Consider the following 144,179-nt stretch of genomic DNA (forward strand, 5'->3'; position numbering starts at 1 on the left):
GCTTTCAAAAATTTGAATGACTGAAGAATTAGAGGGCCAAACCAAAGGTTTTGAAAATAGCACAGAGAATGACCTTTTAAGATTTTTAAAAATTGTTTTTTGGAGAGAGAGAAAGGGAGGAGAAAGAGAAACATTGATATGAGGAAGAAACATCAATCAGCTGCCTTCTGCACGCCCCCCAACATGTATCAAGCCGGCAACCCTAGAATGTGTCCTGACTGGGATTCAAACCAGCAACCTTTCTGTGCTCCAGATGATGCCCAACCAACTGAGCCACACTGGCAAAGCTGAGAATGACCTTTAAAAAATATATCTAATGCACAGCAAAAGATACAGTCATCAAAATGGAAAGGCAACCCTCTATATGAAAGAGCATAATTGCCAAAGATATGTCATATAAGGGGTTAATTTCCAATATATGTAGAGTGCTCATACAACTCAACAAAAGGAAGACAAAGAACCCAATTAAAAAATGGCAGAGGAACTAAATAGACACCTCTCCAAACAGGACATACAAATGGCCAAGAGACATATGAAGAAATGCTCAACATCTCTAATCATCAGAGAGATGCAAATTAAAACAACAATGAGGTATCACCTCACACCTGTCAGAATGGCCGCCATCAACAAATCAACAAACAACAAGTGTTGGCGAGGGTGTGGAGAAAAGGGGACTCAAGTACACTGCTGGTGGGAATGCAGACTGGTGCAGTCACTATGGAAAACAATATGGTGTTACCTCAAAAAATTAAAAATTGAACTGCCATTTGACCCAGTGATCCCACCTCTAGGAATATACCCTAAGAAGCCTGAAACACCAATCATAAAGAATATATGTACCCCCATGTTTGTAGAAGCACTATTTACAATAGCTAAGATCTGGAAACAGCCCAAATGTCCATCAGTAGACGAATAGATAAAAAAGCAGTGGTACATATACACAATGGAGTACTATGCAGCTGTAAGAAAGAAAGATCTCTTATCCTTAGAGACGACATGGAGAGATCTGGAAAGTGTTATCCTAAGCGAAAAAGCCAAACAGAGAAAGACAAGTATCATCATAGGATCTCACTTATTTGCGGAATATAATGAACGTAACAGTCTGAGGAATGGGGTAGTCCCATGTGGAAGTGGGGTACAGACTGACAATCCCCAGAAGAGGGGTTAATGGGGGAGAGATAAACCACAAATCTCATATGCATGTATGCATGAACAATGGACATGGACAACAAATCTGGGGACAGGGTGGGGAGGGAGGGGGCAGGGGGAATCAGTGGGGGAAAAGGAGAAACATCTGTAACAAAAATAAATAATTTAATTAAAAATAAAAAAGTATACATATTAAATATATATATCTAAGCTCAGGCTGTTGTTGCTCAGTGGTTAGAGCATTGGCTCGTGCACAAAAGGGTCTCAGGTTTGATTCCCAGTCAAAGGCATGTACCTGGGTTGCAGGTTTGATACCTGACATAGTCAAGGTGTGTGTGGGAGGCAACCAATCAATTTGTCTCTCTCACATTGGTGATTCTCTCTGTCGCTCTCTGTCCCGCCTTGCCTCCTTCCTCTCTCTCTAAAAATTAATGGAAAAAATATCCTCAGGTGAGGATTAACAACAACAACAACAAAATCTAAAATTCAACAAACCGCAGCTCAAATTATCCGACCCAATCAACACTATCAGTAACACAAAAGGTCATTTGCAACAGGATGCTACCTCTCAAAATGTAAACAATATGCCAAAAACAAAAACAAACAAAAAAAACCCACAAGAATGCAATGCCAAAAAAACCTATATACCTGGTAACCCATCTTTAACTGATAAGATTGTGTTAACACATTTTATACACATTATCGCAGCATGATCAGCAGACCAAGTAAATGCAGGAAGCCGGTGGGAGCCTGAGGCTGTGGAACCTGCTGGAACCAGAAGAGTCCCAGCATTCCTAGAAGAGTCCAAGAATGCTGTCTCTGTTCCTTCCTGACCTAAATGCTATGAGTAGGGCACAGAGACCATGCTGGTTCCTGTTCCAGAAGCTGAGCTTGGCCAGGTTTGGTGGGAGCCATAGGAAACCAATCCATTCATCCAAAATGCCTCCACAAACTCTCTTTGCATCTGTGGGGTTATCTACAGGTTTTACCATATCTCATCCCAAATCCTCAGTTCCTGGTGAGGGGTTGAGAAGATACAGGAATGTACCTTCCCTAATGCAGGTCTGTTTTCTCTCCTAGTCAGACCAGACTGCTCTGTGTCATCACAGAATGACACAGTGCTCAATTCTGAGGCAAGGCAAGAAAGTGGGTGGAGATCCTGAAGGAAGCTGCTGGATGCCACTGCTGGGGAATCCTGTGAGTGTCAGATCTATTGAAAGTCTAGACGGGGACACAAAGGAAAATGGACCCCGAGCTGGGGCCAGTTCCAGTGCCACATCAAGCCTCCAAATTGGATTTCCTGGGTCACATCTTCAAGTGATCCAGAAACATCAGGCTTGGGTGCCACACTCCAAGGTGGAAAGCATCACTCCCTGCTGGCCATAACCTATGTGGTAGCCCTGGGGCTTGAAGAGGAATCTCTGAAAGGAGCACCCCAGGAGCCTAGAGATCTGCCCCTAGCTAAAAACTCACCTACAAGTGAGAGTGCCTGGGAGAAGGTCAGAAGAAAATAAATGGAGGGCACAAGCCCTCATTTGATACTCATCATCTTCTAGGGTTTCTTCAAGGGGGGAAAAACCATTTAAGTACAAGGGTCCTTTCTAATTCCTCTTAACAAGTAGGAGGCAGGCTTTATAGAGAAGACATCAAACTCCATCAGCCGAGAGAGTCTAGGGGCTTGAGTGATGATCATGGGGTTCTTTGAGAACCAGCTGTCCGAGAGCCCAGCAACAACCCCCACATCTCACTATTTCATGAGGATGAACTCACTCACTCTCTGAGATCTTTGATTCTGATCCAAGATGACTGATGTTAATCTGGAGTATTCCTGCAGGAAGACAGCATTTAGATGGAGGGTTCACTTGGCTCCGAGGAGGAAAGGTGAAGGAAGGTGTGCACAATACTTCATAAAATTAAAAAGTTAACCCATCCCTGGCTGGTTTGGCTCAGTGGTTAGAGGGTCGGCCTGCGGTCCAGAGAGACTCAGGTTCGGTTCCTGTTAAGGGCACGTACCTCGGTTGCAGCTTGTCCCTGGCCCTGGTTGGGTCGTGTGGGAGGCAGCCACTCAATGTGTCCCTTTCTTTTCTTCTTCTTTTTCTTTTTTTATCCTCACCTGAAAACATTTTTCCATTTTTTGCTCAGATAGAGTGGGAGGGAGAGAGAGGAACAGAGAGAGAGAGAGAGAGAGAAACATCGACGTGATAGGGACACATCGAGTGGCTGCCACCTGCACAACCAACCAGGGCCGGGGACATACTGCAACCGAGGGAGGTGCCCTTAGCGGGAACTGAACCCAGGTCTGTCTGGACCACAGGCCAACACTCTAACCGCTGAGCCAAATCGGCCAGGGCTTCTTCTTCTTCTTTTTTTTTTTTTAAGTTACATTTATTTATTTTATTTATTTTATTTTTTTATCCTCACCCAAGGACATTTTTCCACTTTTTTGTTCAGATAGAGTGGGAGGGAAAGAGAGAAACATCGACATGAAGGGAACTCAGGGCAGTGATAGGGAAGGTGGCTAGGGTGATAACATACATCATTATAAATAGCAAAACTGGAACAATAAAATCTTAGAAAAACCCAAATAAACCCTTAGTCATCTCTAGCCCCAAGGTGCTTTACTTATTTATTTTTATCCTCACCCGAGGACATTTTTGCACTTATCCTGAGCTAGAGAGGGAGGAAGAGAGAGAGAAACATCGATGTGAGAGACACACACCAAGTGATGGCCACCCACATGACTCCAACCGGGGCCAGGGACAAATTGCAAACGAGGTTCATGCCCTTAGTGGGAACCAAATCCGGGCCTCTTTGGTCCACAGGCCGATGCTCCAACCACTGAGCCAAACCAGCCATGGCCCCAAGGTGTTTTAAAAGATTGCAAGGTAACAAAAGGAAACCCCTTTAGACCTGGGTGAAATGAGGGGGAATAAAAAAATTAAAGGTAAGCAGGAGGTGAGGCTATGTCCTCTGATCATGTAAAAACACAGCATGAATCCCTAGAATCTCTTTCATTGTCATAGGCTGCAGTCTCACTGCTAAAATCTTCCCCGACCCCTGACTCTGTTCCCACTTCTCCCATGTAGCCCAAATACACCCCCTCCCTCTTTTCATCTCTGACCCCATATCTCATTCTCTGGCTCTACATTAAGATGCTGGACATGAGTTCATTGAAGTGTTTGGAGTACTGCTCAGGATTTGAAGTCTAGATCTCAGCCCCCACCCCATGTTTTGGCAGCATGTGCAGCTTTCTTCTTAGCATCATGTGGTGTGACTATGTCAATGGTGGCCATGAAATAGACCTCCTTCTTGGGGGCACTTTCATGGCTTTTCATGACATAAACATCAACAGAGGGATCAAATTCTCCATAGAACCGAGGAAAGCTGAGGAGGTTGCCGGGGCTGTCTGGAGGTGTGCCACAGGAGCAGAGTAGGCTGCTGCTCATCTCATCATTCTCATACTTCTCGTTCTCTTCCTGCTCCTCCACCTCCATCTCCTCCTGCTCTGCCTGGTCTACCAGCAAACTGTAGTCCATGATCTTTAGCTGGGCCAGAAACTCTACATCCCATTTCAGTTTCCAGGAAGTTCTTTTTACTCTCCTTTCCCACATGCATGCCTGCCCTTTGTTTTTTTTGAATCCTCACCTGAGGACAGTTTTGCATTTCTCTTCAGATAGAGCAGGAGGGAGAGAGGAAGGAAGAGAGAGAGAGAAACATCGATGTGAGAGAGACACATTGAGTGGTTGTCACCCACACAACCCCAACCAGGGCCAGGGACAAACTGCAAACGAGGTACGTGCCCTTATCAGGAACCAAACCTGGGACTCTCTGGTCTGCGGGCCAATGCTCTAACCGCTGAGCCAAACCAGCCAGGGCATGTCTGCCCTTTGTTGAAGAAGTCATTGTCTTTACATGTTGGCAAGTCCTTGGCCTTCTGTTTGTCATTTGCTTCTCTGACAACAGTAGAACCCTTGAGGTCATACTTGCAGTGTACAGTGAGCTGATGGCTGAACATGTTCCTGGTGACCACCATAAAGGTTTCCACACCTCCTATGATCAGGTGGCACATGCTCAGGAACTGTGGCAAAAGGGTTTTCCGTGACACTTCACTATGAACTGGTGGTACTTCTTTAAGATGTGCTTCTCAGCCACATCCTCACTTGCCACAGTCTCGAGGACAAAGCACCGATCATAGGTGGTGAGAAAACATGTGCCACATCAGCCCTGGCTGTCTCTATTAATAGGGGTGTATCACTGAATTCTGTTAATCCTGATCATCAATCCCAAATCTCTCCTGAAGATTTTGAAACACCATGGCACAGTACTCCTTAAACTTAAAAGTGGCTGGGAAGGTTTCCCTTATTGAAGAGATGATTGTCCACCCTGATCTTGCCGAATGCTTTGAAGTCATCTTGTTGCTGTTGGAGATAGGGCTCTTCCACAGAGTCACGAGAAAACACTTCAGGGACAGATGCATAGGAAGATGAGACATAGTGGTAAGATTTATTGAAGCAAAAACAAAGAACTGCCCCCAGCTGCCCAATGTCTCATTCATGACTATGTGGTTTAGCTCTGTCTCGCTGCAGAGGAAGTCCTGAGCCTAGTGAGCATAAGTGCCCATCAGGAGGGCCAGGATCCAGAACTGTAATGCTATCACTCTGGGCTCTGATAGGCCAGCATAGTCTGCTCCTGGCTTCGCTCTGGCCGGCACTGCACTAGTGCACCCAGGCCCATGCTTGGAGCCATGCTTGGAGTTGTGTGGCTGCTACAGAGAGAGAACGCGAGGGCATCAACAGGTGAATGCTCACGTGCTACCCAGACGGGCCTTTATTAAGCTTTGATTACATCATCTCAGGTTTGGGAGAGAGCAGACTTTCTTTCAAACTAACCAATCTCTTTCCTAATCCTTCATGGTCTTGTACTGGGCCCTCCCTCTACCCAATCCCTTTTCTAGATCTTCTGGGGTTTCCTGTCACCTATCCAACCTGATCCTTTACCCAGATTTTCTCAGGCTAGACTCTGCCCCTTTATATTGCCATTTTGACTCCTACTGCTCATGCCTCAAAGTTTTGCCTGGTCATCTGGTTTCACAATGTGAGTTTACCTCTCTCTGTGTCATCTTAGTTTCTAGTGTGCATTGCTCCTAGCAAAGGAATTTCCCCTGCTATTTTATCCCTCCCTAGGTAATTCTGGCTAATGGCCAGTTGTCCCCGGAGGAAAATGGAAAACTAATTCTTCCTGCCCACTTTGGGGATTAAGTCTGCTCAGCGGAGGATGTGGCTATTCCCTGGGGAGACTGAATGCTGTGGCTTTCTAGTGAATCAGGTTTAATGCTCCATTCAGCTCCCTAGTTTACTAGGTTTAATATCTGATTCCAGTTGATCCCTTCCTTCAATAATTAGCCAGCTACCTATGCTAAACATCTGGCATTAGCATGACAGGGACAGGGACATTCCTCAACTAATTGTGTGTAGTTCACTCCCCACATCAGGATAAGGATCAGCTGGTGGCCCAGAATAGCTACACTTTCTGGCACAAGTGCTTCTTCTTGGTCTTTGTCTTGCTGGAGCTGACCAGCAACAAGGTGGTGCTGGTGCAGTTGGATGACATGACCTGGGCAGTGGCAGTGGTGGTGAAAGGAGGGGTGGCAGAGACCACATACAAGCTGGTGGCCCCAGGCCTCCCCCGGACCAATCCCCACCCCCACTATCTCATTGTACCATGGTCGTTCCTGTCCTCTTTGCAATATTATTCATTAGTATCACATGCCAGTAGATTGATAGCAGTGCTTCCCAGTACCTATCTGTGTGAAAAGATGTTTATAAAAAATGAACTACAAGGGAAAAAAAAAAAGAAATAACATGACATTTCATTACAGATCAACATTAACAGAAGAATATTTGAAATCACTTTTTAAAATCTTTTTCCTTTTAATGTTTTTACTGATTTTTTTAGAGAGAGAAGAAGGGAGAGGGAAAGAGAGAAACATTGATGTGAGAGAGAAACATCAATGAGTTTGCCTCTGGTCTGCACCCCCAGTGCATGGGATGACACTCAACCAACTAAGCCACGCTCACCAGAGCTGAAATCCCTTTTGAGACAGGAAACACTAATTTTGAATCTAAGTTAGGTAAAATGTTATCTCCATTCCCCACCAAAAAATTAAATTATTATTCTTGTTAGTGGACTTGAATTATAAAACTTACTCAATTCCTATACTTTGAATTTCATTTTTTTTAATTATGGAAAAAAAGTAAAATATATTACTATGTACTTATATAAAATCTTTGATTTTGCCACTTGTCCTACAAAACCTAACATATTTACTGTCTGACCTTTACAGCAAACCTCTGCCAACCCCAGAGAGAAAAAGGGAAAAGAGCTGAAGACCAAGTCTTAGGACATCTCTATTCAGAAGACAGGAAAAGGTAAAGGATCTCTTGCAATTGAGACTGAAAAGCAGCAGCCAGATAGGTAGGAGGGAAATGATGAGAGTGTGGCATCTCAAAAACAAAGAGAACAAAGTGCTTCAAACAAGAGACAATTGTGTTAAGTGCCCACTAAGGTAAAGACAAAGATTCAACTTTTGGATTTGTTAGCGTGGGAATTGTTGGTGATGTCCGTGAGTCAGTTAAAAATTTTAAAAAGGAAAAATATGTATTTATAGATGCCGGTGAATTACCAGCTTTTAGGGCTAATAGAAACATTTTCATATGCACATTCTTTATAATAATGATTACAAAACTCCTGACTTTTATTGAAAACAATCTTTAAAATGCTTGCTTCAAAATTAGTAGAAAGTTAAAAAACAGCTTCACGGAAAGAAAACAGGTGAGAGGCAGGAGATTATAAAAGTGTTTTCCAAACGACGAACCAGAGGTAGTATTCCGGACAATTACTGTACTGGCTTCCATCAGACCCTTTGAAAATCCCGTCTAGTCTATAACTATTATTTGGCTCTCAATTAAATTATAGCCTGCTCGGACTGGCAGGATTTGAGGTGCAGGAAAGTTTAAAATGATATCCTAGAGAATAGGTGTAGTGGCAGAAGTGTGTTGATGACGAAAACTGAGGGCTGGCTTGGCTTCCTGGGAGTTCAAGCAAGGCTGTGGGCAGCCCCCCGCAGACTGCCCTTTGGGCCCGGCTCTTAAAGGCCCTGGACTCCGGGCTTGAAGTCAGCGCAGGAAGCAGGTCTGGGGGCTTCGGGGGCGCGGCCGGCCCGAGCCCGTCACCTGAGCCTCGGAACCGGTAGATCCGGCGGGCCCGGCGCCGCCCTCCGCACCTCGCTAGCGGCTACGCGCAGGAGGAGCGCGTCGGCAAGTGCCGGCCGAGCCTGCCCGCCCCACCCTCCGAACGCAGCCGCCGGGCCGGGGCTCGGGCCTAGGCCACCTGGGCCAGCGCTGGACTCGCCCGGGGTCGGGCCGACAGCCGCGCAGCCCCCAGCCTCAGCACCGCCTCCCGCACCGCAGCCCCGCGGTCTCGTAGCCCCCAGTTTTTCCGGCGGGGAGGGGGCGCGCCGTCGTCACGTGACGCCTCGCCCGCCCGGCCCTGGTCACATGGGTGGCACGGCCGCTGCGTCAGTCACAGTCCTGGCTGCGGGAGGCGAGCCGCCCTCGTCGCCTCCACCGCCAGCTGACGGGGCGGAGATCCGGGTGCCAGGTCCTCGTCAGCCCGCCCCCGCCGCCTCCCTCGGCTGTCCCCGGCTGGGCCGACCGTCATGGAGCGGGTCGGGACCTCCGCCTGTTCCCTGTGAGGTGTGTCGCCGCCGCCTGCGCTGTTGGAGACCTTGCGAGGCCCCGCCGCCGCCCCCGGAGTCCCTCGCCCTTGGCAGCTTGTCGCCGCCCCCCGGTGGGCTCGATGCGCGCCCGGTGAAGGTGCAGGCCCGGCCCAGCCCCGCCGCCGCCGGGAGATGGTTCGGGCCTAGCGGAGCCGGGACTGGAGGTGAGAAGGCCAGCGCGCTGAGGGAGGGCCGGGCGAGGGGGAGGACGGCCCCGGGGGCTCGGGACACCCTCCCTCCGGGCCCCGGGCTGCTCGATCGCCTTCGTCCTCACCTTCGCGTTCCACCCCCTTTCCCCCCGTAAATAAATAAGCTAACCCCATCCTAACAAAAATTCCCCGAAATCCATCTTTTCGCCGTTTCCCCTTGTCCCTTTCGCTCTTTAATCCATCCCTCAGGAATTCCGTCGACTGTTATGTGACTTTTTAAAACCCAATTTCAAATTATTTCTAGTCAAAGAGAAAATAGGCCTAGGTTCTGGCTATCATAACCCAACTAGTTCTCGCTTTCCTTCTCGCGATCCTGCTCACCGTCACCCGCCGCCTCTGCAAAAAAGGGGGGTACTGCGCCTGCGAGCAGCGGAGGGGGTTCACTGAAAATGGGGGTGTGGGGGCATGATGCTTGAGTCCCCCTCACCCCCCAACTCCTGAGTCGGCCTATTATCCCGGTAGCTTGTATTTGGATATTGATGTTTAGGCCTTTCCTCCAGCTGCCTGTGCCCGGGGTTAATCTCGTAATTGACGTCAGTGCTTTGTTCCTTCCACTTTGCTGTTTCTTCCACTCTTTGAGGATGGATTATGGGGTATAGGAGTTTGAGGAGTATCCTTACTGCCTTTTCTTTCACAAACGATATGATTTATACCAGGTTGAAAGGACAAATCTGAGATGCTTGTGTATGGAGTTCAAACTAAGACGAAGAGTTCGATGTAGGGTTCTTGAAGGTACTTAGTTGCAATTCATTATTGTGCCATTTCTTTCCTGCTGGCCACAGGGTTTTTAAGTTTCGACCAGACCCTTTTCCCGTGACCGGTATTTTTCTTGACGGAATCGCAGCTCTAGGTGCCTGAGTGAATAGGATGTTTGTAAACGTGACGTTTGAAACGTGTGTTGTTTTTTTATTTAGGGCTGCAGTGTTAAAAGCTCAAAGCTTTGTTTCCATCTTCATTATACAAAGCTTTGTAAAGTGCTTCTTTTATTTAACTGTCCTTTAACTTATCAAAATTGAAATATTTATGAGAACTTTCTTAATTTGGCATTTGATAAAGATCCTTTGTGGCCTCTGTATCTGCCTAGAATCATCTTTGGTCATATGTGCATAAAGAAGTGTTGGCAAGTGGCCACTTGGTTTTTTTAACAAAGCTGTCTTCTTTAAATTTCTCAGGTTTATTTTTCTTATTCATCCTTGTGTTTTTCAATCTCCAAACATTAAAAAAAAACTCAATAAGTTGTTTTCAATTATCTGTTAGAGTTAACTTACTGGAAGCAATCAATGTATTTTTATTTTTATTTTTGATATCAGCAGTTTCATTCAGTGTGTGGTGGTTTGCAGGCTGATAGCTAGTTTTTGTTAGCTCTACAGGAACAGTAGGCAAATTTTACTTTAAATAAAATCTTGCATCAAGTGGGGACAAGATGACCCAGCTTTTACTGTTTGGTTAAAAAAAATAAAGCTTATCTGTGTTAATTGGAAAGTGTTCTACAATTTTGGGGTATAAAGGTGATTATAGTGCCGTGGTGAAGCTATGTAATTAAGAATTCCTAAAGATAAGAATATTTTCATTTAGATTCACTTTCTACTTGTCAGATGACATACATACTCTTCTCTGTGCTCTTGAGCTATTGTATTGCCTTTGTAACAGTTGATACTGTTTGCTTTGTATTGCAATTTTCTTATAGGTCTGTTGTACTGTCTTTAGAGCAAGAACTGTGTTTATATCTCTCTGTATTCTCCCCAGTATTTTATACAATATTGGATTGAATTTGAATGTGATAGCTAACCTAAGATTTCACAAAAAGGTAGTCTAAAGAAAGCTTTATGAGCAAGTGATCAGTATTTGAAGAGGAAAAAGTGACTGTCAGCTACAGAAGATGAAGCCTTCTAAAAGTTATATATCTTACCTTTTTTGAAGAGTTAAGGTAAATGTTAAGAGTTTAATGTGTACCTGAGAGGAACAAAGAAAACAGGTATTGCTTTTTATTTTTTTTGTGGCCATCTACTGGTTTAGAATGGAGTCCAAAATACTTCATAAAATCAAAGAGGCATTTCTAAGTATTGAAGGCACGCCTGGACAATAATCTAGAAGTACAGTGTGAATTATAAAAATTGGTGACTTAAATTTTATTTTTTATTTTGGCTCTATTCTATAGACATCTTACCACAAAAACTTTCCTGTATGATGCAAAGGTTACCATGCTTTTGAATCCCCAATTCTTATTATGTTTTACTCATTTCCTTTTTTATTCTGATAAGTTGGAACAATTACGTTTGATTTCTGGGAGGATACCAGTCTCAGTTATTGTGAAATAAGGTGTAGTCAGTGACTTAAGGACTGCTTAAAGCTAGCCTGACCTGTTAAATTGCTGCTTTTTCCTTTGGTTTAAGAAAAACACCCCTACATGTAAGTATCTCCCTACACCCACTCATATTGGTTATTTGAAATGATACTCGAGTACATGGAAGAGGGCAGTAATAAAAACATTCCAGTTACTGAGTTTTGGCTGATCATGTGCATTCCTATTTGTCTTGATGTTCATTTTCACTGGCATCATATCCTGAGAATTTTAATGATGCTGGCACATAGAAAATGTTAGAAGCACTGAATTCATTTCCAAAATATTCCAGAAACATTTTAATATGGGACTACTTGTTCTATTTTTTTTTTTTTTTTTTATCCTCACCCAAGGACATTTTTCCATTTTTTGTTCAGGTACAGTGGGAGGGAGAGAGAGGAACAGAGAGAGAGAGAGAAACATCGATGTGAAAGGGACACATTGAGTGGCTGCCACCCGCACAACCGACCAGGGCCGGGGACAAACTGCAACCGAGGTACATGCCCTTAGCGGGAACCGAACCCGGGTCTCTCAGGACCGCAGGCCGATGCTCTAACCGCTGAACCAAACCGGCCAGGACTACTTGTTCTATTTTTGAAGGGGAAAAAAAAACTGCCTAAAATCTACCTGCTTTTCATCAGGTATACTTTTTAAAAAATCTGTAACCTGAGGAAAGGCATTTCATGTAACTTTTAACTCTCTTGGAGTGCCTAATGAGCCATGGTGGTGGCTTTTAGGCAGGTAGACAAAGCTTATTAATGGGTACTATTTTAAATTAATTATTTTGATCATTATATACTAGGATAGGTAAAAGAACTCTATGCGTTCCTTTCCCAAAGTGTGTGAGGCGGGATCAGGGCTTGATTGACATGAATGGATTGCCCTGGTAAGCCAATATGGTTTGGCTACCCAGATATTGTCATGATGTGTTCTGGGACTGAGCTCCCTGGGACTGCGTGGTGCCTGAATGGGTCTCCCATGATTTTGTCAATTTGGAGCTACCTAGTGGGTTATGACTTTTCACTAGGGTAGGGACAGTTTTATGGAGAGGTGAGTACAGGTATGAATACTCTGCATAGACAGGTCTTCTCATCCCTTTGCAATTGCTTTCATGTCTTCCATCAGGAATATCACTTTTCCTCTCTTGTTCCTTACCTGTTAAAATTTTACTATCTTTTAAGGCCCAGTGCAAGTACCATTGCCTTCTTAAAGTTTTGCTTGATTCCTCGCCCTGCTCCAATTGTGACCTACCTCTTTAGAATCCTTGTATTACTTTGTATCTTTCTTAATTATTTGTTAGGCAGCTAACTCTGGGTCTGTAGCCTGTTGGGTGACAGGTGACAGTGGAACACAATGTATCAGGGAAGACACACTAGTAAAATAAATACTGTTTAATTACTTCATTATGCAGCTCTAAAAAATAAGGATTAAAACACTCTATTCTAAGAAAATTAACACTAATTTCTTAATATCATTACATATCCAGACAGTGATCAGATTTCCTTGATTACAGTTTTTGCTTTGTTTTAACAGTTTATTTGAATTAGGATCCAAACAAAGGAGCATGCATATATACATATATGTGTGTATATATATTTATATGTATATGTATATATATTACATTAGGTATGTGTTTCAATGCTCTTTTTTCTCTCTATCTTCCTTCTATTGGTTACTGTCTTTTTTGTTCTTGTTCTTGTTCCCATATAATGTGTTTGTTAAAGAAACCAGATTTTTCCCTGTGAGATTTCTCACAGTTTGAATTGTGCTGATTGCATCCCTGTGGTTTCATGTAATATATTCCTTTGCCCCCTGATTGTCCTCTAAATTAGTAGTTACATGTAGAAGCTTGATTCGATTCAGGCTTCCTAGGTAGTGTTGTGTACCTCCTATGCACTCTTAAACCTTCAGCCTGGCTTTTCTCATCCTACCATGCCAGTGAAATTGCTCTTACCAAGGCCACCTGTGACTTCTATATTGCCAGATTATGTAATCATTCCTGACTACCTCTTTTTGTACTTGATAATCATTTTCTCCTTGATACTGTTTTCTTCCTTACTTTGTTTGATGACTGGTCAGTTCCTGCCTTTCTACCTACTAGCTGCTGCTTTGCAGACCCTTAATTCTTGGCTTCCCTGAGATTGATAGTTCTTGGCATTCCCTTTTCACTCTTCTGGATGATCCTGTCCATTTGTATTGCGTAGCTATCATCTCTGAGTGTTTTGTGGGCACCAGAACTCTTTCATCCAACTGAATACTCCCTTTTAGGTTGTCTAATAGGTACTTTTTTGTTGTTGTTAATCCTCACCAGAGAACATTTTCCACAGATTTTTTTTTTTTTTTAGATAGAGTGGAAGACAGAGAGAGAGAGAAAAACCTCAGTGTGAGACACATCAATTGGTTGCCTCTTTCACGACCCCCACTGGGTCCAGGGATTAAACCTGAAACTCACGTGCCCTTGACTGGGAATTGAACCTGAGACCCTTCGGTCCATGGCTGACGCTCTAACTGCTAAGCCAAACTGTCCAGGGCAGTACTTTGTTTTAGTTAGGAAAGTGACACTTACCTAATTTAAGAAAAAAGAAGAATTTACTGGGAACTGCTGGGTATCCTACGAATTCTAAGAAAGGCAATCAAACCATAAGAGGTCAGCTACAACTCAGGAACAGCTGGATCCAGGGGTTCCAAATTGGTTAGGAGTATCTCTTTATACATTATGAGATGCTCTTTGTATATTCACTTAGTTCTTGCGCTGCAGACCAACTTTAACACTAATACCTTCTGAGTTTGAAATCTTATATATTCTGTTGTCAGAGAGAGACTGATCTGAGTCTCAATCCCAAATGCTAAGGGGACTCATTAGGTTATGTTTCTACCTCTAGACCACAACTTTGGCTAGGGGGGGATACATTGTAATAAGATGCTCTAGCTGCACTATCCCAGAGAGAAGTGGAGTAAAGGACACTCTTAAAACATAGCTGGGGCCCTGCCTGGGTAGTTCAGTTGGTTAGAGCATCTTCTTGATATACCAAGGTTGTGGGTGTGATACTTGGTCAGGGCACATACGAGAATCAACCAATGGCCCTGGCCGGTTTGGCTTAGCAGTTAGAGCGTCAGCCTGTGGACCAGAGAGTCCCGGGTTCGGTTTCCACTAAGGGCATGTACCTCGGTTGCAGTTTGTCCCCAGCCCTGGTTGGGGTTGTGTGGGTGGCGACCAGGCTATGTGCCTCTCTCACGTTGATGTTCCTCTCTCTCTCTTCCCCCTTCTCTCCCTCTCGCTGTATCTGAAGATAAATGTAAAAATGTCCTCGGATGAGGATAGAAAAATTAAAAAAAAACAAAAAACGAATCAGTCAATGAATGCATAAATAAGTGGAACAACAAATCAGTGTTTCTTTCTCTCCCTCCCTTCCTCTCTCTCCCCCTCCCTCCTCTGCCCTGCCCCTTCCCTCCCTCTCTCTCTCTGAATTCAGTAATAATAAAAAAAGACAAAAACTTAGTTGGGCTACTTCATTCATCCCATGGCTATTTAGTACGTGCACACAGTCCTATTTTTTCCCATATGTATATTAAATATATATGTGTGTGTGTATTAATCTTCATCTGAGGAAATTTTTTCATTGATTTTTAGAGAGAATGCAAGGAAGGGATGGAGATGCCCTGGCCGGTTTGGCTCAGTGGTTAGAGTGTCGGCCTGTGATCCAGAGAGACTCGGGTTCGGTTCCCACTAAGGGCACGTACTTCGGTTGCAGTTTGTCCCCGGTCCTGGTTGGGTTGTGCGGGTGGCAACCACTCTGTGTGCCCCTTTCACTTTGATGTTTCTCTCTCTCTCTCTTCCTCCCACTTTATCTGAACAAAAAATGGAAAAATGTCCTCGGGCGAGGATTTAAAAAAAGGGGGGGGGAGGGAGGGAGAGAGAGAGAGAAACATTGATGTGAGAGAGATACATTGATTGGTTGCCACCTGCATGACCCCAGCCAGGGCCAGGGATCGAACCTGCAACCCAGGTATATGCCCTTGACTGGAATGAACCTGCGACCCTTTGGTCTGTGGCTGACACTCTAACCTCTGAGCCAAACTGGCTAGGGCTACTAAATATTTTTTTAGACATAATTTATATTTACCAACAAACACCTTCATCTTTTCTGTTGAGACAACCTAAATTCACATCTAGCTATAATATCCAGAGGTCATTGTTCTCTGAGTCCAGATTCTAAAGGTGATATCCTTTGTTAATCAGGCCTAGATATGCTTTGCCACATGTCTGAAAATTGTGGGCTAAAATCTAAATTTAATCATCCTTAACTAATCACAGTGGTTGACAAACAAAATGACTAAAACTCTCATGAGAGGAGGGGAGAGAAAGGTATCATTGTTGCAAAATTTATCGCTATATCTTGTTGGACAGGTATGGTATAAGGTAAATGATAGACCCATCAAATTACATGGGCCTTCATTTGTTGACTTCCTTCAAATGGAGTGAATTCTTTAGTCAGCCAGTTGAAGATTTTTCAGTTCTGTACACTAGGAAGATTTTTGTCTTAGATTAAGATTAACACTGTGGACATTTGGAAGGAGTTTTATGGACAGATCTATGTCGCTTTATCACAAGGGTTGGCAAACTGGTTAGTTGGCACAATGCTGTATGCTTTTGTATGGCCTGTAAGCTAGGAATGGTTTTACATTTTTATTTTTATTTTATTTGTTTATTTTTTAAATCCTCACCTGAGGATATTTTTCCATTTATCTTCATATAGAGTGGGGGGGAGAGAGAGAGAGAGAGAGAGAAACATTAATGTGAGAGAGACACATTGATTGGTTGCCTCCTGCATGACCCTGACCAGGGACAGGGACATGCCCTTAACTGGAATCAAACCAGCAACTCTTTAGTCTGTGGGCTGACACTCTAACCACTGAGCAAAACTGGCCAGGGCTGGTTTTACATTTTTAAACGGCGAGGGGAAAATCAAAAGGAAAATATTTTGTGGCATGTAAAAATTATCGAAAACTCAAATTTTAGTGTTCATAAATAAAGTTTTATTGGAACATGGACAACACAGCCATTTGTTTATATATTATCTATAGCTGCTTTTGCTGCTGCAAAGGCAGAGTTGAGTAGTTGTGACTGTATTGCCTGCAAAGCCTAAAATATTTACTAGGAGGCTTTAAAAAAGTTTGTTGACTCTCTGGCCAGTTTAGCTCAGCGGTTAGAGCATCAGCCTGCGGACCAATGAGTCGTGGGTTTGATTCTGCTCAAAGGCACATACCTCTGTTGTGGTAAGTCCCCAGCCCTGGTTGGGGTAGTGCAGGAGGCAACCAGTTTGATGTTTCTCTCCCCCTCTCTCCCTCTCTCTTTCTCCCACTCCCTCCTACTCCATCTGAACAAAAATGGAAAAATATCTTCTGGTGAGGATTAAAAAAGAAAAAAAAAGTTTGTTGACTCCTGTTTTAACTCATCAAATGGGCCTGGTGGACACTTGGGCCTTAGGATTGCCTTAGGGTTTAACAGTTAGTTATAATGCCCCTATTTACTGAGGTAGTTGTTAGGGGTTTTTGTTTGATTGTAGACTACCCATACATGTATACACACACAAGTACACATACACAAACAGGTGGGATCTGGGCATTAGCCTAGCTTTAGTTGGGAAATCAGACTTGATGGGTCAAGTATACCATAAAGGTAGGATCACACTACAGTATAAGTTACATTGTAACATGGTTGTCTTTAGTATAGCTGTGTAAATGGCGGAGATAATTTCCAGAAAACCTGGGGGTGAGGTGAGGCTAGAAGCTGGTAAAATAGTCCCTATAAGTGTTCATTATATGCAGATGAACTATTCTAACACTTCTCAATCCCCTCACCCCCAATCCTACTCTTTTCCTTGCCTTGGAGTATGCACCACTATCATCACTTTTCCCAGAAACCTGTACGTTGTCCTTGATTCCTCTGTTTTACTCTCACATCTGGCTTTTCTAGGATTTGACTTCCATAACATATTTGAATCCAAACCCTTTCTCTAAATTTGCTGCCTTAATCCAAGCTTTCATTTCTCACCTGGATTATTGCAACAGTCTTCTCACTTGTTTCCTTATTGCCAGTGTGATCTACTACACCCTGTACCAGAATGATTTTTCCCTTGAAACTGCAAATCTGATTTTGTTACTTTAAACTCCTTAGTAGTGTTCCATTTTCTATAGTATTCTTCTAACTGGGGATTCTTAGACATTAATTAGTTGGTTTTTTTTTTTTGGTACGTGCCCCTAGTGGGAACCGAACCTGGGATTCTGGTCCGTAGGCCAACGCTCCAGCCGCTGAGCCAAACCAGCCGGGGCACATTAATGAGTTCTATGTAACTTTTGAAGGACTGCTTTATAGCCAGATAACTCCCCTGGGAGTTTGTTGCTGTGTTTAAATTTGGTTTATTACTGTGTTTGTGCTGAACTATAGAGCCTTGTACTAAGATGATATTTCAGTGGCTCAGAAGGGAAAGATGGTGACTAAAATTGGACCATGTCATAGTATATGTTAGTATAGGCAGGCCTAATCCAAAAGAACCTTGGCATAATAGGTGGTATCATATTTTCACCTTGAAATGTTTCTGGTGGATCCCATCTTTGTAATTAACCAATATAAAACAGTTTGCACTATGGGTGTTGTGTTTCCAACTTTAGCAGTGGTTATACTTTATATACATTTAATGTAGATTTCAATAAGGTAGGAAACCACAAATGAATAAGATTGTCAGAGTTAACAAGTGAGGCCTCTTTAAAATTGACATTTAAGGACTGCTAGCTGATCTTGTGTATAAAATTGTATTTCCCAAATTAACAAATAAACACAGCTATTAATTCCATTTTGTATAACATTTGTAAGCATTTTATGTATTAATATTATTTAAAAAAATTAAAAAATATGTTTTTATTGATTTTTTAGAGAGAGAAAAGAAACATCCATGTGAGAGACATCCATTGGCTGCCTCTTGCACGCCCCCTACTGGAGATCAGCCCAAAACTTGGGCATGTGCTCTAACTGGGAATTGAACTGGGACTTCTCAGTACATGGGTTGGTGCTCAATCCATTAAGCCACACTGGCCAAGCTGTATTAGTATTATTGAAGTCAAGTTACAGAAGTGGTTTAAAAATATAGAACCAAACTTGAGACTACATATTTCCAGGATTGAATACATCATTTGTCTAGATTCTGTAAACCAACACAATCTGTTACATTCATATTATTTAAAATTTTGTTTTATGTTTAATTTTAAAGTTTTAGTTTTACAGTTACATAAGAGCTATAAACATAATGAGTTCATACCTACTCCCCCCCCCCCCTTATTGATTTTAAACAGAGAGGAAGGGAGAGGGAGAGAGAGATAGAAACATCAATGAGAGAGAACATCGATCGGCTGCCTCCTGCATGCTCCTCCTGGGGATTGGGTCCACAACCTGGGCATGTGCCCTAACTGGGAATCAAACTGGCAACCTCTTGGTACATGGGTTGACGCTCAACCACTAAGCTACACCAGCCGGGCTATACTTATACTTTTTTTATTAATATTATAGTAAAAAGAGGAATCTTTGAGAGTTTCTCGGAAGAAGTGGAATATGTGGTAAGCTTTGAAATTCATGAATTTAGAAATGGGAAGTAGGGGACTACTAAGTATAAGGGCCAGTTTGAGTAAAAACCTGGATCTGAATGTATTTATGTAGGTTATTTTCAGGCTCAGATAAATCCTGAAGGCTTTGTAAAAGAAGGTAAGAATTGAACCGGAAACAGCTTTAAATCCTGTTATTGGTGACTTTTAAGCATAAGATCTTAGATCTGTTTTATACAGATATAAAAGTAATTATCAGTGTGTACATTACAGAAGTTTCCAGTAAGATGCCTTTGTGGATTTTAGATATTTGTATGCTTTTTTTTTTTTTTTTTTTTATCCTCACCTGAGGACATTTTTCCATTTTTTGTACAGATAGAGTGGGAGGGAGAGAGAGAGAGAAACATCGATGTGAAAGGGACACATCAAGTGGCTGCCACCCGCACGACCAACCAGGGCTGGGGACAAACTGCAACCGAAGTACATGCCCTTAGTGGGAACCGAACCCGGGTCTCTCCGGACCGCAGGCCGATGCTCTAACTGCTGAGCCAATCCGGCCAGGGCTATTTGTATGCTTTTAAAATAAACTGAATCAAAAGATCGTTGTTGTTTTTCTTTATAAAAAGAACTGTAAATTTTGACTTTTAACCATTCTCTCTGCCTATTTATTCATCTTTGAAGATGAATAAATTCAGCTTCTCAGTTTTATTTGTTTATACAATGCTTTTAGAGTGTGGTAGCAACAATTTTTGAGATAAGTTTACACCAGTTAAATTTGGTTTACACATTTCTCAAATATTAATGAAAGAAGTATAATTTAATTTGGTTTTCTTTCTGAAACAGGTACGTGGTATATAACTGCAGGACAACAAGGGGAAGGAACATTTAATATTACTGAGAGAAACAGGGAGGAAGGTGGTTACATGTAATGTGAATACTCATATATTGTAGACTCACCCTTAAGTGTGAGCATACTTGTGTATGTAATACACATTTTTTCTCTTGAATTGAAGTTTTACATTGTCTAGTATTTTTAAAAGAACATATCAGTTTATCAGTAATCAGTCTGGCAAATACTGTTTCAAATTATTTAACAATGAAATAACTTCTTAATGACAATACGCATTACTTATGCTTGACCTATTAAGATGAGGAAATAAAGTTTTGCTTTATCTGAAAAGCTTCATGGAGGAAGTGAATTGAATTATAGTTAAAGGATATGAATTGTAGAGCCTGACAAATGAATAAATAAATGTTTCAGTTCTGCTCTATCTGAAATAATTAAGTGCAAATGTTGGAGTGCTAAATTAAAATTTGTTGCAGAGTGGTGTCTGATTTTAGTGTAATATGAAGTATTGGTTATTTTAATTGTGAAATATTAGTATTTTGTGATATTAAGTAAATAATAGCATGGCCTCTGAGTATTATTTTCTAGTGAAATAATGTCTCCTTTCTAACGATGCTATGAAGTTCATTAGTTTAATCATTCAAGTGGTTGTCTTCTAGGTTATGTTATAGGTATGCAATGCTGAACAAAACATGGAAATATTCATGAAAATCATAATAAGTATTTGCTAAATTATGATCAAGTACTCTGAAGGAAAAGGGAATTTTCTACATGAAATTTCTGAAGCTGGAAAGAGCACCACAACTTCAAGAAGCCCCCAAAAAGGCCCCTAGTGGGAACTGGGAACTGGGAGGGGAGGGTTCTAAGATAAAAATCAATCTTAGAGATAGGCAGGAGGCAGATCAAGTAGAAAGTCAGATTGGGCTATGTTAAGGACCTTAAGGTGTATCCTAAGGTAAGTGGAAAGCTTATTAAAATTTTTAAAGCAGGGGTTGGATGACATGACCTGGTTTGTGTTTTAAAAACATCACTTTCGTTATTGTATGAAATGAGTAGAGAGAGACCAGGAGAACCAGGAGCCTTAATTAAAAGGCTGTAGTATTAGCCCAAGTTAGAGATAAAATGATGGCTTGTTTTGAAGTGAAGAAAAAAGTGAACAGATTGATTAATTCAAAATATATTTTGGAGGCTGTGGTTATGGATTGGATATGGAGAGAGCTTGAAGGGAGAATTCAGCAAGAGCATTTAGTTGGAGGGAGAGGATCACTGGAGTAGGAATTGGTGGAGGCAGGGGAGAACAGATCAAGAAATTAATTTTGGATGTATTAAGATTGAGATTCCTCAAAGAACATGATCAAGCAGGTCCTTAGATATGTGGTTCCATGTCTCGGAAGAGAAACGTCTGATGTGGAACATATTTGGGTATTTGGATTATAAGCGTGTGGATAGTATTTTAAGCCATGAAATTGTAGGGAGAGAATTTAGACTGAATCAGAATAAGACCAATGGCTGAGCACAGAGGAGCATCGACTCTTTTTTTTGTACTGAGAAATACAAAGCTTTCTCATTAAAAAAAAAAAAAAAAAATGCTTTTTAATTGATTTTTTTTTTTTCAGGGAAGGGGGGGTTAGAAACATCTGTGTGAGAAACATTGTTCAACTAACTCTAGCACGCCCCCAACTGGGGATCAAGCCCACAACCCAGTCGAGTGCCCGACCCAGAATCAAACCAGGATCTCTCAGTCCACGGATGACAATTCACTGAGTCACACCGGCCTGGCAAGGAGCATCAACTTTTAAGGAGTCTGATAGGTTGAAGGGGAGGAGCCAGAGGTACTGGGAAAACGGGGAAGGGTAGGGTTACAGATGCCAGAGGTACTATATTAAGGAACTTAGTGGCTGAATGTGTTGAATGGTAAGTCAACTAAAACAACAGAATGTCTGTTGGCTTTAATAACATGCAAATCATAGAGATCTTGGCAGAGGGGTGGAGTGTGGGAAGTTAGAAACAATAGAGTTGTTGAATAGTGATTGGATACATTTTGGAAAGCAATTCATCTATTTGTACTAAAATTGAAGATGCTCCTGCCCTGCAACCTAGCAATTCCACTTGTGGGTGTCTATTCTAGAAAAACTCTCATTCATTGGTACAGAGAGTATATTGGTATAAAAGTGATCATTACAGCATTGTTTATAATAGCAGAAAAAAAGGTGAACTATCTAAATATTTATCACCTGGAGAATGGATAAGTAAATTGTATGGATACACAACAGTGAAAATAAATGAACATGGATTAACCTCATAATATAATACTGAGAATTAAAAAGACTCAGAGTATTTAGAGTATACCATTTTTAGCAGTTGAAAAACATGCAAAACAATTCAATGTCTTATTTAGGGGTACATATATATAGTAAAAGTAAAAAGAAATTTATGGAAGGGTACACAGGAGACTTCCATTCTAATGGTAGTGCTGTGTTTTTTGAGGTGGTTTGTGGGTAACTCAGGTGCTCACAATTTTGCCCCTTACACCTTTTTGGGTGACTTTTTATAAGAAGGGTTTCAGAGGAAGTGGAGAGTCACCAAGAGTCCTCTTGAGAAGCTTGGCCATGAGCAAGAATAAAGAAGATAAACTGAGTGCTAGCTGGAGAGAAATACAGGGTCAAGGCTGTGAATGTTCCCCATTACTCACCATGGCTCCTCAGACTCTCATCAATTGTTTCAAAGCTCGAATCTCAGTTAAAGAGCTTCCACAGCTGTTCTGGCTCTTTTCAAGACTGACTTAGACATGACAGCTGGGGGAAGGGAAACTTCAGTGATACTCAGCAGCATCCACAGCCACAGGCAGAAAGGATTGAGTTAATGAACATATCTCAATTTCTCTCTGATTTTTAATCTTCTACTTTTAATCTTTGTCTAGTAACACAGGGTCATTTGTGGAATGGAAGTGAAGAGAGAGAGTCATAGACTCCTTGAAATACTTGTGAGGAATAGGAAAGAGAAAGTAAAATTTCTGGGACACTTTGAGGGCCTAATTAAGAGTGATTATGAAACACTTAATTACGAGAAATTGAGATAATATATAATGATATGATGAAAAAAGCAAAAATAGTATGGAATTATCTTTGCTTTCGTGTTTTTCATTACATCATTTTAAACCTGAAGGCCATAGAAGTCTCACGACTAACTTTGGGCCAAAGGCCCTTCTGTTCAAAATACTGTACTGGGACCTGATGTTTTATTACTGTTGGCTTTAATCTCCAGATGTACACCTTTATTTCCCTTCCTTGTAGGAATTGACCTCTTCAGACTCTCTCATGGGTAGAGAAATCCTGCCAAATGCGGCTAAGAGGGGTTTCTCTACTCTTGAGGCGTTTGCTTTAACTAAAGTGAATTGTATTAAAGTTATCACTTAATAGCAGTTATAATAAACTGGATTCTAAAATAATTGAAATCTTAGCTCAAGTCTCATTTTGACTTTTGGATTTAAATCATTTAAAAAATTGGTAGTTGAAGGGCTCCATTTACAGTAGGATAGTTCTAAAACGTTAATTGGAAAAAAAAAAACATTGTACTTTAAACTACAAACTTGCACAATTTTTTGTCTTTTTAGGAATTTTGTTCACCTGATTGTTTGACTTCTTGGCATACAGTTGTTTTTTTTATCCTCGCCCGAGGACACCTTTGTATTTATCTTCAGATAGAGCAGGAGAGAGAGAAACATTGACGTGAGAGACACAACAACTGGCTGCCACCCACACGACCCCAACCAGGGCCAGGAACAAACCGCAACCAAGGTATATGCCCTTGGCGGGAACCGAACCTGGGACTCTCTGGTCCACAGGCCTATGCTCTAACTGCTGAGCCAAACTGGCCAAGAGTGGCATATAGTTTTTAATTGTGTTCCCTTATAACCAGTTTTATTTCTGTAAGGTTGGTAATATTGTCTCTACATTCATGATATTAATTTGAGTTTTCTTTTTTTTTCCCCTTGGTCATTGTAACTAAAGGTTTGTCAATTTTCTTGATCTTTTCAAAGAACCAAACTTTGATTTTATTTTCTATTCTCTTTTATTTCTTTCTACTCTAATCTTTATTATTTCAGCTCTTTCTCTTTGTTTACTATTACTGTTTATTGTTACTAATTTTCCTTTAAGCATTGCTTTAACTGATCTGATAAAGTTTAGTGTAGGGTTTTGTTTTTATTATCTAAAAGGATTTTCTAAATTTCCCTTATGATTTCTTTTTTGACCAGGTGGTTATTTAGGAGTGTGTTGTTTAATTTCCACATATTTGTGAATTTCCCAATTTTCCTTCTCTTCTTTTTTTTTTGTTTCTTTTGTTTTCTAATTCTAACCCGAGGACATTTTTCCATTTTTTGTTCAGGTAGAGTGGGAGGGGGAGAGAGAGAGAGAGAAACATTGATGTGAAAGGGACACATCGAGTGGTTGCCACCCACATGACCCAACCAGGGCTGGGGACAAACTGCAACTGAGGTACGTGTCCTTAACGGGAACCGAACTCGGGTCTCTCCAAACCTCAGGCCGACGCTCTCACCGCTGAGCCAAACCAGCCAGGGCTCCTTCTCTTCTTGATTTCTAAATTGATCCCATCGTGATCCGAGAACATACTTCATATGATTTCAATCCTTTTAAATTGTTTTAGACTTGTTTTAGGGCCTAACATATAATCAATCCTGGAGTACAATATCTGTAGTATACATGCTAAAAATTATTTATTTATTTAGGTTAATTACAGTTACCCCACAGAAATGAAGAATGGGAAACTCCAGAGAGGCTGAGTAGGCGCACTTCAAGGTCAAATGAAAGAAAGCAGACAGAAACAGCCCTGGCCGGTTTGGCTCAGTGGTTGGAGCGTTGGCCTGCGGTCCGGAGAGACCCGGGTTCGGTTCCCGCTAAGGGTGCGTGCCTCGGTTGCAGTTAGTCTCCGGCCCTGGTTGGTCTTGCGGGTGGCAGCCACTCGATGTGTCCCTATCACGTTGATGTTTTTCTCTCTCTCTCTCTCTCTTCCTCTCTCTCCCTCCCACTCTACTTGAACAAAAGATGGGAAAATGTCCTTGGGTGAGGGGGAAAAAAAAAAAGGCAGACAGAAACAAATAAAGAGTCTTGGAGAGAGTACAGTATTAACAAATTTGACAATACTTTGAGGCTTGTATCTTACTTTGGAGGGATTGAGGAGAGTTTAGGGTAGCCTGTTGGTAGAGTTTGGGAGTGGGCCTGTAGGAGGAAGCAGAATATTTGAAGAGGTGGTCAATAGACTTAACATAACAGTTTAATATAAGATTTAATTCTAACCTTATATTCCTCAATTAAGATATATGACAAATTGGGAAAAGCGTAGTTACTACATAATCAAAAACTATCACTTTAGTAGAAAAATGGACAAAAGACACAGACATTGCACACAAAAAAAATATGAATGTCTAAGTAACACATAAAAAGATGTGTAATCTAGCCCTGGCTGGTTTGCGAGTGGTTAGAGCGTCGGTCCACGGACCAGAGAGACCTGGGTTTGGTTCTCGCTAAGGGCAAGTAACAGTTGCAGTTTGTTGGGGTCATGTGGGTGGCAGCCAGTCCATGTGTCTCTCTCACATCGATGTTTCTCTCTCTTTCTCCTTTTCTCCCTCCCGCTCTATATGAAGATAAATGCAAAAATGTCCTTGGGTAAGGATAAAAAATAAATAAATAAAAAAAGATGTGTAATCTAACTATCAGAGAAATTCAGTAGAATGCAATTGACTGTGGCTTCTGTAAGGTCAAGGACCATCTATGTGTTATTTATCCCGGTCTCCTAGTACAGTGTTTAGCAGTAGTAGATAGGCTCATATTTGTTGAGTAAATGAAATAAACAAATGACATTGGAATAATTTTTTTAGACCTCTTAGTTTGGTCGTAAAATTTAAAAAGACTCAAAATGACTAGGATTAAAAATGACATGGTTAAAGGGCAGTCTCATAATCACTTTGTGGGCTGTCAGTTGACACAGTCTTTTTGGAAAGCAATTTAGTGATATGTATTAAAAATGGCATACCATATGCTCTGGCCAGTTTGGCTCAGTGGCAGAGCGGCAGCCTGCGGACCAACGAGTCATGGGTTCGGTTTAGGTGAAGGGCATGTACCTTGGTTGTGGTTTATCCCTGGTCCTGGTCGGGGTCATGCAGGAGGCAACCAGTCGATGTGTCCCTCTCACGTCGATGTTTTTCTCTTTCCCCCTCCCTCTCCCTCTTGCTCTATCTGAAGATAAATGCAAAAAATGTCCTCAGGTGAGAATAGAAAAAATGGTATAACAAATACCCTTTGACTCACCACATAACATCTAGAAATTTATCTGAAGCTAAAATAGAGTATGCACACACACATTGTAGTGATTGTAATACTAAATTCTGAATACAACCCAATAATCTGTCAGGGGAACTAGTTTATTAAATGAAATAAGAATTGCATATATAATAATTTCCATATGTATGACTATATTTAACTCCTCATAATGTTATTTCAGGAGAGTAAAATTATGGTGGCTTTTACTTTATATTAGCCAGATTATAGTTTTTGAGCAAAGAGTATTACTTTTATAATTGGAAAACCAAAACCATCAGGGTTTATCTCTTTTGAAAAGCACATAAGTAGATTTCAGTTTTCTTGTGTTTACCATGTGAGAATAATAGTTGACACATGCTGATTTTAGTTCAGTTAATTGTATCTAATTCTTATCAATATATTTAACACCTGACAATTCTACTTCTGAGTTTACCCCTAAAGAAATAATAAGGTGGTTAGTCATATCATATATATATTGCATCTACTTTTTCTCACATAACAATTATGGAAATTCCTCCAAGTTAATTGGCAAAAATCTACCTCATTTGTTGTAATAAAGCATAATTTAAGCATTTACTTAACCATTTCTCTATACTTGAGCATTCAGTTATTTGCAGTTATCACTAAAAACAGTGGTGCAGTAAATGTCTTTGTAGCTTATGACAGTGGCTTTTATTTCTATGGGATATAATCCTGTGAATGAGGCTGCTGGGCTGAAGGAATTTTTTTTCCTGGCTGAGTTTGAAACATGGCGTCACCATTTTAATAACTATGCTATCTTAGAAAAGTACTTGGCTCTTAATTATTGATGTTATTAAATAAATAATTTAAATAAAACATTCTTTTCTCATAGAATTGGATTTGTTAACTATTAAAAGCCTATATCCTTGGGTTAATTTCTGGCCTCTGTTTTACTGATTGGTTTGTTCATTTCTGTGCACTATCGTGCTACTTTGATAATGATGATGGCTTTGCATTAAGTTTTAGTACTTAGGGTGGCAAATTCTTTTCTCTCCCCAGTGCTAACTATATAATAGATGTTTGTTGCATATTTATTGAATTAATAAGTACACTTAGTAAATGATAAATATTAAATGAATTTGGGATGCCCATTTACTTAGGGAAACTGAAATTGTTAACATTTTTACTGTCATTGCTGCTGCTGCTACTCTTCCTCCTTCTCCTCCTCTTGTCTGTTTGTCTCTCCCTTCTTCCCTTGCTACACACACGACATATTCACACACATTAGATATATATCCAGATAGATGCAGAACCATTGGAGAATTGCAGACATAACATTTCAATTGTGTATGCCCTAAGAATCAAGGACGTTCTCCACAAAACCAAATACAGTTATCACAGTTGAGAAACTTAACATTGACATGATCATTTGAAATACCATTAACATTCATATTTCCCCAAGTTTCCCAGTAATGTCCTTCACAACCATTTTTTCTCCCCAGATCTGGGGTCTGGGTAATATATTGCATTTAGCTTCTTATGTCTCCTTCAATGTAGAAGGATGTAGAAGTAATCTGTAGCCTTTTGGTGGGGGGTGTCTTATAATACTGACATTTTTGAAGAGTACAGGCCAATTTTACAGTGTGTTTTTCAATTTACATTTGCCTGCTTACTCGTGATTAGATTCAGGTTAAATATTTTAAGCAGGAAGAATACCTAGGTGGTGATGTGTCTTATGTGCATCATATTGGAAAGCACATAATGTCAGTTTGTCCCATTATTGATGATGTTAAGTCTGATCACTTGATTAAAGATATTGTTTACTGTACGTCTTTAAAGAATTTTTTTCTTTGTAATTAATAGAGTGGGATGATACTGAATACTAACCCCCCCCCCCAATTTCTCACCCAGCATCCATTGATGATTCTTGCCTCAGTTATTACTTTAGTGTCTGCAAAAAGGCAATTTTCTAATTCTTTTATTTCTTCTACATTTATTAGCTGGCATTCTTCTATAAAGGGCTTTTGTTCTCTACTTTATTTCTCCTTTATTTTATCCTTTGCTACTATTGCTCTGGGTTCAGGAATTCTTTTTTTATTCAATTGGTTATATTCCATTCTTGTTGTTGTTGTTATTTTGGTTAATCCTCACCAGAGGATATTTTTTCCTTTTTTTTTTTTTTTTTTAAGAGGAGAGGGGGGAGGCTGAAACATCGATGAGCGAGAAGCATCAGTCTGTTGCCTCCTGCACGGCCCGTACTGGGGATTGAGCCTGCAACCTTGGCATGTGCCCTGACCCAGAATCAAACTGGTGACCTCTTGGTGCATGGAACAACGCTCAACCAACTGAGTCACATGGGCTGGGCCTTTGCGTTGATTTTTAGAGAGAGAGGGATGGAAGGACAGAGGGATGGGAGTAGGGGGGAGGAAGGAAGTAGGGAGGGGGGTGGGGGGGAAGGAAGGAAGGAAGAAAGGAAGGAAGGAAGGAAGGAAGGAAGGAAGAAAAAGGAAAGAAGGAAGGAAGATAGCAACATTGATGCCTCGCGCACACACACCCCGACTGGGGTCAGGGACTCAACTGGGAATAGAACCTGGGACCCTTTGGAGTGCAGGCCATTGCTCTAACCACTGAGAACACTGGCCAAGGTATCTTTATTTATTTTGATGCTCATGTTTCTGAATCTGACCAGAGGGAGCCCTTTAAAGCTGGTTCCTGTGCCCTTATAATATCTTCATTTGTTTTAGAGCATTGCTTATAATGTGTTTTAGGCTCACTTGGTATTTTTTCTTCTATAGTCTTGGAATTAGCAATTTCACCAAGTAAGTCCTGTTCCATTTTAGTGGGGAGTGATGTTAGAAATGAAAATTTGGGTGCTGAGGGTACTTTTTTCTACTGGGATATCACTGCTCCTAGATTCTTTCAGTGGACAGAGCTAGAGACTATATGTATATTTTTTATATTAGCGTGAACTCATAATGCTACTTCTAATTTCTAATCCCCAGAGGTTATTTTTCTCCTTATTTCATTCTATATTTGCATCTCTCTCTTTTCTCATGGTAAGGTCCCTAATTCCCCAAAAGTCTTATTATATCTACTCATTTGCTCAGTCTTACAGCAATGAAAATGTTACACCATTATCACTCCCAACAACAAACTTCAGTTGAAGATTTTTTTGCATTTCTTTTTGCCCATGGACTGTTGTTTGTAGTTGTTTGTAATTGTTTGTAATTAATGTATAAACTTAACATAAGTACTTGATGCGTACTTAAAACAATTTACCTTAAGTGATCAAAAATTTTAGGTGGAGAACCCTCCTTTTTACTTGACTTTTTTCCCCCAGAAGAATGTAGTTTGATATGTATTTGGTATAGAAGGTTTGTGCACAGTGAAACAAATAGTTTTTACAAATCTGTTTTGAAAATGTAGTTGGGTTTCATACTCTTAATTACTTCATCCATCAATTTTTTTACTTCTTTGTGTCTTGTAACTGATTGGCTCACACAGTCCTGAAGTTTAGCTCCACTCAGCCCATTTCACCTGCTTTGTGAAGACAACGTAACTTGCCTTCCTCATCCATTACTACTGTTAAGGTTCCAGTTGCCAGATGTTCCTCTTCACCAGTAGGGTCAACTATGAGCAAAGTGTCATCAAACACCACAGAGGAAGTAGCAACTGGATGAGTTCTAATGTTCAAATAACTTTTTTTCTTTAAATTAACTTCTGCTAAAGCAGTTTCTTCATTTATAGTAACTTCAGGCAACTATACATTTTTTAAAGCTGCTAACAAAGCAAGTGTACATGCATCCAGAATATTTCCATCATAGTTGAGGTAAATGAGATAACAGTGTAGAAACCAAGCAAGCTTTCTTGGAGAAATGTTTAAGTCCTCTTTCTGAATTATCTTTGAATTTTCAGTGGCATCTGCAATGAACTGGCTAGCCACTTGGGCCTCTTATCCAGGAGGTGTAGACTGAAATCTCGAAGAACACAGAGGTGGTAGATCCACATTAGGAACAACGTACCTTTTATCAGGGGCATGTGTTGGTGGTATTGCAAATTACCGTAATCTTTTCCAGCTTCATTAAAACAGAACCATGTGCAGTACTAATTGAACCTATGGTGACAGTTGTGGTTCTGAATTCACCAAATTCTCTTCCATCAGGATGGTAGTTCTCTTTCAAAAATCTCCTGTACTACTCCACAAAGATTCCAGTTTTTAACCCAGCCACCATCTTCCCGCCTGCCTGTGCCTGGCAGTTTTCTTTTCAAAATTATTTTATCTAGTAGTCCCATACATTTTGTTTTGATACAGCATTTGCTAATTTTAAAAACGGAACCCTATTTTAGTACAATAGCTGTATGTGTCCTAAGGGATAAGTGATAAAATAGTTTTCGACTGTACTGCAAAGATATACTTCAAATTGACTCATTTAAATTTCATGTTATTTTTAGGAGAGCTCAGATTACTGGAATGATTTCTTTTGGGAAACTTTACCTTAGGCAGAGATATTGATATTCAAAGACAGTAGAAAAAAAAATGGAGGCTATAAATTAGATGTGAAAATAAGTTTGATCAGAAACTACAACTAGGATAAATAATCAGTTAATTTAGTTTTGAGCTTCTTGGCAGTCTTGTTAAAAGAGGAAATATTCAGTTGGATGACTTTTATTGTTTAAGAAAAGAAAACAGTTTTTTGTAATTGTATTGTAGGAGGGATTGTATTATAATCATACTTATTTTTGCAGTAAGTATACAAATATTTCTTTTTTTTTTCTTTTTTGTGGTGTGTGCCCCTAGCAGGAACCGAACCCGGACTCTCTGGTCCACAGGCCAATGCTCAACCGCTGAGCCAAACTGGCCAGGGCTACAAGTATTTCTTGAATGATTATTTTAATGCTGTTGACTACATGAAATTAAAGCATAGTTTAAAGAAGGCATGTCCGTTTTCTGATCTTTCAGAACTGAATTTAGGAAATGTAAGGAAATTGTTAGTTAACATGCCCCTTAGACTCTCAGATACAGTTAACTTTGTATGTTGCAGCACCATAGCTCAAGAGATCTATCTGAACCGTGATTGTTAGTGATATACAATTGTTAGTTGTTTCAAGTGAGCTGGAGGATAATAATAATGGGGTCTTTGGTTTTATTCTCTGAATACTTAAGTATAGATGTTTTATAGTTATTAAAGAAAGATCCAAACACTTTTTGTGGTTCTTTATGGTGCTAAGTACTAGGGAGACCAAAGAAAGCACACACTATTTCCATACCTTAAAAAGCATATATTCTTTTCTAAGTATATGAGAAAGTTGTACAAATAAGGAACAACTTGAATACACATTTGGAACACTTAGGATACTTAAAAATATTAAATTGCTTTATTTGTAAGGTACTAATTATGCAAATCAGAAAGTTTTATCCTTGAATGTTTACTTGTACTGTTCTAAACATTTATAAAGTCCTCAAGAGTATATTGGTTTTGCTGTCCATTCTAATTTTACAATTAAAATTTCCCCAATCTTTATTGACTTTAATTTTTCAATTAGGTTTGATTTATGAATCATGTCTAGAAATGCTGCACAAATATAACCTGATTTTTCCCTTTGGCCTCCAACAGGACTTTTTTTTTTCCTTTTTTCTTTAATCAAAACTAGGACAGATGGTTTAATCTATCTCCAGGGAAGAGTATTGCAGAGTCCCTGGTAATTCTTTGTCCCAGATTTTGAAAATCTTTTTTATTATTATCTATTTAACCAAAATCCCTGCTACTGTAAATAAACTATTTTCCTTAGTTTATTCTTAGCGAAAACACAACATACTGTCATGATTGTAGAAATGACACTCTCATTTTTCCCTTCACCCTAAAAGACTTTTTCAACACAGTTTTGACTACTGTTACTAACCCAAGTTAATTTTAGATTCTATTGCTGAAAGCCTCAGTTTTGCCATTTATTGAGGTGTTAATTGAAATATTAATATATTTAGAGCAGAAATGTCGTTTTTTAGGGAATCTAGAGCAACAGCAAAGCTGAGGTCAAACTGCCATAAGGATGGACACCAAGGAAGCTGTGTTTGGGACAAAAAGAAATCAAGATAAGGTAGATGCAAAGTAGAGAAAAGCACTGGACCCTTGGGGGGAGGGGGTGGTAGGTGGGAGTGGGTTTTATGCCTCTAATGGCAAAGAATAGTGAGATTTCTGAAGAGGAAGCCATGGAAGGCTTATAGGAAATATTAAGGATTTGGGTTTAAGTACCACCTTCCCTCTGAATGTATAAGTTTTAGCTAGCAGAATACTTTAAAAGTTGATAAGGTTAAGTGTTTCAGTGGGGTGGTATTAATTGGTAAAACCATTGCCAAGACCCAACTTCAGCACTAATGCCTGTTATTACTTGGAAGTCGAAAGGGAATCTCCGTTTGAAGCATTAACTGACAAAATCAGAACATTTAATTTTTCTTTTTCTTTTTGTGATATAAAGATTACATTTTTCTCCATAGCAACATGAACCGTGAAGACCGGAATGTGCTGCGTATGAAAGAACGGGAAAGGCGGAATCAGGAAATTCAGCAGGGTGAAGACGCCTTCCCACCTAGCTCTCCTCTCTTTGCTGAGCCATACAAAGTTGTAAGTTGTCCTTCTCTCAATGTTTTTTCCCCCAGTACTGTGACATGTTTGTTTTTAAACTTGACTTTTTATATTAGAAAAGAGTTATGTATACCATTCAACATTTTTTTCTTTCCTCTGAGTAGAATATACTTTGTTGGGGTACTTTTATTAGAGTATAATATGCATACAGAAAAGCATACAAATTGTATTATAGCTAAAAGAATTTTCACAACATGAACCTGATAACATGAACCTGATATAATCAGTACCTAGATCAAGAAATAGAGTATTACTAGTGCCCTAAAGTCATTGTCATTGTCCACCCGCATTTCCTCCCACCCCCCATTTGCTATACTATAATTTTGAGACTGTGGTCTGGATTAGCTCAAACATTCATATCTGTATTCTTGGCTCTACTACTAACTCTGAGTATGTATTTAACCTTCCTAAACCTTGTATTAAGTTAAAATTTTGTGAATAAATCTTCCTTGTCTGCTGTTTCCTAGGTTCTTTGGGTAGAACATCAATCAAAGATGAATATATGTCATAGATTCTTTTGTTTCTGTGTATTTCTTTGCTTACTTGGTTAACTAAGTTTCAGTGACTTATTAGTGTGTTTGAATGAATATATCTTCAATATCAATCTGTTTCTTTTGCTGTTAATCACATACTAAATTCTCTGATTTTCTTTTTAATGTATTTAATGCTCAATTAACAATATCAGATCTAGATTAAGACATGTTGTCAGAGATGTTCAATAAATGGAACCAGTTGCTGGTTGTATAACTACCATTGTGCTTGATTTGGGATAACATAAACTGAATGATACCATTTCTGAATACTCTAATGTAGCTGTCGTGGCCACAGATGTCTCTCTAATCTTTGATTTGACTTTGGGTTTCATTTGAACTATTTTTACATTTTAAAGACTTATATTTTGTATAATAGCTATAATGCAATATATAGTAGTAGTGAGCATTATTGGCATATAGAATGAGATTGAGAGTGTGTTACTTTTTTTTTATGAAATGTAAATGTAACAGCATACAGTACCTTGGATTTAACGCTTATAATACTTAGTGTTTATGGAAACCAGATGAGATCTATAAAGCCATGCATTCAGAAGTTTTAAGGATTTTCTAATTAAAGACCATTATATTGACATCATTTATATGAGTGTAACACAAAACCTGGGATTTAGGATTAGTGATTAAAATCATACTATAATTTATTTTGTAATTACACTATAATGAATTGGATTTTATTTCTAATCTTGATATTGTCTATCAATTGCTGTATATTTATTGCTCTTGTTTAATAGGGATCAGATTGATTTTTAAATAATTTAAAGTCATTATTGATTCATGCCAACTTCAAAATAAAATAGTGGTGGCTCAGTCTTGATTTCCTTTTTCATGTAATTGGTAAACTTTCCTTCATGTGTATGAATATGAAAGAGTCCTAAGGCTTGGAGACATCTTGGACTTTCTTATTATCCAAGAATAATTCTTGAAGTTTAAAGTGTGTACTGTTGACTTCAAATACTGGAGAATTTATTGGTCAGAATTAATAGGGTTTAAAACTTATTTATTTATTCATTTAAATTAAGTTTATTGGGGAGAATTCAAAACTTTTATCAGTAGATTTTCCATGCTTAATTTGTTACTGGGACTTTTATTAACTTGATGAGTCAAAGTAATGAGGATTAAAATTTTAAAAATGTTGGCTATAACTTGTTTCACTAAATTTTTGAATTATTAGGAATATATGTTTTCCTAGACTGCCAGTGTATGCGTGTTGACTAATCTGCTGACCTGGAACTTAATTACGTAAAGACAGATTACTTTTCCTGTTCTTTAAAAGATTTTCAGTTCTGTTTCAGTATATTTATTGATGAAGTTTGTATTTTTTTCTCTCCTGGAATCTATTATATATATTTCTCAGTGTCCTATAAAATATTTGTGTTTTAGCATGAATGTTTTTCACTTTCAGTGCATCATTTTTTTACTATAAAAATTATATATTTGGAGTTTGCTTTGAAATGTTAACCTTAAGCTATGAGGAAAGACCCTTTCGATTTGAAGTTTGGAAAGTCATTTTAGAGTCATCGTTTATTTCCAGTTATGCTGATTGGATAATTATATTTTATATTTTTTTGTAGACTAGCAAAGAAGATAAGCTATCAAGTCGTATTCAGAGTATGCTTGGAAACTACGATGAAATGAAGGATTTCATAGGAGACAGATCTATACCAAAGCTTGTTGCAATTCCCAAGCCTACAGTACCACCGACAGCAGATGAAAAATCTAACCCAACTTTCTTTGAACAGAGACATGGGAGCTCTCATCAGAGTAGCAAATGGACTCCAGTAGGACCTGCACCAAGCACTTCTCAGTCTCAGAAACGGTCCTCAGGCTTACAGAGTGGACACAGTAGCCAGCGGACCAGTGTAGGTGGCAGTGGTGGCACTAATAGTAGTAGCCAGAGGCATGACCGTGATTCATATAGCAGTAGTGGGAGCAGTAGTCGGAAAAAAGGCCAGCATGGATCAGAACACTCTAAATCACGGTCTTCCAGTCCTGGAAAACCTCAGGCTGTTTCTTCATTAAGCTCCAGTCATTCCAGGTCTCATGGGAATGATCACCATAGCAAGGAACATCAGCGTTCCAAATCACCTCGGGACCCTGATGCAAACTGGGATTCTCCTTCTCGTGTACCTTTTTCAAGTGGGCAGCACTCAAGTCAGTCTTTCCCACCTTCATTGATGTCAAAGTCCAGTTCAATGTTGCAGAAACCCACTGCCTATGTGCGGCCTATGGACGGACAGGAGTCCATGGAACCAAAGCTGTCCTCTGAGCACTACAGCAGCCAATCCCATGGCAACAGCATGGCTGAATTGAAGCCCAGTAGCAAAGCACATCTCACCAAGCTAAAAATACCTTCCCAACCACTGGATGTAAGTCACACACTTAGAGCTTTTAACATTGTGACTATGTGAAGCAGTTTACCATGAAATTATGGTTGAACTTGAACTGTCTCTGTTTTAATAGTAAGAAATGTAAAAGTTTAAAGGAAGGCTTGTGATTGACTCCCAAGTAGATCCATAGAGCTGTTAGCTTCCCTTCTTGGGTTGTAAAGAAAACATCATTCACTATTTCAAACATTAAAATGACCAGTCAGTTATAGATTAAAAGTATAATTCATGAATATCTTAGATTTCTTTCTTTTGATCTATGAATATCTTAGATTTCCTCCTGGCCAGGTGGCTTGGTTGGTTGGAGCATCTTCCCATACACCAAAAGGTTGTGGATTCCATTCCTGGTCAGGGCAAATACCTAGGTTGGGGGTTTGATCCTCAGGGCGTAAACATCTCTCTCACATCAATATTTCTCTCTTGCACTCTCTCTCTAAAATCAATAAACATATCCTTGGGTGAGAATTCAGAAAAAATAAAAAAAATCTAAACATAATGTTAGTAGCTGAAAATCACACCTCATAGCTTAAAACAGTGGGGGTGGGGAAGACAGGTATAGGTAAAATGCTTTTTTGAGAACACTTAAAAATCTTACCTGTGGCCCTGAGAAACTCATTGTTCATGGTGTTTGCCATCTAATTACTCCTCTCAAGAGAATAAAAAGTGGTAATTTGTTCTTTCTTCAAACAACATGATCCTTAGAATTAGACTTGAGTTCAAACTCCTACTCTATAATTCCTGTTTGTGCCTTAAAATAAACAACTTTTACATTTAAGAAAGGCTATGTAAAATGTCCATAATGTTCCAGACAAGTAATTTTTCAATAATACTGGTTTTATTCTGTTAGTTTATATGAAATGATGTATCTCAATATCATGGTATGTTTTGTATATAAACTTAAATTTTTGGACAAGCTACTCACCTGAATAATTACATTTAAATATTATTTCTAATCTAAGTATAAGAAATATATTTTAAAGCTTTTGAAAAATACAAAGTTTTAAAAGTCATGTAGTTTGTTGATTAAAATTTTTTTAGTTTTTGAAAAATTTATATTTAAGAAAATTATTCCAAAGATCCTAATTAGTGTTCTGATGTGGAGTAGTAGGATCATAAGTACATCTTTAAATTTAGGTTTTGTTTCTAATAATGTTGTTGAATTTGTGCAACAAATGCTAAAAACCTAATAAGTGACTTCAAATTTAATGTGTTTTTCTTCTTAAGGCATCTGCTTCTGGTGATGTGAGCTGTGTGGATGAAATTCTTAAAGTAAGTGTGTGTGTTTTTTTTTTTAATAGGTTCAGCTTTCTTATTTAATGGTGTTCTGCTACTCTCTTACTCTATTTCCCCCTTAGTTTTACAAAGGCTCTGAAGCAACAAATTGCTCATATATATAATTGATTCAGTTTATTATGCATATATTCATACTAAATCACTTGGTTTGTTTACTTTTTTATTTGTCCTCAAAAAGCAGTTTTGTTTTTAAGTAAAACAAATTCCAGTCTTAACTATTTGCCTTAAAAAGAGGAAGGAACCAAACATAACTGTACTTTCTCAGATTTATCTGTTAATAATTAGAAGTGCTAAAAAACTCAAGTTATCAATCACAATGAAAATAGCTTGCTTTGTAATTCATCTGTACATACTCATCGAATCCTACACTGAAAGACCTTCTCTGAATACTGCATATTTGTAGTGCTTAATGGAATATGGTTAAAATTGACACATGACCAAAAATTGTATTCCTCCGTCTGGAAAAGAAAAAGAGGTAGTCCGGTGAATTAATGAATGATAAATAACTGCTTTTGACTCAGTAGAGAAAAACTATCAGAAATATATTACTCGTACATTTTGTAAAAGCTCCTAAATTTGTGTGTCTATACTTACATTTCATTATGGATACTTTTGAAAGACTACTTGCATTGGCTGCTTTCACTTTATTCTCTCCTTTCCTTTAGCCCACTGTAATCTCTTCTACCATTCTGCTGAATCTGTTCTCTAACATCACCAGGGACTTCATTTGAGTTCTCTGCTCTTTCCATTGTTTTAAAGACTTTTTATTCTGCCCAGCCAGTGTAGCACAGTGGTTGAGCATCGACCCATGGACTGAGAGGTCGCAGTTTGATTCCCGGTCAGGGCACATGCCTGGGTTGTAGGCTTGACCCCCAGTAGGGGCGTGTAGAGGCAGCCAATCTATGGTTCTCTCTTACATTGATGTTTCTTTCTCTTTCTCCCTGTCCCTTTCTCTCTCTCTAAAAATCAATAAAAATATGTTTAAAAAAATAATAATTTAAGGGAGAGAGATAGAAGCATTATGAGAGAGAACATCGATGGGCTACCTCCTGCATGTCCTCCACTGAGGATGTGGCCCACAACCTGGGCATGTGCCCTGACTGGGAATTGAACCTGCAACCTGCTGGTGCATGGGTTGACGCTCAACCACTGAGCCACACCAGCCAGGCTAAAAAAATAATTTTTATTTTTTCTTTCTGGAAACATCATTCTTCCTTGATTGTTGTTATGCTTTGTTGTTTTTTTGTTTTGTTTTCTTAAATCCTCACCCAAGGATATTTTTCCATTTATTTTCAAATAGAGTGGGATGGAGGGGTAGAGAGAGAGAGAGAAAGAGAAACACTGACATGAGAGAGGCACATTGATTGGTTACCTCCTGCACAACCCCAACCAGGGCTGGGACTGAACCACAACCAAGGTACGTACCCTTGACCAGAATCGAACCCTCATCTTTGGTCCTCAGTCCAACACTCTCCGCTAAGCCAAATCAGCCAGGACTGCTTCATTTTTATTTTCCATCTATCTTTCTTTTAAAACAATTTTTTTTTCTTTATTGATTTTAGAGAGAGAGGAAGGGGGAGAGAGAGAGAGATAGAAACGTTGATGAGAGAGAACATCAGTTGGCCAATTTCTACATACCCCCCAGTGGGGATTTGGCCCACAACCTGGGCATGTGCCCTGATCGGGAATCAAACTGGCAACCTCTTGGTGCATGAGTCAACGCTCAACCACTGAGCCACATGGGCTGTGTCCATCTACCTTTCTTGTTTCTCATTCTCTGCCTTTGGGGAACTCTTGTGTCTTCTCTTACTTTATAAATATGGGTGTATTTTTTAGCCTCTCCTCTTCTTTTTGCTCTTAGTTGCCTTTCTCCTTTTTTGTCTTTATCTTTTAGATAGTTATTCAATCTTTCTTTTCTGTCTTGGTTTCCTTTGGATTTTGGTTTATGTCTCTTAATTGTTTTTTAGCCGTGTCTCCATTTGTGCTTATCCCTGCTTCTTTAGATCCAACATGTCTAAATTGATCAGATGTCCTTCTATTAGTAATACCACCATTCTACCATGCTTATAAGTGTAGAATCCTAATTATCTTTCATTTATTTCTCTCATGTTCTATTTAATCATAAAACTACATGTAGACTTTAAAAATTCCTTGAAAATATTCATTCCTTCATTTCCATTCTGCCACCTTGAGCTTCAATAATTGCAGTGTACAGTCCTCACTCTGCCTTTCTGCCTTCAGTCTCCCTGCTCATCTCTCTTCTGTATTGCTACCAGGTACTTTGCCTCAATCTTTTATCTCCATAAGTTAATATGCTTCCTAGAAATTTTCAGTGGCTCTCGAGGGTCCATAAAAAGAATAGTGTCCAAATTTAACATTCCAGACCTTCCACAATCCAGTCTTAACCTCTCCTACTATTCATTAACCAACTGATTTCCCTAAGCTATACAGTTTTTCATTCTTTTACTTTTTTTAAAGAAAACTTACATGGAATGTGTTTCTCCTTCCTCTTGCGTTACATGTAGATTCTGTTTTTTCTTAGCATCCTTATGAAATAATTCTTCCCCCTGTATCTATCAAACTATCAGATCACAGTGATAACTCTTTTTATTTTCATATAACTTTCATTTTTCAGTTGCCATGTATTAAAAAAAAAGTCTAAGGGAGCATGTATCCTTTCCCCAAATCTTCAAAAATGCACGGCATTCTAATAAATAGAACACACCTTAGATTTTCTTATGTTTAATTATTTCTTTGATGTTATTGACAGTTTATTCTTCATTTTATATATACAGGGCAGCATATGGCCTTGAGTGTAATAGGTGCTCAATCATTTGATGATGGAGAGTTAAACAGATTTTCTATTGAGTGTATTTTGGTATTTAAGGTATAAAATGCCAACACTGAAAACCTGGAATATATGATTTTCTGTTTTCTTTTCCTTTCCCTATGTGCACTGGGCAAGGAACTTCAGGTCTGAATTCCCCTCATGTTTTCTTTCTTTTTTTTTTTTTTTATCCTCACCCGAGGATATTTTTCCATTTTTTGTACAGATAGAGTGGAAGGGAGAGAGAGAGAGAAACATCGATGTGAAGGGACACATCGAGTGGCTGCCACCCGCACGACCAGCCAGGGCCGGGGACAAACTGCAACCGAAGTACGTGCCCTTAGCGGGAACCGAACCCGGGTCTCTCCGGACTGTAGGCCGACGCTCTAACCGCTGAGCCAAACCGGCCAGGGCTCATGTTTTCTTGTTATTTGTAGTCATACTGTTTCTAGTGACAGCTTTAAGAAAAAATTTTTTAATCTAAAAGCAATATGTGTTTACTGTAAAAAAAAATTTGTTAATTCAAGTCTCAGTAATTGAACACCTATGTGTTAAGCATTGGGGATACAGTAATGATACTGTTGTACCCTTTGAGCTGACATTCTAGAGTAGAAGGAAGGAAATCAACTGTATAATATTATTTCAGTAAGTCACATGCCATTGAAAAATAAAGCATTTTAAGACAATAAAGGGCAATTACAGTGCAGATAGCTGGTCTACAGGTTCAGGTAGTAAAGACTGTATCAAAAGCTCTTGTCTTTTGCCCCTTCTGTCATTCTATTGCCCAAAGGTAGCTACTGTTAACTATCTTTTAGAGATTTTTTTCATATATAAACATTTTCTAGGACATAGACTATGATTTGTGTTTGTTACTTAATATACTGTAGACATCATTTTATATCAGTATTTAAATTTCTCATTTTACTGTCTGCCTGGTGTTCCATTGTATGGATGTCTGATAATTTAATTATTCCTGTGTTGTTGGACATTTAGGGTGCTTCTGTTTTTTAAGTATGAGCTACTTTAACATGTATCTTTACATAACTGTGGGTATAAGCTGTAAGGTAAATTCCTAAAAGTTATATCACCTTTATTATATTTTCTCTGTATTACCTGATGGTTTACTTTGAGCTGAATGCCAGAATAAAACACTCCCTCCTTATTCTATATCTGATACCTTGCTCTCCCCTCTCTCCCTGCACATTGTGATCTTATCCAAACCTCCACTTGGACATACTTGGCATGTGATTAGACAGAAGGTATTGATTAAAATCAGATTTGTGGCCTTGCTTGTTTGTCTTCCTGCTCATGTGCTTTTGATCTCTCCTGATTTTCCTGATCAAAATTTCCTATCATTGAATGGGTTCTGTGGCCAGACATCTTAGGATGAAATTCTGTGTTCATTACTTACTAGGTGTGTGACCTTGAATAAATAACTTAACCTTTGTGCTTCAGTTTCATCCTACATAGACTTAGGATAATAATGGTATTTACCTCATAATGTCATTGTGAGCACTATATGAGTAATAGACATGTAAAACACTTAGCATAGTATCTGGCTCATTACAGGTACATAATAAATGTTAACTGCTTTTATAATTATTATCCCCCTCCTCCCATTCCCACAGAAAGCTCTTCCTCAGTAGCATTTTACTGTGTGCCTTGTATTTGATTGCAGGCCGATTTCTGTAAATATTCACAGATTTTATCATCTTATTAATTCTAAGCTTGAAGCCAAACAGTGTATATTATTTATTTTCCTATTACCTGTCCCATAGTACCTTGCGCACAATTGTGCTTAATTAATATTGATTAAATATGTATACTTTGGGAGGCGCAATCAAGAAACCAGCATTTATAATACAAATCTGGTTTTTAGCTGTATAATTTTTATCCTTGACCTGGTTGAAAACAAATTGTAATAATTACATTTCAGGAGATGACGCATTCATGGCCTCCCCCTCTAACGGCTATTCATACACCATGCAAAACAGAACCTTCCAAATTTCCTTTTCCAACTAAGGTAAGTAAATAAAATGTATCTTTGATACTGTAAGAAAACTCTAAATGGCTGACTAAAATCATACTAATTCAAAATTGTCTTGCTATTCCCATTCTAGTGGGAGACAGACAATAAACAAGAGAATACATAGATAAGTTCAGCTACTGATAACTGCTATGAAGAAAATAAAACCAGATAGTGAAATCAAGAGTGATTTCAATTGAGAGGTACTTGAAAAGCTTTGAAGGCGATTCAGGGAATAGACTTTTATTTATTTATTTATTTAATTTTTTAAAGTGTTTTTGTTGATTTTAGAGAGAGAGGAAGGGAGAGGGAGAGAGAGATAGAAACATTAACTGGCCACTTCCTGCATGCCCTCCACTGGGGCTCAAGCCCACAACCTGGGCATGTGCCCTGACTGGGGATTGAAACGGCAGTCTCTTGGTCCATGGGACTATGCTCCACCAACTGAGCCACACCAGCCAGTCTGGGGAAGAGTTTTAAGTTTGTTGCCAACTATTATGGTATTCTAGATTACAGGTGGTAAGGTCTTCTCAAACTTGTCTGAGAAATTATTTTCTGTAGGACATAGAAACCATATTTATGTTATATGGGAAAATGTTCCTTAGACAAAATCCCGAGCTCAACTAAAATCAGCAAATTTTTTTTTACATTAATTTATACTTACACAAATTATACAAGAATACATGCTCCTTGTGTAGTTTGACCAGGTCTTCTAATAATAGCCTTCCTTAGTTTTGTCTCTTCCATCTCATTCAAGCTCTCTTCATACATACCTTTGTAAGACTTTTCATAAGCATTTACATACATATTATGTAATCATTGCTACTAAGCTTTTTCTCATTATTTCTTTTCAGATTTATTGTTTTGTATTTTTAATCGGTCAGCACTATGTCTTAGAATCCTTTCTTTGTTATTACATATAGAGGTATTTAATTTTTTAAAATTGCATCCATAGTATAAATGTATCTTATTATTTAGCCATTTCCTTTGGTATTTAAGTTGCCAAGTTTTATTTCTATAAACATTGCTTTAGTGGATATCTTTATTCATGCCTTCTAGTGTGCAAGTATGAGAAGTAAAATTACTGCATATTGAAAGTATATGCTTAATATATACTCTCAGGTTCCTTCTGTAGTGGTTGCACCAGTCAATGCTTCCACTTTTATTCCCAATTTTTCCTCACATACACATCTCCATTTGTTATTTTAACCACCAGTCTTTTGGGTGGGAAATGGTGTGCCGTTTCCTGAATTGCTAGTAAAGTTCATTATCTTTACATGTTTGTCATCTATTTGATTTCTACATGGATGAATTTGCCCATATCCTGTACCCTTTGGGTTGCATCTTTCACTTGTGAGTTTTAGGAGAATTTCTGTGGATTCTAATATTTTCTTTTATTACATGTTACAAATATATTTCCCAGAGTCCTTAGAATGTTTTAATTTTGATGAATAAATATATCTTTCTCTTTTTTATTGCTTTTGCTTTTTAATGTCTTGTTAAAGAAGACTATTCGTTCCATAGGATTATAAATATGTCCTCTTATTTGTCTTTTAATGTGATTGTAGTTTTGTTTTCTGTTTATATTTAGCCCAGTTTATTTTTGTAAATGATGTTATGTGCTCCATACCCCTCTTTTACTTTTTTTAAGTTTATCTTTATTGATTAAAGTATTATGTATGTCCCTCCTTCCCCCCCCTACTCTTTTACTTTTTAAATAAACTTTTACATATTTAAAAATGCACATCTATTTAATATACAGATCTATGCACCTTTGTAACCACCACCTTAATCAACATTTCCATCACCCCCAAAGTTCCCTCATGTTCTTTTGCAGTCCAACTCACTCCCACCATCGGCCCCACACAATTGCTGATTTGTTTTATGTCATTATAGATAAGTTTTGCATTTTCTAGAATTTTATATAAATGGAATCTGCTCAGTGTTTATTTCTTTTGTATATATGGTTACCTTCTTTTGGTCAGTATATACTTTTGGAATTCTTCCTTGTTCTTGAATGTATCATAATTTGTTCCTTTTTATTTTTGAGTTCCTTTTTATTTCTGTTGTATGAAAATACCAAAATTTATCCATTCACTTGTTGGTGAACATTTCTGTTTTTTTCAGATTTGGGCTATTAAGAATTAAGTATACCAAAGAACTTGTATGCATGTATGCATAACCTGTGGACATAGACAACAATTGTTGGCCCCGTGGGGGTGGGGGGTGGGGGAGGAGAGGGCAGGATATAGGTCGGAGGGTGTGTGGGGGGGGGAGAAACATCTGTAACAAAAATAAATAATTAAATTTATAAAAAAAGTATAAACTTTCACTTACAAAGCCCTTGTATGGGTAAAATACTGGGTCATATGGTAAAAAATGGAATTATTGGGTCATATGTTGAGTGCATGTTAAATGAATACTAAACTGAAAACTATTTTCCACAGTGATTGTATCACACTCCTACTTCCCCCCACGCCCATCCACAACCAGTGTATGATAGTTTTTGTTCTCCACACTTGTCTACATTTGGTATTGTCAGTTTCTTATAGTTTTAGCCATTTTACGGGGCATGTAGAGATACCTCATTTTGGTTTTAATTTGTATTTCCCTGATGACAAATGATGTTGAACTTAATGAGCTAATTAACCCTTTTTTTTTTAAGTTTCCATTAAAATTTTTTGCCTTTTTGCATGTGTGGTGGTGGTGGTAGTGGTGGCCAGGTTGGAGGTGTTTGTAGTTTTCTTTTCTTATGTCTTTGGGTTTGGTTTCAGAGTAGTACTTGCTTTCTAAAAGGAACAAGGAGATGTTCTCTTATCTTTACTTTTAAAATACTTTTTACAGTGTTAGTATTAATTTTTCTTGAATGTTTAATGTAATTAAACAGTGGTGCTATCTGGACCTGTAAAGTTTTTCTTTTTTAATCCTCACTCTAGGGTACTTTTTTCCATTTTTATCTTTAGATAGAGTGGGAGGGAGGGGGAGAGAGAGAGGAGAGAGAGAGAGAGAGAGAGAGAGAAACATCAACGTGAGAGAGACACATCGATTGGCTGCCCCCTACATGACTCCGACCTGGGCTAGGGACTAAACTGCAACTGAGATACATGCCCCTGCCTGGAATCAAATCCGTGACTCTGGTCTGTGGGCCAGTGCTCTACTACTGAGCCAAACTGGCCAGGGCAAGACCTGTAAAGTTCTTTATTGAAAATTTGTAAATTATAAATTCAGTTTCTCTGTTAGATACAGAGCTATTCAGATTTTTATTCCTTCTTGTATGAGTTTTGGTAATTTATCTAAGTAGTCCAATTTATTGGCATACATTTATTTACACTATATACTTATTTTTTTTTAATCCTCACCCAAGGACATTTTTCCATTTATCTTCAGATAGAGTGGGAGGGAGGGAGGGAGGAAGAGAGAGAGAGAGAGAGAGAAACATTGATGTGAGAGAGACAAATCAATTGGTCGCCATCCACACAACCCCAACTGGGGCGGGGACAAACCGCAACCAAGGTACATGGCCTTGTTCTTGGTCATAATCGAACCCGAGACTCTTTGGTCTGCGGGCTGATGCTCTAACCGCTGAGCCAAACCAGCCAGAGCCATACTTATTTTTTATTTATTCTTTTTTTTTTTATCCTCATTCGAAGACATTTTTCTAATTTTTTTGGACAGAGAGAGTGGGAGGGAGAGAGAGGAAGAGAGAGAGAGGGAAACATCGATGTGAAAGGGACACATCGAGTGGCTGCCACCCGCACGACCAACCAGGGCCGGGGACAAACTGCAACCGAGGTACATGCCCTTAGCGGGAACCGAACCCGGGTCTCTCCGGACTGCAGGCAGACGCTCCAACCGCTGAGCCAAACCGGCCAGGGCTGTTTATTCATTTTTTAATTTATCCTCACCCGAGGACACTTTTTGCATTCATCTTCTGATAGAGTGAGAAGGAGAGAAGAAGGAAGAGAGAGAGAGAAACATCAATGTGAGAGAGATCCATCGACTGGCTGCCACCCACATAATCCCAACCAGGGCTGGGGACAAACTGCAACCAAGGTACGTGCCCTTAGTGGAAACTGAACCCGGGACTCTCTGGTCCGCAGGCTGATGCTCTAGAGAACCACTGAACCAAACTGGCCAGGGCTATACGTATTCTTTTAATGTCTATAGGATCTATAGTGAAGTCCTTTCCCCCAACCGATACTAGTTATTTGTATTTTTTTCTCTTTGTTTTCTTTGATCTTTCTACCTAGATGTTTTATCAATCATTTCCAAGAACCATCTTAGGTTTTCTTAGTTTTCTATTTCTTTTAGTTTAGCTTTTATTTACTTCATTCTACTCTCTCTGGGTTTTATTTGCTTTTTTTCTAACTTTTTTTTTCTTTATTGATATTAGAGAGAGAGAGGAAGGGAGAAGGAGAGAGATAGGAACATCGATGAAAGAGAACATTGATTGGCTGCTTCCTGCATGACCCCTACTGGGGATTTGGCACACAACCTAGGCATGTGCCCCTATCAGGAATTGAACTGGCAACCTCTTAGTGCATGGGTCAATGCTCAACCACTGAGCCACACCAGCCGGGCTTTTTCTGACTTCTTAAGGTAGATACTTAGATCATAGATTGTAAACATTTCTTGTTTTAAGTATTTAAAACTACCAGTTTCTCTCTAAGCCCCGCTTTAAGTATCTCACAAATTACAGTATACTATGTTTTCATTATTATTTAGTGCAAAATATTTCCCATGTGATTTTTTTTGATCCATGGGTTATTTAGAAGTATGTGGTTTTATTTTCAAATACTTAAGGATTTTCCAGATACCATTTTATTAATTGATTTCTAATGTATTCATGTACTTTTCAGACAGTATATACTGTATAATTTCAGTCCTTTTAATTGTAAATGTTTAGCCTGGCCGGTGTGGGTAATTGGATTGAGTGTCAGCTCATGGAGTGAGAGGTCCCAGATCGATTCCTGGTCAGGGCACATGCCCGGGTTGTGGGCTCAATCCCCAGTAGGGGGCATGCAGGAGGCAGCCAATTGATGATTCTCTCTCACGTCAATGTTTCTATCTTTCTCTCTCTCTCTCTCTCTCTAAAAAAATCAATAAAAACATATTAAAAACAAAAAAGTAAATTTAAATGTTTATGGCCTAGTATATGATCCCTCTTGGTGACTGTTTTCATGCACACTAGATACAATATGTTCTATATATATCAGTTAGATCAAGTTGGTTGGGAGTAGTTAAGTAATCTATATCTTCACTGATTTTTTGTCTACTCTATCAGTTACTGAAAGGAGAATGTTGATATCTGTATTTGCTGATTTGTTTTCTCTTTCAGTTTTGTCTGTTTTTAGTTCGTATATTTTGCAGCTATTTCATTAGGTACATAACATTTAGAATTGCTGTGTCTTTCTGATGAATTGTTCCGTTTTTTTACATTATGAGATGTACCTCTTTAGATCTGGTATTAATGCTTGTTTTGAACTCTACTTTGTTTGATATTCAAGTCTACTTTGTTTGATAATCATGTAGTCACTCCAGCTTTCTTTTATTTTATCTCAAGTTATTTAATAGCTATGCCTCTTTTTTAAAAAAATTTTTTCCTTTATTGATTTTAGAGAGAGAGGAAGTGACAGGAAGAGAGAGAGAGAGAGAAACATCGATGAGAGAGAACATCAATTGGCCGCCTCCTGCATGCCCCCCAATGGGGGTCTGGCCCACAACTTGGGCATGTGTCCTGGCTGGGAATTGAACTGGCAACCTCCTGGTGCATGGGTCGATGCTCAACTACTGAGCCACCTGGCCGGACACTATGCTTCTTTTTTTAATTGTAAAATTAAAGCTTGATTTGATCAGAAGACTTTGAATATAAGTTCATAATTCTGGTTAATACCTATTTTTTCATTTTTGAGGGTAACAGTTTTATTGAGCTGTAATATACATGCCATTCAGTTCATCCATTTAAAATGTACAATTTGCCCTGGCCGGTTTGGTTCAGTGGTTAGAGCGTCGGCCTGCGGCCCTGAGGGACCCGGGTTTGGTTTCCGCTAAGGGCATGTACCTCGGTTGCAGTTTGTCCCCGGCCCTGGTCGGTTGTGCGGGTGGCAGCCACTCGATGTGTTCCTTTCGCATCGATGTTTTTCTCTCTCTCTCTGTTCCTCTCTCTCCCTCCCACTCTACCTGAACAAAAAATGGAAAAATGTCCGCGGGTGAGGATAAAAAAAAAAAAGAAAAAGCTAAAATGTACAATTTACTGGTGTTTAGTATGTTCAGAGTTGTGCAACCATGAAGACAATTATTTCAGAACATTTTCATCACCCCAAAAAGAAACCCTAGTTACCGGTAACTTCTATATCCTCCAACCATTTCCCACCCTCCAGCCCTAGGCAATCACTAATCTTATCTCTATAGATTTACCTGTTCTGGACATTTTATGTAAATAGAATCATATAGTGTACAGTCTTGTGACTGGATCTTTCATTTAGCATGCTGTTTTAAAGGTTTGTGTAAGTTATAGCATGTATCAGTACTTCAGTTTTGTTTGTTTTTTATTCCTCACCTGAGGATATTTTTCTATTTATTATCAGATAGAGTGGGAGGGAGAGAGAGACAGAGCGAAACACCGATGTGATAGAGTCACGTTGACTGGTTGCCTCCCGCACAACCCGACCGGACCAGGGCCGGAGACAAACCGCAACTGACGTATGTGCCCTTGGCCGGAATCAAACCCACAACTCATTGGTCCACAGACTGACGCTCTAACCACTGAGCAAAACTGGCCAGGGCGGTACTTCATTCCTTTTTATGGCTGAATATAATTATGTGGATATCTCATATTTTATTTATCTGTTCAGTTGATTGACATTTGGGTTATTTTCAGTTTTTGGCTATTAAGGCAAATGCTGCTGTAAACATTAGTGAAGCGTTTGTGTAGATGTTTGTTTTCAGTTCTCTTGTTTATATACCTAGGAGTGGAAATGCTAAGTTATATGGTAATTCAATGTTTAATATATGAGGAAATGTCTGATGATTTTCCAAAGTGGCTGGTCCATTTTACACAATCCACCATCAGTTTATGAGAGTTTGAATTTCTCCGCATCCTGGCTAGCTGGTAATTATCTTTCTTTTTTTATTTTTTATCCTCACCCGAGGACATTTTTTCATTTTTTTGTTCAGACAGAGTGGGAGGGAGAGAGAGGAAGTGAGAGAGAGAGACAGACAGACAGACAGACAGACAGACATCGACGTGAAAGGGACACATCAAGTGGCTGCCACCCACACGACCAACCAGGGCTGGGAACAAACTGCAACCGAGGTACGTGCCCTTAGTGGGAACCAAACCTGGGTCTCTCTGGACCGCAGGTTGACGCTCTAACAGCTGAGCCAAACCGGCCAGGGCTTATCTTTCTTTTTGTTTTTTTTTACCCTCACCTGAGGACATTTTTCCATTTTTTGTTCAGATAGAGTGGGAGGGAGAGAGAGGAAGAGAAAGAGAGAAACATCGACGTGAAAGGGACACATCAAGTGACTTCCACCCGCACAACCCAAACAGGGCCGGGGACAAACTGCTACTGAGGTATGTGCCCTTAGCTGGAACTGAACCCCGGGTCTCTCCGAACCGCAGGCTGATGCTCTAACCGCTGAGCCAAACTGGCCAGGGCTTATCTTTCTTTTTGATTATAGCTATTTTAGTGGTTGTGAATTGGTATGTCATTGTGGTTTTGATACTCATTTCTCTGATGGTTAATGATGCTGAGAATCTTTTCATGGGCTTATTGGCCTTTGTATATCTTATTTGGAGATATATCTATTCAAATATTTTGATTTTGATTTATTTTTAATATGTTATTATTTAGTTAGTTATTTAGAGACAGGAAGGGAAAGAGAGAAACATCAGTGTGCAAGAGATACATCTATCAGCCGCCTCCTGCACGTCCCTTACTGGGGATCGAGCCCACATCCTGGGCATGTGCCTTGACCGGGAATTGAACCAGGACATCTCAGTCCATGGCACGGTGCTCAATCCACTGAGCCACACCAGCCGAGCTACTTAGCTGATTTTTAAATTGGGTGTTTTTGGGTTTTTTTTATCATTGTTATAGGAGTTCTTTATATATTTATTTTGTTTTTCTTTATTTTTTTAGAGTTCAGTTCCTATCGGATGTATGATTTGCAAAAATTTTCTCTTATGCTGTGGGATTTTTTTACTTTCTTGATTCTGTTCTTCAAAGTGCAAAAATTTTTAGTTTCGATGAAATCCAGTTTATCTATTTTTTGTTGTTTGTGTTTTTGGTGTCAGAGGTAAGAAAACATGGTATGATCCAAGATAACAAATACTAATTTAGCCCTGGCCAGTTTGGCCCAGCGGTTAGAGCATCGGCCTGCGGTCCAGAGAGACCCGGGTTCGGTTCCTGCTAAGGGCACGTGCCTTGGTTGCAGTTTGTTCCCAGCTCTGGTTGGTCATGCGGGTGGCAGCTACTCAATGTGTCCCTTTCACACCGATGTTTTCCTCTCTCTCTTCCTCTCTCTCCCTCCCACCATGTCTGAACAAAAAAATTGAAAAATGTCCTCAGGTGAGGATAAAAACAAAAACAAAAACTTATTTATACCTATATTTTCTTCTAAGAGTTTTATAGTTTTCAATCTTACATTTAAGTTTTTTTTATCTGTTTTGAGTTAATTTTTGTATTTAGTGTCAAGGGTCCAACTTCATTCTTTTGCATGTGCATATCCAGTTGTCTCTCCATCATTTATTGAAAAGACTATTCTTTCCCCACTCGGTTATCTTGACACCCTTGTGGAAAATCAGTTGACCATAATGTGAGGGTGTTTTGTTTCACTGATCTATTTGTCTGTCTTTATGCCAATACCACACTGTCTTGATTACGATAGCTTTGTAGTGAGTTTGAAATTAGAAAGCGTTAAGTCTTCCAGACCTGTTTTGTGTGATCGCTCTAGAGTTTACAATATCATATATCACAATTACTTTTAATCCAGCATCCACAATTATTTTTCAGTAATGCATCATTTCTGCATTATGTGAAATGTCTCAAAACAGTATAACTTTATTTTCCCTCCTTTTATTCCTTGTGTTTTTATCATATATGTTACTTAACTGTACATTATAAACATTTTTTTAAAATATTTTTTTAAAATATTTTTTTAAATTTACATTTTTTTAAAATATTTTTTATTCACTCTTCTTAAAATTTAGTTTTCAATTACAGTTTACATTCAATATTATTTATATTTATTTTATATTTTATATTTTATATTTATAGTGGTTAGACAATCATACACTTTACAGAGTGATCCCCAGTATTTCATGTACCCACCTGGCACCATCCATAGTTATTACAATATTATAGATTATATTTCCTATGCTGTATTTTATTTCCCCATGACTGTTTTGTAACTACCATATTGTACTTCTTTTTTTTGTTGTTGTTAATCCTCACCTGAGGATATTTTTCTATTGATTTTTTTAGATAGAGTAGAAGTGAGGGAAGGAGGGGTGGGAGGGCATTGGTTGCCTCCCAAATGACCCTGACCAGGGTTGGGGATTGAACCTGCAACCCAGGTACTTGCCCTTGACCGGGAATGAAACCAGAGACCCTTCAGCTAAGGCTCTAACTGCTGAGCCAAACTGGTCAGGGCCATATTGTACTTCTTATTTTATTTTTAATTCTCACCTGAGGATATTTTTCCATTTTTTTTATCTTCAGATAGAGGGAGAGAGGAAGAGAGAGAGAGAAACATTGATGTGAGAGAGTCACATTGATTGGTTGCCACCCACACAACCCCAACCAGGGCCGGAGATGAACCGCAACCGACGTACATGCCCTTGGCTGAAATCGAACCCGGGACTCTTTGATCTATGGGCCGATGCTCTAACCATTGAGCCAAACCAGCCAGGGCTATATTGTACTTCTTAATTCCTTTCATCTTTTTCACCCATCACGCCAAAACCTCCCTCTCTGGCAGTTATGTCTGTTCTCTGTATCTGCGAGTCTCTATTTTGTTTGTTTTGTTCTTTAGATTCTACATAAAAGTGAAATCAGATGGTATTTGTCTTTCTCTGTCTGACTTATTTCACTTAGCATAATGCCCTCTGGGTCCATCTATGCTCTTGCTAATGGTAAGATTTCATTCTTTTTTATGACTGAGTAATATTTCATTGTATATATGTACCACAGCCTTTATATCCAATTGTCTATTGATGGGCACTTAGGTTGCTTTCATATCTTGGCTGTAAAGTCTGTAATGAACATAGGGGTGCATATATTCTTTCCAATTAGTGTTTTGTGTTTTGTTTTTTTTTTTTTTTTTCAGATATATACCCAGAAGTATAATTGCTGGATCATATGTGGTTCCATTTTTAATTTTTTTAGGAACCTTCATAATGTTTTCCATAGAGGTTGTATCAGTCTGCATTCCCACAAACAGTGCATGAGGGTTTCTTTTTCTCCACATTCTTTCCAACACTTGTTGTTTGTTGATTTGATAATGTCCATTCTGATAGGTATGAGGTGTTACTTCATTGTGGTTTTAATGTGCATTTCTCTAATGATTAGTCACATTGAGCATCTTTTCTTTCTTTTTTTTGTTTTTTTGTTTTTTAATCCTCACCCAAAGATATTTTTTCCATTTTTTGTTCAGAGAGAGTGAGGTGGGGGGGGGGGAGACATCGATGTGAAAGGGACACATCGAGTGGTTGCCACCCACACGACCCAACCAGGGCCACGGACAAACTGCAACCGAGGTACATGCCCTTAGCGGGAACAGAACCGGGGTCTCTCTGGACCGCAGGCCGACACTCTCACCACTGAGCCAAACCGGCCATGGCGAGCATCTTTTCATATCACTCTTGGCCATCTGAATGTCTTCTTAGGAAAAGTGTCTATTCCAGTCTTCTGCCCAGTTTGTTTGTTTTTTAATTGAATTTTTGGAGAGAGAGAAACATCAATCGGAATCGGCTGCCTCCTGTAAGCCCCCTACTGGGGATCAAGCTCACATCCTGGGCATGCACCCTGACCAGGAATTGAACTGGGACCTCTCAGTCCATGGGCCTACTCTCAATCCACTGAACCACACTGACCGGGGCCCACTTTTAATTGGATTATTTGTTTTCTTGGTGTTGAGTTGTATGAATTCTTTATAAATTTTGGATGTTAACCCCTTATCAGATGTATCATTTAGTGAATATGTTCACCCATTCAGTGGGTTGTCTTTTCATTTTATTGATGGTTTCCTTTACGGTGCAAAACTTTTTAGTTTGATGAAGTAGTATTTGTTTATTTTTTCTTTTGTTTCCTTTGCCTGAGGAGATATATCAGAAAAAACATTATTAAGAGTAATGTTTGTGATCTTACTATGTTTTCTTCTAGGAGTTTTATGATTTTGAGTCTTACATTTAAGTCTTTAATCCATGTTGAGTTCATTCTTGTTTATAGTATAAGGTGATATGGTTTCATATTTTGCAGGTATTTTTCCAGCACCATTTATTGACTAGACTGTCTTTATCCCATTGTATGTTCTTACCTCCTTTGTCAGGTATTAATTGACCATATAGACATGGGTTTATTTCTAGGCTCTCTGTTCTGCTTCATTTATCTGTGTGTCTGGGTTTTTTTTGTTATTGTTGTTGTTAATTCTCTCCCCATGATATTTTTTTCATTGATTTTTACATAGAGTGGAAGGGAGAGAAAGAGAGAAAGGGCTGGGGGTGGAGAGAGAGAGAGGGAAAGAAAGAGAAAGAAACATCCACATGAGAGAGACACATCAGTTGGTTGCCTCCTGTGTATCTAACCTGCTAGGCCCAACTTTGTTCTTTTTTTCTCAAGATTGCTGTGGCTATTTATGGTCTTGTGGTTCCATATAACTTTTTGAATTATTTGTTCTAGTCTTGTGAAAAACACCATTGTTATTTTGATAGGTATTATGTTGAACCTACAGATTGCTTTGGGTAGTATGGACATTTTAACTCTTCCTGTCCATGAGCACAGTATATACTTTCATTCATTTGTATCTTCTTCATTTTTTTTTCTTCAGTCTTAAAATTTTCTAAGTATGGCCTTTTCCCTCCTTGGTTAAATTTATTTCTAGATTTTTTTTTTTTATGCAATAGTAAATGCCATTGTTTTATTAGTTTCCTTTTCTAGTTCATTATTGGTGTATAAAAATGCAACTGATTTCTGAATATTTTGTATCCTGCTACTGTACTGAATTCATTTGTCAGTTTTAGTAGCTTTTGGTGGAATATTTAGGTATCTCTCTCTATAGTATCATGCCATCTGCAAATAATGACAGTTTTACTTCTTCCTTTCCAATTTGGATGCCTTTCATTTTTTTCTTCTTGCCTGATTGCTGCAGCTAGGACTTCCAGTACTATGTTAATTACAAGTGGTGTTCCTTAAGGGAAACGCTTTTAGTTTTTCCCCATTAAGTATGATGTTAGTTAGCTCTTGGGTTTGTCACATATGGCTTTTATTATGTTGAGATATGTTCCCTCTATTCTCACTTTAAAAAAATTTTTTTTTCCATATTTTTATTTTTTATTTTTTAGAGAGAGTAGAAGGGAAGGAGGTAGAGAGAGAGAGAAACATTGATGTTGAGAGAGAAACATCGATTGGTTGCCTCCTGAACAGCCCTGGTCAGGGCAGGAGAAAGCTGCAATCCAGGCATGTGCCCTTGACCGGAATTGAACCCACAACCCTTCAGTCCGAGGGCTGATGCTCTAACCTCTGAGCCAAACCAGCCAGGGTCTCTATTCCCACATTGCTAAGAGTTTTTATTATAAGTAAGTGCTGAATTTTGTCAAATATTTCTTACATTTTAAACAATCAACTATCTTCTGTTAAATAGCTTTATTGAGTATTAATAAATATTCAACAAACTACCTATTTAAAGTATAAAATTTGGTAAGTTTTGGTACATGTGTACACCTGTGAAATCATCACCATAATCAATATAATTAACATAGCAATCAACCCCAAATGTTTCTTTATGATTCTTTATAATGCTGTCTTTATTCCAATGTATGCCCCTTCTGCTCATTAATTTGATTTGTCAGTATAGATTAGTTTGCATTTCTGAGAATTTTGTGTGAATAGAATGATACTATATGTACTTTTTGTATTAGTTTTTTTCACTCAGCACAATTATTTTGGAATTCATTCCTATTGTTGCATGTATAAATCATTGTTTTTCATTGTTAAGTAGTAGTCAGTTTTATGATTATACCACAATATATATATCATTCACCTATAGGTAGACATTTATGTCTCCATTTTTGGCTATTAAAAATAAAGTTGCCTCAGTCAGTGTGACTCAGGTTGAATGTTGACCCCTGCATCAAGAGCTGGCTGATTCAATTCCCGGTCAGGGCACATGCCCAGGTTGTGGGCCTGATCCCCATTGGCGGGCACACAGGAGTTGGCCCAATGTTTCTCTCTCTCTCTCCCTTCCATTCTCTTTAAAATCAATACAGAAAAAAAAAATTTTTAATTAAAAACAAACAAATAAATAAATAAATAAAGTTGCTGTCTTGGCTGGTGTGGCTCATCGGTAGAGCGTTGGCCCACAGACCAATGAGTCACAGGTTCAATTCCAGCCAAGAGCATGCACTTCAGTTGCGGTTCATCCCTAGTCCTGGTCAGGGTCATGCGGGAGGCAACTAGTCAGTCAATGTGTCCCTTTCACGTCAGTGTTTCTCTCTCTCTCCCTCTCTCTCCCTCCCACTCTGTCTGAAGATAAATAGAAAAATATCCTCAGGTGAGGATTAAAAATAATTATTTATATCTATATATCTATATCTCTATATCTATCTCTCTATCTATCTGTCTGTCTATCTATATATATATAAAGTTGTTGCCCTGGCCGGTTTTACTCAGTGGTTAGAGCGTTGGCCTGTGGACTGGAGGGTCTCGGGTTCAATTCCTGGTCAAGGGCATGTACCTGGGTTGCAGGTTCAATCCCCAGCCCTGGCTGGGGTCGTGTGGGAGGCAACCAATTGATGATATGTCTCTGTCACATCAGTGTTTCTCTCTTTCTCTCTCCCTCCTTCCTTCTTTCCCTCCCTCCCTCCCACTCTATCTAAAAATCAGCGGGAAATATTCTCAGGTAAGGATTAACCAAAAAAAAAAAGTTGCTGTGAATATTTGTGTACAAGTCTTTGTATGGATGTATGGTTTTATTTCTTTTTGGTAAATGCCTTTGAGTGAAGTGGTTGAGTATTTGGTAGGTGTCTATTTAATTTTTTAAAAAACTCTCATACTGTTTTCCAAAGTGGTTGAACTTTTTATATTCCTACCAGCAGTGAGAGTTTCAGTTGTTCCACATTTTTAAAAAATTTTTATTGTTGCATAAAAATGGACACAGACAATAATACTGTGAAGGTAGGGGGAGCAGGAGTAGAGATGAGGGTGTCAGTGGGGGGAAAAGGAGAAGCATCTGTAACAAAAATAAATGTTTAAAAATCTATTGTTGAGCCAGGCCGGTGTAGCTCAGCAGTTGAGCATCGTCCAATATACCAAGAGGTCGCAGGTTCGATTCCCAATCAGGGCACATGCCCAGGTTGTGGGCTCAATACCCAATATGGGACAGTGTTTCTACCTCTCCCTCTTCATTCCTCTCTCCCTCCAAAAATCAATAAGAACATATTTTTAAAATATCTATTGTTGAAAGTATTACAGATATTCCCCATTTTCCTCCCATTGCTCTCCTCCACCCAGTTCCTGACCCCAGGCCTGTATCACACTATTGTCTTGTTCCACATTCCTGCCAACACTTGGTATGGTCAGTGCTTAAAAATGTTTTTTTCTTCTTTTGTTAATCCTCACCCAAGGATATTTTCCATTGATTTTTTTTTTTTTTTAAGATAGAGTGGATGGGAGAGAGAGAGACATCTGTGTGAGAGAGATACACCCATTGGTTGCCTCCTGCACAATCCGGACGGGGGCAGGGGTTTGAACCTGCAAACCAGATACGTGCCCTTTATTGGTAATTGAACCGCAAAGAATACTCGAACCACTTAGCGAACTGGCCAGGGCCAGTCTTTAAAAATTTTAGCTCTACTACCAGTTGTGTAGGGAAGTCTCAGTGCGATTTTAATTTGCATTTCTCTAGTGACTAATTATGTTCATCATCTTTTCTTGTACTTATTCGACATTTGTATGTCTTTTGTCTATTTGAATCTTTTGTCTATTTTTTTATTGGATTTCTGTCCTCCTCTTACTGAATTTCAGTTGAGAGTGGTTTATATTTTCTATCAGATATGTGGTTTACAGTTTTTTTTCCCCAATCTGTGGCTTACCTTTTCATTCTCTTAATGGTGTCTTTCAAAGAGCAGAAATTGCTAATATTGATGAGGTCAAATTCATCAGTTTTTTTCTTTTGTAGATTATGTTTTTCATGTCTAAGAAATCTTTACATAATCCAAATTCTCCTATGTTTTTTCCTAGACATTTTATAGTTTTGGGTTTTACATTTAAATCTATGATACATTTTAAGTTGATTTTTGTATAAGGTGACAAGATATGGATCAAATTTCTTTTCTTTTCTTTTTTTGTGGATATCTAATTCCAATATAATTTGTTCAAAAAGCTTCTCTTTCTACACTGAATTGCTTTGTGATTGCAGTTGACCATATCTGTGTGATACATTTCTGACTAGGTTCTGTTTCATTAATTTTTTGTCTGTCATGGTACCTCTACCACAGTCTTCATTATCTGACATCACATCCTCCCAGTTACATTCTTATTTTTTTAATTGTTGTGCTTTTTCTACATCCTTTGCATTTTCATATTAATTTTATAATTAGCTTGTCAATTTCAACATAAAGGCGTTATGGGATTTTGATAGAGATTATATCAGATACGTGATCAATTTGGAAAGAATTGACATCTTAGCAATATTGAGTTTTCTGACCCATGAGCACTTATCTCTATTTAGGTATAATTTAATTTCTCTCATTATTGTTTTGTAGTTTTCAGTATCTAGGTCTTACACATCTTTTATCAGAGTTGACTCTAACTATTTCATTTTTTTTATTTTTTTATTTTTATTTTTTTTATCCTCACCCGAGGACATTTTTCGATATTTTGTTCAGATAGAGTGAGTGGGAGAGAGAAAGAGAGAAACATCGACGTGAAAGTGACACATCGAGTGGTTGCCACCCACACGACCCAACCAGGGCTGGGGACAAACTGCAACCAAGGTACGTGCCCTTAGCGGGAACCTAACCGGGGTCTCTCCGGACCGCAGGCCGATGCTCTAACCGCTGAGCCAAACAGGCCAGGGCTAACTATTTCATTTTTTAATGCTATTATTAATGGTATTTCATTAAAAAATGTGGGTATCTGACTTTTTCTTGTTAGTTTATGGAAATACATTTGATTTGTAATTTTATCTTTTATCTTTCAACCTTGATACATTTTCTTAATTTTAGTAGCATTTTTGTAGATATCACAGAATTTTTTAAATTAGACAATCATGTCATCTGTGAATAAAGAGTGTTACAATTTCTGTTTCAAACTGGATGCCTCATTTCTTCTTGCTTCATTTCACTGGCTAAAACCTCTACCACAATGTTGAATGGAGTGGTGAGAGGAAACGTCCTTGCCTTATTTGTGATCATAGACAGGAAATCAGTGTTTTACCATTAAGTATGACTATGGATATGAGATTTTCATAGATGTTATTTATTAATTGAGGAAGTTCCCTTCAATTCTTGTTTGCCTGAGAGTTCTTATTAAGAAAGAATTTTGGGAGAGAGATTCCAAAATGGCGGCAGAGTGAACGGAAGCTACACAGACCGTCTCCCAGAACCAAACTGGAATTACAACTATAACACAGACAAATCAACAGGAAAAATCAACAGAAAAGCAGCTTGCAAGGACCATATAACCAGGGACACTAACTCGATCCTGGTAGGATTGCAAAGGCGTGAGACGGGGGCTGGGAGCCCACAGACAGCAGCGGCCTTAGCTGGGAGCAGCGCCCTCCCCTCAGGTTAAACTCCCAAGCGGCTCCACAGCACAGACCCAGGACACAGGCTAAAATAGCCACAGCCACTCGCCTTGGGCTCTGGGACAGGGAGGGTAGACTGACTGGAACTGTGTGGGGACACTCGGGACTTGGAGGGTACTCAGAGCTTTTGCTGAGTTACTGCCACGCAGGACAGTGGCCATCTTGCTCCTTCCCAGGGCTCTGGGGAGAGGCAGCAGCCCCTCCCTCGGAGATCCAACCCCACCCTGTGGGCCATTGAAATGCTAATTGAGGCTCATTAACAATCAGCATCTGCCCCACCCTCAGGAAATCCCTTTATGCTGAGCACCTGAGGGAGTTTTTAAATCAACTGACATTCCAAAACTCTTCAAGTAACCTTGACTGCTAGCCTCCAGGCAAAAAGCTAGAGGATAACAGTACATTTCCTGGGCTAGCAACTTTAACCAGGAAAGTAAGACTTGACAGTGGTGTTTAATGTGGATCCTCCCTCGCTCACCTAAACCCAGGAGAGGGAGCCACAAAGAGCAGAACACCAACACCCACAGGGAAAACTTGAGAGGCTCCAAAGCCCACTGTGATAGCCAGAATGGTGAAACACAGAAACAAAAGCCAAGTGAAAGAGCAAGAGACCTCCACTAAAGATGAGATCAATGTGGAGCAGTTAGGCAAGTTAACAGAGCTAGAATTCAGAGCCATGATCTTGAGGAAGCTCACCAGCATGAGTAAGGACATAGAAATGCTGAAAATAAGCCAATTGGAAATTAAAAACCACCAAGAAGAGATAAAAAATGACATATCAGAAATGAAAAACACATTGGAAGGTCTAAAAAGCAGAGTAGAGGAAGCTGAGGACCAGATCAGTGAATTAGAAGACAGGGTAGAAAAAAATCAACCAAACAGAAAACCAAAAGGAAAAAATGATTAAAAAAACAGGAAGACAGCTTAAGAGAACTGTGGGACAACTGGAAATGTAATAATATTCGCATCTTAGGAGTCCCTGAAGAAGAAGAAAATGAGCAAGAGTTAGAGAATATATTCAAAGAAATAGTAACAGAAAACTTTCCTAATTTGGTGAAGGAAGAAGGCATTCAAGCTCAAGAAGCACAGAGATCCCCAAGTATGAAGAACCCAAACAGGCCCACACCAAGACACATAGTAATTAAAATGCCAGAAATTAAACACAAACAGAGAATCCTAAAAGCAGCAAGAGAGAAGCAACAGGTTACCTGCAAAGGAAACCCCATAAGGCTCTCAGCTGACTTCTCACAAGAAACACAACAGGACAGAAGAGAATGGCAAGAAGTAATCAAGATCATGAAAAACAATGATCTGAATCCAAGACTACTTTACCCAAGGCTATCATTCAAAATAGAAGGTCAAATAAAGAGCTTCCCAGACAAAAAAAGGCTAAGGGAATACATTAGCACCAAACCAACACTGCAAGAAATGTTAAAAGGACTACTGTAATTAGTAGAAAAATATAACCACACTAAACAAAAATGGCAATAAACAAATACATATCAATAAGCACCTTAAATGTAAATGGTTTGAATGCTCCGATAAAAAGACACAGAGTAGCTGATTGGATAAGAAAGCATGACTCATCTATATGTTGTTTACAAGAGACCCACCTCCCAACAAAAGACTCACATAGGTTGAAAGTGAAGGGATTGAAAAAAATTTTCCAAGCAAACGGAAAGCAAAAAAAAGCTGTGGTAACAATACTCATATCTGATAAAATAGATTTCAAAATGAAGGCCATAACTAGAGACAAAGAAGGCCACTACATGATATTGAAAGGATCTATCCAACAGGAAGATAAAACCTTGATAAACATATATGCACCCAATATAGGAGAACCAAAAAATATTAAAAATCTTCTGTAGGACTTCCAAGGAGAAATCAACAGCAGTACAATCATAGTAGGGGACTTCAGCACCCCGTTGACACCACTGGATAGATCCTCTAGACAAAAAAATTAGCAAGGAAACAGAGACTCTAAATGAAGCACTAGACCAAATGGATTTAATAGATATCTACAGAGAATAACACCCCAAAACTGCAGAATTCACATTCTTCTCAAGTACACATGGGACATTCTCAAAGATAGACCACATGTTGGGGCACAAACTAATTCTCTACAAGTTCAAGAAGATTGAAATCGTATCAAGCATCTTCTCAGATCACAATGGCATGAAACTAGAAATCAACTGCAACAAGAACATGCAAAGACATTTGAAAACATGGAGGCTAAACAGCATGTTATTAAACAATGAATGGGTTACCGAGGAAATCAAGGAAAAAATTAAAAACTTCCTGGAAACCAATGAAAATGAACACACAACAACACAAAATCAATGGGATGCAGCGAAAGCAGTTCTGAGAGGAAAGTTCATAGCACTACAGGCCTACCTCAAGAAACAAGAAAATTTTCTAATTTACTGTCTAACCTCACAACTTAAAGAATTAGAAAACAAACTGAAAGAAAACCCCAGAGCAAGTAGAAGGAAGGAAATAGTAAAGATCAGAGCAGAAATGAATGACATCATTACCAAAAAAACAATTCAAAGGATCAATAAAACAAAGAGCTGGGTTTTTGAAAAGATAAACAAGATTGATGGACCCTTAGCTAGACTCCCCAAGAAACAAAGAGAAAGAACCCAAATACACAAAATCAGAAATGAAAGAGGAGAAGTAACAACCGACACCACAGAAATACAGAAGATTGTTAACAGCTACTATGAACAACTGTATGGCAACAAATTCGACAATCTAAGCAAAATGGACAAATTGCTAGAAACGCACAGTCTCCCAAAACTGGACCAGGAAGAGATAGAAAACTTGAACAGACCAATAACAACTAAGGAAATTGAAGAGGTAATCAAGACTCTCCCAGCAAACAAAAGCCCAGGCCCAAATGGCTTCACCGGGGAGTTTTACTAAACATTCAAAAAAGAACTAACACCCATTCTCCTCAAACTATTTCAAAAAATTCAAGAAGGAAGACTTCCAAACTTGTTCTATGAGGCCAGCATAATTCTAATTCCAAAACCAGAAAAAGACACTACAAAGAAAGAAAACTACAGGCCAGTATGCCTAATGAACATAGACACCAAAATCCTGAACAAAGTACTAGCAAATCGGATCCAGCAATACATCAAAAAAATTATTTACCATGACCAAATGGGATTCATTCCAGGGATGCAAGGCTGGTACAATATTCGCAAATGAATAAATGTGATACACCGCATAAACAAAATGAAGAATAAAAACCACATCATCATATCAATAGACGCTGAAAAAGCATTTGACAAAATCAGCATTCATTTCTGATAAAAACGCTCAGCAATGTGGGAATAGAGGGATCATATCTAGACATAATAAAGGCCATATATGAAAGACCTACCGCTAACATCATACTCAATGGACAGAAACTAAAAACATTTCCCTTAAGAACAGGAACAAGACAGGGATGTCCACTTTCACCATTGTTATTTAACATAGTACTGGAAGTCTTAGCCACAGCGATCAGACATGAATAAAAAATAAAAGGGATCCAAATTGGAAAGGAGGAAGTGAAACTGTCATTATTCGTAGATGACATGATATTATACATAGAAAACCCTAAAGACTCCATCAAAAATCTACTAGACTTGATAAATGAATTTGGCAAAGTAGCAGGATACAAAATTAACGTCAAGAAATCAACGGCTTTCTTATACACCAATAATGAACTCACAGAAAGAGAAACTGAAAAAACAATCCCATTTACCATTGTGGCAAAAAATTAATATACCTAGGAAGAAACTTAACCAAAGAAGTAAAGGACCTATTTGCAGAAAACTACAGGACATTGAAAAAAGAAATAGAGGAAGATATAAAAAAGTGGAAGAACATACCTTATTTATGGATTGGAAGAATTAACATCATTAATATGTCCATACTACCCAAAGCAATCTATAGATTCAATACAATCCCCATCAAAATAGCAACGACATATTTCACAGAACTAGCACAAATACTTCAAAAGTTCATATGGAACCAAAAAAGTCCCCGAATAGCCACAGCAATTTTGAAAAAGAAGGACAAAGTAGGTGGGATCACAATACCAGATATCAGGTTATAATACAAAGCGACTGTAATCAAAATAGCCTGGTACTGGCATAAGAACAGGCATATAGACCAGTGGAACAGAACTGAGAACCCAGAAATGGACCCAAGGCAATATGCTCAATTAATATTTGACAAAGGTGGCAACAGCATACAGTGGAGTAAAGACAGCCTCTTTAATAAATGGTGTTGGGAAAATTGGACAGCTACATGCAAAAAATTGAAACTAGACCATCAACGTACACCATACACAAAAATAAACTCAAAATGGATAAAAGACTTAAATGTGACCCGTGAATCCATAAAAATTCTAGAGGAAAATGTAGGTATCAAAATTTCGGGCATCATACGCAGCAGAATTTTCACTGCTACATCACCTGTTTCAGGCAACAGAAACAAAGGAAAAAATGAACACATGGGACTACATCAAACTAAAAAGCTTCTGCACAGCAAAAGAAACAATCATCAAAATGGAAAGGCAACCCACTGTATGGGAGAACATCATTGCCAATGATACATCAGATATAGAGTACTCATACAACTCAACAAAAGGAAGACAAAGAACCCAATTAAAAAATGGGCAGAGGAACTAAATAGACAGCTCTCCAAACAGGACATACAAATGTCTAAGACATATGAAGAAATGCTCAACATCACTAATCATCAGAAAGATGCAAATTAAAACAACAATGATGTATCACCTCACACACCTGTCAGAATGGCCGCCATCATCAAGTCATCAAACAAGTGTTGGCGAGGGTGTGGAGAAAAGGGGACTCTAGTACACTGCTGGTGGGAATGCAGACTGGTGCAACCACTATGGCAAACAATATGGTGTTACCTCAAAAAATTAAAAATTGAACTTCCATTTGACCCAGTGATCCCGCTTCTAGGAATATACCCTAAGAAGCCTGCAACACCAATCAGGAAGAATATATGTACCCCCATGTTCATAGCAGCACTATTTACAATAGCTAAGATCTGGAAACAGCCCAAGTGTCCATCAGTAGACAAATGGATAAAAAAGCAGTGGTACATATACACAATGGAGTACTATGCAGCTGTAAAAAAGAAAGATGTCTTATCCTTTGAGACGACATGGAGGGACCTGGAAAGTATTATCCTAAGTGAAATAAGCCAAGCAGAAGACAAATACCACATGATCTCACTTATGTACGGAATATAATGAACATAACAATGAGGAATACGGTAGACCCAGAATCATGGAAGTAGGGCACAGACTGACATTCTTCAGAAGAGGGGGTGGGGGGGCATGGAAGAGATAAACCACCGAACTTATATGCATGTATGCATAACTAATGGACATGGACAACAAAGCCAGGGATGGTGCAGGGGGATGGGGATGAGGTGCCAATGGGGTTAAAACGGAGAAACATCTGTAACAAAAAACAAAAAAAAAAGATACTGTAGTATAGTTAGTATAATATAAGGAGCTGGAAATGAAATAAAAATAAAATAAAAATGAATTTTGGAGTTTGTTGAATGTTTTTATGGAATCTATTTATATAATAAGATTTTCCCTTTTTTGATCTATAATGTGAGTTACCTTAGTTAATTTTTAAAATTTAAATTAATATTACATTTCTGGTTTAAAAAAACTTCACTCTACCTTATGTAGTGTTGAATTTGATTTTTTTAAAAAAAAATTTTTTTTAAGAATGTTTCCATCTATGTTCCTGAGGATTTTTGGTCTGTAATTTGTTGTTACTACATCTATGCCTGGTTTTGGTATGAGAGTAGTTCTGAACTCATAGAATGAGGTGGGACATAACTCCCTCCTCCTTAATTTTCTGGAATAATTTGTATAGAATTCAGATTATTTCTTCCTTAAGTGTTTATTAAAATTCACCAGTGAAATCCTTTGGGTGTTGAGCTTTCTTTGTAGGACAGTTTTTAAGTAAAAATTATATTTATTCAATATTTATTCATGTTATGTACTTATCCTTAAATGTGCTTTGGTAGTTTGTATTTTTCAAGGATTTTGTCATTTCATCTACTGATTGTCTGAGACATCAAAATTATTGGTGCAAAATTTTTGATAATATTCCCTTATACTTTTTATATTTATTATTCTGATTATTGGTAATTTGTTTCTCCTCTTTTTCCTCTAGCTAGAAGTTTGTCAGTTTTATAGAGCTTCTTCAAAAACTATTTTGTTTTTATCATTATTGTTTTTTTTTTTATTGCATTGATTTCTGCTCTGATCTTTATTACTTTTTTGTTTTAATGTTCTCTTTAAAAAATATATTCTTAAAACGGAAACTAAGGTCATTGATTTGAGAGATCTTTCTCACTTTCTAATATATGCTTTTAGTGTTGTAAATTTCCTTCTAAATAATGTTTTATCTGCAACTAACAAATTTTAGTATTGTTGTGTTATCACTTTTATTCAGTTCAAAATACCTTCTGGGTTTTTTGTTTGTTTTGTTTTTTAATCTTTGCCAGAGGATGTTTTTCCATTTATCTTTAGATAGAGTGGGGGGGGGGGGAGAGAAACATTGATGTGAGAGAGACAAATCGATTGGTTGCCTCCCTCCCTCTTTTCCTCTCCTTCCTTCCCTCTCCTCCTCTTCCCCTCCCTCCAACCCACCCTTCTTTCTTCTCTTTCACTCAAAGGGGTCCAACATATGCTAGATCTTTTCATACATATTTTTTGCTGTTATTGTTAATTCTCACCCAATATTTTTCCATTGATTTTCAGATAAATTGGTGGGGGGGGGGGGGTGGAGAGAAACATTGATGTGAGAGAGATACATCTGATTGGTTGCCTACTGCACAACCCCAATTGGGGCCAGGGATCAAACCCAAAACCCAGGTGCATGCCCTTGACCAGGAATCAAACCTGCAACCGTTCAGTCTGTGGACCCATGCTCTAACAGCTGAGCCAAACTGGCCAGGGCTTCATACATACTTTTTTTTTTTTAATAATGAATTACACCCTCTTGTCCTTTCAGGGTAGAGATGATGTTTTAACAATGAATGTCATTACTATATATTTTTTATTGTTGACAAAAACTGTGATGACTTTATATGTACAAACGTTAAAGATATGGAAACATAATTTTCTAAATTCAGTGGGTTTTGAACCTATTTGCTAAAAATATTAAAATGGAATCATTTTTCAGAAAAACAGATTTATATCAGTGAACATTGGAAATCCACTAGCTCAATTTCAATAGAAATCTTTGCATAATTAAGGTATAGGATTGAAATTTGTTATCATGACTAGAAAGTATAGCAATTCTTTTATTTGTGTAGTAGTGTCTTTGTAATATCCAATGAAGCCAAACATCAAAATAAGCAACTTTCAAAAGATCTTTATTGAATTTATTGGAGTTACACTGATGAATTTAATTATATGTTTAAAGTGTGTGTTTCTATAATACATTATTGCATTGTGTGTTCACCACCCAAAGTCAAATCTTCCATCACCATTTTTTTCCCTTTTATCCTCTTCTACTTATCCCTGCCCCTCAATAAGCCAATGTTAGTGTTAAACCTTTGAAGCATTATTTTTTGTGTGCAAGAAAAGTATTATTGTCATTATTAAATATAATTTTAAAATTAATCTAAAATATTTATTTCACTTTATCTGAGCTCTTTAAATTTTCAATAATTTGATTATATATCAGATAATAAATAAAATATACAGTTGACCCTTATATGAGGATTTTTTCCAATATGCGAATTAAGTGGACCCATGTAGTTCAAACCTATGTTGTTCAAGGGTCAACTGTACCTATATTGGAGATAAAAATGCAAAAATTTCTTAGTGATGGGGAATGCATGATCAAAAAAGCTTGAACAGCCCTGGCCTGTTTGGTTCAGCAGTTAGAGCATTGGCCTGCGGTCCTGAGAGACCTGGGTTCGGTTCCCACTAGGGGCACGTACATACCTTGGTTGCGGTTTGTCCCCGGCCCTGGTTGGTTGTGTGGGTGGCAACAACTCGATGTGTCCCTTTCACGTCGATGTTTCTCTCTCTTTCTCTTTTCCTTTCTCTCCCTCCCACTCTACCTGAACAAAAAATGGAAAGATGTCCTCGGGTGAGGATAAAAAAAAAAAAAAAAAAAGCTTGAACACCAGTTTGTTTCAGCTGTAGTTCTCTCCTACTTGGACCACCGCAGTAATCTCCTAATTGATGTCTTTCTTTCTTTTTTTCAAAGCTATTCTCCACTTCTTTTTTATCTTTTTTGTTGTTTTAAGTCTCACCCGAGGATATTTTTCCATTGTTTGTTTGTTTGTTTAAAATTTTTTAATTTTTTTAGATGGAGTGGGAAAGAGGGAGAGAGAGAGACATCGATGTGAGAGAAAGTCATCGATTGGTTGTCTCCCACACGACCCTGACCAGGGCCAGGGATCAAACCTGCAGAAACCCAGGTGTGTGCCCTTGACTGAGAATCGAACCTGTGACCCTTCAGTCTGCAGGCCATTGCTCTAACACCCTGAGCCAAAACGGCTAGAGCTGTTCTCCACATCTTAATAGCAAGGCTGATTTTCATAATATGCAGTTGTTACTGTATAAATTTTCTGCTTAGTAAACTGCACACACACACACACGCACACACACACACACAAATCTTTAATATGGCCTGTAAAGTCTACAACTATATAATCTTAGATTCTTGAGTCTCATTTCTCACCACTCTTCTTTCTACCCTGAACATTTACCTTTCCCTTTCTTTCCCAGTTTTACTTCCTACATATCCTTCAGATCTCAGCCTGAATGATACTTATTCAGGGAAGCCTTTGCCCATCTTCTTGAGCAGATTCATTCATATAATCATACTCTCCTATGTGTACCTACATAGACACACAGTTATAAGTTTTTATATAACACTGTGCTTGTATTTGCCCTTCCTTATACTTATCACAATTGCCATTTTAACCTTTATTTGCATGAGTAGTTGCAAAGATAGTTATTGACATTATTCAGATGGGTGTTAAGCTCCATGAGGACAAGGCCCTTGCTTGTTTTACCTACTCTGTTTTTCTGGTACTTAGATGTATGAATGAATATCATGCCAGAGTTGTGTTTCATCTGTTAGAGGCTCTATGAAAAATTGGAGAACCCTGGCCAGGCAGCTGGGTTGGAGCCTTGTCCTTATATGCCAGGGGTGCAGGTTCAATCACTGGTCAGGGTACGTGCAGAAATTGACCAGTGAATGCATGAATGGGTGGAGCAACAGATCGATGTTTCTCTCTCCCTCTCTCTCTCTCTTCCTCTTCTTCTCTCCCCATACTCCCTCCCTCCTTAAAAAGAAAAGAAAAGAAAAATAGAGTAATGATGTCACATACTAAGGCTTGGGCTGTAGAAAGGTTAGCTAGAGGCTGTAGTTGAGTGAAGGAGAGAGACTGGAGTCAGGTAGATCCATTAGATGGCCATTGTAGATGAAAGAAGATGAGAACCTGAAGTTTGCATGGAAAGGAGATAGTGTTGCATTTAGTAGATGTTTTGGAAAAAGGATCCAGTAGCACGTGGTGACTAGCTGACTATATTGTCAGATGTTAGGGAAAAGAGAGATTGCTTAAAAGCTTAGGCTATTAATTTTTAGACTACTTATCAGGTAAATTAGCAATTCAAGCAGATGGAGGATTCTTTTCATTTTTAATGCAATTCACAGGCGTGACCTCTTGGGCACTACTTTATAGATTTTTATGATAGCCTCATTGAGAGATAATTCACATATCATGCAATTCACCCATTTGAAGTATAACTATCATTACAATTTTAGAACATTTTTATCACCTCAAAAAGAAATTCCCTACTCTTTAGCTATTACCTCTCCCCCACTTTTTAAAATCCTCACCTCTCTTTTAAATATAATTTCCATTTTATTTTTTTCCAGAGAACTTTTCTTCAGTCCTTAAGGGATTATCTCCTTACATGGACCTTGGTGGAGGTCATGGGGCAGCACTTGAAAGTCAAAATCGGGGTGGGGGCATTTGGTTTTTCCAGATTTCACAAGAATGATTCCTGACTTCCTTGGTATGAATGGCACAAGTCACACAGTAATGTAGTTTTACATACAGTTTGGGAAGCACATAGGCATCAAAGACACTCACTTTGGGAATGTCTCTAATGGCTAAGGCCTCTACCATGTTTTGAATGACAAATTTCTTTTAAAAAAAAATACATTTGCATTGATTTTTAGAGAGAGAGGAAGGGAGAAGAGAAAGAGATAAGAGAGAGAAACATAGATGTGAGAGAGAACCATCAATCGGCTGCCTCCTGCCTCCTACTGGGGATTGAGTCTGCAACCCGGGTTTGTGCCCTGATCAGGAATCAAACCAGGACCTCTCAGTCCATGGGACAATGCTCAATCCACTGAGCCACACTGGCTGGGCTGAATGACAAATTTCTTAATGGCCAGGTCCTTGGGCACATATTGGGTACAGTTGGTGCAATAAATAGATTGCACATGTGTGTAGCCTTTTTTGATATGACTGCTGTTCCTTTTTTTCTTGGTCGTCTTGGAAGCTAGGACCCAAGAGAATTGGGTTATTTGTCTTTTTATCATCAAGTGGTAAGAGTTCCTTATAGATTATAGATACCAGTTTCATCAGACACATGATTTGCAAATATTTTCTCCTCCTTCTGTGGGTTGTCTTTTCACTTTCTTGATGGTGTCATTTAAAGAACAAAAGTTCTTAGTTTTGATGATGTCTAATTTATCTGTTTGTTTTGTGTCCTGTGCTTTTGGTGTCATATGTAAGAATCCTTTGCCAAATCTAAGGTCGTTAAGATTTGGCATTACGTTATCTTCGGAGAGTTTTGTAGTTTTAGATATTAAATTTAGGTCTTTGATTCTACTTAAGTTAGTTTTTTAAATATTGTCTGAAGTAAGCATCCTACTTCATTCTTTTGCATATAGCTGTTCAGTTGTCCTAGCACCATTTGTTGAAAAGACTACGTACTCTTTCCCCATTGAGTGTCTTGGCAGCCTTGCTGAATATCAGTTGACCACAGATGCAGGTTATAACTTTTTTTAATAGCAAAACTATATTTTAGCTTTCATACTGTTCGTATTTTTCTTTCACAGATAATATGTAATTAAAGGGAGATTGTGATTATTTTAAATAGGAATTTAGGGATGTTTGTGTAGTTTCAGTACTACATAGTGTACTTACCCTAGAAAAACAGACACTTTACACATGTGAAACACCTGTTCTGATCATGAAAGTTGAGTTTGGAAACTTATATTTCACTGACAGTGGCATTTTGGCTTCCTTTTGACTGATGCTTCCTGAATACCAGGCACTGTGCTAGTATAGGGCTTATAAATAAGTATATGACAGTCTCTTCAAGTTGCTAATTGTAAGATTCTGGAAGCAGAGAGAGGAAGTACAGTGACATGGGAATGCCATGTAGGTTTTTTTTAGTCTGTAAAAGTGGTATATTTTGAGATTGTATACATTGTACAGCTATTTTCACCCTAGTATACAGTCTTTGGTATTACCTTTTCTTAAAAAAATTAAACATTTTCTTAAGCCCAAGAATCTTACATTTAAATCATTTGCTTTTCACCCTGGCCACGTTGGCTCAGCGGTTAGAGCGTCAACCTGTGGTCCAGAGAGACCTGGGTTCAGTTCCCGCTAAGAGCACGTACCTCGGTTGCAGTTTGTCCCTGGCCCTGGTTGGGTCGTGCGGATGGCAGCCACTCGATGTGTCCCTTTCACGCCGATGTTTCCCTCTCTCTCTCTCCCCCTCCCGCTCTGTCTGAACAAAAAAATGGAAAAATGTCCTCAGGTGAGGATAAAAAAATAATAATAAATAAATAAATAAATCATTTGCTTTTCCAGGGCTTTAAATTAGGATATGAGTACCATGGATGCTGCTGTAAAGAAATGAATGATAAAGATACACTGTTAGCCCTGGTCAGTTTGGCTCAACGGTTAAAGCGTCGGCCTGCGGTTCGGAGAGACCCTGGTTCGGTTCCCGTTAAGGGCATGTACCTCGGTTGCAGTTTGTCCCCGGTCCTGGTTGGTCGTGTGGGTGGCAGCCACTCGATGTGTCCCTTTCACGTCGATGTTTCTCTCTCTCTCTCTCTCTCTCTCTCCCTCCCTCCCTCTCTCCCTCCCTCTCTCCCTCCCTCTCTCTCCCTCCCACTCTATCTGTACAAAAAATGTCCTCGGGTGAGGATTAAAAAAAAAAAGATACACTGTTAGGTTTCTTTTTGCTTTTTGTAGTAAGCTCTGGGAAAGTCCATTATTGACTACATAATTGCTGAGGCTGATCAGGTGGAATCATTAAATTCTTTTGTGTTTCTTTTATGTGTTTTTAGGAACTCAACATAATTTTTCATTGAATTAGCTGGAATTGAATAATTTAATTTGAAGCATTTTTTGCTAATGAAATTTTTCACTTAATGTTACCGTATAATATATGTCCCATTTATTGTAGGAGTCTCAGCAGTCCAACTTTGGCCCTGGAGAACAAAGTGAGTATTTTGTTTCCTCTTGGTTTTCTTAAACATTTCATTTCTCGTGGTCACATCATATATTGCTTTAATAATTTTTTTGTGTGTTTTATCCCAGTTTTTATGATCTGATAAATAGTAATGGGTTCAGTTGAATCTTGATTGCTTAAGAAATGAAGAATTGTATATTATTGGAGATCAAAATCAACTATTTTTATTATTAAGTATTTGAACTACAAAGTTCATGAATTCAATTTGATTTGCGCCTTATAAACCCAAGAGCCATTCCATTCTGTCTTTCCATCTCCTTCATGACGATACTTTGTTCTGTCATAGCTGAACTCCAGATAGGAAGGGGTCACTGTAGCTCACAATGGCCTTTCTCTTCCTTTTTGTATATTTATTTATTTTTTTTTGGCCTAGGAAGAAAGTCTGCTATCTGTTACATAATCCCCCTCCACCTCCACTCTCTTGGCCTCTCAGAGGAACTTGAGGGGGAGATAGCTTTAGGAAATTCAAGCATTGTCCAAAGACCTGATGGTTGTACAAATTGATAGTGGTAAGGGTAGCAGTAAGACCAGGAACTATAGCAAATGTCTAGGCTTTATTATATAGCTCTGTAACAAAATAAGTGTTCTCTTTTGCCAAGACAATACCTTCTCTTTTTTTTTTTTTGGTACTTGCCCCAGCGGGAACTGAACCTGGGACTCTCTGGTCCGCAGGCCAGTGCTCCAGCCGCTGAGCCAAACCGGCCAGGGCAACAATACCTTCTTAAGTAAAGTAGATTTAAGTAAGGTAGTGTGTTACCTATAGTGATCTTAAAGACAAAACTAGAAGAATAACCCTTTTAATATTAACAAACTTGATTTATATATCCATTTCTTACTTCTGCATTAAAGCAGTAGTCATAGGAAAAAAGGACCTGACATTGTGAATATACAGAAATAGCTAGCTTATAAACCAGAGAGTTTACATTTTCTCTCTTAAAAATCTTTTAAGAATGTCTCATTCTTCTACTCTCCAGCCTCATTCTCTCTCCCCAAAGCCAACTATTGGCATATTGGATCATAAGCTACACCTACTCTTTATACCTGTATTGTTCACTTAATTTATTTTAGAGCTGTTTTTGTATCAGTATAAAGCTCTAGCTCATTCTTTTTAGCATTAGAATTATGTTATAATATATGAAAGCACCATAATTTGTTTAACTAGTCCCTTCTTGATGGACATTTGTTTCTAGATTTTGCTGTTACAAACTGTACTATAATAAACATCTATATGTGTGTTTGTTTATGTATTCCTCCAGATATACATGTAAGGTAAATTCCTTTTATTATAATTGCTAAGTCAGTAGATATGTGCATTTAACAGAATTGATTAGATAACATTACCGGATTGCCCTCCAAAAAGATTGCCTGAGTTTATAGTTCTGCGAACAGCATATGCGCTTGCCTGTTTCCACCAGTATCTCATATTATCAGACTTTAAAGTGTTCCAAATTTGAATGAAGAATTATATATCGTCATTTTTTAAATATGTTTTTATTGATTTTTTTTTGGGGGGGGAGAGGGAGAGGGAAAGAGAGAGAGAGAGAAACATCAAGGTGAGAGTGAAACATCAATCGGTTGCCTCCTGCACGCCCTCTACCCAGGATCAAGCCTGTAACCCAGGCATGTGCCCTGACCAGGAATTGAACTGGCAACCTTCTGGTGCATGTGACAGTGCTCAACCAACTGAGCCACACTGGCCAGGGCTGTATCATCGTTTTGATTTATATTTCCTTGAGGGTATATTGATAGATATTTTACCATCTAAATAGCCCTGCTTCAGTTGCTGATTTCTGCATTCTTTTTATTATAGAAAGATACAATCCTTCTTCTAAAACCTCAAATGGGCATCAGTCTAAATCGTAAGTTTATTGCTTAATGAGTTTAATGTTTGTCTTTTTTGCTAAATGTCTACATGTAGTATCTGGATATTTAGAACAATGCTTAGAAATATGTGCTTGATCTTTTAAGGCGGGTAGGCAAACTTTTATGTAAAGGGTCAGATAGTGAAATATTTAGGTATTTACCAAGTGGTCTCTGCCCCAACTGTTCAGCTCTGCCATCATCATAGCATGATAGCTTCCATAGACCATGCGTGTCTGACCATAGTCTATGGCTGCATTCCAATAAAACTTTCTTTATAAATAAGTAGTGATATGAATTTGGCTTTTGGGCCATAGTTTGTTTACCTCTGCTATTAAGTTTCCTTACTTTTCATTTTGTTGGTAGAATCTGGAGAATACATACAAATTTAATGTGGTAGCGTATTATATGATAATAAATTCCTGATTAAAGAATGAACTCCTGAATTCCCAAGACCACAAGTCATCTCAGTGAATAAAACAAAATTCTAAAGAAACTGTGGCCAGAAATAGTGCCTGTCCTATGCCATAACCACAGTTTATACTAATAACCTCAGTCTCTTTAGATGACCATAGAAAGATATGAGTGAGAATGCAAATATATGAATAACAAGTCCTACTTCGTTGCTGAAGAATTCAAATTATGTTCCTATTTATCATATTTATTCATATGCAAAGAACTAATGGGAGCCTACCATAAATGTGCATATCACTTTCATTGCTGAGGGAAAAGCAGGCAGGACCTTGAGTAGTCTGGTAAAAGCTTTGACATATTCACATGTGTAAACAGGTTTACTGAGCTTCATTATTAAATCATAAGGGCTGAGGTCAATTCAAAATAAGTTATTTGCTTACAGGAAATTGGTCATAGAGATGCACTAAGCCCTTGTCTAAAAGAAAACTCTTTTTTTTCTGTTCCACTTAATTGGACCAGCCTTAAAACACCATAATTCTATAACCATCTGGTTACTTTGTTTCAATGTGATTTTTTTATGTGACACTCAGAATTTGGGGTCAGATTTAGAAACTCATGTAAAGCTTTGAGGGGAAAGTGTAAGTAGACTCGAGTGAAAATTTTTCTCACACTGATTGCAGACTGACATGAAATTTTAAGAGGAAACGTTATGGAACTACTGGTAATGAGAAATTAAATTTTTTCTACTTGTAGTTCTCCCTAAGCTATGTATTAACTTTTCATCTTCTGTAAAAAGACAAGGAGTGTTTTATGGTTATTCTGATTTTAATTTTAATTTTGATATTATGGCCTTAAGAAAAACATGTCCTCTTGTAAATTGATTTGAATTTTGATCAAGAAAGATTTGGACCCTGGAGTTTATTAATACACACACATGGTCATTTCTGTGGTATAGCCAAGTTTCTTACCCATAATCGTTACTTCTATACAGGGCACTCACATTTCATAGTGAGGCATTTATGCACTACAACTTTGACTTTGTGTTCTGGTTTTCACAATTACCCAGTTGTACAAATCTCTTCATGGAACATTGGGGACAATGAAAGAGAATTGCTGATGCTTTTATTTTATCTTCTCTCTTTTTAGTAGTTATATCTCTCTAGTGGACTTTCGGGTATGAGTATGGTAATTTATTTTAATAATTAATGTGTGTATGTAATTAAAGAAAAATTAGCAATAACAAAAATGAGTTAAGAGTTTCTAGAAGGTGGTTTTTGTGTAATTCAAAAAGAAAAATGAATATTTTATTTATGAAAAAGTTGGAGTTTCTGAAATTTTAAATTTCTTATTTCTCCATTTTTACTCTGAATGTGAAGCAAACTAGCCTAATTAAGACTTACTGATTCTTTATTTTTCAATTGAATCTTTGGCTACCACAGTGATTATTTCTAGAATTTTTAGTAGATATTTAATACTCTGGTATGCCGTGATAAACTGTTCCAAAAATAATAACCTTTTCTGCCTTTTCCCTCTAGTATGTTAAAAGATGACTTAAAGCTAAGCAGCAGTGAAGACAGCGATGGGGAACAGGTGGGTCTACTACTACATGATCTTGCCAGTCTCATACAGTATTTGTTTTGATTGTTTTTTATAAAAGAATTATAATTGAAGAATACATTTATGATCCAGTTATTTAAAATAAGTTAATGCCTGCTTTTCAACATAGGACTGTTGTATTGTTCTGCTCTGTCTTTAAACCTCCTTTTTTTTTTTTTTACTTTTAAAAAATAAGCATTTTCTTTAAAAAACAGTTTAAAATAAAAATCCTCAACCAAGAATATGTTTTAATTGATTTTAGAGAAAGAGAGAGAGAAACATCAATTGTCTCCCATACATGCTTCAACTGGGGATCAAACCCGAAGCCTAGGCATGTGCTGTGACTGGGAATAGAACCTGCAAACTTTTGGTGTGTGGGATGATGCTCCAAGCAATTGACCCATGCTGCCCAGGCAAAAAGTTGGCCTTTTCTTAATACTTATCATTGATCAGAACATACTCATGAGATTGTTGACAAGAACTATTAACAAAGCTTTTCATCTTATCCTGGCAATTATTCTTTAGGTTAAAACAGTTTGTTGTGCCAAGTAAACATTGATGCATACATTAGAGAAACAAGATTTTTTATGAAACGTTCAGATATTGTTCACATTAAGCTGAAGGGGTGCTATTTATTCATTCACAGATTTCCTTTCATGTTTTAATTTTAGGATTGTGATAAGACAATGCCAAGGAGTACACCAGGAAGGTAGGCATTCTTTTATTTTTAAATATGTTTTTGTTAATCCTTATGGAGGATATTTTTCCATTGATATATATATATATATTTTTTTTTTTTTAGGTAGAGTGGAAGGAAGGGAAGGAGGGTTGGGAGGGAGAAAGAGAGAGAGAGACAGAGACATCGATGTGAGAGAGACACATCGATTGGTTGCCTCCTGCACACGCCCCAGCTGGGATTGGGGATCAAACCTGCAACCCAGGTACGTGCCCTTGATCGGAGATTGCACCCACAGCCATTCGGTCCTTGGGCCGATGCTCTAACTGCTAAGCCAGACCCATCAGGGCCATTCTTTTATTTCTTAAAATTGGTTGTCAGATTTGAATGTTTTTCTGTTGTCATTGTAGTTTTTAAAAAAAGAAACTTTTGTCCATTTGTATTTTTTTTCTCTTTTAGTAACTCTGAACCTTCACACCATAATAGTGAAGGAGCAGATAACTCCAGGGATGATTCTAGCAGCCACAGTGGATCTGAAAGCAGCTCTGGATCTGACTCAGAGAGTGAAACTAGTTCCAGTGACAGTGAGGCGAATGAGCCCTCTCAGAGTGCATCTCCTGAGGTGAGAGGGAGGCAGGGGGTACCTTCTAGAGCCCTTCTCGAGGCCCCTGGTGATGGCCATTTGAAACCTGATTCAAATATATAAGGTGAAAGGAAGAAAGTTACATATTCTGACAAAAAGAAATTGAACTATGTATCTTGGAGGAAAACTAGGTACTTTGGTTTTCTTATTATTTGAGCAAACATTTGGTCTAGATTAGGAACTACTTGAGCTTATAGTTCAGGTCATGAAAATATTGGATTTTTTTGTTTGGGCTTTATTTTTGTGTCTTAACATGGTAATTTATATTATTTAGTTATTGTGGATAAAAACGAGTCTTATAGTATAATTTTACTGTAGGTTGATAAAATGTGATTAAAAATCTCTAGTGGTACCTACATCATTTGTTTACTTTCTGGATACTTATATGGTCTTTTAAATTTTTGCTTTTAAAGATGGATTTCTGACAGGAATATTTAATATTTAAAGGCCATATATAACATTAAGCTTGTTTCTGTCTTCTCATTCAAGTGATTAGACTTAATAGTATTCAGCCCTTTGCTTCAGTTCAGTCAGAACTATGAAAAACAAATAACCTTTGTGGCATTAAGCATTGAGTTTTTCCTCTTCCTGAGATTGTAAAGGAGAGAGAAAGCTTCAGTATTTAAAAAAGCATACTTATTTCTCTTTCAGCCTGAACCACCACCAACAAACAAATGGCAACTTGATAATTGGTTGAATAAAGTGAATCCACATAAAGTGTCACCAGCTTCTTCTGTGGACAGTAACATCCCATCATCTCAAGGCTATAAAAAGGAAGGCAGAGAACAGGGCACTGGGAATAACTACACTGATCCAGGTGGACCCAAAGAAACAAGTTCCGCTACTCCTGGACGAGACTCCAAAACTGCTCAAAAGGGATCAGAAAGTGGGCGTGGGAGGCAGAAGTCTCCTGCACAGAGTGACAGTACAACACAGAGGAGAACTGTAGGCAAAAAACAACCCAAAAAGGTGGAGAAGGCAGCTGCTGAAGAGCCCCGAGGAGGCTTGAAAATAGAAAGTGAAACCCCTGTAGACATGACTACCAGCATGCCCTCCAGCAGACATAAAGCAGCCACCAAAGGCTCAAGGAAACCCAACATAAAAAAGGAGTCCAAATCTTCCCCTCGCCCTTCAGCAGAGAAAAAGAAATACAAGTCAACAAGTAAATCTTCCCAGAAATCAAGGGAAATCATAGAAACAGATACCTCATCCTCAGATTCGGATGAAAGCGAGAGCCTTCCTCCTTCCTCACAAACTCCTAAGTACCCTGAGAGTAATAGGACTCCCATTAAACCCTCCTCAGTGGAGGAAGAAGATAGCTTTTTTCGGCAACGAATGTTCTCTCCTATGGAAGAGAAGGAACTTCTTTCACCCCTTAGTGAGCCTGATGACAGGTATCCACTTATTGTGAAGATTGACCTGAATCTCTTGACTAGAATACCAGGAAAGCCTTACAAAGAAACAGAGCCACCCAAAGGGGAAAAGAAAAATGTGCCAGAGAAGCACACAAGAGAGGCTCAGAAACAAGCCTCAGAAAAAGTTTCCAACAAAGGCAAGAGGAAACATAAGGTTTGTAAAGGGTTTTGTTGTTTTTGTTTTTAAACATCAGAATCTGAAATGCATTGGAAATCTCAGCCAAAAATAACTAGTTGAATCATAGCTATGAGGGAACTAGAGGGTGAGCCCAAGGCCCAGTTGAAGGCTACACACTGAACAGTCTCCTAAAGACCACTGTGCCTCTGCCTGTCTCCTTTGGTAAAGCAGCATAGTTTCTAACCAGGTCAGAAATGAGCCCGTGCTTCTGTTCACAGTGTGTGCTGGCCAGTGTAGAGGTGATAGTGAAGCAGAGATTGCAAACTATCCTTCACAGCATTCTTCAGATTTTGGTTTGAAACGTCTTTCGTTGGGATATGTACTCTACAGATTGTCACACTTCTTTCTTATACTTCAGACCAAGTTGCACTTTTTATTTTTTTGTTAATCCTCACCCAAGGATATTTTTCCATTGAATTTTTTTAGATAAAGTGGAAAGGAGGGAAGGGGGGAAAGAGACATTGATGTGAGAGAGACACATGGATTGGTTGCCTCCAATGTGATCCCCTATTGGGGCCAGGGATCAGGATCAAACCCGCAACCCAGGTATGTGCCCTTGACTGGGAAGCGAACCTGTGGCCCTTCGGTCCTCTGGTTGAGACAAACTGGCCAGGGCCAAGTTGCACTTTTTAAATGACTAATTCCAGCTTAAAATTGTCCCACTGATTTTAACATTTCCTTAAGAATTTCACCAATCCACTGTACATAACTATGCTCAGCTCTTTTTCCTTTTTGAGCACCCATATCTGCAACTTTAGAACTAAAGACATCTGCTGGCACATAAGCTCTCATCTCTAAATACTTCCAAGATAATTTGAATTTAGAAATGAAGTTTGGTATATATATTTAAGGTCAACTTTTTTTAGTCAACCCAGGAAATGTGAAAACTCATGGATGTCTTTGATTGGAGGATAATAGACACACAATGTAAAGAACTGAAGAACTTACATATTTAGATGGAAATTCTCTGAGAAGAACAGCCTGATCTTTTTAGTTCTAGTGAGGAATTTTTTAGAGCATAGTAAATTTTAATAATCTGTTTTAAAGAACAGTGTAATTTCCTGAAACATAGATGTGAATATGAGTGTAAAAGACAAAGTGTGAGCAGGTGAACAGATAGGTACCAGGTGGTCTCAGAACAAAACCTCAATCCCAATTGACCTTGAGAATTTCACATAGGAGGATAGGAAGAATACAGCATTTTCTTAAAATGAAGTGAACTAGAGGTTTTTTCTCTTTTTTCTTATGCAGATGATGAGATATATTTGGACAAACTAGAATAATACTTGTCTCTCCTTACTTTCTTTGGTATCTTCATAAGTTGAAGATTTTTTAATCTTCAACCAAGGGTATTTTTCCATTTATCTTCAGATAGAATAGGAGGGAAGGAGGGGAAAAGGGGGGGAGGGGAGAGAATCATCGATGTGAGAGAGACATATTGATTGGCTGCCTCCTGCACAACCCCAAACAGGGCCTGGGACCCAACCACAACTAAGGTACATGCCCTTGACCGGAATTGAACCCTCCACTCTTTGGTCCGCAGGCTGATGCTCTAACTGCTTAGCCAAACCATCCAGGCCTAATTGAAGATTTTTTTAAATTTGAATTTCTAGAAAACTGAAGCTTACTACTTTCAGTGCTATAGCTAATGAGTTTCCATTATTGTAGTGTAGGGATGCTTTATTCAACTAGTAAGCTGTTTAGGGCTTCTGGCTCCTATAGTCCACAGCCTTGGATTGTTGGACATGTATGGGACTTAATTCATAGAATTACATGAAATAAGAGCTTGTATATGATAGACTGTGTTTTTTAGAAAACTAAGGTATGGAATAATAAGATGGTCCTTTTGTGCCTATCAAGTATTACATGTTTTGTTTTTAATCCTCACCCAAGGATATTTTTCCATTGATCGTCTTTAGATAGAATGGAAGGGAGAGAAAGAGAGAGAAACATCGATGTGAGAGAGATGCATCAACTGGGTGCCTCCCACACGACCGGGGCCAGAGATCAAACCTGCAGCTCAGGTTCATGCCCTTGACCAGGAATCGAACCCAAGTCCTTTTGGTCCATCAGTTAATGCTCTAAATGCTGAGCCAAACCAACCAGGGCAAGTACTTTTATTTTTGTTAATCCTCACTCGAGGATATATTTTCCATTGACTTTTTTTTTTTTTTTTTAGAGAGTAAAAGAGAGGTATGTGCCCTTGACTGGGAATCAAACCCTGGACCCTTCAGTTCACAGGCTGATGAACCAGCAATCTTTTGGTGCTAAACTAACTGAGCCACACCAGCCTTTTTACTCTTTTGTTTAAAAAGATACTACTTACAAGAAAATATCTCTTTCCTCTAAAAGAAGTACCCCATATCTCCTTCCCTGCCTTACATCTCCCTTGTATATATTCCTCCCAAGTTTTCTATATCAATATTTGTAAGTCAGCCCTGGCCGGTTTGTCTCAGTTGGTCATCATCCTGTGCATCAAAGGGTTGCTGTTTCAATTCCCCGTCAGGGCACATGCCTGGGTTTTTGGGCTCAATCCCCTGTAGGGGGTGCACAGGAGGCAGTCGATCTATGTTCTGCCCTCACATCGATTTTTCTGTCTCCCTGACCCTTCCTCTCTCTCTCTAAAAATTATAAAAATATAACACCAGGAAAATTTTTAAAAATTTTTATTGTTGAGAGTATTATAGATGCCCTCCCCTTTTACCCCCATTGTCCCCCTCTACCTGGTTTCCACACTGCCCCAGGCCTTCATTGCCCTATTGTCTGTGTTCATGGTTAATGCATATAAATTATTTGGTTAATCTCTTCCCAACCCCATTCCCCTTTCCTCTGAGATTGTGAGATTGTTCCATGTTTCCATGCCTCTGAACACCAGGAAACTTGATGATGACTTTTGATATTGTTGGCTTTGGTAAAATTGTCAAGCAGTTCCTAAAGATAAAACAGATGATACTGAGAGGAGACCCAACCAAGGGTAATGAGGGATGTAGACTCCTTTTTCTCATGTTTTCAATGTGTTCATCTTTAATCATTTGTGTAGAATAGTGATTTTCAACTTTTTTCATCTCATGGTACACGTAAACTAATTACTAAAATTCTGTGGCATACCAAAAGAATATATTTTTTTGCCAATCTGCCCAAAAAAATAGGTATAATTTTTATTTATTTGTGTTTGGCGGCTATTGTTCTGTTGGCTGTTGTCTTTTTTTTTTTACTTTACAATCTAGGGCAAAAGAGGTCAGTGCCCCTGATTAGCCAGGTATTGTATGTTTTAAAATTTTTTGCTGCACACTGGTTGAAAATTGCTGGTGTAGGGGAACAGATTCTTTTGTTATGCTGTCATGTTTGCAGTCTTGTGCCTTGATATTTAAAGCAAATATCAAATAGGAAAACTTAGATTCACCCAGGAAAGTATCATTGGCAATTATACATGTGCCCATAGCTTTTGTTTTAGCAAAAACAGTTTTTCAAAAATTATTTAGGCTCAGCTTATAATAAAAAGATAGACAGTAACAAGTGTGGAAGATGTGAAGGAATTAGAATTTTTATTTTGTTTTATTTTATTACTATTTTTTTTTTATCCTCACCTGAGGACATTTTTCCATTTTTTGTTCAGACAGAGTGGGAGGGGGAGAGAGAGAGAGACAGAGAGAGAGAGAGACATTGACGTGAAAGGGACACATCGAGTGGCTGCCACCCACACAACCAACCAGGGCCGGGGACAAACTGCAACTGAGGTATGCGCCCTTAGTGGGAACCGAACCCAGGTCTCTCTGGACCGCAGGCCGACGCTCTAACCGCTGAACAAAACTGGCCAGGGCCAGGGTGTCTTTTTAAGATGAAAATGGTCTAAAATTGGTTCTGGCAATAGTTGCACAATTCTTTGGGAATATTCTAAAAGCCATTGAACTGTGTACTTCTAAAGACTGAATTTTATGGTATGTGAATTATATTTTAATTATAATTCCCCCCTCACCCCCTGAAATCATTAGTTTGAAAAGATGTCATCTAAAAGACTATAGGAAACCCTGGCCGGTTTTGCTCAGCGGTTAGCGTCGGCCTGCGGTCCAAGAGACCCGGGTTCGGTTTCTGGGTTCGGCACGTACCTCGGTTACAGTTTGTTCCCGGCCCTGGTTGGGTTGTGCAGGTGGTAACCACTCAATGTGTCACTTTCACGTCAATGTTTCTCTCTCTCTCTCCCCCCTTCCCACTCTATCTGAACAAAAAAATGGAGGAATGTCCTTGGGTGAGGATTGAAAAAAAAAAAAAAACTATAGGAAATTTGTTTTAATATTTGGGCTCTGTTTATCTAAAATAGGAGACTTCTACTGAGCCTTAAAACCTGCTTCACAGAACATTGTTTAAATGAAATATTTTACTTCACATCTTTCTTCTTACTGAAGTTTATCAGGGATAAACTCTTTGAGGGTGACTAGTTCTGGAAATTAAAACTAGATCAATAAAGATCAAACCCAGCAGTTCTTTTTCTGTTTTTCATCCAGAATGAAGATGATAACCGAGCCAGTGAGAGCAAGAAACCCAAAACAGAGGACAAAAATTCAGCAGGCCACAAGCCATCCAGCAACAGAGAGTATGTCCCCAAAACATGCTATATGTGTATTAATATATGTCTGTCATATTGGGTACTTTCTCGCATACTCTTAGAATATTCCTTTTAGCAAGTACATATCATATACATGTATGCACATTACACATAACACATACCAAATAATGGGAGCTTTTTGCTTTTAACTAGCAGGGATGGAAAGCATTTAAGATTTTGTCACTTCTTCCTCTGCTCTTTTTTTTCAGTGGAGTTAAAGGTGAATGTAAGATAAGAATTAAAGTAAGGCTTTACCACTTTCTGGCTAGATAAGCTTATGTATGACTTTCAAAAGACTAATTGCTAATTTATGAGTATTAAGATCTTCATTCACCATTCATCTTTTTGTTCTTCAACCAGTATTTATTGAATATTTGTTGTATGGCAGGCTAGGGGTTAAGCACTGGGTATACAACCATTGTGGGGGAAAGCCAGACAAGATGCATGCCCTCATGCAATTTACAGTTTTATTTTGCAGAAGGTATGTCCTAGTAATCTCATAGGGAAAAACAAACTTGTCTTGAAAGCAAACAAAGAGAAATGAAAAACTCCATCACCTCTATGACTATGTGGAGAAATGAGGGCATTTGTTTGGTTTGGCAGGTCATCTAAACAGAGTGTGGCAAAAGAAAAGGATTTGTTGCCTTCTCCTGCTGGGCCTGTTCCTTCAAAAGATCCCAAAACAGAGCATGGCTCTCGGAAGAGGACTATTAGTCAGTCTTCTTCCTTAAAGTCAAGTAATAACAGCAACAAGGAAAATAGTAGCAGCAGCAAAAACAGTTCCTCCACGTCAAAGCAGAAGAAAACTGAAGGGAAGACTTCTAGTAGCTCTAAGGAGGTCAAGGTAAGACACTGGGGGCCTGAGTCTTTTGAAAATTCAATTGTATTGCCATATGACTTGTCCACGGTGACACTGTGCTTTGTAAATTTTGTAAACATCTCATTAAATTTATAGGCCTGTGCATTTTTACTCTCAGAATGTTATGTTCTTGATAATAAACTAATGCATGAAAGCAGCAAATCAGCTGGCCACATGCCTAGTAAATAAGGTAGAAACCCATAATCGGAAGAGTTGGTTGTGGAAAAACAGTTGATTGTGATCAAATTATAAATAGCTCCATTTGCTTCTCTATGGTTTGAATTGGCTTCAGATTTATTTGTTTATTTATTTATTTTTTCATTTTTCCTTTATTGATTTTAGAGAGAGAAGAAGGGAGAGGGAAAGAGAGATGGAAACATCGATGAGAGAGAACATCGATTGGCCACCTCCTGCATGCCCCCCCCCCCCCAGGGGGTTTTGGCCCACAACCTGGGCATGTGCCCTGACTGGGAATTGAACTGACGACCTCTTGGTGCATGGGTTGATGCTCAACCACTGAGCCACACCAGCCAGGCTGCTGCAGATTTTTTAAATTGGATTTTATGATGAAGTTATATTGCACAAAGTGACAAAGCAACCCATTTGGCTTTGATTCATGAAGAAGAAGAAATTCTTTAATTGAGCTAACACTGGAATTATTCCTAGAGCATGATCATATGTAGGAACATATTTTAAATTTATTTGGATGGAAATTAGTGCAGCCTTGAAAAATCTTCTTTGATCTATATCTATAATCTTCAGTTTGTTTTACCAGGTTATTTGCATTGCTTTCTAAACTGTTCTGATCTAGGAGCAAACTCTGTGACAAAATAATTAATAAAATACCTATATTTTTAAGATATAATTCACTGGATTATTATTTGTAACTTAAGTAGCAAAGGTTTGAGAGTTGAAAAATTAGACAAAGACAGTTAGCCATGATTATTAAATGTGGTAATTAAGTCTTTTAAATTGAGATCACTTTAATTGTGAACAACATCTCAAATGGATTTATAGAGAAGGCTTTTTCCCCAGCTGGGCACCCTTCTATAGTAGTTTAGAGAGTTAGTCCTAGTATCTGCAAGGAACCTGAGTGTCCTGTTGGCTTCTTTCACTGCTCCAGATCTCTGCTGACCTGCTTATTAGCTTTTTCTCCATTTCCCCTCCTTTAATTGTAGGATTTTATTTCTTGAAACCCATTATCATTTTTTTAAGCACTCATTCAATAAACTCACCTGCTCATTTGGCTTCTGTTATCTCATAGGTAAAACTCAATGCCTGTGTCTCTTCCTTAGTGGTTCATTAGCTTCTTGAAAGCAGGGATTTATATCTTACTTATTTTGTGTTTTACCCAATGTTGAATTTACTGGGTAATCAGGAAATATTTGTTGGATCAAATGTAGTTATTTGGTACTCTGTTGTTATCGACAAACTATAAAATAGAGGCCCTGATTATTTTAATTTCAAGATCTTATCATACTTAACAGTTGTTAAAATCGTCACTGTTAGTCTTAGTAATTTCCAGTTTAAACAACTATGTATGGGTTTATTAAAGAAAAATCTTTAATTTAGTTAGAAAAGATGCTATTTCTTATATCAACTAAAGAAAAATTAACTAATGGAAAACCAAAATTACATATAATTTTTATTTTGTTATTCTAGATTTTTGCTCATCAAATTTTTGAAAATGGCATTTAGCTGTTCATTATAGTGTCTCACTATTCTTTTAATATCTAACATCTCTCCTTATGTTTCTGTATTCTTTTTTTTTTTTTAATCCTCACCAGAAGACATTTTTGCATTTATCTTCAGATAGAGCGGGAGGGAGAGAAGGAGGAAGAGAGAGAGAAAAACATTGATGTGAAAGAGACACATCTAGTGGTTGCCACTCACACGACACCAACCCGGACCGGGGACAAACTGCAACCGAGGTATATGCCCTTAGCAGGAACCGTACCCAGGACACACTGGTTCGCAGGCTGACTCTCTAACCACTGAACCAAACTGGCCAGGGCTATTTCTGTATTCTTAATATTAGCTCTGTGTCATCTCTTCTTTGATTGGTCTCATCAGAAGGTTATCAGTTTACTTGTATTTTTTTTATAAAACAGCCTTTGTTTTTATTGATTCTCTATAATTTGTTTTGTTTTCTATTTCATTAATTTATACCCTTTACAATTTCCTTGCTTATTCTTTTTGTTTATTTTGCTATTCTATTTGCTAACTTTTAGAGATGGATACGTCATTAATTTTCAAATTAATCTTAAGCCTTTTTTCCCTTCTCTTATATAAGCAGTTTGACTATATATTTCCCTCTAAATACTGCTTTAGCTGCATCTCACAGATTTGGTATATAATGTCTTTATAACACAGTTTAAAATATTTTCTAATTTCCATTGTGATTTCATCTTTGATCAAAGAGTTTTTTAAAAGTATATTACTCAGTTTCCAAATATATGGAGATTTTCTAGTTATCTTTTGATCAGACCTTCTGCCTTCATTGCATTGGAACTGGAGAGTGGTCTGCATGGTAGGAATCTTAAAAATTTGTTAAGATTTGCTTTATATTTATAAAGTATATGGAAGATTTTTCTAATCTATATTTGTTTGAAATAGTCTACATGTTGTATTCTCTGTATATTGGGTATTCTGCATATATTGGGGATAGGGATCTATATCATTTAATTAGATTAATTGTTTTTTCAAACCTTTGTGCTGATTGATATTTTGTCAGTTTGTCCTATTATTGTTCACTGACAGAAGTGTGTTTCATTCTGTTATTTACACAAGTATAGAGGATGTGTCTGTTTCTTATAGTTCTATCATTTTTTTAAAAATTTAGGTGTACTTTATACATAACATATCAGTTTCAAATAATGATTCGATATATGTGTATTTTATGAAATGATCTCAATAAATCTAGTTAACATTCATCGCCACACATAGTGATTTTATATATCACAAACATATAATTCTTCTTTATTTATTTATTTATTTTTTTATCCTCACCCGAGGATATTTTTCCATTTTTTGTACAGATAGAGTGGAAGGGAGAGAGAGGAAGGGAGAGAGAGAGAGAAACATCGATGTGAAGGGACACATCGAGTGGCTGCCACCTGCACGACCAACCAGGGCGGGGGACAAACTGCAACTGAAGTACGTGCCCTTAGCAGGAACCAAACCCGGGTCTCTCCGGACCGCAGGCCAACGCTCTAACCGCTGAGCCAAACTGGCCAGGGCACAAACATATAATTCTTATATAAGAAAGTATACTGAACTATCTGGAAATTTTTTTATTTTCAGAAACTTTGGTTTTTCTTCAATAAAACTAAAGTTAGAAGATCTGAAAGCTTTCCTAGTAATGTTACATTGCAACATAATATTCAGGAAGCCATTTTATAAACATGCAAACTTTACAATGAAGAGCTTAGTATTTTGTCAAATCTCAGGACTTTTGTTTTTATTTCTTTTTTTTTTTTTTTTTTTTTTTTATCCTCACCCGAGGACATTTTTCCATTTTTTGTTCAGGTAGAGTGGGAGGGAGAGAGAGGAACAGAGAGAGAGAGAGAAACATCGATGTGAAGGGACACATCGAGTGGTTGCCACCCGCACAACCGACCAGGGCCGGGGACAAACTGCAACCGAGGTACATGCCCTTAGTGGGAACCGAACCCGGGTCTCTCAGGACCGCAGGCCGACACTCTAACCACTGAGCCAAACCGGCCAGGGCTGTTTTTATTTCTAGAAGTAAGCTTTAATGGGTGGAACTGAAAAGCTCTTAATCATACAAGAAAAGAAAGAAAATGGTTATATGATTCCTTTTAAATAGATTTTAAACACCAGTAGTAAAATTGTTTATTACTGGGTTTTCTGATGTTGAAATATACATTTGTAGGATAAAGTCTACTTATTATTTATGATGTTTTATTATGGAAAGTATATATTCATTTTATTAAAGATAGGGCTGGATGGGCAAGCAGTCATAGTCCTGGCATACAGGACTATATTGATAGGCAGAATAAAGTTTAAGAAAGTGGCTAGGCTTTTGAAATCTGACGGATCTGGATTTAAAATTCATATTCCTGAAATGCCACTTAAAGCTGTTTGTACTTTAGGCAAGTTACTTAATCTCTTGGAGACTGCTTTTTATTCTATTCTAATAGCAGTACATATTTCATAGGGTTGTTGAAGGTTAATGACTATGCTAAGTACTTAGTTAACTTAGTGCCTGGTAAGTACTAGACACACAGTAAATGTTAGATATTTTTATTTCTGTTTTCATTTACCAGTAATTACCAGGAAATTTATCTTAAATAGTACTGCTATTTTGCTATTAACTTCGTGTCTTATGTTTTAACAGCTACCTAGGTCAGTCAGTGCCTGGCACGTAGTAGACCCCTAATATTAGAATGAAAATTTTTGACTATGTAAAATGAATTCAATCTATAAAAAGATGCTTACAGTCTGAAATTTAAAAAATTTTATAATAAGGAAATTAATTAACTGAAGTTAATGGAATTTTGCTTTCTTTATATTAGTGGCTCAGGAAATATTTTTAGTTTAATTTTAATCTCACAATTTTAAACATAGTTATATATTTTTTTGGTCAGGAAAAGGCTTCAAATAGCTCCTCTAACTGTCCTCCATCTACACCAACTCCTGAAGCTTCTAAGCCTCGGAGAACAAAGCTTGCCTTTGATGACAGGTGAGATAAATAAGATTTTTTATGCATTCAAGAAATCGTACCAATCAGCATATAAGAAACTCATTTTAATTTCTGTCAGTGACTAGAAGAATTCATATTGTGATCTACAGAATAATCAGATTTTAATTTGAAAGGCACCCACTAGCCCCAAGTATTGCTCCTTTGACTTAACTCTGTGACTCTAGTGGGGGATGTGAATGATGTGACTTACTGCTGCTACTATCACTGTTTAGGGGCTTTCTTAAATATGTAAGAATAATGTTGCCTTTTTTGCTCCATTTTGATGAGATTCTTTCTACTATTTAATCTTTTATTTACTCTAAATTTCTCAAACAACTTAGATAAGTTAGTATTTAATACTAGGGAGCTTGATTTCTGTTTTTCTAAGAGAAAATTTGCCATACGATGGCCAAAACTATTTATGCTCTTAACTCAACGTTAACATTTATCAGGAAAATAGTGAATCAAGTTTTTTAGTAATAGCTTATTTTCTTGAGGACATGAAAACTGAGGGATGCTAGAGACTAAAATGAACTATTGTCATCTTATGAAAAATATTTACCATAAAAATTTACATTGCAGAAATTATTCAGCAGACCATTATTTACAAGAAGCAAAAAAGCTAAAGCACAATGCAGATGCATTGGTATGTAAATATTCTCCTCACATTTATATATTTAATTAGATTAAATTGTTGTTTGTTTTCATACTGCTACATCAGTGTAGCTGTCATTATTTTTTTTTTCTCCTTCCCTCAGTCTGACAGATTTGAAAAAGCTGTATACTATCTTGATGCTGTGGTATCTTTCATTGAATGTGGGAATGCATTAGAGAAAAATGCTCAGGAATCCAAATCCCCATTCCTTATGTATTCAGAGACAGTGGAGCTCATCAAGTAAGTGGAAAACTTGCCACATCATTGGGAAGGGGCTGATATAACTATACAGTCATGCACTACATAACAATGTTTTGGTCAGTGACAGACCACATATATAATGGTCCCATAAGTTTATAGTGGGATTAAAATATTTCTATCTCTTGGTGTGGATCTGAGGTAGTGTCATAGTGCAGTGCCTTGTTTATTTATAGTGATGCCAATGTAAGCATACACTGCACTGCTCGTCTGGTATAAAAGTATACCACATACAATTATGTACAAGTCATAAACTTAATGATGATAAACAACAGTGTTACTATGTTATGTATTTACTAAACTTCTTTTTTCTTTTTAATTTTTTCTTTTTTTATTCTGAGAGAGTAAGGGAGAGGGAGAGAGAGAGAGAGAAACATTGATGAGAGAGAACATCGATTGGCCGCCTCCTGCATTCCCCCTACTGGGGATCGGGCCCACAACCTGGGCATATGCCCTAACCAGGAATTGAACCAGTCAGTGACCTCTTGGTGCATGGGTCGACGCTCAACCACTGAGCCACACAGGCCGGGCTACTATACTTCTTACCATTATTTTAAAGTATACTCTTTCTATTATAGTAAAAAGAGTTTACTGTAAAACTGTATGCCATGGTATCTCTGCAGCAGCTTCAGACATCTTTTGTTGGTCCTATCTGTTGATTGCATCATTTTCTCTTGTACTTGATTTAATCTTATGTTATTTTGTATAGTAATATGCTGTACAGTCTTGTAGCATAGGAGCAATAGGTTATACCATCTAGCCTAAGTGTATGTAGGCTATACCATCTAGGTTTGTGTAAGCGCACTCTATGATGTTCACACAATGATGAAATTGTCTAACATGAACGTATCCCTGTTGTTAAGCAGCATAACTGTATATAATAGAGCTAAAGAGGATGTAGATTAGAATCTAATGTTTTGAGGACTAAGATAGTCAGAAGATCAAGTTGAAATACTGTGTCATTTGTTTGTTATTTTAACTCACAGGTATACTATGAAGCTAAAGAATTACTTAGCACCAGATGCTACAGCTGCAGATAAAAGACTCACAGTGCTTTGGTAAGTATTGTTTATTCTAACCTCTGCTAAGTGACAGTTCCATAATAAATTATGCTGTGTATGCGCTTCTGAAAGTTATCTTTGAATCAACATTTCATAACCCAGTCATAAATCTATTCTTGAGGGGTAAAGTAGAAAATAACGCAAAATTCCTCCTGAAAGGTTTTAAGTTGGCAGTCTCTGACCCATTGCCCTCTTGACAAAAGCCTTGGGAGAGTGGGATTAATAAGAAGTCTCCATTGTCTTAAATGGTCACATTTCCAGGCTCTTCTTTTAGTATCCTTTCTCTCCATTCACATATATATACCTTTCTTTGGGGAGTAAACATTTAGCTTGCTCAGAATAAAGAATGTGGTTTGTTTGCTTGTATTTCAGGGAGATGTAGTAGTTCGTTTGTTACAAGTATTTACTTTCCCTGGCACTATGTTTAACAGCTGGGAGTGCAGCTGTGTATAGAACTGACATGGTCCTATTTGTCATAATGTCTAATGTGAAGAGACAGTAATTAATCACAAGTATATAAATTAAGTAGTTTGAGCCCAGGCCGGTTTGGCTCGGTGGTTAGAGCATCAGCCCACAGACCAACGAGTCGCAGGTTCGATTCCTCTCAAGGGCATGAACTTCAGTTGTGATTCGTTCTGGGCCCTGGTTGGGGTTGTGCGGGAGGCAGCCACTCGATGTGTCCCTTTCACGTCAATGTTTCTCTCTCTTCCTCTTTCTCCCTCCCACTCTATCTGGACAAAAATGGAAAATTGTCCTTGGGTGAGGATAAAAAAATAATTAATCAATTAATTAAGTAGTTTGAAAGAAAAGAATATGTAACGGCAAGAGTAGAGTATAGGGAGACCTAGTCTTCAGGTAGAGGGAACATATGCAGGGGCTGTATGATGGAGAAAAAAATGGAAACTATACAGAAACCAAAAGAAGACCATTGAGAAATGAAATTGACTGAAGAGGTAGACAGTGATTATCATGCAGGGCCTTTGTAAGGCATGTTTATACATATTTCCTCAGAGTTGTAATATTTACAGTTGAGTTTCCTAGTTTTTGTTATTTAATTTTATATGGCTTATAGTTTGATCTATAGAGTCTGCCCCTCAACATTTCTTAAGTGCATGTACAATGACATGTGGGTTCTGTGGGTGAGGTTTTAATTTTTTAATGTCAGCAAATAGGAAACTAGTCCCAGGTCTCTTTCCCTTCCTTCTCCTCCCTAAGGTGTGTACCATAATAAGAACTCCGCTTTTGGTTTTAACTAAGGGTTAGTGTTGTTGCCCCTATGCCTTGGTCTGCTCACATGAGCCAGTTTTGTACTCTTGCACAATGCAAAGGTTGTGTGTGTACAGATGAGGCCAGAGAGTGTTGTCCTGCAAATAAGCTGCCCTTTTCCATTGACTAGCCTGCGATGCCAGTCTTTGCTGTACCTGAGGCTATTCAAACTGAAGAAGGAAAATGCTCTGAAGTACTCAAAGACATTGACAGAGCACTTGAAGGTAAGTGTGCCAAAGAGGAGGGTCCATTTGTTAGGAGACAAAATTTGCACTCTCTGTCCAAAGGTGCCCTCATGTTTTACCTTCCACAACAAGAAAGGAGCTTCTGTTTGGGAACTTTCAAATAAGTTTGAGGTTTCTTGGTGAGTTTTTAAATGTATATATAGCCCAGCTGGTGTGTCTCAGTGGTTGAGCATCAACCCATCCACCAAGAAGTTGACGGTTTGATTCCCAGTCAGGGCACATGCCCAGGTTGTGGGCTTGATCCCCAGTGGGGGGCATGCAGGAGGCAGCCAATCAGCGTTTCTCTCATTAGTGTTTCTATTTGTCTCTCCCTCTTTATTCCTCTCTCTCTAAAATAATCAATAAAAACATATTTTTTTAAATGCACATATATATCCGATTGTAGAACCTATGTGGCCATATTCAGTAGCTCTTAGCATTTCACTAGATGTAGGCTGTTTTTATCATGAAACCTAATTTAAACTTGTAAATTTCACTACCATCTTTCCTTAGACTTGTTACAGTTTTCTAAAATGTCTTTCTGTATTTTTTTTTAAATAGCAACACATAACTCTTCCTCAAATTCTTCCCTCAGTATTAGTTAGAACCCTTCAGTAGCTTACTATTGCCTTCAGGGTCAAGTCCAAGCATCTTACCTTGACCAAAAGGTCCTCAAGATAGCCCCCCCCCTTGTTCTTTATATAAACCTGATATAACTTGATATAAACCTCCAAGATAACTTTATGAATCACATACATTCTTTTTTGCAGTCTTTGTACATGGTATGACTCACCTCTCCGCTCTTCTTTATCTTCTGAGTGTTACTCATTCTTTGTGTCTCACTTAAGTCTTCCTGAACACCCCAGCTCTTACCTATAACTTTTTTCTGTTGCACATTTAAACACATACATTTTGCTTTTTGTTTTTTTAATTTATAAGGCTTCTTAAGATCAATTTTGGCCCAGTGCTTTTGGATATAATTAGTACTTCATAAGTAGTGTTGTTTTTAACTTTTGTTAAGTGCATTTTATTTTCTCCACAGAATTCTTATAATAATTCTCAAGCACCATCACCTGGCTTGGGAAGGTAGGTCAATTTTATTTTATAAAATATTATTTGTAACAAGTTTATTTATTTTAACATAAAAGTGGAATGGATAAGGTCCAATTTCCAATTGTTTGATTTTTTTTCTCTTTTTTTTATCCTCACCCGAGGATATTTTTCCATTTTTTGTACAGATAGAGTGGGAGGGAGAGAGAGAGAGAGAAACATCGACGTGAAGGGACACATCGAGTGGCTGCCACCCGCACGACCAACCAGGGCCGGGGACAAACTGCAACCGAAGTACGTGCCCTTAGCGGGAACCGAACCCGGGTCTCTCCGGACCGCAGGCCGACGCTCTAACCGCTGAGCCAAACTGGCCAGGGCTTTTTTCTCTTTTTTATGGTCTTGGGCATTTCCACAAATTTTAGTACTGCTGAAATGAACCTACCAGTTTTCAACATATGTTTTCTAAGAAATATTTAATAGACGGAAACTTGAGATGATTATAATTGATTGAGAAAGCTGTACCTTTTTGTCAGCTCTGAATAATTTGATTAAACTAGGAAAGTACCAGAAATTATGGAATTCAAAATAAGATGTTCCCAGCTACTACCACACTTTTTATTTGTGCTAAATTGTTAATTCCACCCAACTTTTCACAAAACTATTTGAAAGTACCGAAATATATGCTCATCGAAAGTGTATTGAGCCGGGAGTGAAGAGATCTAACTTATTAAGTCTTGGAACAGTACGAACATTTCTTTCCCATTCCTTGTTCTGTTGCCATTTATTAAAACAAAGAGTCCAGATAAATGATAATTCACAGTGGTCTTCAGTGAGCAAAGTACTTACTTAGAAGAAATTGTACTTCTCTGGGAACCCTTCTAGTTTGAAAAAATCTTTAAATTTTAAAAACCTTCATGTGGGCTCTTCCTAAGAGAATACATTGATTTTTGTCATGTTCACTATATCCATAAGAATAAACTTCCTGTTTCTTTGTGTGTAGCAAAGCTGTTGGGATGCCTTCCCCTGTTTCTCCAAAGTTGTCGCCAGGCAATTCAGGAAATTATTCTTCTGGGGCCAGTAGTGCTTCAGCAAGTGGTTCTTCAGTGACCATTCCCCATAGGATCCACCAGATGGCAGCCAGCTATGTTCAGGTTACATCTAACTTCCTCTATGCCACAGAAATTTGGGACCAAGCTGAGCAGCTTTCCAAAGAACAAAAAGGTAGGATGATCTCTGGAAAAACTTTGAAGGGTGGAATTGTTAAAAGGAATTTTTATGACATAATTAAGTTGTCTGCATTTTTAGTTTATTATCTAGTCTAAAGTTAATGATAATCAGTTTGCTAATCTCCATGCTTAGCAATTATATTGAATGTACTGAATTTGGTCAAAAAATACCTTTCACTATACTGGTGACACAAACTAAACTAAAACTAGTTTTTGGTCTAAGACAAATATGCCTTTGTTCTGGTATATCAAACGCAGCTAATACTATAAAAATAATAAACTATAGCCCTGACGGGTTTGGCTCAGCAGTTAGAGCATCAGCTGTGACCGAAGGGTCTCTGGTTCAATTTCTGGTCAAGGGCACATACCTGGGTTGCAGGTTCCATCCCCAGTCGTGGTCAGGGTTGTGTGTGGGACAACCAGTCCATGTGTCTCTCTCACATTGGTGTGTCTCTCTCTTTCTCTCCCTTTCTCTCTAAAAATCAATTAAAAAATATATTTTTAAAGTAATAAAATATCTGTTCTGTTCTAGGATGATTAATAGTAAAATTGGTTCTAGGCATAGGATCACATCCAGACATCTTAAACATGAGATATTATAAGAAAGCATGTTCACACTGGATTTTTAGGTATATTGGAAGAAACTTATGTGATAAAAGAGACTATAAAATGAATAGATTGCTAGCATTTTTAAATATTAGAACAATAAAAATTATAAAATATGGAATTTTTATTAAAAATTAAAAACTATACAAATACCATGCTATTTTAGTAGATGTTATTAGCATATATGTATGTGTGGTGTCTATCCAGGTAGATCCTTTGTAGAGAAACACTAAAGTAGTAAAGCAAGTGTCCTTTTGTCACAAAGTACATTTGAATAATGATAGTATGGACAGATAATCAGATAACAGTGAAAGATTCCTATCCCTAAAGAAGCGTAATGGTGACAGAATAATGGAAGGGGAACCCCAACATCTAACACAATTGTGTTTTAATTTGTTTGTAATATTTGAAATATTATCAGTACTGCTCAGGAAAGGTACAAATATGAAATTCTTTAGTCACCCCTACTTTACTCTCCATTCTTCTCCCTGGTGCGAGTTTTGTAGCCTCTTTTTTTGCTTTCCTTTCCTCCCCACTCCACTTTTTTTTATCCTTTCCCGAGGACACTTTTTTTTTTTTTCATTTATCTTCAGATAGAGTGGGAGGGAGAGAAGGAGGAAAAGAGAGAGAGAGAAACCGACGTGAGACACATCAAGTAGTTGCCACTCACATGACCCCAACCGGGGCCGGGGACAAACTGAACAAACTGTAACCGAGGTATGTGCCCTTAGCGGGAACCGAACATGGAACTCTCTGGTCCACGGGCCGACGCTCTTAACCGCTGAGCCAAACCGGCCAGGGCTTACCCCTTTTTTGTATGGCTGTTTTCCAACATTTACTAAAGGAAACAGAATGATATAATGAACCCATGTATCACTCAGTTTCATGTTCAACAACACAACATTTACTAATCATGTTCTATCTTCCTCCACCCCCCATTCTTTTCTGCGGAGTTTTTTTTTTTTGGTACGTGCCCCTAAGAGGAACTGAACCCGGAACTCTCTGTTCCGCAGGCCGATGTTCCAACTGCTGAGCCAAACCGGCCAGGGCTCCCCGGAGTATTTTAAAGTGAATACCAAATCATGACATTGCATCTCAATATTTTGATACACATCTTTAGGTGATAGACTTTTCAGAAACATGATCACCATGCCTTTGTCACAGCCACCCAAATTAATAACTTCTTTATATCATCTTATACCTAATCTACCATCAGATTTCCCTGTCATCTCAAATATGCTACCTTTTTTTTAACAGTAGGATTTGGTTTAGACAAGATCTCAACATTCATTGATCAATCTCTTCAGTATCTTCCCCTCTTCTACTTTTTTGTTTGTGTGGCCATGCCATTGATGTCAACGAGAAACTGCGTCATAGACTGTGTCATATTCTGGATTTGACTGATCAATTACTTTTTCATGGTATCATTTAGTTTGCCCTTCTCTGTCCCCTTTATTTCCTTCATACTGATAGTTACATCTTTTTCTTTTTCCAATCCTCACCCAAGTATATATTCCCATTGATTTTAGAGAGAGAGAGAGAGACATCGATGTGTAAGAAACACCTATCAGTTGCCTCCCAAACGTGCCCCACCAGGGATTGAACCTACAACCTGAGTATGTGCGCTGACAGGGAATTCAACCCATGACCCTCCGGTGCACAAGACAGTGTTCAACCAACTGAGCCACATGGGCCAGTGCTGATAGTTACATCTTGATACTTGATTGGTTAGATTCAAGTTTATTATTCTATTTTTTTTTTTTTTTTTAGATAAGAATATTTCATAGTTGGTGCTCTAGATTTTCTATTATATCATAGTATAAGACTTGCAATGGTTATCTCTTTTTTAGTGATAATAAGATCTGACCATTAATTCATTTAGATGGTGTCAGCCTCCGTTTGATGTGAGATTCCCTATCAAACTTCAACTTTATGCTTTTAGCGTCCATTCATGATTATTGCCTACATTTATTATTCTATTAGGAAATAGAAAATGCATCAGGAATTTTCTATTCTGATATTCCTGCTACATTAATTAGCTGGAATTCTATAAAGAAGACCCTTTTCTTCTCAATTGTTTGATTACTTCTTGCCTTATTTGAGTAGGCTGAGATCTTTATCATGAGAATGACCTCTTTTTCTGTGCATGTGTATCAATTGTCTTTATTATCTGAGTCCTACATCCCTCTATCTTCTCGCAAAATTTCTTTGGGATCAAATGTTAGGATACTGTTTCCCCTCCTCATCTCTACACTCACTTCTCATGCACATCAGTCTTTATTTGTTCACATAAGGAGAATCCTTTATTTCTATCCCGTATATTTTTAAACTGTCTAAAACATGAGATTTATCAATGTTGCATGGCATATGACTACAGCAGAAAGGTTGGATACAGGCTGTTACAAGTGTCTAAACCTCACAGGCTTTTTTATGGAGAAACATACTTCTTATGCAAAAACAGTACACGGGATGTTTTAAGCAATAATAATACATTGTAGTACTAGGTCTTTATTTCAGTAATGTTTACTGCATACTAAATTTATAATTTCCATCAGTGGAATTCTGTTTTTATGTATAACATTTAATAATTCCTAATCATACAGTTAATTTAAAATGTTTTGTGACTTAGGGAAAAAATATAACTTTAGACTATGGGATTGGTTTGTTCCAAAACATGGACAGTTATATTAGTGTAGGAGGGTGTGTTTTTTTACTTCATGAATACTATTTTACAGTCTAGACTAAAATTTTTAAAGCAGTGATTCAAAAAGAGTGTACATTTAATGAGTGTTTTTGGTTTTCTAGAATTCTTTGCTGAACTGGATAAAGTAATGGGCCCTCTCATCTTTAACGCAAGCATCATGACAGACCTAGTGCGTTACACCCGGCAGGGACTGCACTGGCTTCGCCAGGATGCCAAGTTGATATCTTGAACTAGACACATTCTCGTTGCCTCTGATTTTCTCCACAACACTGTGTTACATCACGAAGGAAAACTGCCATAACATGCCACCTAGTTGACACTAAGAATGAGGAATGGTTTTCTCCTCCCTTGTTCATGTGTTATATTGTTTTTTATAACCCAAAGCCATCATGTCAGTTGACCCCTTTAATATTCCCGATATGAAAAATTATTTAAATGCTTTTAAATCTGCAGCATATTGATAAGATGGTATCGGTGATCTGTAATAAGATTGGAATTCCAGTTGCAATTCATAAGTAATCAATTGAAATTCTATTTATTTTAATTGTTTTATGTTCCCACATTGGGGCTAGTTTAAAACTTAGTTATTTCTGCTTATAAATTTGTCCTGTTAAATATTTAGCATAAATTTAATGTAGGCATTTTTATTTATATACTTTAGGAGCTTTGTTACCTAATAATGTCTTTTTGTGGTAGCTCTTCTAAGAGTCATAGTTGGTTCATCTAAAATATGGACATGTTCTTTCTATACCCACTACCTGATAATATTTCAGATCTTAACTACAATTTTATTAATGCAAAATTTATACTTAATATTAAGGATATTCTTCTACATATGAAAATCAAATATGAGAAGATAGCATTCTACATGTATGTAAAATGAAATATGTCTGATTTGGTATGCATTATTTCAAGAACTGTGAATGTGTGTTAATAACACTAACAATCACAAGGTGACTACAACTTGCATTTAATGCATTACAAAAGAGGGCAGGCAAACTTTCTAGGAGAAGCATATCAAATGAAGGTTTTCATAAAAGGACAATCTTGAACTTTATGGATTTTACTAAAACCATGTATTCTTTTGTGTTGCTAATTATTTGACATTTAATTGAAATAATGTAAGTTATTGTTGAGCAAAGGATGATCCAAATCCTGAAAGTTGCTGCCTATACCTTTTCATTGATGATGTTTAAAAGGTAAAATCTCTCTTCAGAATTCTTACATTAAAAAATCTTTTTCCACATTAGATTGTGATGCTCTGATAGGAGCATGCAGTGACTGATACAGGAATGGGCTAGAGCTTTGGTGTGTGTGCTTTTGTTATACAACTTAGAGTTCTAATGCTTGATGTAGAGATTATGAATTTCTCCTTTTAAACCGGTTTTGTAATTAGTCCCTTTATATTATGAAAGCCTTCACCGATGATAAAAGTTTCTGATGGAATCAGAAAATTCACACTAGAAAAGTCCCTAATTTGGTTCAATGTGAGCTCTCATGGGAAGGGGTGGAGAGTAGGGATATTGCTTAAGAAGCCAGCTCTGTAAGAGTTGTATATCAAAGTACCTTTTCCTGTAAGGTGCATATAGGAGTCAAAGGTGAGAAATATTTCTTCTATCTTGTTTTTAGTGCCCCTATCGTGTCTGGTGTGCCTTAAATCTTACCTTTAAATGAAGACTCTGGACTGTTTACAAATGAAGTTTTACACTAGGACCAGATCACCCATACAGTTGGTCTTCTGCAGTAACAATGTTAAATTCTCTCTCCTTTTAAATCTTCCTTTGGGGTTGCATAAAGATTAATTATTTCAGAAAAGCTAATATTTTAGTAAATGACTTAGTCTAATCTATTGGGTAATGCTGCTTCAAAAAATTGTCCTCCCCATTCTAAAAATGAACTCACCCAATCAGAAAAAAGGATTATTCTGCTATTTATAGATGATTGCTAAGGCTTGAAATGGGAAAGAAGGGATAGAAAATCTCCAAGCCCAGTGGTGCAGTGAATTCTCTGTTTGAGTCTCTTTTACACTTATTTCTGAAGCTAGAGAACTTTCATTGTCCTGTGGCTTCATATTTCTAGAGCTTCTTAACTGTTTTGTACCTCAAGCTGTTTTTACATATCATTGAAGAATGATGTCTACAAATTATGTTGAGCACCCTTTTCCCTTGGAAAAATCGCCTCTGCTATCTTTCTAACTCAATCTTTGTGTGTTTTAGGAACAGTTTTCCTTAAGAGGACAACTTCTCATGACCATGGTAGTTATTCAGTAAGAAACTTGCCACTGTTAATCCAGTAGATGTATGTCCTGGCCTTCTGACTTCTCTGAACCTGATTCCTTCATTTGCAGTGATGTCCTAGGAATGGAAAAAGTATCCTCTGAGCTTTTAGATGGTCAGCAACAGCAGCCTCTGGGCACTTCTGAGTTTCAGTGTGTTCTAGTCTCTTGTGAGTCCTGAGAGGCAGCAGGAACGTTTCTAGGGTCACACCGACGTTTTGTTAAAGCAGAGTTTCCTGCATGTTTTATGGTGCTGCTCTAAGATACTCTAAGAACTGGGCCAACTCTTGGAGAATGAATTTTTCAAGTTTTTCACTGTGGTGGGTTTTTCCCTCCAGGTGGTAATGGGCAATGGATCAAAATCCTATCCTAAATAATTGAATTTTTAAGGTAATGTTCTGTGGAAACACCACTCCCTCTCCTGAGTCCATCTCAAAAGTTCTGTCTGTCTTCATCGGCTCCAGCACATACTGTAGACTTCTTTACAGGTGACCATTCCTCCTTCCTCAGTAGGTGTCTTCAGTGTTCTCCAACCATTTAAAACTGAATTTGACAAGTGGCTAAAATCTTATTTAGTCTGAGACTTGTATTTAATATATAGTTAATTCTAGAAATAGCAACTATTTAAAAACTACTCTGTTGACTGCTGTTTAAGACCACACTTGTATGAGTCAGCATCCTACACCATTGAGCTCTTTACAGGCACCCAGGAGCACAGTTGGTGAATGAAGTTGTTACATAGTAGTCTTGCTCAACCTGGGCTGGGCTGTGGGAAGAGCTCCCCTCCAGGTGATTCTCAAGCTTCTACAGTCCAGCCCAGGCCGTCTTGCTGGGGAGTATTCAGCCCATTGCTTGCCTCAGTGCCACCTTTCTCTGGGCAGGTAGCTGAGGACTGACTCTAAAAGCATTGAGGACTTCCAATAAATTTACAGTTATAGTTGTTGAAGAGTGTAGAAGATTGACTATCACTAATTTAATTCCCCAAAGTAAAAGCAATCTAGAGTAATGTGTGCACATGCCTACACACCCCTGTGCTGTGAGGAGTTCTCACACTGATAGATCCTTGGGCATCTGGGCTGCACTTTGAATGACACACTTGTGGCTTTATTAGATTCACTGTTGTTGTTTTTACTTGTTATTTCTTTTAATTAAGGAAAGGTTTACTCAGCTAGCTCAGACAGCATCATTTTGTGTTTAATGACAGAAACTTTGGGAAATTACCTTTATTGAACGAGCTTTCATTGTGAAGCAAGCGCCTGCAAAAGGCCCTGTTCTAAATGAACGTTCCGACTCTGGAGGCCGGCAGCACGCTGGAGTTTCAGAGCAGCCAGTGGTGTCTCCAGTCCGTGATGCCTGGTTGTGCAGAGGAGAGGTAGCTGTGCACTCTTCTAGGCGTGAGGGTATGCAACTTTGGATTTTAAAACTATGTACACATACACACTTTATATATATGTATGTATGTATGAAAACATGAAATTAGTTTGTCAAAAATGTGTGTGTTTAGTATTTTAGCTTAGTGCAACTATTTCCACATTATTTATTAAATTGATCTAAGACACTTTCTTGTTGACACCTTGAATATTAATGTTCAGGGGTGCAATGTGTATTCCTTTTAGATCTTTAAAGCTTAATTACTATCATTTGTAGTAAATTAACTTTTAAAATATATTTGAGCCCTTTTGTTGTAGTATAATAGGGCTCTTACAGGGTGGGAAGGATTTTAATTTTCCAGTTGCTAATTGGACAAAATGGCCTCGTGTATTTTGAATTATAGGAGTTTGCTTCTGGGTCTCAGGAACATCTACTTAGAATGACTAATTTTAGGCAGATTGTGGTGATGTTTTCAAAAACAAAACAAAACCTAAGAAAGTTGGGAAAGCATTTCGAAACCATATAGGCTCCTGTAACTCATGTTCCCTAATTATGTGGAACACAGAGTTCAATGTCATTTAGCTTTGTGTTGGAGAGGCAGACTTTTTCCCAATAATAAATAATATTGCACATTTAAGGTTGCTATTCTGTAAGATAAATAGAAGAGATAAGTTTGGAATATGTAGTGACAAGAGGCCAAATTGGTCATGTTTGTGAGCATATTTTTTACATACTCACTTGAAGGAGAAATTTGGTGTAGACCCCCAGACCCTAGAACCAAGCTGGTGAGTGACAGGAAGAAAGTTATTAATAATCAGTAAAGCAGATGCTGATTCTATTCAGTTAAACCCTATGGTTAATTAAAAAGAACTGTCTCCAGAAAAGGGAATAGAAAGAACATCTAAGTCTCTTCTTTTTGATAAAATTTGGTCACAGAATAAGGCATCAGAGTTAAGTCTAAACCAAGTCTTGTAGATCTTGAAGTATCATAAAATAGCAGCCTAAGTAATCATCATGGAATGAAGTTGATTTTCGGGAATGTGGGCATTGACCCTCTCCTTGCTACCATTGCTCAGCTAAGCATAAATTGCCATTCTTAAAAAGAAACAAAAAAGGCTCTCTAAATGAGCATGGGGGGGGGGGGGGGACCTACCACCCAGAAATTCTAGTAATATTCAGTTTTGACCTCTTCCTGCTTCCACGTGGAGTTTCTTTTCAGCTTTTAACCATTGGAGTTTTCTACTTGCTGTGTTCCTCTCTGGAAAATATCTCTTTGAAAATGCTGCCTTTCAAGTCAGTGCCATGATTATCCATACTGTTGAGTTTGTTGTTGCTGTTCAATAAGTGTCCCTATTTTATAACTTTGTGCACACACCTGGCAAATCACTGACATTAGCATTCAACAGTACTGGGGTTGGGTTAGGGTGGGGCTCACCAACAGAGCTGGCCCAAGTGGCAGTACCTGAAAAGGCACCATCTTTGAGGACCAGATATGGGGTGGGTAAGCACAGTTATGAAAATTTCTATCTAGCCTCCGTTTTGAATGGTTTTAAGAAATTTTGTATATGGAGGATGGAAATGCTTATATATTTATTGAAAATCCTTTTATCTTATTTGAAATTAAAATTATTTGGTGAATAATGGTTTGATATTTGGGGAGGGTTTTGGAGGGGAGGTAACACCGCTGATAAATTAGAAGCCTTGTTGATTCTGCAGAAAGGTACTGTTAGTGTCATATTGGATGCCTTTGTTTTGTACATGATCCAAATCTTTGTTTTATATTTCTTTTATCCAAAATATTTAGGCATCTGACATTTTCAACCAAAATTTCAATTATATACTGTGATTTTTATTTGTTGCAATATGTTAAAATTTCAGAGGTACTTTGGGGTTCAAAAGCTAGGATTTCTAAGTCAGTATGTGCATTTCACATAATAAAGCTGTTAATGGTGAGCAAAGTATTATATACTAACTAGATTTTTTTCCACATCTGTATAGTATATTATATGTATTTTGTGGTATTGAGATTATAGAAAGTTTAGAGTGTCAAACATGCGTTTAATGTGTATTTTTAAACAAATTTATGGCAATTAAAATATTTGGAGACAAGGGTATCACATTTCAATTTGTAAAGATCTTTTTAACTCTACTGTGTCATTAAGATGCTTTGTATAATGCCAAACCATAGCTGGAGAAACTAAGTTTAATAAATATCAAATAGATTTTCTGTATTAAAGTTTATAAACACTGTCAATTCTCACTTTGCCCTTTTCATGTAATTTCTGTTTTGTGTTTTAGGATCCAATGCTAGACTCTTTAAAAATCTGGCCCCGCTAGTCCAGGTCTCATTTACTGATTATAGAAATTCTGCACTTTTGCTGGCCAGGGGTCCTTTTGCATAGATCAGAATTCACCCTGCTCCAACAGAAATCTCAGACAAATCCTTTTTGCTGTTCTTGGTGCTTTGGGCTTTTATTGTTTTATTTAACTAGATTTTCTTTCAGTTCTACCTTCTGTTCAGTCACAGACAAACTTGGGCACATCATCAGGTAGCAAGTGCCAGCATTGCCTGTCTTTGGCACCATACTGAAGAGTTCTTTTACAGGGAGCAAAAGGCTAGGATCCAGGGCCACGGCTTAGGAACTTGCTGAGCACATATCTATTACTAAACTGATGTCTATAGCTTGCCGTTGTGTTCTTGAAAAAAAATAGTTAATTCTCACTACTTTTGTTACTACTCGCTGTTAACTTTCAAGATTGAGAAGTAAAACATCGTCATCACTTCTTGGCCTTTTGGCTAAGATCAAGTGAGAAGTAACAACACATCATTATTAGGCAATGCTGTTTTTTTGTTTGTTTGTTTTTCATATAGTAAACAAGTAAACTTTCTTCCCTTCAAAGGCTTAAATTCCAGACTGCCAGAATTTCAAATTTGAGACCTTTAATAGTATACATAAAAAAATAAACTCTAAATTGACAAGTTCAGTTATGATCATCTAAATATCAACATTCTAAGAAGAAACGGAGACCAATTTAAAGCATACACCTGTCTTTAAATATTAAAAACACAAGATTGCTTCACTGTGTCTCCAGCCAGTATGCAGTTAATCAATATTCCATAGAACGGAGCATTGCTGTTGGTGAGTTCTGTCCTCCTTTCCCCCGGTATATACATCATTCCTGGGCCACACTTAGGGAACAGCGTCTCTTTCTAAGGAAAAAGAAAAGGTGGTTTTTAAGACAAAGGTAGCAGTGCCTAAAGCCAACCTGCTGTTTCCTTTTTCTGATTGATCTATCCAAGCTTAGGGAGGACTGCAGAAAGGAAAAGCACCACTCTCATGACACCTTTGTGGAGCTGTCCTTGGCCCTTAACTCTTGAAGGATTCTCCAAAAAGCTCCCAGCCTCAAGTCCTTCATCCCAAGTTTATTCTTAGGTCTGTGTATGTGCTGGTCTTTGCCCAGCTTCCCAGGCCTCTCTGGCTCAGCCCTGCTCCCAGGTTGTGGAGTACCTGCATAGCCTGGTGATACACTCGGAATCATCCCGGCAGGAGGCTCCAATGGGCCTGAGGGAAACCCCTCTCCAAAATGGGGTCATTCTCCGCAGCCTTCTCTTTGCTGAACTCAGTTCCGATATTGGGGAGCCATCTACCTGTAGGGCAAAGACAAATTCACCTTAGGTGTGGAAGAGTTGAAACTCTGCTGCACATCTTGGAGGAATGGTCATTTCTCAGGATGCTGTAGACCGAGGGCAGAGGAAACATTCCTCAGGACAGCATCTGGCTCTCAGGTTCTGCTTATAGCACCACCATCCCTGCACATCCACATGAGTATCCTTTTCTTACCTGGCCCAACAGTAGCAGGCAGATCATGAGCGCTGCGAAGAGTTTAAAGTGCCACATCTTAACACGAGATGGCGGAGCCTGAAAGCCAGGTATAGTTCCCACTTTCTTTTATAGACTGAAATCTGCCTCTTTCACGGTTGCCAGGTGAGATGGGAGCAAAGTTTATTTTTGCAATCAGGGTCGATTTAATAAGTTAATGTCTACCAGAGGAATGTGCTCAAGGCCTGCCTTTCAGGCACGTTGTATTTACTGATCTCTCACCTGGACTTTGAGTGATTATGTTGGCTGGCTTGGACCCTTTCACCTATTTTAGCAAAGGTCAGCATAACCCCCACCCCTGTGAAAGCCACATGAAATCACTGAGGGAGGCCAGGCACCTAGCCACATTTTTATTCCAAAATAGCTCAGCGAGATCACTTTAATCAAAATGGAATTCTAATAATGAGGTCTTCAGAAATAGTATTGACCCCTTTCAGCCTTGTCTAGGAAAGAGGCACTAATCTATTGTGTTAGAGGTATTTGGATAAGGCCCCTCATCTTTCTACTGTGGGAGGATGCTTTAGCAAGCATGGTCTACAGTGCCCCAATCCCTCATTTATGTAGATTGACCACCCTAATTCTCTGCTCCAGATCATCTCCCTGAAAGAGTAGAGATCCAGTTGTGGAAAGTCCAAAACGTTGTCCACCTGCCCTCTCCCCGGGAAAGGGCTATCAGGACTGATGTGGGACTTATGTGAACCACAGGTGACGCAAATGAATGAGTATAGGTTGTGAATGAATTGGGAATGAGGGCTCCTAAACCAGTGGGAAAGCTTGTGTGGTGGTGAAGCCTTGAGTTATGGGCTTTCCTCCCAGTAGGTGACTGGGGCCTTCCAAAGAGCATGTCTTTCCAGCAGCCTCGGAGAAGCAGGTCTAGGGCTGAGCCGTCTCCAAAGCCCAAAACCTATCAGCTGAAGTCAGAATTGCTGCTGGCTTCTTGGGGCATGGATCCAAATCATGAGTAGTTATGGGTACTCATTAAATGACATGGGCATTTTAGTAAATTTGGGGGCAAAGGTGTGAATTGTGCATAAAGAGATTTATAGGACTTTAGATTTTCCTGTGACCTAGAAGGGTTAGCAAACGACAAGTGCAATAAGATTCCTTTTCTGCCTAGTGTCTGCACGAAAATTTTGCTGCTACCTATTCCCAGGCCCCTTTTTCTAATCTTCAGATGTTGGGTATTTGGTGAGAACCTGCCTGATCTCCAAGGAGGAAAAGATGGAGGAGATGTGGCCCAGCTGAAGGTGAAACAAGGTCGCTAACCCTCTTGCCAAGGGAGAAGAGGGTGGTGTGGTGGACCTCAGAGCTGGGATTGGGCAGGGTGTGGCCACAGATCTGTCTGTCCTGGTTCCAGTCCTCTCAGGACCTTGGAGCCAGGCCTGGAGGAAGACATCACTGCTTACACTTTAGGAATATTAAGGAGCAGACTTCTGCCAAACCTATGCTGTGAGTTTGTGACTAGTTAGATGCTCCTTTACCCTGATCTTGGGTCCTGAATGACCCCAGGTAGGAACTTAACTGGGAACTTTTGTGGGGTGGGGAAGAGTCTACGTGGTGACCTAGTGAACATTGGGTAAGAACAAATCTGATTAGATAAGCTAAACACTGAACAACGTGATGTTCTAGAGCCAGTTGGGTCTGTGGACTCAGTGCCAGCCTCCCCTCTATCAGCCTGAAGTGGTGTGCCAAATGAGATTTGGAAACTGCTCATTCCAAAGATGGGTACTTTCTCCTAGTCCTCCATTTCTGCTTTCCTGTACTCCTAGCAAAATCAAACTAGCCTTTTGTGTTAATAAAGCCAAAACCACAGCCAAGGGGAGGGTCTGTGCCCCAGTCCCCCTGTGCATAGAGGAAAAAAGGACCACTTATCATGGTGTGACAACACTGCAGAAGCCTTTGTGGCTCAAGCTGTCTTGTCTGCCACCTCCTCTCCAAACAAAAGAACTATTAGTTACCACTGGTAGAAGGAGCCACTGTTAGGGAAAGTATTTCAGCATGCGTTTAAACTAATCTTGCTGTTGTTTTATTTAAATTCAATATGGAGCAAAAATCAAACTATTAAAAGAGTGGAACCAGGCAGTATTAAGCAGAAGTGACAGCAGGTATCCACAGCTATCCTATACCTCTTGAGCAGTTGTGAAGGCCCATTTCTGAAATTTAAAAAGTTAAGATCTTTCAATGTCGTAGGCTCTCTACAAGTATTTTGCTGAATGAATAAATATATAATTATATGTTCCTTCCTCCAGGGAAAGGCCTAAGCAGCCTTTAACAATTTCAACCATAAGAAGAGTGCTTGGCTGGGAGGCAGGAGTCGGGTGGGTCTAGGTAGAGTAACTGATCACAGGCCATCCCATGCCCTCTTTGGGCTTTAGTCTCTTGTTCTGTCCATGAGATGGAAAGAGACCCCTGAGGCCTCTCAGGCACTGACATCTGGGGGTTCACGAGATAAATTTACAAGAAGAAATTGAGACTGAAGCATGTTAGATGGTTTATAGCTTGGTTAACTGTGAACAAAGCTCCTGGGGATTTTCTGCTTTGGAGGTAAGTGCATGGGATGAAATGGGAAGAAGAGGGTGTGTAGTACACGAACAGATGTTTGAAATACATTTCAGATGGAGCAATCATTAGGGCCTGACAATAACTAGAAACTTTTTTGCTGTCCCCAAGGAGGAGGTGCCTAATAAAAAATGACTTTCCTGAAATGGAAAAACTTTTCCAGGTGAAATTTCAACAAAGGGGCAAAGTGTATTCACTTTTTTACTGGCTAAAACTGGGCCTGCACTCAATAGACCTGTATCCCCAGGACTGTTGTTGGCCCACTAAAGAATTCCCTTCACCACATTCTGCAGCCCAGAGAGGAAAGCCCTGGGGGTAGGAGCACTGCTAGGGGAAGAAAGGCAAAACAAGAAACTGGTTGTGTGCCCCCAGCGGCAGGTAAAGGAGCTGCACCCAGGATCCAGATTGGTGGGTTATAAACACTGAGGTCCCCAGTAGCAGTTCCTCTTCCTTAAGAGATTTTACCCAACTTTTCCTTTTCTTTATGGATTTCTATGGATAGTCTCCAAAATGATCCCAGATCCCATGTCATGTGTAGGAGCACTGAGCTATGACCTCTCACCACATTCAATACCACCACCACCTCAGCACCCTGCTACACAGCTTTGTGCCCCCAAGTTAGAGAGGAAGCCCTCTGATGAGAGACAGGCTTAAAAGTAGCTTTTAACAGTTTATCTAAAAGCAGAAACTAAGGGTACTCCTGGGATAAAAAGGATTCAGACCAACAGCCTCAGTGCTGAGAAAAGGTAAGTTTGATTTTGAGCTGGTATCTCCAGAGGAGTCAAAGAAAGTCTTAAGGCAAAATGAAGTCAAGAAAGTGGGAGAGGGTGTTCATCTCCTCTAGGAAGCTTGGGGCTAAGACCAGAGGAGGTGAAAGAAATTCGTGAATGGCAGTGGTCCTCCCCTGGTGTGTGAGTCTATTGAAACTGCAAAGTTATGGATGGGTGCATTTACAGCTCTCATTCTCAAAAAATCCATGACCCAAATATGTTACAGATCAGGCAAGCCCCTGAGAATAAATTTGGACCAAGAGCCAAACACAAAAATCAAACCATGTTTGGTGAATCTTCATCATAATAGCTTTCCTTGAAGCCCACACCACCTTGCCAGATTTATATATTACTTATTTATACAATGAGTATAAAGCAACCCTATGGCTTTGTAGTAACATCTGTTTTATGGGCAGCAAGTTCAAAGTTCAGGAATGCAGGTTTCTTGCCTGTATCACTGAGAGGAAACAACAGTTAAAGGGTATGGGCCCAAGTCTGTCACTCATCATTCCTCCTTATCCTGCCTCACAATCAATGCAATTTATATTACCAAAAATGTTTTCTGTTTGAAAGTATTTTAACTTTAGTTCTTAAAAAGCAAGAATAATCACTAGAATAAGAAGAAATAATACAGCCTGAGACAGAAGCTGAACTACAGTGAAAGTTGCTGCTCTAGACCAGCAAGATGTGTCCTTAGAAGAGAGGAAATTTCTAGAAATGGAGCAGGGAAGAAGCATAAAACTGCCAACCTTGCCCCACCAACTCCTGTTGAAATGAAAAAGGCATCTTTTTGAGTTACAGTCATGTTCTCTGAGTTCCTGAGTCCCTGCCAGCACTGCCTGGATGGCTTCCCAGAACCATGACCTGGCCACCCATGAAGAAGCTGAGCCCAACAGGGGCACCACCCAGGCATCCAGGGCAAGAGGTGCATGGTGTGGAGGTTACAGGAGCTGATGACCCCATGATGTCTGGCAACAAAGGAATCTCTGCCCTTGCTGAATCAGACAACCTTTCAAGTGGGTGGGGACCATCCACGGAGCAGCTGGCACAGTGTATGAAGGCATGAGGTATAAGCTCTGCCTAGAGCTCCCCAGTGGCTACCCTTATAACACACCGTGAAGTTCCCCACCCCCTGCTACCATCCTGATGTGGACACCCAGGGTAACATCTACCTGGCTGCCCTGGATGACGTCAAGGCCACCCTGCTCTCCATCCAGAGCCTGCTAGAACCTAACATGGACAGCCCAATGAACACACTGCCAAGTTCTAGAAAAACTTCACAGCCTTTAAGTACCTGCAAGAGCCCGGCCAGTGTGGCTCAGTGGTTGAGCACTGACCCATGCACCAAGTCACTGGTTCAATTCCCGGTCAGGGCATATGCCCAGGTTGTGGGCCAAATCCCCAGTGGGGGCATGCAAAAGATGGCCAATCCATGTACTCCCTCATTGTTGTTTCTGTCTCCCTCTCCCTCTCCCTCTCCAATTATTAAAGAAAAAAATTTTAGATAAAATTACTAAGTACCTGCAAGAAACCTATGCAAAGCAGGTCCCCAGCCCCAAGTGGCTGTCCAGTCTCTCATTGTGCTTTTTCTTTTTAAAATTACGGATTTGACTGATTTTAGAGGAACATCCATTTGTTCCACTTATTCATACATCCATTGGTTGATTCTTGTATGTGCCCTGACCTCAGATGAAACCCCCAACCCTGGCAATATTGGGAGGATGCTCTAACCAACTGAGCTACCTAGCCAAGGCCTGTGCTCTTATCTTTGCCTTACATGTTCTGTCTTTGCTTTGATTTCTGTATAAGGTTGTTGTATCTTCAGCTGTGGTGTGGTATTTGTTTTGTTTTTTTCAATGAAACCTGGTTGAACCCGTGATGAATTTTTTTTAATGAAACTTTTCTACTGAAAAGGTAATTCAAAGGCTCCAAAACAGAGGTTATCTTTTTCCATAAACAGCCAGAGAGGCTTTATGGGGCATATATGGTGAAAAAAATCAGTGTTAGCAACCTGGTACAAATAGCCAGGGTGCTGCCTCAGCTCTAAAGGTCTAGGAGTTACCTCATCCCTCATCCAGGCTAAGGAAGGCCTGCCTTAGGAGAAAAGGCAGTACAGTGTAACTTTAATAACAAACTTTAGCGCCAGACTCCAACATTCACTACCTGTATACTTTTGGGCATACTGCTTACCCTGTGTGTGCCTGTGTCCTCATCTGCAAAATGAGTATAATAATCATACTTCAAAGGTAGTTGTGAGGTTTAAAAGGCTTATTTGTGTAAAGGGCTAAGAAGAGTACCTGACACAATGATTACAATATAGTTCTATTTTATTATTATTGTTATAGAAGCAGAGGGATGGGAACCAATACCACCCCCCCAGTCTATGCCATCCATACTGGCCAGCCTGCAAAAGCAGCTGCAGCTACTTTCTTGAAGATTACACTGTAGAACAAGGGGTGAGCCCCACTCCACCAAATTCCCAGACAAGCCAGAACTGTTCAGGGCTCATCCAGGAAAGGGAGTTCATTAACTCGAATTTTAGCAAGTCACACCCAGGACTCTGCCAGCAAAGATGCAAAATCACAACACTGCAGCCCATAAGAAGTTTATTGTGTCTTCAAGACACTGTACAATGTAGACTCCTCTCCCAGAGAAGGATCTTTCATAGACAAGGAAACATCCTCCTGATGAGTAGCTCATTTGTCATTTTCATAGACAGCTGGATTCTTCCTCTTTGATTTCTCAAACTCCTCCGTCCCCCATGTGTAGACAAGATAAAACGCTACAAATGCTTTAAAAATCAAAAGTGAGAGAAAGCAGTGAGCACATATAAAACAAAGGGGTCCCCGTCTTATTTTCTGAATCACACCAGATTCTGCCCTTCAGTTTCTAGTTTTCAAGAAACCACTTTTAAACCAGATAACCAAGACAGGTTACATTAGCCCTGGCCGGGTGGTTTGGTTTGGAGCGTGTCCCAGTTCACCAAAAGACTGTGGATTCGGTCCCCAGTCGGGGTGCACACAGGAGTCAACCGATCCATGTTTCTCACACTGATGTTTGCCCCCCTCAATCAAGTGAAGATTTTTTAAAAAGGGTTACATTATACACCCATTTGAAGTTGACCAAAAGGGTCTACCTGGGAAATTCTGTCATCAAACCTTCCCTATCTCTCCCCTGTGGCACATTTTAAATTTTTGAATGAGATAACAGATTATTTTCATAAACTTCACCATTTACAGTGTTGTGCAACCATCATCACTATCTGCTGCACATGAACACCAAACAGTTCGTCATTAAGAAAGTAGTGGGTGAACATGACCTCAGAGGAAGACAAGTCACACAAGTGACCTTGGGCTACTCTTAGGTTCTCTGTGACAGTTTTCTCATCTGTAACACGGAGACGATATGACCAGTTCAAGGGCCTTGAGGAGGTTTCAGTGAGAAAACAAACGTGCGCACAGCGAGGGGCAGCGCGGCGGCCCCGCGAGCGCGCGGTGGCGGCCCGCGGAGCGCGCGGTGACGGAGCCCCGCCCCGGCCAGGGCACTCACGCGGCGCCACGCGAAGGATGGACGCCTGAATGCGGCGCAGCACGTTGGGGATGCCCTTGCTGAAGTAGTGCGGGAAGGCGCGCTGCTCGAAGGGCGACAAGCTGTAGGTGATCACATGCCGCACCCGTGCCAGCTTCCCAAACTCGCGACCCATGGTGGCGGCGGAGCCTGCAAGACCGAGGATGGAGAGGCGCGAGGCTCAGTCCTGGGACGCGCCGCCCGCACCCCGACAGGCCCTCCCCGGCGACCCTCATCCTCCCCCACCCAGGCGGCGCCCCATTCTCCCAGGGGCCACCAGGACCGCGCGACCGAACCCCAATCGCTCACCGGGGTCACCTCGCCCTGCACAGTCGTAGGATCCACTGGCCTCCGTACGCCACTTCCGGTAGGGCCGGAAGCTGCTCTAGGCCATGAAGTCACTTCCGGGGAATACCACGTTCTCGCAGTCTCCGGGGAAGGCGCCGTTGCCCCCTGCTTTGGAGAGAAGTGCCCTGGTCGGGCGCCTTGGTGGGTGGGCGGTGCCTGGGCCAGGGGATGGGGCACAGCGGTGGAGACCGTTGTGCGGGCTTTGGGGCCCTGGGGCGCCCTGCCAGGCGCTCACGTTTCTCCTCTGCCCTCCGCCTTTTGGTGCAGCCGCAGGAAGCGGCCGGTGCCGAGGACATAGAGGTGACGAGAAAGGGGCCTGCCGACCTCGAGGGCCGCGCTGGCCGGGCGCTGAGCGCCTGCGAGCCCCCCCACTGTGGAGAGCGGCCCGAGGCGAGACGGTGCCGCACCGCGGCAGCGGACGCGAGGTTTCACTCCGGCTGGGGCAGTAGCTAAAACTCGGCTTGACCCCAGTACCAACTTCAGGGGCTCAGAGCCGGGGCTTCTCTTGGCCACCGCCGCCTGAGAATCCACTGGCAGGAGGTAGACTTTCCCAGGGTAAAATTAAAACGTTTCCGGAGGAACAGCCCCAAGAACTCCCAAACAATTGTCAAGCAATCGATAAAGGGCTGTTAAGCGGCGGTAAGAGGGAAGAAGGAGACACCCCTGCGGCATCCAGCTCCCCCGTGCCCGAGATGCTTTGGCCTGGGTAGAGCGGTGTGGGTACAGATCGTGACGTCCACGCTTCTCCGCCGACTTTCCAGGAGGAGAGGCATTACCGTGTTTTCCAAAGGTGCTTTCTACCTAAGGATGCTGCTGCCCAGTACAGCTGTCGGGCTGTTCTACTGGCCGCAGTGTCTGGAAATGTTTCTTTGTGGAATTGCTGTTGTATGTCCTCTAGGACTAAGGCCCCATTCAACAGTTTGGGTGTATTTTATAACCCTGCTTCCTAGCCACAGGCCAGGGAGGCTTGGCAGTCAAGGAACTTAAATTTGCAGACATACCTCAGTTTAATCATGCTTAGTACTACACAAACTGGTTCTGTATCTTTTACCAGGAGTGTGGGTTGCCTTTTTACGAAAACAGAGTCTCCTTAAGGTTGGCACTGATATCTCCTCATTTCAGCTATTCATGGCTCACCTTTGTCTGGTTTTTCTAAAACGTGATCTCTAAACGTGGTCTCAGCTCCAAGGCAAGAACATAACTGTTAATACCCTAGGAAATTCTACCACCATTTGAGTGATTAATAACATAGTAAGTAAAACTTTCATGTATTTTTCTAGCACCTGCAAACATGTGTAAACCTTTCAACCAAAATATGTACAAGGTGAATGTGCAGACAAAACAAAGATAGCAAGATTATATTTAAAAATGAGGCAAGGTTAAAGGTGATGTCCTCCTTTTTAAAGCATATTGTAGCCCAGTGGTGTGGCTCAGTGGTTGAGCGTCGACCCATGCACCAAGAGGTCGCTGGTTCTATTCCAGGTCAGGACACATGCCCAGGCTGTGGGCCTGATCGCCAGTGGGTGGCATGCAGGAGGCAGCCAATTTGATGTTCTTTCTCATAGATGTTTCTATCTCTCTCCTCCCTCCCTCTCTCTCTCTTTCAAAAATCTAAAAATATCAATAAAGAAAAAAATAATAAAGCATATTGTAGTATTCCAAGTAAATTTTCCATCCTAAGCCACCTGGGAGACCTGAGCAACCTAACAGTTCTCTGCTCTCTCTCACCCTCCAAATCAACATGTGGTAACTAATTATTCCAAGCACCTGAAAGTGGGAGAGGTGGTGAGGATGAAGGGACAGGAAGAGTAAACCTAATACTATAAATTGCATATCAACAGATCTAAGTATCATCATGAATAATTAGTTAGTTTTTCCACGTGCCTTGGAAGTTTCAGCAAGCATCTAAGGAACATTTTAAGAATCCTCATCTTTCAAAAAATGGGTTCTTTTAAGATCAGTTCTCAATTTCTCTTAGCCTTTCGGCTGCATAGCTGGTGCATTAGTATAACGATAACTTAAGAGGTTTTAAATAAATGCCTGGAGAAAGAAAGAGGAAAGCAAAAGAACCAATATATCTATATCTAATGAGGACAAATTGGATAAATAGATTGTTACCAGCTGTTTGATATGCAGCTGATAAAAATTATCTTCAGCTAGGCATCCTTGAGGTCTGATTACAGAGGTGACCCTAGCCCACCCACACACCTAAATTTTATTTAAGAGATCAACCTAGGCTCTTCCTGGCTTGTAGGAAGAAGACTGGTATGACTGTGTTCCTTGCTCGTTCTTCCAAGCCATGGAGCTTCCCAGCAAGTTCTTTTATTGGTTTGGCTGCTTTTGCTGGCTCTGTTTTCCTATTAGCCTTGGTTCTCAGGCTTCTAGGAGAGAAGCTCAGATTGCAGTCAGTGCTAAGTTGGAATCTGAGGCTGAAGCTTGGTCCTTGCTGCAGCCTCTAGATGAGAGAGACCGATCTGGCCTCTTTTCCCCTCTCTTCAAGGTTCTGTGTGATGTGCAACATGGGGCCCCTAGGCTGCAGCCAGACTCCAGAGCTTTGCGCTACATGAAAAGACTCTATAAGGCATATGCTACCAAGGAGGGGATCTCTAAATCCAACAGAAGTCACCTCTACAACACTGTTCGGCTCTTCACCCCTTATGTCCAGCACAAGCAGGCTTCTGTGGACCAGGTGACAGGTGTGTAGAAGCAGACTGGTTAATGGGTGGAGGGAAGATGATAGACCAGGCTGCACTTCAATTACAAAAAAGAACTGGGCCTTGCTCCTTGAATTGCATTTTACTTTTCATGATACTCAGTATCCAAATTCAAACAAATCTGGCACTTGGTCTTATTGTTCATTCTAGTGCCCTCATGGGTTAAGGTGGGCTAATATGATAGAATTTTAGAGCTAGAAGAGACCTGATGGCTCTAAAGGCTGAGGAAGGTGCTGCTGGAGAAGGTTAGCATCTTGTCCAAGGTCACAAAATCAAGACTGGAAACCAGGTATTTTGACTTTCAGTTGCTTATTCTTTCCCTTCTACCAATGCTGGCCTGAAAATATGCCTAAAATACCTCACAGCTATCTGTGTGCTTTGTCACACCGACTGTTTTCCCCTTGTTTATTGCTTTCTGGGAGAGGAAAGCTTAAGTCCCCATTTGGAACAGTAGGTCCTCAGGAGAACAGGCATCAGTTTGACTCAGCACCTTGGTGAGTTTGTGTGAAAGGAGTAGTGCTTTAAAAAAAGAAAATTTAGGCTCACTAGCTCATGGTTCTAACACAACAGGTGAGCGGTGACTGTTTAAACCCTCTCTCCTTCCTCGCTGTCCTATTTTATTTTGGTGGTTTTAGAGCCTCCATTTGTCTATCTCAAGTGTTCCAAATTAATTAAGCTTTTTTTATTGACACCATTCATTAAGGGTTAGAATGTCTGCTTAACAAACCTAGTAAATGTTGCTTATTTTCCCTCTAAAGAGTCCCTAAGAGAAAAGTATTATTTTCCTTATTAGCTTCCTCTGTTTGGAGCAAGTTATTAAAATCCTAAAAATAAAACCGTGTAATAACAATTTCTGTTACTTTAATTCACCACCAAATCGGTTCTGACTTTCTGGTGAGAAAATAATCCACTTGTAGTTGCTGGGAATTAGTTATGGTCCCAATTACCTGTATTTTCTATGTAACCACCCCCAGCTTTTCTGAGGTTTGAAAAAGTGGGAAAAGAGAAGAGAGAAAGCACATCCCGAAGTACTAAGTCCTTGATTTGATTTCCTGTTCTGTTTGTGTTCAAGCTCTACTGGTGAATTGTTTTTCTCCCCAGGAACGGTGCCATCAGTGGACCTGCTGTTTAACCTGGATCGTGTTACTGCTGTGGAACACTTACTCAAGTCAGTCTTGCTATACACTTTCAACAACTCAGCTTCTTTCCCCTTTGCTGCTAAATGCATGTGCCACCTGGTGCTGAAAGAGCCAGAGTCTTCTAGCAAGACTCTCCCTAGAGTCCCACGTTCCTTTACCTTTAAATTACAGTTTGAATTTAGAAAGAAATACAAATGGGTTGAGGTTGATGTGACCACCCTGCTTCAGCCTCTAGTGGCCTCCAACAAGAGAAGTATTCACATGTCTGTGAATTTTACATGTGTGAAAGACCAGCTGCAGCACCCTTCAGCATGGGACAGTCCCTTGAACCTGGTACCTCCTTCACTGCTTTTATATCTGAACGACACACGTGCTCAGGCTTATCACAGGTGGTATTCCCTCCACTATAAAAGGAGCCCTTCACAGGCTCCTGACCAGAGAGGTCTGTCTGCCTGCCCTATGGGAGAAGAGACTGCTAAGGGAGTAAAATCTTCCCGTCACCGGAGAAGTCAGGAAACTGTCAGCTCAGAATTGCAGAAGCCTCTGGTTCCAGTTTCTTTTAATCTGAGTGAATACTTCAAACAGTTTCTTTTTCCCCAAAATGAGTGTGAGCTCCATGACTTTAGACTTAGTTTTAGTCAGCTGAAGTGGGACAACTGGATTGTGGCCCCTCACAGATATAACCCCCGATACTGTAAAGGGGACTGTCCGAGGGCAGTTGGGCATCGGTATGGCTCTCCAGTTCACACCATGGTGCAGAACATCATCTATGAGAAGCAGCTCGACTCCTTAGTGCCAAGGCCATCGTGTGTGCCTGCCAAATACAGCCCTTTGAGTGTGTTGACCATTGAGCCCGATGGCTCAATAGCTTATAAAGAATATGAAGATATGATAGCCACTCAGTGCACCTGTCGTTAACATGTAGCCCTCTAAACTAAAACCTTGAGCCTCTTTGGCAAAGTGAATGCCCTGTGCCTACCTGTGTCTTCAGGACAAAGCTTCACGTGACAACTCTAAATATAATGCAGTGTGTCTTATATAAGGAGTCTGTGTAAATTGGCACATTTTGTGGCTTCTATCAGTGTAAAGGGATAACATCTGCTTTTTTTACTTGCAAATGTAAATGAATGTAATTATTTTGGAGAGGTTTCCATTTTTTTACCTAAGCAGTTTTTTTCTTCTTTTTTTTGATGTTAAAAACTTAATTAGCATTAATCTTGGATGGGATTGCAGCTCTAAACAAACAATTCAGTGTTATACTCTTATTTAGTGAAAGAATAAATTCCTGTCAGTGGCATAAATTTTCTGTATGTGTGTTTTATTAAATAAGGACTGCTTTTATATGGTGGTTTGAAAGGCAGAGGAAGCATGTCTAAAAGCTATCTTTTAGGTTGACGCTCAACCACTGAGCCACACTGGCTCAACTTTTGATTTCTTTCAGAGTAAAAAAGAGAGTAATTTCTTTACCTAAATTCTGATGAAGAGAGGTTCACTAGGTTTAGAGTGTATGCAACAAAACCATTTCTGTTGGATTAATGTGACTGGTACACATTATTCTAACTCTGCTTGTTAGATGGCTTGTATAATATTCCTTTTTTTTTTTTTTTTTTTAAGGAAACTGCCTCGCAGATTTTTTTTTCCTTTATTGATTTTAGAGAGAAAGGAAATGAGAGGGAGAGATAGTAACACTGATGAGAGAGAACATCAATTGGCTGCCTCCTGCATACCCTCTACTGGGGATTTGGCCCACAACCTGGACATGTGTCCTGACTGGTAGTCGAACTGGCAAATTCTTGGTGCATGGGTCGACTCTCAACCACTGAGCCACACCAGCCGGACAGCCTTGAAGATTTTTCCCAAGAAAATGCTGTGTTAAAGATTTTTAAAATGTATTTCTCCTTAATGTATTTAGATCTCTGACCCTAAGGAAGGAAGTCAAAGAGCATTTTTTCTTTTTTTCCAATTTCCCTTAGCTCCTGTCACTCCACCTCCACAAAATTTTTTTCTGGTGGGCTTTGGACTGTTTCACTGATCGAAGTTGGCAGTAACAAGGTTATATTACAGAGGGGTGTTTGTTTGGATATGAGAGCAGATATGTGGGTTTTCAGTCAGTTTACCTTAGAGCCCTAGGGGCACAGAGGGCTGATGCAGTGATTTCTGTTTGAGTTTCTAAAACCATAGTCTATAAAACAAAAGTAACTCCTAGGTGCAAGAAATACTTTCCATTCTTGTAAATGATGTTTTCTTAGTACCTAATGTCTAACTAAAAGATGGCAGCTTGGATTTTGATAAGGATGATGTTGAATCTGTAGATCAGATACAATACTATCCATGAACATGAGCTCTTTTCCCCTTTATTTAGATGTTTTATTTCTTTCAAAAATGTTTTGTAGTTGAGTATACATTTTGCACTTTTTATTAAATTCTAAAAATCTTATTCCTTTTGATGTTATTATGAATGGAATTATTTGAGGGATTTTTACTAGTGCTGTCATGCATACACATTACAAACCTGCACATACTGACATAAATGCTCTGTTTTCTGCTCATTTTTTTCTCCTTGAAAACATTTCAGAAGTCCAGCCAGTGTGGCTCAGTGGTTGAGCGTCGACCCATGCACCAAGAGGTCACCAGTTGAACTCCTGGTCAGGACACATGACCAGGTTGAGGGCTCGATCCCCAGTGGGGGGCATGCAGGAGGCGGCTAATCAATGTTCTCTCACACTGATGTTTCTCTCTCTCTCTCTCTCTCTCTCTCTCTCTCTCTCTCCCCCTCTCCCTCTCCCTCTCCCTCTCCCTCTCCCTCTCCCTCTCCCTTCCCCTTTCTCTAAAAAATCAAGGAAAAAAAAATGTTTAAAAAAAAACATTTCAGAAAAAATTAGGACTGAAACAAAGGAAGAAATTTTAGGTGGCCTAGTTTCCAAATAACTTTACCATCTTGTGTAACTTGAAAGCATCATTATTCTTTGGTAAAGGAGGCTACACGTCTAAGAGATAAATGATGTTTCAGTGGTTTTGTATCAATTTCTGTCATTCTTAGGAGTAAAAAAATATCTAGAATGGAAAGGCCATGAATATTAGTGGCATCATACAATTGAACTTCCTTGAAAGTAAGTCTCCTTTAAATCTGGCTATTCTCAAATGGACCACATGAAATGTAAACTTAAGGGATTCCTCATAGTTCCTCAGTTACCCTAAAGTGATTTAATTATTGTTTTTCTGAAACAGAATTTTGCTTAATTTTATTTTATTTTTTCATGGCCTGGTTCTATGACTGAGTGTGGAATATGCTCTGCAATCTAAAGGTTTTGAAAAGAAGAAAATGAAGGGGTAGTTCTGATGAACATTAAGTATTATGGTCAATACCAGATTTGGGAACAGAAAAAATAGTTCATCCTTACAGGTAAGTCCTAAAGTTTACTTCCTTAAAAAATAGTTTGAAGAACTAGAAGCTTGCCCAGCTGGTGTGGCTTAGTGGATTGAGTGTCGTCACATGAACTGAGCAGGGTACATGCCCGGGTTTTGGGCTCGAGCCCCAGTAGGGGGCATGCAGGAGGCAGCCAATCAATATTTCGCTCCCACATTGATGTTTCTATCTCTTCTTTCCTCTTTGTAAAAAAAAAGAAGAAGAAGCTTGGCTTTTTTTTAACTTTTTTTTTAGGCTTTATTTGTAAACTTAGTTTCATTCGTAAGACAGTGTTAATATCCAGGACTGATATGTCTGCTAAATTTAAACTTTAAAGATTCTCTTCTACACAATGGAGGAGGATATACCAGTCTCCCAACTGCCTCCTCCATATGAAACCTCTTTCTCTTGGGTTACTCTTACAAAAGCTGCCACTTTAGAAAATAAATGAGAAAGGACAGCAGTGATTTAAATCTGGAAATTTAAGGATGAGGCCACATCTGCCTTAAATAGACGCATTCAGCTTTGGTATTTAGTCCAGATGAGATATGAGGTCACCTAATGTGATGAGTGCCTTAGTATGCCAGGGAACAATGGGGCATGTCAGGAACTGGTTTTACCTTCAGCTCCGAGTTTCCTGCTTTTTATCCATTTAAATCAACTCCTGTGTTACATTGAATACTTTGTGTTTTACTAATCAGCTTCAAGAGCAGCAGCCACTTGGACTTGGTTGAGAGCTCAGTTTAGACAGTCTGTGGGAAAAAGAAAGTTGCTCTTTCATGGGGTAAAGGAGGATGTATTACATGGTTATATAAGCGGTAAAAGCAAAATGCTCAGATAGAAGAACTTGGTTTATATTAAAACTTTAGTCAATTCTAATTTGTAACTTTGGAGTGATTGCAACTTATAAAATGAAGTGAAATGATAACATTTAAATATTATTTTAGAGGAAGTCAGTTCCAGTAACATTCCTTAAGTATGGAGATTGGTTGGATGGATTGATGCAATAGAAAAGTGTGCTGTTCTTGCCCTGGCCAGTTTGGTTCAGCGGATAGAGCATCGGCCTCCAATCCCGAGAGACCTGGGTTCGGTTCCCGCTAAGGGCATGTACCTCGGTTGCAGTTTGTCTCCGGCCCTGGTTGGTCGTGCGGGTGGCAGCCACTCGATGTGTCCCTTTCACATCGATGTTTCTCTCTCTCTCTCTGTTCCTCTCTCTCCTTCCCACTCTACCTGAACAAAAAATGGAAAAATGTCCTCAGGTGAGGATAAAAAAAATAAAAAGAAAAGTGTGCTGTTCTATCCATTAACTGTTGTCCAGCTAGAAGGAAAAATAAACACAACCAGGAGATTGATACTTCATCTTTTACCAGAATTGACAAGTTCTCCATGAGTAGTTAATTACTTTCTGATGCAACTGCCCTTCCCAAACCAAAGATTTACTGGTCAATTTTTGGAAAGGGCCTTGGTTTGTTAGAGCAGGACTATTTCAGTATCCATTTAAAGAACAGGATTCTAGCCCTGGCTAGTTTGGCTCAGCAGTACAGCATCAGCCCTGGGACCAAAGAGTCTTGGGTTCGATTCCAGTACCACAGTTGCGGTTCATCCCCAGCCCTGGTCGGGGTTATGCGGAAGGCAGCCAGTCAATGTGTCCCTCTCACATTGATATTTCTCCCCCCAGACACACACTATATTTGAAGATATTTGAGAAAATATCCTTGGGTGAGGATTAAAAAAACAACAACAAAAAAAAAACCCCAGGATTTTATAGGTGGCCTTACTGTATTTCTTTGTCCTACCTTACCATGTAATGCAACATTTATGGGAGAATTGAGTAATTAGATATATGTGGATAAGTGTTAACTGTACCTTTTAGGCATCTTAAATGCTTCATGAATGGTTTACAGAGTTATTTATAGTCCTGTCTTTGGTGCTGGTGTTTTTCCAGGTTGGAATGCTATGATAGGCAGTGTTACAAGTTCACAGCCTGTGACTGGATGTCATTTTGGCTTTCTCAGAAATAATTAGCTCATTGAATAAATATTTATTGAACAGTGACTATGGGCCAGGTGTCATGTGTGTTTAAGAACAGAGTCTAATGTTCTCAGCTCCAGGAAAAAGATATCACCTACCAGAAATGGCGGCTTCTTTATTAGCCTAAATTCTATCAGTGAGCATCTGTCATCACAGATATTCTGTGGAAGAATACATTTTGGGGTGAGTCCTACATAAGCAGGCTGAATAAATACTAAATTATTTTACCTTTAGATTATAATTTTTAAAAAATATTTTTTCTTTATTGATTTTAGAAAGAGAAGAAGGGAGAGGGAGAGAGAGACAGAAATATTGATGAGAGAGAACCATCGATTGGCTGCCTCCTGCATGCCCCCCACTGGGGATCAGGCCCACAACTTGGACATGTGCCCTGACCAAGAATCAAACTGGTGACCTCTTGGTACATGGGTCAACACTCAACCAGTGAGCCACACCACCTGGGCTAGTTTAAAATTTTCAATTAAATGGTTTATTTTAAGACAATTGTGGATTCACATGCAATTGTAAGAGATCTCGTGTAGCCTTTATCCAGTCCCCTCAATGATAACATTGTGCAAAAGTATAGCATACTGTCACAACTAGGATGTTGACATTGATACAATATATTAGAATTTTTCACATTGAAACTCATTTAAGAGAAATGCTGATCCTAACATCAATAAAGTTTTGATATCTCCTGCTGGAACTAATGGTTCAGTATTTTTCATGACCACTTCATCTCTCCCTTGAAACTGAGCCTTGTTAAAATACAAATTTATTTATTCAATAATTGTTTACTGGGCACATACCATATGTCAGGTATTCTAGATGCTGATGTAATAGTGGTAAATAAGAAACAGGCACTTGCTGTCATGGAGTTCATATACCAGTGGGGAGAGACAGACAATAAACAAGTAAACAACATGTGCAGCCATATACAGGGACCTCCAGGCAGAACAAACTTGTATTCTAACATCAGAAAGACCTGGGTAGTACTGGCAAGTAGGAAAGGAGAGGGATTAAGTGGAATGGCAAGTGGGGTGGGAGATGAGGTTGAAGACGCAGACAGACAATACAAGACCTTACCGGCCTTTGCAAAGGGATTGGATTTTTATGCCAAGATCAATAGGAAGCCATTGAAAAGGTTGAATCGGGGGCCTTAACTGATTGGATTATTTTTAAAAGATCACTCTAAGTCCCTACGTAGAGTTGTTTGGCAGAGATGCATCTGAAACAGGGAGACGTTTTAGATTTTCAGGGGCTCTTATGGCCCAGGTGAGCAATGATGCTGGCATGGACTGCAGTGGAAGAGATGCAGAGACGTGAGCTTGGAATTTCTTTTTGTGGCTCTTCTCTTTTGTTATTTGGCCTATTTCTCTAAGGTTGTAGGATAGCAACCTTCTAGTAAGACAAACTGATGTGAAAGAAAAGGATAAGGCGTATCTCATTTACTGGCTTCATATTCCCATCCACGTGAGGTGCTTCTTAATCAGCCTTTTCTTTGTTCTGTTCGTTTTCTTCTATGAGTTTTGTTTCCATTTGTTTTAGTCTTTGCCTTTCATGTTGGAGGCTTTTCTCAATTATCTTTTGTTGTTCATCTATAAGTATAAGGCCCTAGAAAGTTGTTGGAAGCTGTACGTGAGAGGGTAGGATATGTTAACTGACAGGCTCTTTGGTTTGGAGCTTTTGTCAGTTTCTATGGGTTTCTCCACAGAACTATTATCCAGTCTTCTGGTGGGAGGAAGAGGGGGCAAAGATACACACTTAGCTGCTGGTGGTCTTAGAGCTCTGCAGTACAAGGGGCTATGAACTTCTACCTAATCAGTCCCTTTTAATCTCAATACTACACCTCTTTCCCCAACCTTCACCACGTCTGGAGTTCACTTGTCTGTATTCAACTTTCCACAGAAACAACTGCCAGTCTCCGGGGTTGGGGGAGGGGTGGTTACCTAGCTGCTTGACATGGGGTAGTGTCCACTGGGGCACAATGGTTTCATCTGCAGACTTAGCCAATACCCACTGACAGCCATACCTGGCATCACTGCCTTTCATGGTACATGGCATCTTCATTTCCTGAGCTTCCCCAGGATTCTATGCTATCATCACCTGTTCTTTGCCCCTATGGGTATATTTGACATTCACTTGTACTAATGTTAATGGGAGGAAGTAGAGATAAATTTGTGTGTTCATTCTCTGAGTCAAAAAGAGGTACTGCTATAAGCACCATGTAAATCCTTGTTCAAACCTCTGCTTAGAGAAAATGGGTAAGAAAAGTTTATAGCAAGTTGTAATCCCTAATGTAACCTGTGAAGAACTTTCTACTTGTTCTCTATTTCAAGGCTTCCTTTAGCTTCTCCATCTCATCCTAGTTGAGTCAGTTTGGGGGAAAAAAAAACACAAAACGATGTCTAAGGTAGGAGCACATCCAATGTTTGGATTGCACACCATATTTAATATAAAAAAGTACCTCATTAGGCCCTGGCTGGTTTGGCTCAGCAGTTAAGAGTGTCGGCCCATGAACTGGAGAGTCCCGGGTTCAGTTCCCACTAAGGGCATGTACCTTGGCTGCAGTTTGTCCCCGTCCCTGATTGGGGTTGTGTGGGTGGCAACTACTCGATGTGTCACATTGATGTTTCTCTCTCTCTCTTCCCCCACTCTCCCTCCCGCTCTGTCTGAAGATAAATGCAAAAATGTCCTCGGGTGAGGATAAAAAAAAAAAAAGTACCTCATTAGATAGTCTTAACTAGCAGGACCAAACGATTTGCCAATAAGTAATCTGAAGTTTTACCTAAATGTAGGAAAACTGAGTTTAATTGTTACCTTTAGAAAAGGGATAAACAGGCTTAAGAGTTTATTAAAGTTAAGATAAAGGTTAATGTGCCCAGCTTCCATTGCATCATTTGCCAGGAAAATGTGTGTTGTGAACTTTATAAATCATTGCATGATTGGAGAAGAAAGTGATCATGCCCTTGACTATTATCAGTTTGTGAAATATTTGTAAAGGGCTAAAACAGGATTGTGGAGATTAAGGAATCTCGGAGGTGTACTGAGTTGTTGCCACACAGTGAGTGCTTCCTGAAACTGAAGGGCTCGTGGATGCCACACAGTGAGTGCTTCCTGAAACTGAAGGGTTCGTGGCTTCATCGCACCTTGATCCAACAAAACTCCTTGCAAATGAGATGAAAAAAATCCCCAACAGAGCAGCACTTGGTTTATTACCACTCATGAAGAACATACTAGAGAGAGAAACTATAGGTACAACCTAAGGAATAGAGTAATTAAAAGCATTAGCTCTCTGCCCAGCTGGTGTGGTTCAGTGGTTGAGCATCAACCCATGCACCAAGAGGTTGCAGGTTTAATTCCCGATCAGGGTACATGCCCAGGTTGTGGGCAGTGGGGGGCGTGGAGGAGGCGGCCAATCTTTCTCTCTCTCTCTCTCTCTCCTTTTCTCTAAAATCAGTAAAGAAAAAACATTTTTTTAAAGCATGAGCTCTGGAACCACCCTGGCTATAACTTTGGACAAGTGAGTTTCATCATTTGTAAAATGGGGTTAACAATAGAACCTTTTTCCTAGGGTGGTTGTGAAAATTAAATGAGTTAATACATATAAAGAGCTTAGAACAATGTCTAGCAGATAGATTCTCACTAAGTGCTGCTTTTATTATTATTACCTTAACTAAGATTCTCTGAAGCTGTGTTTTCCAATACAGTAGTCACTAGCTACATGTGGTTATTGAGCATTTAAAATGTGGTTAATCAAAATTGCAATGAGCTGTGAATGTAAAATATACACCAGATCTTAAAGACTATGAAAAAAAGAATATAAAATATTTCATTTTGTTATATGGATTACACATTGAAGTGATATTCTATATTGGATCTGTTTGGATATATTAAATATGTAGTATATATATATTAATATAAAAATCTATTTTACCTGTTTCTTTTTCATTTGGTTTTTGTTTTTTATCCTCACCCGAGGACATTTTTTGCATTTATCTTCAGATAGAGCGGGAGGGAGAGAGGAAGAAAGAAAGAAAGAGAGGGAGAGAGAGAGAGAGAGAAACATCGATGTGAGAGAGACACATCGACTGGTTTCCACCCACAGGACTCCAACCAGGGCCAGGGACAAACTGCAACTGAGGTACGTGCCCTTAGCGGGAACTGAACCTGGGTCTCTGGTCCACCGGCTGTTGCTCTAACCGCTGAACCAAACTGGCCAGGGCTCTTTTTCATTTTTAATGTAGCTATTAGATCATTTAAAACTACATATGTAGCCCTGGCCGGTTTGGCTCAGAGGTTAGAGCGTCGGCCTGTGGTCCAGAGAGACCTGAGTTCGGTTCCCGCTGGGGGCACGTACCTTGGTTGCAGTTTGTCCCCAGCCCTGGTTGGGTCGTGTGGGTGGCAGCCACTCAATGTCTCTTTCACAAGGATGTTTCTCTCTCTCTCTCTCCCTCCCACTCTATCTGAACAACAACAACAAAAAACTACATATGTAGCTTATATTATATTTTTATTGGACAGCACAACTGTCTCTTCCTCATGATTTCACTCTAAACTTTACCCTGATAATTGCCCCCCAAGGTGGAGCTCATGACACTTGTATAGTACACACATTATGTATTTATTACTTAATCTGATACATTTCCCTCCTAAGCAGTAGCTTTCTCTTTTGAATAGTGATGCTCGAATGTACTTCTTTCCCATATTGAACTGTCCAAGCCTGGTGGGATCACTGATGGTGAAAACCAAACCACAGCCCTCCCTGCTGAGAACAGTCACAATCTAGGAGCAAGGTACAGACTGAGGCATTTGTGAAACACCCTGTACTTTCCCGAAGCTGCCTCGCAGTGCAGTTCTCAGGGGCATCTGATTATCTGCCCAGCCAAGTGGAAGGAACTGATGGAACATAGAACTCTGCCCACCAGGAAGACATTGGACCCAGTTCTGCCAAAGTTCTTTTTCATTCATAAAACTACACATATGAAGCTGAGAACTACCATGTAGATACACATGTAGTGTCAGGATTGGGATATGCCTTGACTTGATGGGAATAATTTATGTATTCTACTTATGATTTCATCAAGTCAGAAATTGGTTAACCAGTAGTACTAGGCTATATAATACTTTTTCTTTTCATCCTCACTAGAGAATCGAGTGAGTCCACAATCAGGGCACATGCCCAGGTTGTGGACTCAATCTCCAGTAGGGGGCGTGTGGGAGGCAGCTGACCCATGTTTCTCACATTGATGTTTCTATCTCTCTCTAAAATAAGTAATTTTTATTTATTTTTTATCCTCACTCGAGGACATTTTTCCATTTTTGCTCAGACCGAGTGGGAGGGAAAGAGAGGAAGAGAGAGATAGAGAGAGAAACATCAACATGAAAGGAACACATTGAATGGCTGCCTCCTGCACAACCCCAACGGGGCCGGGGACATACCAGAACTGAGGTACATGCCCTTAGCGGGAACCGAACCTGGGTCTCTGGACCGCGGGCCGATGCTCTAACCGCTGAGCCAAACTGGCCGGGGCAATATTCAGTAATTTTAAGCACAAATCACAAAGTTGTGTACCATTCTCTGATTCTAGAACATTTCCACCATCCTAAAAGGAAACTTCATACCAATGACTCACTCCCCATCCCCCCTTCTCTTAGCCCTTAGCAGCTACTAACCTGCTTTCTGTCTTTCTGGATTTGCTGATTCTGAACATTTCATGTAAATAGAATCATGACATGTGGTCTTTTTTTTTTTTTTTTTTCCTCCATAGATTTTTAGAGAGAGAGGAAGTGAGAAGGAGAGAGAGATAGAAACATCGAGAGACTGGAAGGAGAGATAAACCACAGAACTTATATGCATGTATGCATGAAAAATGGACATGACAACAAAGCTGGGGACAGGGTAGGGAGGGTGGGGGCGGGGTGTTCAGTGGGGGAAAAAGGAGAAACATCTGTAACAAAAATAAATTATTAAATACAAATAAAATAAATTTTAAAAAAAGAAACATCGATGAGAGAGAACATCGATTGGCCGCCTCCTGCATGCCCCCACTGGGGATCGGGCCCACAACCTGGGCATGTGCTCTGACCAGGAATCGAACTGGTGACCTCTTCGTGCCTGGGTGAACGCTCAGTCACTTAGCCACACCGGCTGGATAACATGTGTTTTTTTTGTCTGGTTTCTTCCACTCAGCATAGTGTTTTCAAGGTTCTTCCAGGTTGTAGTGGCATGTACTGATAATTTATTTTTTTTAATTTACATTTTTTTTTTCATCACCATTTATCCCCTCTTCTACCTCTACCCACTTAAGTACTTAATTTCTTTTTATGACTGAATAATATTCCATTTGGGTTCCTACTTTCTGGCTATTATGAATAATGGTGTTATAAACATTCACATACAAGTTTTTGCATGAACCTATGTTTTCAGTTCTCTTGGTTATTTGCCTCAGAGTAGAATAGCTAGGTCATATGACAACTCAGTTTAATTGTCTGATGAACTGACAAACTGTTTCCAAAGCAGCTGCACCATTTTACATTCTCACCAGTGGTGCCTGAAGATTGATTTCTCTATATCCTTACAAACACTTAACGTCTGTCTGCCATTCAAATGGGTATAAAGTGGTATGTCATTGTGGTTCTTTTTCATTGACTTTACTGGGGTGATGTTGGTTAATAAAATTATATCAATTTCAGGTGTACAATTCTATAATACATCATTTGTATATTAATTATTGTGTGTTCACCACCCCTGTCATTGTGGGGTTTAATTATTGAGAGTATTACAGATGTCTCCCATCCCTGACCCCCTTTGCTCCCCTCACCCTGGCTCCTGCCCTACCCCAGGCCTTCCCCACACTATTGTCTGAGTCCATGGGTTATGCATATATTCATATAAGTTCTTTGGTTAATCACTACCTCCCCCCATTCTGGTTTTGATTTGCATTTGATATTGAGCATCTTTTCATGTGCTTATTGGCCATTTGTACATCTTCTTGGGAGAAATGTCTATTCGAATTCCTTTGACCATTAAAAATGGATTATTTGTATGTATTTTTATTGTTGACTTGTAAGCTGTTTAGCATATTAAGGTGAATCTAATTTCAATAAAGCACTCATTGCTCTAGATAGATAAGAAGGTTGTAATTTGACTTTGGTGCTTATTTTAAAGATTTTTTAAATTGATTTTTAGAGAGAGGAAAGGAGAGGGAGAGAAACATGTATGTGAGCCTGCAACCTGGGCCTGTGGCCTGCGCGGGAATTGAACCAGCAACCTTTTGGTGCATGGGACGATGCCCAACCACTGAGCCACACTGGCTAGAGCAGATTTGGTTTTTAATTCTTTTCTAGTACTTACAAACCCGTGTTCACAGACTATGGACTAGAACCTACTGCCATCCCTAATAAAGGAGATTAATCTAATCCTAAGACCCAAAGCAGAGGATTTGGAAATCCAAATGAACTCTTGGAAGTCTTTGCTTTCATCCATGGCAGCTGTCCCCAGACCTCTCTCTGCTGTGCCTGAGTAAGTGACTAAAGCCATCTACTCTGAAAAGAAAGTTGCCCCTTCTAGAGTGGTAAGTCACATCTTTTTGTTAAAGCCACCCAAAGGAGAAAGTGAAAAAAAGTGTAGAGACCTGAAGGAAATGACCAGTCCAGGATCTTTTACTGCTTTAAACTTGTTTTCCCAGGGAAGGCTGACAGGTGTGACTGCGGGCAGAGCCACCGGGCCCTCCAGGGTGGCTGAGGCCAGGATGAAGAGGGCTTCCCAGCAGCAGCAGCAGGAAGGAAGGGCGCTGCTGATTTCCCTTCTGGCTCTTGGCTTTTAGGATGTGTGTCCTTTGTCCCTCACCTGAAGCTCAGAGCAGATTGGTACATGGATACCCAATAATTACTTGCTAATTAAATTATTCCTTTTATACAATCACTTCTATAGGGGGGCCACTTGGTGTCTAGAATGCTGTTTGTAGAGACTCTCCCTCTCACCTCCCCCAAAGCATGTGTGGGTGCGCGCACGCGTACACACACACACACACACACTCACACACACACCACTCACTGGGTCTGAAAGCCCAAGGCCATCCTTGGAGTGTTGCTGTCAACTGTGAACTCACAGACTGGAGGAATGACACAGCTGTTCACCTGAGATCAGGTCTCCCACATGCCCTCATTCCACATATTAGTTCTGAGCCTGGTACTGCTAGGTCTGGTCGTTTACTTCAAGAGCACAATCTGTCTAACGGGGCACACAGAACAGTAAATAACCATGTATTCTACAGTGTAGTATTAGGTGGAGCAGGGAACAATAAACTGCCTAGGGATACCAAGGGCGGATTCACTGAGGAGGTGACACTTGGCCCAGGGCTTAGTAACTGAGCAACATGATGGGTCCTTTACCAGGGGCATTGCTAGTGGGAGATGGAAGAAAAGAGGAAACTTCAGCATATGGCCAACTCTCCGCGAGGGGCAGCTATGGGAGGGAGCCTAAGCTTCTGGGTCTCCAGGCAGGCCCGCCTTGGCCTGACATCAGCTTAGTCTCCTGGCCCATGCTGGTGTGGAAAACCCAGATGGAACTAGGTCAACCCTCTTTAGTGCAGGAATAGGAAAAAGCAACCAATCACTAAATTGTCTAACCTTTGTATGTTTAACAAGGGAAATCTTGTTTTTGTTTTTATAGCAATGTTTACGACTTTGAACCAGGAACTTGTCTGCCTGTGTTTCTCCTGCACTGCTTCATCCTGTTTCCTGAGTTGCTGGCTTTCGGTCTGTGTGACCTGTTAGCGGGTGTCCAGCCACAGCCACACCAGGGACTGCCCCAGGGCAGCCATGGGAGCGCTCTCTTGCCCCTGGCCTGGCGGTTGCTTCTTCTAAGGAAAGAGGATCTCTGAAACCCAAACCGGCCAGACTTCCCTCCTGACTTACACTGCCACTTCAACGTTAATAGGTTCTATGTATGAAACTTCTTAGTTTTAAATAACAGCAACCAGCTGTGCCTACCTCACTCCAAAAGGAATGTGTTGGAAGGAGGTCTGGTGGTTCACAGCTGACCAGAAGGCGGGAGGACCAGGCTATGAAAACAGGCAGAAACCAAAGGACATGGGCAGCAGAGCAGGACATATGTTAGGACCACCACTGAGGTTAGGACTCGGTATTTCTCATCTGTCCCGGACTCTGTGTCCCTCACATGAGAGTGCCAGTCCCTGGCAGAAGCATCAAACCTAGGCCTCAGGTCTGCACTGTGGTCAGGCTGGCTTTCAAAGTGGGAGGAGGGCTCTGTCTCCCCCACACAGTATGGGAGCCCCCCAACAAGGAAGTGTCCAGATGACCACTGCAGCCCTGTCTGGAGGAAGAGCGAACTGAGTGAGCCGAGGAGGAGAGGGGCTACCAGCCTCAGAAACAACATCCACGGGAGGTCCCTGGTATACAGGTGATCTTTAGAGATAAAATGGGGCTGGTTAGAGCACCGTCCTGATATGCCAAAGTTGCAGGTTTGATCCCCGGTTAGGGCACATAGAAGCTTCAACCAATGAATGCATAATGAAGTGGAACAACGAATCGATGTTTCTCTCTCTCAAATCAATAATTTTTTTAAAGTAACTTTCTATTTTAACTTCTCTTGATGCTTCCCTTGAAGTCCAAAAAACTGTCAGCTAGATTGTGTGTGTGTGTGTGTGTGTGGTCACATTCACCCCTGACAGGGTCCTAAAAACACATGGACCACAATGGATGCCAGACATATGCACCCAGAGGTTTTGGAACAAAGTCTCCTCCGTGTGAGTACCTGACTAGACAGGTCAGTTAAAATCAGCAAGATTTTCTAAGTGAACATTGAGGACATACATTACCTGTTTCCAGAGCCAATGGCCCAAAATGCATCCCACAGCGTACGGCATGCTGTGAGCCGGCTCGGCCCCACATCCAGCACACGGCTCCTCTGAACAGCCCTGGGCCTGGAGCTCTAGAATTGAATTGTTCTCCCACTGAAACCACTGACCAAGGAAGCTCAGCTCAAACAGAAGGGCACGTTTAGGAGCAGGGCATTTTGGAGACCATACCACCCCTTTGTATGGGCCTGGACAACGCAGGGCCAGTCTGTTCATTCCTGGCCTTGAGCCGGCTGTTGCCCTCTCTGGGCAACACTGGGCAGGGTCTGGTTCAGAGCCTGAGTTCATTTCTGTGCTTGTGAACCAAAATAAAGCATAGGGGACCAGAATAACCAAGTAGAAAAGCTCACCTGACCACCATTTATCTGTTCTAGTTCCACAGGAGTAGGCAGGAGAGAGCCTGCATTCGCCTATCTTGTTTATCCTCTCCTGCCCAAGTATGTGGGTAATATGAGGGGTGCAGACCAGGAGAATGGAATGGTGCTGGGCCTGGGCCTTGGGGCCGGAGGCTAGTGGAGAAAAGCTGAGTTATTATGACCAAAGCAAACAGAGGCTAGGGTGTCACCCAGTGTCTGTAGAGAAAAGGTGATACATGTGTACTCAATAGTTGACAGCCCAACATTCCTTTCCAGGAAGTGCCAATTTGAAAGGGAACTTTGGTTCAATCCCTGGGACAACCAGTCCCTACTCAACCCCAGAAGCCCCACAGGAGAGGGAGACTCCGCGCTCCCTGCACTTCCCATGGCTGCCTTTCGGTAAAGCCCTGTCTTTGGGCAAATGTGGTGAATTCAGTGCATAATTAAAAAGCAAACAAACTTGCCCCAAGGGAACATTTACAATTTAAGTAGACATTTGTATATAAGCAATGATTCATGCTTTGTTGTATTTCTAAAAATAGACATGATTTTGTTGAAAGATTTCTGGCATCTAATGTATTTTAACCAATACATGACCATCTCTGAATTATTAAGACAGCAAAGTAGCAGCTGTCTAAAAGAGAGAGACATCTGCTTCAACCATGGATTCAAGATTCACTGCTACCACAAAGTCAAAAGACATAAATTTGGGCCCAGCCAATGTGACTCAGTGGATTGAGCATCGCCCATGGACTGAGAGGTCCTGGTTTGATTCCCAGTCAGGGCACATGCCCAGGTTATGGGCTTGATCCCCAGTCGGAGGTGTGCAGGAGGCAGCCAATTGGTGTTTCTCTCTCATATCAATGCTTCTATCTCTCTCTCCCTTCCTTTCTAAAAAATAAATTAATAAAAAAAATGTTGCCCTAACTGGTTTGGCTCAGTGGTTAGAGCGTCGCCCGCAGACCAGAGAGTCCTGGGTTTGGTTCCCACTAAGGGCACGTACCTTGGTTGCAGTTTGTCCCCGGCCCCGGTTGAGGTCATGTCGGTGGCAACCAGTCCATGTGTTTCTCTCACATCGATGTTTCTCTCTCTCTCTTTCTCCCTCTCTCCCTCCCACTCTATGTAAAGATAAATGCAAAAAAAAAAAAAAAAATGTTTAATAAAAAAGTTATATTTCTAAAAAAAAGACATAAATTTGGGAATATATTTGCCAATAATAGGGGGAATGTTAATTGTCTTAATATATAAAAAGATTTTACAAATCAATATGAAAAAGACTAACAATCCAATAGAAAAATGGGCAGAGAACGGACAGCTTCATGGGGGAATTTTACCGAACATTCAAAGAAGAAATAATACCCATTATCCTCAAATTATTTCAAAAAATTCAAGAAGAAGGAATACTTCCAAACTCGTTTTATGAGGCCAGCATAATTCTAATTCCAAAACCAGAAAAAGACACTACAAAGAAAGAAAACTACAAGCCAATATCCCTGATGAACACAGATGCCAAAATCTTTTTTTTTTTTTTTTTTATCCTCACCCGAGGACATTTTTCCATTTTTTGTACAGAGTGGGAGGGAGAGAGAGGAAGAGAGAGAGAGAGGCAAACATCGACGTGAAAGAGACACATCGAGTGGCCGCCACCCGCACGACCAACCAGGGCCGGGGACAAACTGCAACCAAGGTACATGCCCCCAGCAGGAACCGAACCCGGGTCTCTCCGGACCGCAGGCGGACGCTCCAACCGCCGAGCCAAACCGGCCAGGGCCAGATGCCAAAATCTTTAACAAAATATTAGCAAATCAGATCTAGCAATACATTTTTAAAAATTATTCATCATGACCAAGTGGGATTCATCCCAGAGATGCAAGAATGGTATAATATCTGCAAATCAATAAATGTGATACACTACATAAACAAAATGAAAGATAAAAATCATATGATCATATCAATAGACGCTGAAAAACCATTTGACAAAATCCAGCACTCATTTCTGATAAAAACGCTCAGCAATGTGGGAATAGAGGGATCATATCTCAACATAATAAATTCCATGTATGAAACACCTACAGCCAACATCATACTCAATGGGCAAAAATTAAAAGCATTTCCCTTAAGAACAGGAACAAGACAAGGATGGCCACTTTCGCCACTGTTATTTAACATAGTACTGGAAGTCTCAGCCACAGCAATCAGGCAGGAAGAAAAAATAAAAGGGATCCAAATTGGAAAGGAGGAAGTGAAACTGTCATTATTCACAGATGACATGATACTATACGAGAAAACCCCAAAGACTCCATCAAAAATTTACTAGACTTAATGAATGAATTTGGCAAAGTAGCAGGATACAAAATTAACGTCAAGAAATCGATGGCATTCTTATACACCAATGATGAACTCACAGAAAGAGAAACTAAAAAAATCCCATTTACCATTGAGGCAAAAAAACTAAGATACCTAGGAAGAAACTTAACCAAAGAAATAAAGGACCTATTCGCAGAAAACTACAGGATATTGAAAAAAGAAATAGAGGAAGGTATAAAAAAGTAGAAGCACATACCTTGTTCATGGATTGGAAGAATTAACATCATTAAAATGTCCCTATTACCCAAAGCAATCTATAGATTCAATGCAATCCCCATCAAAATAGCAATGACATATTTCACAGAACTAGAACAAATACTGCAAAAATTCATATGGAACCAAAAAAGTCCCCGAATAGCCACAGCAATTTTGAAAAAGAAGGACAAAGTAGGTGGGATCACAATACCAGATATCAGGTTATACTACAAAGCGACTGTAATCAAAACAGCCTGGTACTGGCACAAGAACAGGCATATAGACCAGTGGAACAGAACTGAGAACCCAGAAATGGACCCAGGGCAATATGCTCAATTAATATTTGACAAAGGTAGCAAGAGCATACAGTGGAGTAAAGACAGCCTCTTTAATAATGGTGTTGGGAAAATTGGACAGCTACATGCAAAAAAATGAAACTAGACCATCAACGTACACCATACACAAAAATAAACTCAAAATGGATAAAAGACTTAAATGTGACCCGTGAATCCATAAAAATTCTAGAAGAAAATGTAGGTATCAAAATTTCGGGCATCATACGCAGCAGAATTTTCACCGATACATCACCTAAGGCAACAGAAACAAAGGAAAAAATGGACACATGGGACTACATCAAACTAAAAAGCTTCTGCACAGCAAAAGAAACAATCATCAAAATGGAAAGGCGCCCTGGCCAGTTTGGCTCAGCGGTTAGAGCGTCGGCCTGCGGTCTGGAGAGACCCGGGTTCGGTTCCCGCTAAGGGCACGTACTTCGGTTGCAGTTTGTCCCCGGCCCTGGTTGGTCATGCAGGTGGCAGCCACTCGATGTGTCCCTTCACGTTGATGTTGCTCTCTCTCTCTCCTTTCCTCTCTCTCCCTCCCACTCTATCTGTACAAAAAAAGGAAAAATATCCTCGGGTGAGGATAAAAAAAAAAAAAAAAATGGAAAGGCAACCCACCGTATGGGAGAACATCATTGCCAATGATACATCAGATAACGGGTTAATTTCCAATATATATAGAGTGCTCATACAACTCAACAAAAGGAAGACAAAGAACCCAATTAAAAAATGGGCAGAGGAACTAAATAGACACCTCTCCAAACACGACATACAAATGGCTAAGACACATATGAAGAAATGCTCATCATCACTAATCACCAGAGAGATGCAAATTAAAACAACAATGAGGTATCACCTCACACCTGTCAGAATGGCCGCCATCAACAAATCATCAAACAACAAGTGTTGGCGAGGCTGTGGAGAAAAGGGGACTCTAGTACACTGCTGGTGGGAATGCAGACTGGTGCAGCCACTATGGAAAACAATATGGTGCTACCTCAAAAAATTAAAAATTGAACTTCCATTTGACCCAGTGATCCCGCTTCTAGGAATATACCGTAAGAAACCTGAAACACCAGTAAGAAAGAATATATGTACCCCTATGTTCATAGCAGCACTATTTACAATAGCTACGATCTGGAAACAGCCCAAATGTCCATTAGTAGACGAATGGATAAGAAAGCTGTGGTACATATACACAATGGAGTACTATGCAGCTGTAAGAAAGAAAGATCTTTTGTCCTTTGAGGTGACATGGAGGGACCAGGAGAGTATTATCCTAAGCAAAACAAGCCAAGCAGAGAAAGATAAGTATCATATGATCTCACTTATTTGTGGAATATAATGAACATAACAGTCTGAGGAATGGGGTAGTCCCAGAGACGTGGAAGTGGGGCACAGACTGAAAATCCCCAGAAGACGGGGTGGTGGGGGAGAGATAAACCACAGAACTTATATGCATGTGTGCATGAACAATGGACATGGACAACAAAGCTGGGGACAGGGCGGGAAGGGAGAAGGATGGGGGAATTAGTGAGGGAAAAAGGAGAAACATCTGTAACAAAAATAAATTAATAAAAATAAATAAATAAATGAAAACAAAAATAAAAAACACACACAAAAAAGAAAAATGGGCAGAGGAAATGGATGGATCACAGAAGTTAATACAAATGGCTTATAAATGTACAAAATGATATGCAACTTCATTTATTTAAAAAAAAAAGGAAATTAAAACAGTAAGGTACTATTTTGACCTTTCAGATTTCAGAGATCAAAAGTTTGATAATGTTCTGTGTAAATGAGGCTGTAGGAAAATAGGCATTCTCATATATTAATGGACACATAAGTTGGTAAACCTCTTTGTAAGAAATTTGATATCAACCAAAACTGGAAATTTATATATCCTTTTACTTTGTAAGAAACAACCCCAAAGCTCAGTGACTTACACATTTACAATTATCTTGCTTATAATTTTGAGGGCCAGAACTTAAGGAAAGACTAGGCTAGGCAGTTCTTTTTTTATCCATATAGTGTCAGCTGAGGTGGCTGACACTGAAGGATCCACTTCCAATTCATCTTTTAGGAATTTATTCTACAAACAGACTGACAAATGTGAGCAAAAATATGTGACCAAGGGTATTCATTACAGAATTATTAATAGAAAAAAACTAGATTAACGTAAGTGCCCATCAATAGAGGATTGGGTGAAATAACTCAATCTGGGTCCATGCAATGAATAACTATGCACCTGTTAAAAAGAATGATACAGCCCTGGCTGGTTTGGCTCAGCGGTTAGAGCGTCGGCCTGCGGTCCAGAGAAACCCAGGTTCGATTCCCGCTAAGGGCATGTACGTCAGTTGCAGTTTGTCCCTGGCCCTGGTTGGGTTGTGCGGGTGGCAACCACTCAATGTGTCCCTTTCGCGTCAATGTTTCTCTCTCACTCTGTCTTCCTCTTCTCTCCCTCCCACTCTATCTGAACAAAAAATGAAAAAAATGTCCTTGGGTGAGGATAAAAAGAAAAAAAAAATGATACAGCTCTTCAAATGAGGCTCAAGATCCAATTTAAAAAAAAAAAAAAATAGCCCTGGCTGGGTGGCTCAGTTGGTTGGCACACTGTTCCATAGACCAAAAGGTTGCAGGTTTGATTCTTGGTCAGGACACATACCTAGGTTGTAGGTTTGATCCCTGGCCGGGATGCATATTGGAGGCAGCCAATCGATGTTTCTTTCTGATGTTGATCTCTCTCTTTCTCTCTCTGTCTCTGTCTCTCTTTCAAATCGGTGAAGATGTATCCTTGGGTGAGGATTTTTTAAAAATAAAAAAGGTGCAGGACCTCTTGAAAAGGTACCGATGGAAAGAAATGTTTTTTCAAGCCCTTTACAGTAAACAACTGGAAACCATATGTGACACAGGCCAGGCATATGTCGGACTGTTGAGGACACAGAGAGAGAGGAAGTCCTGGGGGTCTTGTTGCTGCTCACTTTTCATCTTGCCCACTCACTTTCTTGTCAGGCTCAATCTGAAGTCCAAGTCCTGCACTACCAGGAAGGCTGCATGGCATCCACATCTTGCCATTCTTTTCACTGCTCACGTGAAAATGGCCTTTGGAGCAAGCCATCACGGGTCAAATTTTGCCTCTTCTGATTATGAGCTTGACAAGACATTTGATCTCTCTAAGCCTCTGTTTTCTCACTTGTAAAATGGGGTTATAATGATACCTACTTCCCAGGAATTACAAAGTTACAAAACATAAGCTGAGCACCTAGCACAGTGCCTGGCAGCAAAGATGTGATCTTTAGCGTTCAAACCACTGTCCCACCACGTCACCTAAATCCACCAGTGAGTGGGCACCAAGGCAAGAAGCCACAGGACTTCTGAGGTGGACAGTTGCTTTGCTATGGTGTCATCAGTTCAGATTTCAAGTGTCAAAGCACATGGAATAGAGGCCCAGCACCTCCCACTCATCAACTCCTTGAGATAGGGCCTGGACAGGAATAGCAAGGTTGGTGGCTCTAACCCTGACTAAGCTTAGACACCTAGAGGACTCTTTAAAAGACTCTCCCAGCTTTGGCTATTTTGGCTCAGTGGTTAGAGCATTGGCCCACAGACTGAAGGGTCTTGGGTTTGGTTCCTAGTCAAGGACACATACCTGGGTTGCAGGTTCAATCCCTGGCCCCATTTGGGGTCATGTGGGAGGCAAACATTTGACAAACAGTTGATGTGTCTCTCTCACATCAATGTCTCTCTCTCTCTCTCTCTCTCTCTCTTTCTCTCTCTCTCTCTCTGTCTCCCTCCCTCCCTCCCTCTTCTTCTCTCCCTCTCTCCCTCGCTCCCTCCCTCCCTTCCATTCAATCTGAAAATCAATGGAAAAATATTCTGGGGTGAGGATTAACAAAAATGAATGAATGAATGAATGAATGAATGAATGAATGAATAAAAGAACTTTCCCAGGCCTGGGAAAGTGCTGAGATATGAAGGGCACAGGCATCTGTCTTTTTATATAGTAGGGAAACGTGATAAATATGAGCATGTCTCCATCCTCTCCACAGCCACTAAAAGAGACTCCAGCTTTGCAGCAGGTTCTTCTCCTTTCTCTTCTCCAAGATTCTTTGGGCTTTTGTAGCAAGAAGACATGAAATGCCAATGCCCTCCAGGCAAAAACCACCAGGAAGACACCTGCAGTTGAACAAACTGGGTTTATTGCTTGTTAAAATGACAGGAACACACAGCACAGAGAACCATGGGCCACCTTGATAAGAGTGCGTTAGAAAGGATTTATAGGATTTGGGCTTGAGTTAGTGGATTTGGAGAGAGTTAAGGAAGCAGGACTTTTCTCAGTGTTGGATACTCTCAGAAAGCAAGAGTAATTCCATGATTGAGTATATTAGTAAATCTTATTTAGAAAGAGAAGTGAGCAAAGCTAAAGCTGCAATTGGTAGAGAAACAGCAGTCACTACTATTAAGTGAGACAGAAAGATGTTTGGTCATTTTTATGACGTGGACAATATACATGGTTTATTTGTGTCCAGATCTGACTACAAAGTGGTCTTGTTTTTTGTTTTGTTTTGCTTTGTTTTGTTTTTAGAGAGAGAGGAAGAAACATCTATGTGAGAGAGAGACATCAATCGGCTGTCTCCTGCAAACCCCCTACTGGGGATCGAGCCCACAACCCAGGCATGTGCCCTGAACGGGAATCTAACCGGGACCTCTCAGTTCATGGGAAGATGCTCAATGCATTGAGCCACACCGGCTGGGCGGTCTTGTTTTCTTTTTGATCTTGAACCATCCTTGTTACAGAGGGCCTTGTCTGTGTTAATGTCCTGTGAAACTGTTCACCAGAACACCAAATCCTTGACTATGCATGTCAGGTAAGCTCCTAGCAACACCAAAATCTAGCTAATAGCACCAGGCCAACTTGCAGAAGTCAGGGGCGGCTTTTCTCTTTCTCAGAAAAGAAGAGGAGGCCAAGAAAGAAGTGGGTGGGCAGAATTTCTGTGTTCTGCCAGAGAGTTTCTGCAGCACGTGCAAGAGAAGTAAGGGGCAGGAAGTTGGACTGGGTTAATAAAAATGACTGTAGGCAGAAATGAAGGATGCACAGTCAGAAATGAAGGAGGCACTAACTGAAATAAAGAACAATTTACACAGATTCAATAGGAGAGTAGGTAAAACCAAGAAACAAACCATCGATTTGGAATATAAGGAAGCAAAAAACACCCAATCAGAACAGCAAAAAGAAAAAGGAATCCAAAAAAATGAGGAGAGTGTAAGGAGCCTCTGGGACAACTTCAAGAGTGCCAACATTCGCATCTTGGGGGTGCCGGAAGGAGAAGAGAGAGAACAAGAAATCTAAAACCTATTTGAAACAGTAATGGCAGAAAACTTTCCCAACTTGGTGAAGGAAACAGACATACAAGTCCAGGAAGCACAGAGAGTCCCAAACAAGATGAACCCCAAGAGGCCCATACCAAGACACATCATCAAAATGCAAAAGGTTCAAGACAAAGAGAATCTTAAAAGCAGCAAGAGAAAAGCAGTTAGTTACCTACAAGGGAGTTCCCATAAGACTGTCAGCTGATTTCTCAAAAGGAACTTTGTAGGCCAGAAGGGAGTGGCAAGAAATATTCAGAGTGATGAAAAGCAAGAACCTACAACGAAGATTACTCTATCCTGCAAAGCTGTCATTTAGAATCGATGGCCATAGAAAGACTTTCCCAGACAAGAAAAAGTTAAAGGAGTTCATCACCACCAAACCATTATTATATGAAATATTGAAGGGTCTTTTTGAAGAAAAAGATAAAATATATGAACAAACAAAATGGCAATGAATACATTATCTATCGACAATGGAATCTACAAACAAAATGAACAGGCAGAACAGAAACATTCTCATAGATACAGAGAACATTTTGTTGGGTGCTAGATGGGAGGGGGGTTTGGGGAATGAGTAAAAAAGGTGAAGGGATTAAGGAGAAAAAAATGGTTGCTAGACTGACAAACCTCAAAGAGAAGGGGGTTGGGGGGGGGGGGTCGGAAGAAATAAACCAAAGAACTTATATGCATAACCAATGCACACAGACAACAGTGTGGGAAAAGGCGAGAGGGGGGTAGGAGTGGGGAGGGGGAGGTCATAGGGGGGAAAATTAGAAACATCTGTAATACATTCAACAATAAAGATTAAAAATAAAATAAAATAAAAGTTCCTGGTTGGCATAAAGAAGATAGAATGTTATTTCTTTCTCACATAAAAGAGTCTACAGGTAGGCAGTCTAGGACTATATTTGTGTCTTCAGATATTGTTTGAGATTTCTTTAAATCCACTGCTCTTTCATAGTTTAATACGGCTACTAGAACTCTATCACATCCACATTTCTGGCAACAAGATGAAAGAAAAAGGGAAGAGCTTGGCCCCCTTCCCAGTAGGGAGACTTTCCAAAAATACCACACAACACTTTCCACTTACATCTCATTGGCCAGAACTTAAAAAAAAAAAAGACTGTAGAACTTCCAGTCAAGATGGCAGTGTAGGTAAACATGTTACTCGCTTCCTCCCACTACCACATCAAAATTACAACTAAACTATAAAACAACCATCATTCAGGACCATCTGAAATTGAGCTGAATGGAAGTCCTACAACTATGAAATTCAAAAAGCTACATAAAGACTGGTAGGAGGGGCAGAGGTGCAACGTGCTGGTCCCACACCCATGTATGGCAGATAAAAATCAGGAGGGAAACCTTGGGGGTGAAGGTCCTCCCTGAGGATTGAGGGGTCCCCGTCCCACACCAGGCTCTCCAGCTCAGGTTCCAGTGCCAGGAAGAGAAGACCCCATAACTTCTGGCTGTAAGAACAAACGGGAATTGAAGCTGAGGAAGGCTGAGACTGTTGGGAGTCCCAGGCAGTTCCTCTTAAAGGGCTCGCGCATAGACTTACTCAGACTTGCTTTCTCTGGGCTCCAGCTCAGGAGAGGCAGCTTGAAAGGCACCAGAGACATATGGGGAAGAACTGAATTGTTTGGCATCTGGGCAACACCTGGAGAGGCAGCTTTCTCTTGAACAGATATGCTGGTGGAAGCTGTTGTTCCTTTGGTGAGCCCTTCCCCCAAGGGGCCGACAGTTGGGAATCCAGAAACCCGGCTCACACTGTTTGCCCTGCCCTCGTGATTCCCTGAGGCCCTTCCCCACCCAACTTTCAGGCCCACTCAAGTTGTTTCCAGTGGCTTTACCATGGGACTGGCCTATCTGGGCTCATGATTTTTCCTGAAATCTCTCAAACAAGTAGCATCTGGCCTCAGCAAGCCCCATACCTCTCACTAAGTGACCCCAGACCTAGAACTAGCAACAGCCAACCTTAGTTCAAAGCTTTGCCTTAGCAGCGAAAAGAAAAAAGAATAAAAAAAAACCGAGGACAGTGTAAGGAACCTCTGGGACAACTTTAAGTGTACCACATTTGCATCATGGTTGTAGGTTCTTGCTTACAAGAAACTGAAAACCTATTTGAAAAAATAGTAACAGAAAACTTCTCTAACTTGGTGAAGAAAACAGACATACAAATCCAGGATGCACAGAGAGTCCCAAACAAGATGAACCCAAAGAGGTCCACACTAAGACACATCGTCATCAAAATGCCAAAGGTTATGCCCTGGCCGGTTTGGCTCAGCAGTTAGAGCGTCAGCCTGCAGTCCGGAGAGACCCAGGTTTGGTTCCCGCTAAGGGCACATACCTTGGTTGCAGTTTGTCCCTGGCCCTGGTTGGGTCATGTGGGTGGCAACCACTCGATGTGTCCCTTTCACGTCTCTCTCTCTCTTCCTCCCACTCTATCTGAACAAAATATCAAAAAAATGTCCTCAGGTGAGGATAAAAAAAAAAATGCCAAAGGTTAAAGACGAAGAGAGAATCTTAAAAGCAGCAAGAGAAAAGTAGTTCCTTACTTACAAAGGAGCTCCCATAAGTCTGTCAGCTGATTCTCAAAAGTAACTTTTCAGGCCAGAAGGGAATGGCAAGAGATATTGAAAGTGATTACTCTATCCTGTAAAGCTATCATTTAGAATGGATGGACATATCGAGAGCCTCCTAGACAAGAAAAAGCTAAAGGAGTTCATCACCACCAAATCAGTATTTTATGAAATGTTGAAGGGTCTTCTTGAAGGAGAAGAACAAAAATATGAACAATAAAATGGCAATAAATACATATCTATCAACAATTGAATCTACAAACAAAATGAGCAAGCAGAACAGAAACAGACTCATAGATACAGAGAACTTTTTGCCAAATGAGGGGGGCTGGAGGATGGGTGAAAAAGATGAAGGAATTAAGAAGTATAAATTGGTTGTTAGACTGATGAACATCAAAGGGAAGGGGAGAGGGAGGGTGGGAAGAGATAATCCAAAGAATTTCTATGCATACATGCATAACCAATGGACACAAACAATAGTGTGAGGAAGGCAGGAAGAGGGTGGGATTGGGAAGGAGGGGCTCAATAGGGATAAAAAAAAAAGGGAACATCTGTAATAGGGGTAAAAAAGAGAGAATATCTGTAATACATTCAATAATAAAGATAAGTTTAAAAAGAAGAAAAGCTTGACTTGCCTAGGCACCTTCAAGCTCAGCACAAGAAGCAGACATTTGCAGATTGCCCTGTAGCTTATGCCTGGTGGCCCTGGGTAGAACACAGGCAGTGGCTGACCTTGGCCTGTGCCTTCCAGGGGGTCCCAGAGCCAACACACCCAGTGGACAGCTTCAGACCACATTGAAGCACCACTAACCACCTCCACAAGTGACACACTTAAGGGGTGAGCTCAGTGAGTACCAGAACCCTGCTGAAGTAAGTCTTGCTCTGTGTGGTGGGCCCCTGCACAACTGATTCTCCAAGGTGGTCAGTGGTCAGAACCAGTCCTTGCAGCTGATCATCCTGAGTGAATCCCTCCCAATGATGTGCCAACAGCAATCAAGATTCAATTACAACTGAAGTGTGTACAGTCCACACAGGGGGTGCACCTTCAGTACCCAGTGGGGTGATCAGGGAGGCTGTGCCACCAGACCCTATAGAACACTTACTACAGTAGGCTTCCCTAACAAACCTAGAAGACATAGTAGCTGTATCCAATACATAGAAACAAACACAGGGAGGCAACCAAAATGAGGAGACAAAGAAACATGTCGCAAATGAAAGAACAGAACAAAACTCCAGGAAAAGAATTAAGCAAAATGGATATAAGCAATGTAAGAGATGCAGAGTTCAAAACAATTTTTATAAGGATGCTCAAGGAACTTAGTGAGGACCTCAAGAGCATAATAAAAGGCCAGTCAGAAATGAAGGATGCACTAACGGAAATAAAGAATAATTTACAGGAAGGTCTCCCTCTCCCTCTCCCTTCCCTTCTCACTAAAATTTTTTTTAAAAGTAAAAAAAAAAAAAGAATAATTTACAGGA

General features: G+C 39.6%; 4 protein-coding genes and 2 pseudogenes across 9 annotated transcripts; 2 read left to right on the plus strand and 4 right to left on the minus strand.

Annotated features, from left to right (window-relative positions):
- Nucleotides 1-4,291: 4,291 nt before the first annotated feature.
- On the minus strand, nt 4,292-6,759 carry LOC118643745 (annotated as a pseudogene).
- A 22,860-nt stretch (nt 6,760-29,619) lies between these two features.
- Nucleotides 29,620-30,465, minus strand: LOC118643746 (annotated as a pseudogene).
- A 1,757-nt stretch (nt 30,466-32,222) lies between these two features.
- AFF4 (AF4/FMR2 family member 4) lies at nt 32,223-103,398 on the plus strand. Of its 2 annotated transcripts, none has more exons than XM_036281723.1 (21): nt 32,223-32,314; nt 32,693-32,838; nt 34,982-35,776; nt 37,019-37,063; nt 41,851-41,937; nt 71,480-71,516; nt 73,356-73,404; nt 75,355-75,409; nt 76,087-76,124; nt 76,551-76,713; nt 77,386-78,303; nt 82,830-82,918; nt 83,534-83,774; nt 88,400-88,494; nt 89,077-89,140; nt 89,253-89,389; nt 90,394-90,465; nt 91,865-91,958; nt 93,001-93,044; nt 94,009-94,229; nt 97,646-103,398. In XM_036281723.1, exons 2-21 carry the CDS (start codon nt 32,716-32,718, stop codon nt 97,771-97,773), a joined length of 3,495 nt encoding a protein of 1,164 aa, XP_036137616.1. In that variant the 5' UTR covers nt 32,223-32,314; nt 32,693-32,715; the 3' UTR covers nt 97,774-103,398. The 2 variants fall into 2 exon arrangements, with proteins under 2 accessions (XP_036137616.1, XP_036137613.1); XM_036281720.1 differs by having other exon boundaries at nt 32,712-32,838.
- A 728-nt stretch (nt 103,399-104,126) lies between these two features.
- On the minus strand, nt 104,127-105,108 carry LEAP2 (liver enriched antimicrobial peptide 2). The gene is made up of 3 exons (XM_036241568.1): nt 105,033-105,108; nt 104,700-104,839; nt 104,127-104,401 (listed from the first exon to the last, which is right to left on the minus strand). The coding sequence occupies exons 1-3, from the start codon at nt 105,087-105,089 to the stop codon at nt 104,365-104,367; spliced, it is 234 nt and encodes a 77-aa protein (XP_036097461.1). The 5' UTR covers nt 105,090-105,108; the 3' UTR covers nt 104,127-104,364.
- Nucleotides 105,109-110,989: 5,881 nt separating this feature from the next.
- LOC118615608 (cytochrome b-c1 complex subunit 8) lies at nt 110,990-112,345 on the minus strand. The gene is made up of 3 exons (XM_036240693.1): nt 112,277-112,345; nt 111,950-112,117; nt 110,990-111,191 (listed from the first exon to the last, which is right to left on the minus strand). The coding sequence occupies exons 2-3, from the start codon at nt 112,101-112,103 to the stop codon at nt 111,097-111,099; spliced, it is 249 nt and encodes an 82-aa protein (XP_036096586.1). The 5' UTR covers nt 112,104-112,117; nt 112,277-112,345; the 3' UTR covers nt 110,990-111,096.
- A 418-nt stretch (nt 112,346-112,763) lies between these two features.
- On the plus strand, nt 112,764-117,407 carry GDF9 (growth differentiation factor 9). Of its 5 annotated transcripts, none has more exons than XM_036240592.1 (3): nt 112,764-112,855; nt 114,816-115,011; nt 116,131-117,407. In XM_036240592.1, the coding sequence occupies exons 2-3, from the start codon at nt 114,879-114,881 to the stop codon at nt 117,084-117,086; spliced, it is 1,089 nt and encodes a 362-aa protein (XP_036096485.1). In that variant the 5' UTR covers nt 112,764-112,855; nt 114,816-114,878; the 3' UTR covers nt 117,087-117,407. The 5 variants fall into 5 exon arrangements, with proteins under 5 accessions (XP_036096485.1, XP_036096481.1, XP_036096483.1 ...); XM_036240588.1 differs by having other exon boundaries at nt 112,771-113,566; XM_036240590.1 differs by having other exon boundaries at nt 112,771-113,105.
- Nucleotides 117,408-144,179: the final 26,772 nt, after the last annotated feature.

The sequence above is a fragment of the Molossus molossus genome, unplaced genomic scaffold (genome assembly GCF_014108415.1).
Source record: "Molossus molossus isolate mMolMol1 unplaced genomic scaffold, mMolMol1.p scaffold_m16_p_4, whole genome shotgun sequence".
Taxonomy (NCBI): Eukaryota; Metazoa; Chordata; class Mammalia; order Chiroptera; family Molossidae; genus Molossus; species Molossus molossus.

Excerpts from the sequence above, each read along its gene's own strand:
- AFF4 (XM_036281723.1), top strand. The coding sequence starts at position 32,716 with ATGAACCGTGAAGACCGGAATGTGCTGCGTATGAAAGAACGGGAAAGG. Across the intron at positions 35,777-37,018 it reads TACCTTCCCAACCACTGGAT|GCATCTGCTTCTGGTGATGT; the intron begins GTAAGTCACACA and ends TTTCTTCTTAAG. Across the intron at positions 90,466-91,864 it reads AAAAGACTCACAGTGCTTTG|CCTGCGATGCCAGTCTTTGC; the intron begins GTAAGTATTGTT and ends TCCATTGACTAG.
- LEAP2 (XM_036241568.1), bottom strand. The coding sequence starts at position 105,089 with ATGTGGCACTTTAAACTCTTCGCAGCGCTCATGATCTGCCTGCTACTG. Across the intron at positions 104,840-105,032 it reads GCCTGCTACTGTTGGGCCAG|GTAGATGGCTCCCCAATATC; the intron begins GTAAGAAAAGGA and ends TTTGCCCTACAG. Across the intron at positions 104,402-104,699 it reads TGTATCACCAGGCTATGCAG|AAAGAGACGCTGTTCCCTAA; the intron begins GTACTCCACAAC and ends CTTTTTCCTTAG.
- LOC118615608 (XM_036240693.1), bottom strand. The coding sequence starts at position 112,103 with ATGGGTCGCGAGTTTGGGAAGCTGGCACGGGTGCGGCATGTGATCACC. Across the intron at positions 111,192-111,949 it reads CATCCTTCGCGTGGCGCCGC|CATTTGTAGCGTTTTATCTT; the intron begins GTGAGTGCCCTG and ends TGATTTTTAAAG.
- GDF9 (XM_036240587.1), top strand. The coding sequence starts at position 114,615 with ATGGAGCTTCCCAGCAAGTTCTTTTATTGGTTTGGCTGCTTTTGCTGG. Across the intron at positions 115,012-116,130 it reads TTCTGTGGACCAGGTGACAG|GAACGGTGCCATCAGTGGAC; the intron begins GTGTGTAGAAGC and ends TTTTCTCCCCAG.